At 37.3% G+C, this 144,179-nt stretch overlaps 1 protein-coding gene across 1 annotated transcript; it reads right to left on the minus strand.

Annotated features, from left to right (window-relative positions):
* Positions 1 to 18,814: 18,814 nt before the first annotated feature.
* On the minus strand, positions 18,815 to 88,190 carry LOC129737902 (protein similar-like). Its single transcript, XM_055729069.1, has 6 exons — positions 88,139 to 88,190; positions 84,852 to 84,933; positions 70,050 to 70,681; positions 48,022 to 48,689; positions 30,622 to 31,342; positions 18,815 to 20,569 (listed from the first exon to the last, which is right to left on the minus strand). The coding sequence occupies exons 1-6, from the start codon at positions 88,188 to 88,190 to the stop codon at positions 20,019 to 20,021; spliced, it is 2,706 nt and encodes a 901-aa protein (XP_055585044.1). The 3' UTR covers positions 18,815 to 20,018.
* Positions 88,191 to 144,179: the final 55,989 nt, after the last annotated feature.

The following is a 144,179-nucleotide window of genomic DNA, read 5'->3' on the forward strand; positions in this document are numbered from 1 at the left end:
TTTAAAGTTTTTTTTTATTAATTCCAAAAGTATTTAGCTAAAAAATAGAAACATATTTCAAATTATAATTTTGAAACCAAATCAAAATACATTATTATAAAATAAGAGGAGTTCGTTTCATCAAATGAATTTTTAAATAAATCAATTTTATTTAAAAATTCAAATTAAATTAATTTATTTAAATGAATTAATGTTTTTGTTATAATTTTTTTCTTTGCACATTTGAAAAGTATGAAAAATGATCTTTCCGTCCCCTTTTTGTTAACTTTGGAATCAATGTTTAAAAACATACAAGATAAAGGCAACAGCATTGTTTTTATGCATATTATTTATTATCAAGACATTCGACAATCGAACATTAGACGTGATTAGACCTTTCTAAAAGATTCTAGTTACGAGATATGGTTGAAAAATCAAATCACCCCAGGAATCAGTTCTCCAAAATCTTCTCTAATTCTCTCTATTCAAATCAGTTGTGATTTTTTATAAAACTTTGTTCGTTCATCAGTTATTATTAATTTTAAATTTTTCCTCCCCCCCGCGTCTGCCAAAAAATACAAAAAATCTGAAAGGGGGGAGTATATAAAATTTCGGGTATTTTATAATAAAATTGATGAAAAATTTTAAAAGCAACAAACTAATCGTTATAGATGGAATTTTTTCCACCTTTCGCATTCGTGATTTTATCATATCTTTGATCTGAAATAATAAAAACTTATAAATTTTTAGAAAATGTGGTGGCATGTAAGGTTTAAATGAAAGTTAAACAAAATCTTACAAACTCATCATAAGCATATGCATATTCTCAGGATTTGTTGTTTCGAATTCGCATACATGCATATATCGGTTTTTTATAAATTCTGGTTTTTTTTTGATACTACAACCTAAAATAATTTTTTTTTTCGAAACTAATCATGATTTTCACAAAGATGCTAAGTCTGATCCACTGATGGCATGGGTTCGATTTCCATCTTGGTACTGAAGCAGTAGATGGAAACAATTGCGTTAACAGTCTTTCTTTATAGATCAACTTGGTGGCTCCAGAGAGTATTATGCAAGAATCAAGAGAGTGAGAAATATTATTAGGGTTTACAAATTCATGGCAGTTTTGAAGCTATAAAGAGCAATGTAAATGATGCAGTTGAAAGCAGCTTACATTAAACATTGTTTGAAATGTTTGAACTTCAATTGTGAGCTTATTTATATGAGAGGTCGTTTATAAATTATTTTTTCAGATTTTAAAGTCCAAATCAGTAGATCCAGACGGTTATTTTTGTAATTTAATTCGTGGTAAATTTTAATATGCACCAAGAACAACATTAGTAATAATAATATTTATTATTCCCGTTTAAGTTGCTTTAACTTTCATTCATTTTTGGTGATCATAACCTAATTTTTTTAGATTGTCTAAAGTAAAAAGTAGCCTCAGTGCTCAATATATGCAGTATAAAAATGGGCTGCTTCATTTAATGGTGTCACAAATGAAACAAAAATATCACCTAGTTTTTTGCTTATTTAAAAATGAATGTTCGGCTGTCGTCAAAATTTGTTTTTAATTTTGAAAGAAGAACTCAAGCGTTTACTTATTTCGATGAACCGATTGGCGTTGAGGCCCGAAAGTTTGATAAAGGGTACGAAATAAAAATGACAACTGTTTCGATGTTTAGTTCTAAGCTATAATCAGAGTTCTTTTATGGGTAGTTTATTTTTCGATCTGAAACAGTGGCTCCAGAGACTACCTTTTTTGTAGTTTACTCCGTGCTAGATGTATAACATTTTAATCGCATCAGGATTCAAACTACTATTTTTAGGCATTAGATTGGTTCACTTTTTGCTCATTCTGGTGTTATTACCAGTTAATAGCCGGATCAATCGGTTAATTCTAGATATAGGATCATCAATAATAACAAGTGTTTCGCCTTTGTCAAGATTTATCAATATAGAAGATACCAAGATCTACCACCATAATTCTCGCTTAGATCATAAACTGGATATTTTATTTATGGATTACTTGTGAATTGACAGAATAATTAAAAAATGCTTAAAAAATAAAAAAACACCCGGATTTTCTTCATCTGTACTATGCGTTATGTGCATTTTAACATCGAGTCCTTCTCGACATCTTCCATCATCAGAGTGCATTCGGAATATTGAAGCATCATCTGCATTTAACAGATTCGGATTACAAACTTTAAAATCTGACCATTAGTTTCGTCAACGATTGAAGGTTTTGCCTTTTCGAACACTTTTTTTTTGACAATTCTTTCCACTAAATTGAAGTCTACTATTTACAAGTCATGTAAAGCCAATTGGCAACGCTAAATATCTGCCAATCAGCTCACGAAAAAAAGAACACGTTTAGATGTAGAATTTTAATTTATTGTCAGTTTAGTTTTGTTGTGTTGAAATGTATTACACACTCCGTGTGACGGCGGAAAATGTTTCAATAATGTCCAGGGGAGAAGGGTAATTTTTTGATATCCAGGCTGATTGTTTGTGTTGTCAAATTTGACCTAAAATATGAAGCGGATGAGTAAAAAGTTCCTCAAACAATCAATCTTCTTCATCCTACTCCATCTCAAGCACCGGAACATATCAAACGTATCCTGCGTTCGAAATTTTCTTCAGCATCCTATAACACAAAGGGAAAAATAAAAATCGTTCCAAAACTGACTAGGATATGAACAATCGATTTTTCATGTTCGCCAACCCGTGTAGTAGCTAGTGACGTCATCCTAAGGCAAGTCTCCCGCTTACTCCCGCTCGTCATATATCTGATGTTAAAAGAATACGTAGTTGCTGAAGTAAAACATTATGACGATGTTTACCCTCCTAATAGACCGAGCGAGCAATGCTTACGTGGAGCAGAGGGAGGAGCAGAAAAGATGATTGGGGGCACCCAAACATTACCCACTCACCCATACTAATGATGGGAGAGCATTCACATCAAACAAAATCGTCTTTCCAGTATGCTGCATACATTGGCTGTTTGCCGGCCATTGAGAGAGATGCAGCTGGCAAACTACTACCAGGAGCTACGATCTTTTCTGGACCATTCATTCGAAAGTTGAGAGGAGATAAGCAGACGAAGTTGCTTCTTGCCCCAAGGAATGACTGTGTGTTGTACTTACTCGACTTTTTCCCGTGTCCTAGAAACCAAGAAGCTACGAGTTCCTCATCTGGACCATCGGAACGCAAACCCATGCAAGTGAGAGTAATTGCCTTATGTTATTTTTTTCCGCTGCAGCTGCTATTGCTGCAACATTACGTAACTTGTGCAACATCGTTTGGAAGGTATCACGTGTTACAGAGTGAAGAAATTGTGGCTTTGGCTTTCCCGATTTTTTAAACCAAAGCTATTATGCTCTCTGGAGCCACGCTAACTAAACTTCAAAATAAATCTATGACTTTCTTCAATGTTGCTAATTTTCTCTACCGATACTTTGTACTTAACCAACAGAACGAAATTGTTTTTCTACTCACAAGAAATATTTTTAAATTTTAGTACTAAACCCCGAGCTCCCATCTTTTACTACAAATGTTGACACATAACTAGCAGAAAAATGCTCTCTGGAGTCACTGTCTCAGGTTGAATATTAAACTTCAATAAAGCCAGATAGTTTGACGTCCAAAATCTTTGTTAGAGTTTTGATTGCGGGCTTAAAATTAGAAAAACAAAAATAGAATCCTGTTGAATTTATTTGAAATTTAATCATGATTTTTACTACGTATTAAAATGTTTGCATTTATCAATAACCTAACGAAATAGTAAACGAGAAATTTATTATGATCATGTTTTAAAATTTGATAATGGATTTGAACTGGGATTGGTTGATCTTGGATCGATCCACGCGAGATCGATCTATTGAACACTAGTTTTCTTCGATTTTTTGGATCGATTCTTCAGCCTTGAGAAAATTGATTAAATCGATTTATTTTCGATTCGATCTTTTGAATTTTTCTCTTTGATTTTGAGATTCTTTGTACCATTGTACCATTCGAAAGACTGCTTTTCATAATTGTTGCCACCGAGCCACTAAAAGTTTAGAAACTGGCTATTCAGCCTTCGAATAAAAAGTTTTCCAGAAAAATGAATCGTTCATTTTTAATCTTTAATTGAATTAGGTATTACATTCCCCATATTTTATTTCGGTTTTTAAGCACTAAGTTCTCATATTAATATTTAATTGGATAATTGTAAGTATTTTGAAAATATTCATATCTACTTGAACTCGTGCCTCCAAAGTTCGAATTTCTCTGAACAAAGGTTCCAAAGGGAATCGGTACCGAATTTTCTCGAATGTGAGCAATTTTAAAACTTTTTTCAACGTTTAAAAACCTATAAATTAAAAATGTAGTTTCAAAATCTTGAAATATCTATTTGTTCGATGGCTCGCATACAAATACCCTTCCTTATGAAATCAAAGCGTTTAGAAGCAAATAGGTTGATTTATGTGAGAGTTTAACTTTTTTCGTTAGTAAATGTATAGCTTTTGTTTCAGTTTGAGGTTAATTTTTCATATTAAAAATAGTGACGTTTTCCAAGAGTAAGCCAGCCTTGGACAAAAGACTAGAAAGAAACCCTATCATATGGTAAACTTTGAAGAAAAAAATAAAAGGGGAATTGAATGAGGGCAAAATTTCATTTGTTTTTGTAGTTCAAATTTTATTAGTAATGTTAAAAAATTAAGCCCCTTAATTTATGCAGCATCAATGTTCATCTTTCGAATTATTGTTGTTCTACCTTAACCTATTGAGGATCGCGATGTTGTTTTTTTCTAAACCAAGAAACACAGAAACTCAGGAGGTGGTTTGTATCCTTTATGATGAAAAAAACTCGTTAAAACCATCAAAATAGAGACTGATCAATGGTTCCCCAAAGCATAAATTTCTAAACAGAAACATAATCGATTTTTAAATAAAATTTAAGTAGTCCTATAATTTTTGCAACCATGTTTTACGTTCATAGGAGTTCAGTTCTGGTTTAAAAAATATGAAACATGCCAAAAAATAATTGAAAAATATTGAAAAAAGTGATCAATCTTACCCCGGATTACGATACTGCAGAAAAGTATCTAAATGATAAAAATATTGATTTATAAATTTTGGGAATTTTCCGAAAAATATTTTTACACTAAGAACAAAAAAAACTAATATTAAGTTTGTAGGTGATACTATTAAGCCGCCAATTTGGGTAAAGTTTTTAACGGCATCGAAAAATGATAAATTTTGTACATCTATTGTTCGATTTTTTTATATTTCATATGAGAACCAAAAACTTTAAAACCAGCTTATGATGTGAGAAACTATTTCCTTGTCATTTTCTAATCTCTAATCTAATTTGAAAAAAAACACGAGTATAAAAGGAGTGCAAAAACATGGTTTCTTACAACAAGTTAAAAAAAGATATCTAAATTATATTCCAACCTATAGATTACAGATTTTTGGCAGGTTTAGGTACAGCTTTTATCAATACAACTGAACAAACCATGAGGTTTTGAACGTGGCCGTCAGTTTTTGTAAAGAGGACATCACTCTCTGGAGCCACGATATCAGGCATAATTTCTTATATTTTTTTATCGCCTAGAAAAACATTGTTCATTTAATTAAAAAATACAATAAATGTTAATGTCTCAAGTTTAGATTTTTATGGCATTTTTATATGAATTCGGATTTATATTGATCATAAGAAATAAGGTGAAAGGTTAAATTTATTATGCAAAATCCTTCTTCGGATTTGTAAAACAAACTAGTTTTGTTCTTAAAATACAAGAGATCAAAGGAATCAATACCGAGTATTTCAGCAAAAATCATATACAAATGTTGGGTTGATTTGCTTAATATATCGTTCTTCAATTTATTTTTTCTTGCAAACAATTGATATGGGCAAAGAGCTCAATGCTCTTTAGATTATTTATCAATCTTCTCAAACCCAACTCCGCCTTTCGACGGTGTTTACTAGTATCATACAAATGTCAATCATGATTTTAACTGACTTTTAGCTCAGGAAGTTTCAAAACATGTTTATCTAACAATCTATGCTATTGCACAGAAAAAAATTTGACTATTACGTGTCACTGAAACTGCAACCTTTAAAATAAATTAACCTGTAATTAACAAAACCTGTTATTTTCAATTGTTTTCCTTGAAAGTTAACGAAGATTCATTTATTATTACAGCAAATGTCCTGTAAAAAAGTTGTACACTGAAAATTAAATATCACGTAATTTCTTTTTCGACCTGTAAAATTACGGTAAATGTACTGCTCCTTTTTGTTACAGGAAATTTGCGTAATTTTACAGGAAATATTTTTTGCTGTGTGGCAACTGTTTGTTGAAAAACTTGAAGAAACTGGAAAGGTACCTATTTTTCGAAAAACTATTATTTTGGTAGTTTAGAAATTTAGGTAGTTTTAGAAATACTGGATCTATGTTTTTTGATAAACAAAACTTATAGCCGTTGGGTCTAAGATCTACAACCATTCTGGATTGATTGATTGAGAAAAAAATCTTAAGCTAGGGAGAAGAGATGACAAACAATCCTCGGGATAGAAATCGACAAAAATGTATATTTCTAACTGTTCACAGATGTTGAAATATCCCAGTTATTTGCGAATCAATTTTACATTCATAAATTTAAAGTTATGAGAAAATCTTAATATGTTTCTCAATTTAGGTTGAAGTTTGTGAAACCGAAAAAGTACTGAAAGGTGAGTTCTATAGCACCTATTGTTATGCAACTATGGAAAAAAAAACAATGATACAGTGAGCGAAATAAGAATAGCACCACTATGTGTTTTGCTTGTTAAAATATGAATGTTTGAAAATCACCAAAATTTTCTTCTATAAATTGTTTTGAATTGTTTAACGGATAAATCAAGCATAAGTTTACTTTTTTTTGGACGTAGCAATTGGCGTTGAGGACTAAAAATGTGAAAAAAGGGTGCGAAATAAGAATAGCACCACTTGAGTTTTTCAACAAAAACTAGATTATTTCTAAAAATTTACCGTGTAAAAGTGAATAATAATGCTTCTACGAATTATTTGAATAGATAACTGTATTTTAAGGAGTTTTCTAGGATTTCAAAGATTTTCAAAGGTATTAAAATGGGGTTTTAAGAAATGCTCTTCTAGCGTTTAGGAATTTGATACTTGAGCCATAATACTACAATTACAATTAAAGAAATTTTGAAATTATTATAATTTTAACCGATTCGAATCATCTTTCATCAAATAGGCTAATTAGATAAATGCTTCGAAACATTTTTCGGATAGTTCACTGATAAAAAATGTTCCAAAAGTACAGCTCAACTGCAATCCTGGAAAAAACGAAATATGAAATTTGTTAAAATCAAATCAGTATAAATGTGCTCGGTTCATCCTGGAAAAAAATCGAAAACATTAGTAAGGTAAAATAAAACACAGTGTTGAGGTTTTTTTTGGTTTTGAAACATTTTGGAGATTTATTTCGTCATCGTTTTTACTCATGTTGTTATGTTATTATCGCATGTGGGTTGCGGGTCTATTATTTATTCAATTTTGTTTGTTTGATTTTCTTCATTCCAATATCATCATCATTATCATCATTATCGTTAGTGAATGTTATTTTTCAGAGATTGCATTGAACATAGCTGTTCTCTCTAAAAATCTCTTCCGTTTTCTTTGGTTTTCTCTTTTGCTCATTGCCACACAGTCCATATGTTGTTCTCACATTTCTTTTTCCTCCAATTATCGAACGCTTTCGATACGATTGAATACTATTTTGTATTCGATTTATTGCCCAAGATCCGACCTCCGACATTGAACTCGTGTTTTTTAATTTATTTTTTCCTTCAATGATACCTTAACAGCTATGTTTAGTTCCTAGCGCTGCTATTTGAGTATTTTATTATTATTAATATTTGTAACCTTACTGTAGTTCATCCACATTGAAATCTGCGTTATGCTTTTTTTTTATTTCTTGCATCTTTTATTTTGACTTGTTTTTTTTCGATCAAGATCATCGTTTGTTTGTTTGTTTGTTTGTGTGTTTAATTTGAAGGATCTTTTACTGTAATTATTCGTTCTCTAGTTACCTCTTAACTTGCCTAAAGTATATGTATATAAATAAAACAATCGCATCCGGGACTAGTCTTAACGTTCTCTTCTAGTTTCTCTGTCTCTATTATTAATTCCACAAAATTTTACCATCTCCATTTAAACTTGATATTTTATTTTTTCTTTGCTTTATTATTTCAATGTTGTCCGTACTTTAATCTGATAAGTATTTATTTCATACACATATTTTTTCCTTCGATTTCACTTTAAATTTAATATTTGTGTATGTTAAGTCCAACTTTTGTACATGGACCACCTAATTGATTCGTTTGTCATATGATTAAACTCTTTTCTGCTGAGGGATTTTAACTTTGTTTTTACTCTACTAAATTATGTCATAAATTCATCTTTTTTTTTGTTTTTTTTTCCTAAACTCGCTACAAACTTATGAGGGAAACAAGCAAATTGAAGATCTTTAGTCTTAATTTTGATTCCGTTGTTTTAGTCGAACTCACCTTTTAGCTTTCTGGAGAGTGAGAATCAAATCTACAAGTTCTCATTTGCTTACTGGGACGGCAGAATTGTACAATAATTTGGGAAAGATCTACGGAGATTTGGGATTTCCTCAAAGGTTTAGACAAATTTCTATGAATATTCCTAGAATTGGTTGATGTTACTTTTAGTCGGTGGATTGTTCAGCTATGAAATAACAGCAAATATTTAAGAAATTGCTTAAAAATGAAAAAATATTAAAACATATAACATGGATTAATAGAAAAAAACTTGATTCTGAATACATACTGTGAATTTTCATTTTTGATAATGACCCAACATGTTGAAAAGTACCGTAAACTGGGGGAACTTTGATCAGCGGGGTAACTTTGATCAACATGAAATTTTTGCAGATAATCATCATTAACTAAGTTAAAAGTTAAAATATCTGAAAACTGTTAACTACGTTTGAAAGCCTATAAATTAAGTCACAAATAAGCTAAATTTGGTTTTTATTAGAAGAATTTTAATACTACTTCAAATGTTATTTTAAAATCATAAAATATCTCGGTTTTTGAAGGCTCACAAACAAACATCTCTCCTGATCAAATTTAAGCATTTAGGAGCAAATGGGTTGTTCAATGTGAAAGTTTTCCTTTTTTACTTGGTTTGGGTGTAGGTTAAGTGTTATTTTTATGGTCATTTGATGATAATTTTTGGATATTGAAAAAAATCGGTCATTTTCCATAAAAAAGCTCGTAGAGGAAAAATGGCTAAAACCCCTATCAAATGGTTAAGTTTGAAGAAAAAAAGATCATAGGAATATTGCGCGGACTCAAGGCATTGCATGAAGATAACTTTTTATTTGTTTTTGAAGCCAAAAAATGTTAAGAAATGTTTATAATTTTTGCCCCTAAATGTATGGAGCAACATTATCCATCTTTTGAGTATATTTGTTTTGAAAGAAAACGTTGAAAAATTTAATCGAGTCCAAACAAAAAAAATACTTTTATCGATATTTTGAACCTTCTGAGCTAAATTGCATCAAAACAATAAATATGAAGATGTTGAGATACGTTTAAACCAAAGTGATCAAAGTTACCCCGAAACTCGAATCCTGGTTTTGTAACAAACATTCAATTATGACCACAAATATCGTTTGAATTTACTACAATCAATGATCATGTTTGATACTCCTCACCTCAGTAAGGGTTTTAAAGATTTTAGGTATTACGAAAAAGCAACCCCTTCCAAAATATTCAAAAATGAATGAAAAAAGTGATCAAAGTTCCCCCAGTTTACGGTAGTAGAATCTGAATCAAAACAATCGCAGCAAATCAATTTGCTGAATAAAAAAAAATCTTTCGATCGCCTTGATTCAGAAGAATGTTCAACCAAGTAGGCTCACAATACAGGTTGTACTCCATTTACCCGAAAACCATTGCCCAGAATGAAAAATCCCCAGAATTCCAATCGCCAGAAAGAACCATTCCCCAGAATTTTTTTCCCCAGACGAACCATTCCCCAGAAAAATTTCCGCCAGAATGTACCATTTCCCAGAAATTTTTTCACCAGAATGAACCATTTACCAGAATTTTTTTCGCCAGAAGAACCATTTCCGAGAAAATTGAAAACATTTATCCTTACTAGAAATTATTTAAAAAAAAAGGAATTGTTACAAAAAAATGGGGTTTCATAACTTTATTCTTTTGCGGCAAAGCCGCAACCAACGAAGATGAAGGGGCTGAGGCGGCACAAAGCCGCCGAAGCTCCCAGATCCGAGGAGGCCGCCGACCCGCCGTCGGAAGCGGCGGCCCTAAGACATTGGTCTAGGTCTGCCGGGGCTTCCTAGGTCTGCGTGAAAGCTAGGGGTGATCCTTTAGCCCCGTCCGCCACGCGACAGCGTGAAGGACAAAACGTCTTTCAAGTTCGAACGCGTAGCGTGAGGAGTCGGATACCAAAACGGTTTTCTAAAGGACCATGGTAAGCATTGAATCAATTAAAGTACCCAAACCATAAACAAAGCACAATATTGGTTTTAAAATAAATTTAGTTGGAAAATTTCAAAGTCGTAGTTTCATTTAAAAAATCATTTTGAAAAAATTAATTTCGAATCATATGAAATATACAAGAATTCATTAGAAAAAAAAACAAATAAAAATACTAGGGGAAAAAATCTGGAATTTGTGCCATTCTGGAAAATGTTCCATTCTGGGGAAAAAAATCTGGAAAGTGGTCCATTCTGGGAAAAAAATTTCTGGTAAATGGTGCATTCTGGGGAATTTTTTTCTGGGAAATGGTTCATTCTGGGGTTTGATTTCGGGTATTTGTCATTCTGGGAAAAATTCATTCTGGGCAATGGTTTTCGGGTAAATGGGATACAATCCACAATACATATAAGAGCAAGTTCATTCGTGTTGGGAAATAGTGGTAGAAATTTTGACAATTTGAGTGCATTTTGAAAACTTTACCATGCAAAAACATTTTAAAGATCTTTTTACAACACGTGTTCTATTTTCGCATGCTGTGAAGCAAAACTAGCAAGACTCTTATCACATACGACTGAAATAAAAGAGTGCTGTTAAAAAATATAACACCCAAAGATCTTGAGAACATTTTTTTCATGGTAAAATTTAAAAAATGTGCAAAATTCAAAATGTCAAAATTTCTACCACTTTTTTTTCAACACCAGTGAACTTGCTCTAAGAATAGTGAAACCCGATCGTAGTATTCTAAGATTTGTTCATAGCTTTGTTTTTTGTGGCAGAATCTTACTTACATCATATAAAAAAGTAAAATGTTTTCCGCTTTTTTTTTTTTTTCATTTTTTGGAAAAAGATTGCTCAGAATTCACACAACAGAAGAGAAATTACTTCAGCCTATCAACATATTGGATTTCTCCTCATCGTGTCGCTCACTAACATTTTATTTCGAACAGTTCCGAGCTCGATTGTTTTAGCACAACAACAATTAACGCGTTTCGAGCCCTCTCGTCGATCGTTTCAAACACATGGTAATACGCACATATAAAACAACCTTATATTTTTTTTACTAATCAGTTCTTTTTCGTTATCGCTTCGAATTTTCGCATTCAATTTTTCCGAGTTCCGAGTTTTCTCGTACCAAGTTTGCCGTTTGTTTATGTTTTCGGGAAATTTAAAACGATCAGTTAATGCGTGGTTTGGATTTTTCTTTTTAAATTTATAATCGTTGTTATCCTAACATAGTGCAGATGAAGTCGAAAGGATGTGATTTTGGAGGATTATAATTTTTTTTCGGGCTTATTTTTCGTTTACAATATAAAAGAGAGTGAATCTACTGCACAGAACACGACAATGGTTTCAAATTTATTTTCTTTTTATGTTAAAAAAAATCCGTCGCTTACTGCGCCATGTACTTTCTCGAAAGGTTTCTGTCACTCTTTTATTATTTTTATTTGTCTGAACTCTTCTATGATTTTGTTTTATTGATGAAGTGTTGTTTGTACCTGACTGTTTCGATAACCGTTGGTTTTGTTGATTTTTTTTTGGTTTAACTATTTCGTTCAGTACATTAGCTAAACCTATAACCTGGATGTCCTTTTTGTGTACTTCGTTATTCGATAAGTTTTATTGTATAATTTGAGGTTAGTAGTGGTGGTATTTTGTGAGTGTTTTTTTGTCGAAGTGTTTGTATTTGAATCGAAAGTACTTAACAGCGATAAGTAGCATTCTGATTTTCATTTGTCATATATTTTAATTTTTGTGTAAATAACATCAACATTGGTGTAATTTTTAATATTTCATGTCTTTTTTCATCTTAATTTTCTAGGGGAGCCATTCTAATCGGTATAATAGTTCATGGCTATTTTTTCATTATGATATCATCATTTAATGCTTTTGTTTGTTTTTTTTTTTATTAAGTAAGATGTTCTCCTATCCACTATCGAGTATATCATTGATTATCTTTAAAGAAGAAAGAATACTAGTCTACCGAACTGAGACTTATGTAGCTATTTTTTTTCTTCATTTTGTGTGTGCCTATTCAATTTGAATAATTATTTTCGCCTCTGAAATGCTTTTCTATGTACAGATATATCAATAGTATGCTTATTAGCAGCAGCAACAAACTCTTGGCGGCGGTCTTATCATTTCTTGAAATTCAGCTCAAAATCAGTCTGTCCTAAAATACGAATAATTGGTTTCAGTTTTTTGTGTGTGTGTTTCATTTCACAAAACATTTGATTATTTTTCGTTCTTCCCTTAAGGTAAAAGCAAGCGTGTTCTTTTCCAATACCGTAAATAACTTTTCCTACGTTCCAATCAATAAATAAAAGTTAATAACGGTTATTTGATAGGTTTACGTCATTAAAAGTGCCTGCAACAAACTTCGGTGCACGGTTAGATCATTAAAGCTTTTCTGGGTCTATGAATTTTGGAAATTTCATACCTAGTTCAAAAATAAATTCCTTTACGGAAAGTTCATGCAATGGAAGTGGATCAGCAAATCGACTAGGTCCACTTTTGTATCCAGCATCAAGGTTGATGAATGTTAGGTATCCTTCAGCATTTGATCAAAAGCTCTATTTCTACACAGATTTACTCGAATAAAGCTGCCTGGGACTTTTTTACTTTATTCAATTTGAATAGGTGTAGGCGTTGAGATTTGATCCTGAACGCTTTTGTACTGTATCTCAAAAAAAAAACTACCTGAAATCGCCACAAAAATTTTCATTCGTGAACATTAAATTATAAGGTAGTTTCACTGAAAATTTCATCAATTTTAATCCATCCGTTCAAAAGTTACGTTTACCTCCTAGTGGTTCGCAGTGTACATGGTCCGGCAGTTGAACTGCTACATTACTTCAACAGTAATTATTTCGTTGCACACGAAACAGTATTGAACGACCCCTCGTCGCTTTGTTTACATTAAGTCTTACATTAAGTGTTACTTTTGTAATCAGATGTTATCCGGCAAAATGGATCTCGAAACGTAGCGCTGTGGTTGCCTTGTTCCTAGCTGGTAAATTTAAGTGTGTGCAGAAGTTTTGTATACCGTACAGTTAAAATATACCTGGAGACCGAAAGTGCCAAAAACGGTATGGTGGGGACGCCTACCTACTGTGGTGACACCTGCCAAGAAGCGCCTTAAGAGAAATCCTCGTCGTACTGCCACTAAATTGGCATAGGATCTCAACATACTGGATCGAAGTCTCCGTCGGATCCTGAAAGATAAACTGCAGACCAAGCCCTACAAGATCCAAAAGGTTCAAGACCTTACGGTGAAGTAGAAACAAGAACGGGTAAAAAGAGCGAAGGCGCTGCTGAGGAGGGCCGCGGAAGGAAGGTTTAAGAATATTGTGTCGACGAGAAACTCTTCACCGTACAGCAGTTCGTGAATAAGCAGAACGACAGAGTTTGTATGCCAGACAGATCACGACTTGCTGACGGCCACCCGGCGACAGAAACCAGCATCGGTGATGGTTGGGCCGGAATCACCCGTGATGGCCGGACTTCGTTGGTTTTTGTCCCTGAAGGAGTGAATATCAACCGAAATACATGTCGGGAACTAGTTCTACAGAATGTCGTCGAACCGTGGGCACGTCGACATTTTGGTTCCAGGGATTGGGTTTTCCAACAGGACTCGGCGCCGGCTCACAAAGCGAAGAAAACCCAACTTTGGATTGCGCAACATTTTCCAGGGTTCATTTCGAGATCCGAGTGGCCGGCGAGTTCGCCAGACCTGAACCCTATGGACTTCGCTATTTGGAGTATGTTGGAGGCCGAAGTCTGCTCTAAGAAACATGAAGATGTGGAGGTCCTGAAGCGACATCTCGTGGCAGCCTGGGATAAAATACCACCAGAACACCTGCGGGCCTCATACGAGGCGTTCCTTGACCGTCTGCGGCGAATGGTTATACTCAAGGGCGAACAAGTCGGACTTTACCAGTGAATTTTGAAAAAGTAATTTGTTTTCAAGAGAAATTGAATGAATTTGAAATAGAAAGATGTTGTTTTGATCAATTTATATGTTTATTTCAATGTAGCACTTCAATTGCCGGACCCTGTAAGTTTGGTAATAAGCTCGAAGCGTTGTCACATTTTTTTTTGTGTTTTACAAAGATTGGTTAGCTGTTTTTGAAGGGTGAGCATTCATTCGCCTAGAATGGGAAAACTACCACTTTCAACGCCTACTACTTTTTTTTGCTTTCGTCGAGCTCAAAGAGCTATTATAGCAAACTGAAACAATTTTGATGTGTATGGAAAAGATTTCATAGGCTAGTCTACAGTACGGAAATGGATTGCAAAGTGTAAAATAATTGTAACTTTTACAGCGATAATATGCCCAACAGGGGAAGCGTTTTTTTTTTAATTCAATGACGATTGGTCCAATATGTTCGTCATCGTCAACGAGAGCCAACTGACAGCTGTGGGACGCAAGGTTTATTGAGCGGGGAGACGGTTCGGAGCAGTCTTTCTACACGGCACAGTCGAAGAGGAGATATTCACGCGTCAGCCTGCTGGATACGTCAACCCCGGGAAAAAGAAGCTGGTCTGCAAACTCCGTCCATCTACGGGTTAAAACAGTCAGCGCGCTGCTCGAACCAAGCGTTTCCACAAGGTTCTGGTTGTTGTGGTTTCAACCAGTGCCAATCGGATATGTACCTACACATTCGAAGAAACGATCGTGGTATCATCATCATGGTTTGAAGTGATAAACATCGGACGATGTAGCATTTTGTGAAGCACGAAGTGCATCGAGAGAACGGTTACTACACTGCACTCGGGCTATCAAGATGATGATCAAGAAGTACGGTCTTGAGGAGTGCAAGCCATCTAATTTCTCAATGGATCCTGGGTAGGTGGCCTTAGATCATCCAAGCCCGCCTTTTGCGGATACCTATCCATTCAGAAGTCTTAGCGATGCTCTTTTGTATGTGGTAGTGAACGCCAGACCAGACGTTGCAGCCAGTGGTTCTGTTTTGGGCCGGAAAGTTAGTGCACCGACGAAAATGGACTGGACAGCTGCAAAACGCTTAGTTCGTTTTTTGGAAGGCACCATGGAACTGGCAACCATGTTGAGATTCAAACATGGTAAAAAATAGGAGCCCGTCGGTTTTTCGGACTCAGATTGAGCGGGAGATCATGCAAGTCGAAGATTCACTTCCGGTTTTCTGTTCTTTTACGGAAGTAGTCCGATCTACTGGACAAGCCGCCGCCAATCTTGTGTGAGCCGCCAATCATGTGTATCTTCTTTGGAAGCCGAGTATATTGCGCTACAAAAAGGGGAACTCCTGTGACTTCAACGTTTGATGGTAGACTTCGGCAAGATATCTCGAGGAAAACAACGATCTTCGAGGATATCCAAAGATGCTTACGGTCGAAACATCTAGACTCGAGGCAACACTTTGTTAAGGACAACGAATACCAGCCGACACCCTTACCAAGCCTTATTGGGTGGTACGATGTTCCGAATGCTGGTGGAGATGGTTGGACTTACACGCTAGGGGGGACGGTCTACGACGGACCAGATCTACACATTACGGCAAATCCCCAAAAAATGCCGTGAATACTAAGTCCCTACGCACCATCTATTCATCGACTTCAAAACCGCAAACGACACTATCGACCATAGAGAGATATGGAAATTATGGGCGAGAACGGCTTTTTCGGGAAGCTGGCCAGACAGATCAAGGTGGCGATGGATGGAACGCAGTGCTGTGTGCGAATTTGGGTGAATTGTCGAGTTCATTCGAATCACGCAGAAGTCTTTGACAAGGTCATGGTCTATCCTGCATGAAGTTCAACGTGGCTCCTCTGGCAACGTGGTGTTATTTGTCGAAATGCGAGGCACAATTTTCAACAGATCCAGTCAACGAACATATCTGCGGCATTGATGTAGTCGGCAGATCAACTGCGGCGGTGGAGGAGATCTACCGCAAACTGAAACGCGAAGCAGAAGGATTGGGTTGATGACTAATACGCCCAAGACGAAGTACATGCTGGCCTGCGGATCCGAGACCGACCGAATCCGCTTTTCCAGCAATAATAAGGTCACAGTCGACGGCGACGAGCTGGAGATAGTCGAAGACTTTGTCTATCTCGGCTCACTGGTGACCGTATACAATGACACCAGCCGTGAGATCTGGCGGCGAAAGATCAGTGGAAGTCGTGCCTACTATAGACTCCACAAGCAACTGCGATCGAGAAGACCTAGCCCTCGCACAAAGTGTAACCTGTACACAACGCTCATTAGACCGGTAGTCTCCCTACGGGCACGAGACATGGATATTGCTCGAGGAGGACCTGCGGACACTTGGAGTATTCGAGCGACGAGTCTTAAGAACCATCTTCAGCGGCGTGCAAGAGAACGGAGTGTGGAAGCGAAGGATGAACCACGAGCTCGTGCGACTCTACGGCAAACTCAGTATCCAGAAGGTGGTAAAGACTGGCCGCATAAGCTGGACAGGACATGTTGCAAGAATACCGGACGGTTGTCTTGCAAATTAGGTGTCCGCTGCCAATCCGGTAGGAACGAGATGAGCAAGGGCGCAACGAACGGGGTAGTTAGACCAAGTGGAGCGTGATCTGGCGTATGTGGGATGCCAGAGAAGTTGAAGAACGGTTGCCATGGACCGAGTGAATTGGAGGAATCATCAGGTTATGTCCTGAGACGGAACACCATTAAAAAAACTTCTGACTAGCACATTTGGGGCCAGTGAAAAACGAGATATCTCGTATTTGGTCCACAATGTGTTAAGAATCTTCTCTTATCGACTACGAAGTCGTGACAAAGATCATGTTTGGTTTGGCTACACCAGTTCGGCGGTGCCGAAAGTTCGAATCCAGGAAAAAAAACTGTCACAGGTGTTTTCCATGCCAATTTTACTTAATTGATGCAGTGACATGGTACAATCGAAAGTTATATTTTCAATTTTCTTTAATATAATCCTTTATTCTTGTCGTAAAAGCAATATGGGTCTCAGAAACAGGCCTGTTAATTCAATTAGTACTCGAAACGTTTGAATTATTGAAATTCATTTTTGAACTAGTATCAAATCTGATTGTAAAAATAAAAAAATATTGAATTCCAGAAACAGATTATAAAAATATTCCAAATTATTTTTCCCGTCAAAAATCTACTATCTTCCAAAGATATTTCTGTTTTTCACTTGTGAAAGGTTGGTATGTCCTTCCCTTCAAATAGTCCTCGGTTGAGCTAGAGCTGAATGCTGCTAGAAGCTGAAATACCCGATATCGTAGAAGAAATTTGGCGGACTTCCAAATGCCAGAAACTTATCTACCACCTAATTATATCTCACCGGCTATTTGAAGATCAAAACAAAACAATTTATGTTGAATACTTCCTACCCCATTTAATGATCTAGAGTTTTCTTTTTTATATGTATGCCCAAAAAAATTCCAATAAAAAGATGCTTCACTGTAGAAGGAATAATCATTTTATAATCACATAATAAATATTTATTTAATTAAATATTCCAATTTTGATTTAAAAGAATTCATCAAAAAGGTTTTTTTAGTAATCACTCTTCTTTAAAAAGTGTTTGACAGGGAAAAAACATTTGAAATTTGTTTTCTAAAATGTTATTTCATACCGGATTGTTGTTCATTTTTGCTTAATAGTAAAATCAGTGAGTCAAATACATTGCTAACGGTTTTGTACACGAAAATCTGAATTTCAAAATCTGTTAATGTTTTAATTCACGTTTTCGAACTTAACCAATCATTGATAACTTAACGATATAGAAACGTACGTTTCAAAGGAACTGGTTCGAATTGACTTTTTTTTGTTTAAAACAAAAACATTTATTTATCCAGCTTAAGCGAATAATAACAGTAGATAGACTTTTAATATATTTCAACTCTTAACCAACATCTTCTAACAGTAACCCTTTAAGCCCCAAACCTACGCATTTTTAAGAAAGTTAGAGTTAAGGCTTATAAAGTTAAACATCATTTATATTTGCTTTAACATTTGTAACGGAACTCTTCCAGAGTAACTTCAAAACAATTCAAAGATATCAGTTTTTAAACTTAAAGATTTTAAATGTTATGTGTTTGGGGTTTTTATAAACTCTATAGAGGCCAACATCGATTCAAAATCAATGATTTTTTGACTCACAACAAACTTGGAAAATTAGTCTTCAACTGATTTGAAAACGTATAGTAATGATTGTATTATTAAGCAACAAACAACAACCATATGAAAATCAACAATAAAATAAACGATCTAGACTTTTTTTTTTAAATAAAAAAAAGTAATTTGAACAGTAATGATGATAGTAACAGCAAAAACCATCTGAAATAATAACACTTTTCCAGTACCTAATCAACTTTGGCCTCCAGATGTACGTACAAAATCCATCCTGACTATGCTCGATTCTAGTCTCGTTGCGACCGCATTCATCCGCGTGCGAATCAACCTTCTTAATCGTTTGATTTGAATGTAGTTAATGTTGTTTTGTATTTATTTTTTTGTTGTATTTCATTTTATGAAACTTTCAAATTTGTACCATCGGGGGGCTCAACGCTTGGAAACGATTCGCCACAAATGTGCCCGTCCTTGTCCTGTTTTCCATTGATGTTTTTGCGGACTTTTTTGGGCCACTTCGTGGTTACGCGTTTCCACGTTTTATTTTGTTTTGAATTAAGATTTTATATCTCATTTGTACACAATTTTTTCTTACGTTTACCAATATCGTTGGAAACTAAATGCTGGGGAGCAGGAGTAAACGACCAAAGCAAGACAAAATAAAAGAAAAGAAATGCTGTAATTGGTTTTATTGGTTCAAAGACAACAGTTTTTTAGTTATTCGAAATAAAATAATAATAATAATTATGATACTAATAAACTTGTGATTTTGCCGTTTTTTCGGTGTGATTTTTGTAATTTCAGCCCAATTTTGTTTTGTTTTTATCATAAGAACTGTACGATTACGAATTGTTTGTAACAGTGGGATTCTTGTGAACTAAAAAAAACCATAAAAATAAAAGACTTCGAACTGGTTTTCATCGATTTCAACAACTCAACTAATAAAACAATATAAAATTTAACACGTACAAAACTATTTCACTATGCACTAGTAGTGGCTTGGCTTAAATAATTTGCTTTGTTTTTTTCATCCACTGGCGTAACTAACAATCGATAATATAATGATGATGATGACTTTTGCATTAACGAGTTTAAACTATAATTATAACAACTATCACAGTAATGGTTTTGTCTCTTTAACGCTAATTAAAGACAAGATGGTTTTTTTCTTCTTACGAGCAAACTTGAGCCCAACGATGGCCTGGATGGCCGGCATTGGATCATTTCGTACGAACCAAATCCGAAACCGGGGCCATCATTGGACCTTACTTTTTCTTACGGGCTAGCAGTAGTTCCGATTCTGCAGCCTCATTTTCGAACAAGATGAAGCTTCGCGGGAACTAGACAGTTGGTGGAGGTGCGGAGTAAAATGGTACCCATGGGGGGTAAAACGGGGGGCTAGGCTTTGGCCGCTTTGCTGGGCCGTGGAAAGCACGTGTACCCGGCACTTACATCGCAACCGCTAACGAGTAGATTCATGAGGACCGAGTTAGAGGACTGCTGCTGCAAACCGTGAACCTTGCCTCCGGTTGTCCACCGTTCAGATTGGTTCAGGAGGGCCTTGGATTTGATTTTGGCTTTGGCAGGAATCGGTGACGGGGCCATCAGTTGTTGAAGCAGCTGCGGCGAAGAGGAAGTAGTCGATTGCTGTTGCTGCGAGTGAGTTGAGGAGGCCATCGTAGTGGTTGACTTGACCCTTTTACTGCTGCCATCGGTGGATGAACCCTCGGAAGTGGCCAACGATCTTTTGTTATTTGTCAGGGTCGCTCCAGTGGCACTGTTGCTCTTCTTTGAAGCCGTTTGTACGATCGATGCGATCACATTCGTTGGTTTGGCAACTCCGGATCCGTTGGTTGTTGCTGCAGTCGATACCGTTGTGGTCTGGCCACCAGTCGTTCCGCTTTGTAGCTGCAGCAGATCGTTCATGGTCCAGGCCTCGATAGTGTTACCTAAAACAAACGAGTCAAGGCAATTCGTGAGAAAGGCTTTAAAATATTTATCATTTGATAGACCCTTCAGCCGAGCAATGGAGCAAAACTTTGGCAGTTGGAACATTTTTTTTAAATACGAATTTTAAATAACGGTAGATCAACGCTGATCGGCGCTCATCGATTAGCCTGTCTAAAAGATGGTATGATCAAAAGTTGATCAACGTTGAATTAATCTTTTTATTCTTTTAACGTGCATTCAAGGCACAAATGTTTCACTCCAGAAAACTCATTTTACTAGATGAGCCTGCGTCATGCAATCAGTGTATCCTTACCCTCTTTTTTAATTTAGTGAGAATATTTTTAAAAATATTCATAAAAACAATGTTGAAAAAGCGTTGTTTGTGGAAAGAAGAATCAGCACCTTAAAATTCCGAGTGGACTATATTTGGCAATAGATGGTACTATAAGTCATGGTAAGCAGCACAAATGAATCCAAAAATACATCAGGGCGTAATGGGAGGAATAAATGGATGGAGAGCAAAGTCATTGACCAACGTATTGGGTCAAAAACCCTAAGCCTTTTCTATGACGGCCCACAGACCTTACGACTCATCAGCCTATGAACTTTTGCAACTGATGGACTATTGTCCTGGAGATCCATCGTCCTGAAGCCCCTTGAACCTGGCTGCCCATGGGCATGACTACCTTTGGATCTGATGACCCGTGGTTCCGACGCTTTATGGACCTGACGACCCATAAACCTTATGATTCATGAAACTTTACGACCCATGAACTTGACGACCCAGTTTTTGGTTTCAGCCAAAAATACTTTCGGTTCTACTGATATTAGCCCAACAAACCTTCGGCCTGATGAACTAAATACGAACGATATAAGGGATTTTGGCATAATGGATTTTGAAGATAATAGATCTTCAGTATGATTTGGTAGATCTTTGGCTGACCGAACCTCTAAAATATTCATAGTTTAGGACAAGGGGTGATCTTGGTATAACTATTCACTCTTTGGAATTATTTCCAATGAAATTAGGGTCTGATACAAATTAAGCACCCGTACGCTCTAAGGAATCAGTTGGGGAACACCTGCTAGTATGCTAAATCCAAAGTCCAAACGGAATCCGACTACCCCGACTTATCCAACGGCACCGCTAACCACATGGTGATTAACTAAATTGTACCTACCACCAGGGATGCCAGGTGTTGAGGGATAAAAATCTGGGCAATTTTGAAAAAAAGTCTGTGTGTGTCTGTGCATAGGGAAGACCACAAATTTGGTACTAAACAAGAAATTTGACGATGTGTGTGAGCGGGGGGGTGTAGGTTATCCTATGGTATTCAGGTTATTTTCGAATTGAGAACACTGTTTCCTACCACGTACCATGCCGATCTTATTTAAAAAAAAATATGTTTAATGAATGATTGGTCAAATACCAACGAATACAAGCGAGATTTCAGTCTAATCTGGCTCTTACGGATCAAATCCGATGCATAAATAGTGATTTCATCACTCAATTTTGAAAGTCTGAAAAATCTGGGCACTCTCAGCAAAAATCTGGGCAAAATCTGTGTCTGACCAATATCTGGACGAAGGGTCAAAAGTCTTGGTTTTACAGACAAATCTGGGCACCTGGCAACCCAGCCTACCACTGAAAATAAAGGTGAAAATATTTAGCACATGAGGTGATTCCTTGAACTGAAATTCCCAACGATTTGATCGACGGTGAGGTTAGAGGATTTTTTCGTTCAGTGAAGTGTTGAATAACGACGACCAACTCTTGAAATAAAAGCCCTCTAACTGAAAGGAGGATTTATTGAAGGCTATGGAGGCCCAGTAGAGGTACATGTAAATGGCAAGAAACAGAAGATAATGGATTCCATGTTATGGGGTGTATTAAAAAAAAATGGGTAGAAAAAGCTTAGCGTGTATTGTTTACACTGTCAACAGTTGTCTATCAAATACATGAGATCTCAGGTATCAGAATTCGGATGGAAGGAGTGGGGAAGGGCACGTTATTAAGTATTTTCTGCATGGTACAAAACCAAGCACATTTAGCCACTTGGAACTCTGGGCGCTTCTAAAAACACTGGATAATTTGAAGCAGCTCTATCGCAATCATTCCAATGACGTGCACGTCTAATCTCAGGAGGACAAGATGCAAAATTGGGTTCCTTTTAGAAGAAATTATGGCTTCATATCGTACAGAATTGGAAGTTCACAAGGATGTGGTCGGATGTTCGATAAATATTTATTAGAGAATGAGCTCTACAATTTGGTGAACATCGTATGATTGGCAGCATCAGAGACAATCTTAGAAGCCTTTTTATCAGTTTGTTAGAAATAAAATAAGGCAATACAGGGCAAACACGAAATTATTGCGACACATTCAACAGGGCATAACTTTTTTACCATTGGGCGAAAATCAACCAAATTTTGCATACTTTATCATTGATGTGTATTGTTTACATGCTGTCAAACGTGTCGAAGTCGTGTTTTTCGATTCAACGAAAATGGAGGTGTACCAACTCGAGTCGAGAGAACAAATTCTTTCCAAACACCTGGAATTTCATGACCTGTCGCACTGGCAGTCGGGAAAAATGTTGAACATCAACCGTCTCTAAATAGAGTGGTGATGAGGTTCCAAGAGCGGTTGACGTTGGACCACGGCAAAGGAGCTGGAAGAAAACCGGGACCGAAAACATAAAGAGGGATGCCAACGTCTCAAGCCGTGATTTGGCTAAAAAGATCGGCATTTCGCAGAGCTACTTCCAGGATGCAGCTTGACTACATATGTACAAGGTACAGTACTTCCCAAACCTCGATGAGCGGCAACAAACGACGGCTAAAACTCGAGTTGGAAGCTCTACAAGAAGATGCTGACGAAATATGGCTGCTGTGTGATGGACGGCGAAACGTATATAAAAGCCGATTTTAAGCAAATTCCGGGGTTGGAGTTTTTTACCGACAAGAGCAAGTTCGATGTGGACGACAAATTTAAGAAGAAGAAAAAGTCGAAGTTCGCCTCCAAATATCTCGTTTGGCAGGCCATCTGCTCTTGCGGACTGAGTCTTTCGTGACAAAAGGCACAGTAAATGGCGAGATCTACCAATCTGAGTGCCTCTGAGTGCCTCTTCTTGCAGTAGCACGACAGATCTCCGCTGTTTTGGCCAGATTTTGCATCATGCCACTATTCTAAAAGTGTCCTGGAGTGGTATGAGACCAATTCTGTCCATTTTGTTCCAAAGGACATGAACCCGCCAAACTGTCCGGAACTGCGCCCGGTGGAGCAGTACTGGGTAATAATGAAGTGGGAACTTCGGAAGAGTAAGAAGACAGTCAAAGACGAGATGTACATGTTAAGAAAATGAAAAAAAAAAAAACTGAGAAACTGGTTCCGGCTGACACTGTTAAGACTTTGATGGAAAGCATCAAGCGAAAATTCGTTCAATTTTACACTCAAGGCTCCATAATATGTATGTTTAAAACTACCCTTAAACTTTGGTTTGAATCTAAACATTATAATAAAATTGGCATGACATTTTTGGTTTTGCAATAAATTCGTGTTCGCCCTTTAGTAAGCAGTCGTGTTACGTCGATGGTCATTGATGTGATACCAGAAATAGCGCCTCCATAGATTCTACGACTGCCAATGCCGGTGGAAGATCGCCATATGCAGCCGATCACTCTCGAAACATCTGAGGCAAACGTCAGCCATGCAAACCGGTGCGCATATAAATCATCCGCAAGAGGTGGAGATGGATGTACGGGGTCGATCGGACCAAACCAGGGCCAGAATCAAATTAGGGAAGCTAAAAATAGCGATCTTCTCGAGGCCCCAAGAGATGAAAACAATAATATTGGAATATCTTTCGATAAAGCCGGTTCAAATGCCTCTTAAGCTAGCCATCTTGGTCCCACTCCCTGGCCTGGTAAAGATAGAGAACTATTTTTACTCGGAAAAGCGAAAGAGAGTCGTTAAAAATCGGAAAACCTGATCAGCTGAAGACGCCGTGTTTTTTTCATTCTCGCTCTTGTCATCGAGTTCAACTTGAGGCGTTTGTTTCCCCGCCAGTCATCAACCAATAAAGCGGGCCATAGACTACACAACATTTGTACAAATGCGATGAAATTCGATGAAATTTTGTCGCTGTGAGCACGATTTGCATAGTGTATGGCACTGCTTGAATGAGCGCCCAAACGGTTGGAGTAAAATCGGTCGGGATCGAAATATTTTGTACAAAACATTCTCCCAGCCGGGGTGGAGATGGTTTTTTTTGTTGCTGTTGCTGTTTTCGCCAGCAATCATTTGTGTTCGCGTGAAATATGTTTGTATAGTGTATGGGCGAGCATAGATCAAACAATCGTCGTGGAAACATCGAATTTGTACAGGCCAATTTGTGTAGTCTATGGCCCGCTTAACGTACGGATCCCACGCAAACAAACACACGCCCTTCGTCCCTCTGTCGTTCTATGTTTTCTGAACGGCTCGGCGGCAGAACCCCACAGAATTGATTAATTCGGGCAAGATGAGCTGGGCATGAAATTTAAGAAATCTTCCCGTTCTTCACTTTACTAATGGGATGTGGTAGGTATTTTTATTCGCGTTCGTCTTCTGTTTGTTGTGTTGCTGTTGGTTGAACGCGGAACGAACAGACGATCACGCGCAAGATTTCCTTTGCTTTTTTAACTTTTTCTCAGAACAAAACGCACGACGGGTCTGATTCAAGTGATGGTGGAGAGTAGGATTAATTAGTTCGGTAGCTTCAGATATCGGAGATTTGCGATTGCAAAATTCATGATGCAAGTAAGAGGATTTCGGGACGGTTACATGATCTTGAATGATGAGGATTCAAATGATTTGGTTACACTCGAACGAAAGACAATGGGTTACATAAATAGAAAATAAATGGGAGTGAGGGAGGAGAACGCTGAACTGGGAGAAAATCAACATTGGGAAATTAAGAAAGCCGTTACTCGAAAATAAATCAGGCATGGCAAAAACACCGAACCGTGCGGCACTGGTGCCTTGTCCCACTAAGAACACGCCACCGAGTGCATACCATCAACCACTCGGTGGCAATGCTCGATCGAGACGCTGCATTGTAGCGATCAAAACACCGGTGTCAGTGGCGGTGCTTTGCTTATCGTTCGGCAAACACCGGAGCCGAGTGCTTTAACTTCGGAAAGGCACCGGAGCCGAGTGCCTTCTGGTTCGTGAAAGCACCGGAGCTACATGCTGCTTGCTAGCACTGAGTAGCAAATTCGAACGATCATACCCAACAGCGCGGCGGTAGTAGGCACCGTGTGGAGTTTGTTATTGGGATGGATTTGAATCATTTGGGGTGAAGTTTATTACTTCACTGTACAGTTGTCCATCAAGATAGAAAGTTCATGTCTTCAGCAAAGTTGTTTGTATTGACATAATCTGTAACTTTGTCGAAAATATTAGTTTTCTATCTTGTTGGAGAACTGAATGGTAGAGTAATCATCTTCACTCCATTGATCAACTACACTCTGCTCTACGGTACCAATTTTTTTGGTTCAGATCCTTCTGCTTTCCTAAACGGAAATGGTAATGCGTTTGGGATAAAATTGTTCGGGTGGAGAAAAAGTTGGTATAGAATAGAGATGTACCGAATAGTGGTATTCGGCGAACGGCCGAATACCGAATATTGACCTTTTCAACTATTCGGCCAAACGAATATTCGGCCGAATATTCGGCCGAATATTCGGTCGAATATCCTATTGAGTTTTTAATGAAAAAAAAACTTAAGCGATCATTTCAATGCTTTAAATTTCTTGCATATTAATGCCCCTCATGTTTTTAGTCGATTATTCCAGATGACATTATCGGATGATGTATTACTAAATGTTTTTAAGTAGAGTCTTTCTGATTTTAAAATGTCACCAATAACTGAAAAGACATCAGATTACTAGTCGGCTTCTAGGGCGTTCATCCCCAAAGAGATTGCGTTCCTGTGAAATCTGAGACAAAACATGGCGAAACAGGTGCCAAGGTCGAACTTGCGCGACATATCTTCAAAATAGTTTGAAAAGGAAGATGATTTTTAACCTTCAGCATACCATATTATCAACCACACGTATCCACACTGAATGTGTGACTGTGTGGATACGTGTGGTTGATAATATGGTTCTTGACGATTCTTGAAGAAGAAATTATTAAAAAGGGCAAATTTTTGAAAAATCGTTATTGAACACAAAATCTAAAACTTTTTAAAGAGAAATTTGAGTTTTTAATTTGATTTTACAAATAATCTGACAAAATACGGAAAGTTTTAAACAATATCTGGACATCCTAAATAGAGTCTGTAGTAGATATTCGGCCTATTCGGCCTATTCGGTGAACCGAATATTCGGCTTAACGGTTTTCTGGCGGTATTCGGCGCCGAATATTCGGCCGACCGAATATTCGGTACATCTCTAGTATAGAATGATTTTGTTTTTCGACAGCGGATTTAATTTTCGCAATAAGGCCGGAACAAAATTTGTTTTTCTTCTTTTGTCAATGGACCCTTTGGATGATCAAGAAGGGAATGGGAGGAAAATGAAAAAAAAATTAGAAATAAACTTATAAGATTTGATATGGAATTTTTGTTGGAAACCCTCGACTGGCAGTTCATACAACAATTTGTTGAACCATTCCAACCAGTGTATTTTGCAACAGTTTGTTTGCAAAACGAATCTCTCGTTATGGGTGATTTTTTTTCGTATCCCAAGTAACACAGATCAAGCCAATTGGCTTTTTTGACTTTTAATATTATTTCATGAAAACTTTTCGATGGCATTCAAATTTCAAAACAACCGCAAATCAGTCCTCATCATTATTCGCTCATATAACTTATAGATAACAAAATTCTTTCTGGATCAACCGATGAACGTTTGCGCCTAAGCAATAAAAATTTGGCAAACATGATGTTTTTCAAGTTGAACAGTGACCTATTTGCTATGGTACTTGTTAACTACACATGAGAAATAACCTTTTAATACTAATCAATCGTTCCTTTTTTTTATTCATTATACTTGAGAGTTTGTATAAGATCAAGGCCGGATTAAAGAGGGCCCCCCGAGGGAATAAAAGTTTTAACATTCCTCTAATCATACTCCTACTTCAATTTCTACAAATCTCTGAAAATAAATCAAAACTAGAAAATCGGAATGAAAACTTGAAATATTACAACTAAAGAAGCCTCCGGGAAATAATATCTAGAATAGTTTTTCTCTTGCATAAGTTAAGGGGGCCCCCTAGAGTATGCAGTGAAGAAGCTCTCCAGCATTCTGCGAGCTAAGAATTTCAAAATCTTGGCATTGAATTTCCAAAAACATCACCCCAAAATCTGGACAAAAGTATGTGAACCGAATTCGAAACCAAAATTTAGAAGAATATGAACATGTCAGAATTCTGTACAGAACAGGGGAAATTAAGAAAAACATCTCCTTATTTTCATTGCATACAAACGTCTTACACAATAATGATGTTTATTTTTATTTTAACTTTCCAAGTCATGCTTACTGCACTAAAATAGCAGTTAATTTCACCAAAACAGACTCACATTGCAAAGAGAGAACAGAGCAACTTTATAATAAACATTTCAGAATCTAATCCGGACAGTATCCGGGTTAATACCGGGTATTTTTATTATTTTCACTTATCGATCATTTATATTGAAATTTCCGTTGGTTTATAAATTTCTCAACCCTTGCCCTCCAAAATTTCGAAAATAAAATCTTTTGTAGTTGTCTAAATTGGACCAATCAACAGTACAGAGTTTCTTTTTTTAATTTCCCTCACAATATCTGTCTTGAAATCAGACAATATCAGACTTGAAATTCTCATGTTATGAACATTCATATGAACATTTTCAACTTATTTTTAAAAATGATCTCATAGTTAAGTTGCAAATATCATTGAGTGATTCTCTTAACATGAATATTTCTATGTTTTCAATCTTATCTTTTTCCAGATCCAATTCATTGACATTTTGAAGTCTTGTGTTGGTTCTTCAGTTACTGAAGTTCAGTTTCATGGTCATTAGGATTCCTCATCTGACTTTTTCCATGATAACTGAATCTGTTTTTTAAACATTAAAGCTCTAATCTATTTTTTTTTTTTCGAATGATCATTTTGGCACTTATACCAGTCTTGTCACATTTAGAATAACAATATGATAACAATTTTTTTTATCTGATGAGAATCACATTCATAAACATTTCATGAAAACGTTTTTTTTTGTGTTTCACAGATAATTGTGAATTTAATCTGATTTTTAGTGTTGAATTCTTAAACTCTTATATCTGTATCTCTATAAAATTTGAATTTCATTATTTTGTTTATTTTTTTGTTTTCAATGTTTCAAATCTACATGAAACTTCTCAATTGTCAAGAGGTAAATATCTCTCGATGAATCACAAACCAGACGATCAATGATAAAATGAAAATCATTTAAAATATATATCCGGTCATTTTTCTAAAGTAGAGAATTGTAGTTGGTGATAAGGGTATTAACAAAAATTGAGAACTAAATGTAAAATTTTGAAGCTAGAATCAGAGCTTTCATTGCTTAAAAATGTCCGAGCTCTTCCACAATGTTTGCACCTGATTAATTGATAATTTTTATTTGAAGGTACTAAAACTATTCTTCTACCCAAAATTTCATTCATATCCAGTTCTTTTACGTTTAAAATGTTTTGTGTTCTCTGGGATAGCATTTGAACAAAAAATCGAATCATAGGGGCCCCCGAGAAAAAAATGCCCCGGGCCCCCCTATGGCTTAATTCGGCCCTGTATAAGATTGATCAAATGAAACATATAAAAAAAATGTTCCAGCCTTATTGCAAAAATTAAATCCGCTGTCGAAAAACAAAATCATTCTATACCAACTTTTTCTCCACCCGAACAATTTTATCCCAAACGCATTACCATTTCCGTTTAGGAAAGCACAAGGATCTGAAGCGGAATAAAAAAAATTGGTACCGTAGAGCAGAGTGTAGTTGATCAATGGAGTGAAGATGATTACTCTACCATTCAGTTCTCCAACAAGATAGAAAACTAATATTTTCGACAAAGTTACAGATTATGTCAATACAAACAACTTTGCTGAAGACATGAACTTTCTATCTTGATGGACAACTGTACAGTGAAGTAATAAACTTCACCCCAAATGATTCAAATCCATCCCAATAACAAACTCCACACGGTGCCTACTACCGCCGCGCTGTTGGGTATGATCATGAATTTGCTACTCAGTGCTAGCAAGCAGCATGTAGCTCCGGTGCTTTCACGAACCAGAAGGCACTCGGCTCCGGTGCCTTTCCGAAGTTAAAGCACTCGGCTCCGGTGTTTGCCGAACGATAAGCAAAGCACCGCCACTGACACCGGTGTTTTGATCGCTACAATGCAGCGTCTCGATCGAGCACTGCCACCGAGTGGTTGATGGTATGCACTCGGTGGCGTGTTTGAAACAGAGAACACAGTGCAGTGCGTGTTTTAGACATGCCTGAAATAAATTCTGTACTCAATCATTGTTTACAGTTTCATCGTCTCGATGTTTGGTGACGTTACGATTTGTATATTGTCGCTAAATCTCTGTACCGGAGTTTAGGAATTGAGATCCGGAGTCTAGGTCCGAAAACCCCTACCCCAGTTCTATCATCCATTTTGGCATGAGGCTTAGTTATCATACATAATTTGTTCAGTCAAAAAAACATTCTTCCTAAATAAATATATCGAATGGATTCAAAAAAAAAACCTCTTTTAGGAAAAAGGATTGTTCCTCTAAAAATGAAAACCTACAAATATTCGAAAATAGCAAATGACAATGTCGAAATGTCGATTAAAAATACTTTTGACTCTTTGCATTACTTTGCCAATAGTAAAAAAGCATACTGGCAACACCGTTCATGCCACTTCCAAAAACATGTGTTCCAACTGCCGGAAGAGAAATGTTCCATTTAACCAGCCGCATTCAAAGTGCCAATTGTTTCCACCAAGTTTGGAGCAATTCGACACCCCGAAAAAGTGCTACCAACAACTTACTGTTCTTAAATCCGGGCGCTATCACAACCATCGGATGCACTAAACCATTCTCGATCAGCTTAATCTTCTTCTCTCCAACAATTGCCCCACTACCACCGCTTCCATTTGCCGGAGCAGGAGATTCCCGATGCACTTCCGGCAGCAGTACCGAATGCTGCTGTTGCTGCTGCTGATTCTGTTGGATGACTATCTGTTGTCTACCACCATTGCTGTTTTGTTGCTGAATTTGTTGGATTGTCGAGGTTTGAATGTTGATTACGTTGCCCCCACAGAGCAGTGCTGCTAGACTGGAGTCGATGATTTTGTTTCCGATATTGCAATTGTTTTCGTTATTGTTGGCCAGATCTTCGTTTGTCACCGCCTTATTGGCGCTGACCAGTTCCGTTTGGCTACCTTGCTGCTGAACCGAGCGGCTCTGTTGCTGCTGTAGGAATTCTTCCTTTATCAAAAACTTGTGATGATGGGAGGATGATGCTGAGGTAGACGCGGAGCTGGACGTGGACGATTGGCTGCCATCGACAGCTGCCGGCGGGGCTCCCCACATCAAATCGTCCGACGTGAGCAGGGGCAGGTCGTCGACCTCGCTCATCGATATGTAGGGGGCGCGCATCGACAGGTCCAAATCGTCATCCATGTTGAGGGTCATAAATGCAAGCTCATCCTCCGGACAGGCCGATCCGTTGGGGCTGCACAGTGACGGTATACTGCTGCTTTCGGGGCTCTGCGAAAAACAATGAAGGGAGAAAAGACAAATCATGATTAATGTGTGTTTAATCGGGCATTATCGTTGACGTGAAACGAAGTCAGTCAGCAAAAAATGGATTATTCGAGGGAAAAAATGTACCCATGACTTGAAGGGGAAAAATCAATTTCTTAAAGTGATTTCCTAACATTTCCTAACATGGAGTTTGTAATATTTTTTTCTTATTACAAGCTCCAAATATTTAGGTTTACATTTTAACTTCTATCAAGCCTGAAGGATATGGAGTCATTTTCTTGTTATGCACATGCATATATGGAAGTCACCACTCGGAGTCGAGCGCCGGTCTTGTGTTTTGGCCTAGAGGTGATAATTATCGCTAATTTTTGAGGCCGTAATAATTAAAACTGATGAACGGACACGACATAACACAGCAAGGCGGTTTTTGAATTTGTCCGGAACAAGCTTTAAGCTTTCGGTTGAAATTTTTTCGTTAAAAACTCAATTCCATGATGTTTAATTTTAAAAAAAAGGGAGAAACTACACACATTTTGCATTGGCTAAAACACGAGGTATGAAGAAAATCTAAAAGCCTACACATCGTGACATGATTGTTTTATTAATAACTGAATTCAACTCTTTCGACTAGAAAAGCTATTCATCATATCTGCGTTGCAGCATCTTAGAATGAAAAACAGGATCAGGATCATCAACCGGATTCATCAATGCTTCCCTTTTGCTGCAGTCATGTTGTAACGCCATTAGCTTCTTATAGTTAAAAGCTCCAGATAAGAGAATTTAGTTTGATTTCTTGTAGGGAGCCCAAAATCGATCCGAGCTTTCTTATAGTGTTTTCGTTTATGAGCAGTGGCAACCTAGTTATCCACGAGTTTTGCTGTCATTGTGTTGAGTTAAATGCTGTCATTGTGTTAGTTTATTAATTCAGATGTCCACCAGTTTTGCCGGAGGTTTGAACCAAGGTTTTTTGATACACTAGGTTCTCCGACTTTCACAGTAAGTAGGCAAGGAGTGAGCGGGGCTCTCAATGAGTTTGTTTATTTTTCTCTCAGCTTTTCTGTGGTTTGTTGGTAAACAAACTTCATGAATTCCGCATAGTTGCATAGCATACATCGCCAAAATGGCTGAATCGGGAATTCGATATTCGGTAACACCTCATGTATATATACACACCTTGGTTTGAACCTCAAGCAGGTGGTTGCAACCCGTAGAAGTTGTCAATGTTGGGGGTAAGCATAAAGGTGAGTATAGAAACCATATATTTGCAACGTCCCAGGTGACGATTTTGTTTGTTTATTCAGAAAAAGTTTTGCCCTGCGCTAGTGGAGAAAACGAAAACGGCATTAATATTTGTGCCTGAGGAGTTTTCTTCACGAAATCCCATCAAACTCTCGGGCTACTTGGATCTTTCGACGACAATCTTTTAATTGGGTCCAAGTGGAGACGCTGGTTCCATACTGTCAACAGTGTAGGCCTTTAATCATGGCTCTATGCACCGGGAAATGGGAGCAGGACCCTTAAGTAAGTAAAGAAGAAGTGCATTCATAGGACCAGAGTTTCGAGATCAAGGCGACGATGATGGTCTGGTGAATGTGGAACATTGAACGTTGACAAGGACTAACCCCAACTTCAAAGAGGAGCAACTGGATGCAGTTAAGGCGTGGTCTTGTGGTAGAGTATTCCATTCTCACCACAAAGGTCGGGTTTCGATCCCCAAGCCGTTGAGCAATTTGACGAGTTTGAAGTCCGGCGCATGGCATCATGGCGGCACCATGTACTGAACATAGTAGATCAAGAGAAGGTGATATGAACCGATGCCAATGGTGCAATTGAGATTGAGAGAGAATTTTTTTTGCTTATTCTACGATTTTTTGGAAGCTGAAATAAAAAGCCGTTGGAAGCTGAATAGAAGATCAATAAAACTTGTTTTGGAACTTGAAAGTATCAATAAGAACTCAAATGTTGAGCTGCATAGAACGTACTTCAATGATGGGACTGAATAAGCTTCTTTGTACCTGATTTATGGGACTTTTGGTTGCATGGGCTTTAGCTTGTTATCAACTACGGTCTATCTGCGTTCCCTCCTGGTTAATGACATAATGGTTGCACTTCGTGAATGATTCAAACATGTATTGTGCAATGCAGCCACAGAATATGAGATTTCTTACTTCGTGAAACCATTAAGTAAAGAAAATAAATCAGAACGGACCCACCAAAGCAGGATCCCAGCAAACATTTTTGTAGGTATATATCTGAACAATTTTGTTATACGATTCCATATATGGCCGGGCTTCGACCAGACCGAACTGAGCGTAATGAGAAAATTTAGAAACCACAGAAATTGGATCTCGTGTAATTCAAATGGTAGGTTCAAAAAGTGAATATGATCGACCAAAATGAACTCCTTAAATTTTAATCTATAGATTCTGGCTCATAAACACCAAATATTTTGTCTCTTGATGACAATATTTGCCCATAAAGTTCAAGTGTCTCGAAAAATTGCTGATGGCGTTCAGTTGGGTCTGGTCGAATCCCGACCATTTATTATAGAACGATCGTATAAAACTCGAAAAAACAGCATTTATCTCCCACAGTGGAGGAAATGTACATACATATGTTTAATTTCTGTCTAGAGCGATATAAACTATACAAATTGGACAATATTCAACACCTTATTCGTACATTCTGAAAGTAAGCGAGAGAGCGCAAATTTTGCTCTCAATTCATGTAAACCGTCGCCAGCGATAATATTTGCTGTTTCTCTTATTGGACAATTCTTTCAAATGAACCATCTGATTTTGAGTAATCTGGTTACACGGCTACTCGCAGAGAAAACAACAAGGTTGTTTTCTCACTTGGATCCCGCGCGGGAGAACAAATTTGCAAACATGGCGGACTTTTAGTCATAGCCGATTTATATCGACTTAAGCACGCATTACATCGCGTCCTGGCATGTCCAATTTGTCATGCAATTATGTATAAGATGCAACCACACGTTCTAGCCGATCGATTACAACCGGAGCCGGAAGCCGGAAGCGGGAAAAATTAGGAAAATCTCTTGAAGCTTCCATTCAAAACTTCTTATCTTGTTCCCTTCGTTCGATTTTTAAGCTGTTCACGTTTTTAACAGTGAAATTTCTAATGTTACAAAATCAGGCTATAGTAATCAAAGAGGCGCCATATGATCCCTTTCAAAATAATACAATTAGCAACCATGCTGCAGTGTTACCCAAGGATTGCCATAAAACAGTCACACGACAAAGTTGATCTAAATTCTATTACTTCATAACTGCTCCTCATTTACTTTGTTTGAAATTGATAAGAAATTATTTAGCAACATCTGTTTTGTTGATATTAGCCGTAAAACAATAATTAACTAGCGTAATTTTTTTCCTTTTTAAAGATAACCATATTTTCACTTTCGAAAACCACATTCCACATTCCAAAATTTTCAATTTGACAACTATTTTGCTCGATTGGAATGACACTGACAGGAAATAGAAATTCCATTCGTGACATTGCGTCTCTTTGTTTACTATAGGCTCGTTATCATGACCAACTTCGCACAGTGTACTACGTTCAGCAAGGACAAAGCTCTAAAGTTCATGACTGAATTGTTTTCCAAATACATCCTACCGGTTAAAGTATACAATGTATATCTACAATTCCTACCCAGTTATTACCCTGCTATCGGAGGTCCCAGGTGATACCGAATCCATGTTTGCCAATGGAATCAATCTAATTGATGGCAAATTGTACGCGCTAATTGGTCTGAAAATTACCGACCGAGTGGTCATTTACTCGATGGACACCAATTACGTGATTTGCATAATTTCAAGCTACAAAATCGCCTTCTCGTCTAATATGTTCTTACGCTTACTCCCAGCAAAGTTATTTTAAGGGTCGAAGGTTCAATAACTGTTACATTTTGTCTTGATGATTGATTTTCATTAAATTTGTCAGCATGTCAGCTGTCAAAAAATATAATCTGGCCTAATTTATTGGTATAAAAAACGCTGTTGACCATTGTTATCAGACCGTTATCAGAGATTGAATCATAATTCAAAGGAGCCCCGAAAGCGGCCACGCGTCCGAAAGGTGTTGTTGTGAATCATAAAAATAAACAAATATAAGCCTCAATTGCAGCTCGCCTCAACGAGGGTTCATTGCAGCAGACCAATTGTCGGCACCCAAAAAAAACAGAATTACCACCTTCCTCCATTGACGCCGCCCGGTGATAAGTGGCGGCCGTAAAATCGAACTATAACGATCCGGATTGGAATAAAATTCCTAAGGAACGTGGGACCCACGCATCGGATAGGAATGATGATTAAAAGAAAATTCTCACACAACAATCATCACACGCTAGCTTACTGACTCGACGTTGTGTGACAGTGAAGCGCCACTGGCGTCATCGTCGTCTTTGCGAAATGTCACAATAAATGACACTTGGCGGATTCGTGTGCGGTCTTATCGCGCGTGAATCGAAAGATAAGGCAAGGCGCGGCGGTACCATTGGATTGCTCGATTGGGTGAGGAAATATATGATGTATCCTCGGCCGACATTCAGGTCTTAGAAATGTGATCTGCTTGATGGGTTTTGGCTTTTTTTCTATCTACTTTCTCATGTCTGATAACCGAAACTCTTCGATGTGTATGCTTTTATTGGTTGTTTGGATACTTGTAGATTGTCTTCAATAAGTTGTCGTTTTGATAATTTTTTCCACAATAATTTTAGAACCGGATTTTTTAAATCTCTTTAAATATTATTTCTTGATTTCATACCATATCATTAGCTACCAGGACTTTTTCTCCAATAACTAAAAATCTTGTAGGTACCGTATTCTAGCGTGTCAAAGTAACGAGTTACTTTACTTTGACACAATCATAAATTTTCCATTCATAGAGCTTGAGTACCTTGCTCATGATTTACTCATTAAACAACAAATAAAGTCATAATTCTGCTCGTTTCCTCAAAGTATATTTATAAGATTTGTTTTCATAAGAAATTGCTTGCCTATTCAATTTTTGAAGCATTTGAAACTATCAATAAAATGGTATTGTTGGTTGTTTTTTCATAGTTAATGAAGTCAAGTAAGGTGCCGTTAGTTTTACATAAGGTATTATAATCGATCGATTATGAACTGCGATTGACGCGAATAAAATTGTTGACTTTATTGATAAAAACTTTAAAAAAAAAATCCACGTTAATTCCCCCATTACGATAGTTGATTTAAAAAATGATGTTTTCGATAGGTAGGTACACAACTCTATCTTAGTTCATAAGATGGTCCAAGTCACGTGCCGTCCTCTCGTGTGCCTCCGCAAGCCATTAACACCCGAGCAAATGTGCTGCCAACACCAACGATTGTTCGAACTCTACCATTCTTGCCAACCATGTGTGTATGAATGAATGTAACTAGGTAGAAGTCTCTAACTATCGAGAGATACGTAGATAGGGGAAAGGTTTCCAAAATGGGCCTATCGGGTTAAATGACCCTACGGCTGTTTGATGAAATGGCTGACTAAACAGTTTATCTGACCAATGCATTTTGAGGGTGATACGCTTAGAACATAAGGCAAAAAAGAATTTTATGAATTTACAAACTCAAAAAAATTTAAAAAATCATACAAGGTTTTGATACATTTTGATGTAATATTTCGACTTTTAAAAATTATACGTAAAGAAGCTTAAAACAAAAACTAGGATGGTTTTTGTTTCTTACTCAAATGAATTTAAGAAATTAAACATATTTCAGCTTTTGTGGAGGTTTAATAATGATTATATAGTGGAATAATAGAGTGTTTTTGTATGCCCCCATCATGTTTGTAAAATGCCTCCATCCTAAAATAACAGGTTAAATAGAATAAATTAATGATTTTAATCATTAAACCTTCAAATCTAAGCTCTGAATAACATCTTTAGAGAGATTTGAAGATCCAAAAACAGATTTTATAAAGTTTTTCTCATGGATGAACTGCCTCCATAGTATGGCAACCCTAACTTTTGTTTTATTCCATAAAATTATCATATACATAGATTTTTATAAAACTTCAGCTTTATCGTACGGAAATTATTACTTTCTAGCAGTTTCAATGAAATTATACGGAAATATTGCCCAAAAAACAGAAATTTTGTTCAAAACATAAATAGGCGCATTTAGCCCGCACGGTTTGAGGTTCGGCATTTTAGACAACACTTATAATTAAATCGTTTACTTGGAAACAGAAGAAAATTTTTACATAAAAATTACTCCAATGTATGGAAAACAGATGCCTGTACACGTGTATATAGTTTTTGTACACCTATTCGATATGATATTTGATTAAATCAGTGTTCTGCTTAATAGGCGCATATAGCCCGCTCCTCCCCTACATGTAACTGAGAAACGGCACTGATGATGATGACGAGTTTCGCTTCCCTTCGGCTACCACCGACCGTTAGCTGAGACATCACTACGTCTACTGGCTTGAACCGAACCTAGCTTGAATGCTAATCAAATATGTATCCACCTTGAACAACAGCTCAGTGAGGAATGAAACAACAACAGAAAGATTCATTAGCACCTAACAGGGCGCAGGATATGTGCCAAGACGATAATAAATGCGAGAACAGTATTTTGACGCTGAGCATTGGATAACATGTTAATCAACTGTTGGGAGTTAAATTTGGAAGAGTTTTTTTTAATCCTAGAAACGTGTAGTTATAGCCAAAAAATGTTAAAAAATGGTCTGTCATTTTAAACTTGACGTCTTTAAAAAATATTGGTTACTCTTCATATAACTTTTTACAGAGTGGTAACATGAAAGTGATAAACTTTGTTTATTGGCGAAAGCGAAGATAATCCTGCTCCTGGATCGATGATTTTCATGGTCTTGAAGTTAGAGTAACATACGAAGCCTGATCATCTTCGATGAAAGCGTTTGAAGACTCCGGCATAGACCATCAGCTCATCGATACGAACTTAGAGAACCATGGAATCATGGGTGAACTGGAACGAGTCAATGTCCTATCAGCTCTGCACAATCGGGGTACACACAATTGAACTTTGAGGAATCAGTGGAGCAGTGTTCAGAACGTAACGTATTAATTACCCATGTGACGATGGTTCAAAATCTTTCACCAAACGTACCCGAATTCGAGGGACCGATCGATAAATAGATGATGAGACAAGCAACAACTGGCCCCAAACGACCAACTGGTCGTCCTTAAGCACACGGAGAGGTCCTCTACAGTGATGAACGTCGGAATCTGGAAATTGATCGATTTACCTAAAGCCCGAAGAAGGTGTAGATTGATCCGAAAATTCAAGTGATCACAGAATCTGTAGTGAATTTTTAAGAACATTTTAAGAGGTTGCAAAAAAGGAAATATCTCATGTATCATGACCATGCCCATTAAACTGAGTCGATTTGCGGTCATTTTTGAATTTCTCAAACCCTGGGGTTTCCGTTCAAAACTCATCCATGTTTTTTTGCAGAATTTTCAAGTAACGTTTACGTGAGTAAATTTGAACTTTTAGGTTTGTATGGGAAAATTGAATATTTTGTACCGAAAAATCAACATCATTTTTGTTTATTCTGTAGAACCGAGCTTTTGGATTTTGTGCCAGTTAGAAATTCTCCAAAGAAAATTTTCCGCGGAACAACTTTGTTGAAGACCGTCACTTTGTATCTTATTAGGAAAAAAAGTTATTAGCTGTTTAACAGGGGTATATATGTCTTTTAGCATTGATAAACAATACATTCAATTGACATCACTGCTGGGTGCTCAACGAGGTATTGCATGACTAACTTTTTCATGCAATGCTTTGCGACAATGCCAACAAAATATAGAGATCTGAAAACCGCACCGTTTCGCTTCTGGACTCGGACTTGGAGTTGGTTCCATTTTGGGTTTAGCACGTTCTCAAATTCTTAACTCACAAAAATATGTACTTTAGCAGCATTTTTTCCGGCAAAATGTGCCTTTTCTACGCGGTGTACGTTTTTATTGCTTTAAAAACAGTCTTGGTGAATCAAAATAACTTATTCCAATGCACAGTGGTCCAGGACGGAACTTTATCTTGACAAAATTAATTACGAAGATACTTTAAGAGATAGACAAATGGTGTCTTCAGAAAAAATGCTCATAAAACCATGTGCTTTAAGGGCATCCGCAGCAATCGTGAGTATAGTGAAAATGCTCACGCGTTTGATCACTCTCATACCGCACCGGGGGTTAGTATGAGGGTGAGCAAAATAGGGCCGTTGCCGTCGGGACCGACGAAATCACCGAATTTGCTCACTAGAAAGGGGCGAGAGCAAACATGCACTGAAAAAAATCTACCATTTAAGGCTAAGTTAAAAAAACGATGTTCATTAAAATTTTGAAATTTTGGTAAACAATTTGTTAATTAATTAAGCAATTGTGGCTCTTCTTTTGATTTGGTTGAATGTGCGGACGGAATTTTGTTCGCGGGGGGATCGGAAATGTGTCGAAGATTACATAGAGCCATTTTGGAAGTATTCTGTGCTGGGTCGAAAGAGGTGAAAATTTAGGCCCTCGGAATCGGTGGCCCTCTTCTTTGCAGCCGAGTGGGTCGTCGGAATTAGCATAATTTTGAACAGTGCAGAACTTGCAATTGACCAGCATCGAGTAACAACAACGTAAGCGATGAAGGTAAGTGAAAAAACTGTTTATTTAGCGAAAATTTATATTTTTTTAAATTTTTTTCTACCCTCCGCTTGGAAAAGTACGCAGCAGATAGAAAAAAAAACTTCACCGTCTGACCGGGTCCATGAGCAGCATCTTTAGCAGATAGGTTTGAACCTGGGGGAGGAAGACTGGAATTTGCTGTATCGTTTTTTTTTTACTGTTCGGCAAAAAGCCAGCAATTATTGAAAAGATTTGTGATCGTTCAAATTGTAACTTTAGATGATCAGTTCCGTGTAGCGAGTCATGTAACTCAGTTGTTTAGGTGCTAAATTTAGATTTAGCTATATTTTTGGAACAACCATCAACAACCATTTTTATTTATCAGCTTCAAAACTTTGACGAAATTTGAGCGACTCAATACGCCTGATCATGAAAGAATTTGCCAGATCAAAACAAAACCTAATTAAATTATTGTTTTATGCAAAACAAGTGCCTTACAGCATCAAACAAGTTTTAATAAAAATCACTAAATAAGAAAGTACAATTTTGAACCTTCGCACTGGTCGGTAGATTGATGAGAGAAATTTGACGTTTGAAAGATTTTTTTATTTTTTTATTCAGTCTTCCTCCCCCAGGTTTGAACCGGGCCAATGACGCATACAATCCTCCTTCTCGCTGTGCTGCGCCATTGCAAAAGGTTCCGACTAACTGAAGCCGAAGTCTTAGACCAGCGGCGGAAAACCTCCTGTTTGATCGTGGAACTCCACAGCAGCTGGCATATTTCGCGCAAGATCCGCTGAATTTCGGATGATTCCGGCTGCAACTGCACAGAAGTTCTTGCTGCACCCACAACCTGACCCGGTTGCTGGTCGCTCGAAACTGCGTGGCCCTGTTGCTGCTGTATGGCATCTTCAATCAGCATGTCGACTTTGGCGTCACATAACGGATAGCAGTTAAGTTAACCCGTTGAATAACCTCCAACAATCGCTATGCATTATAATAATTAATTATTGATAAAAATGGTAATAGCCGAAATTGAAGCGAAAAAACTATCGACTCCGAAAATTTATTCGATCAGTAAATTTAATTTAATATTTTCTGTTAAAGTTTTCTCAGTGCAATGCACAATTTAAAAATAATATGCTTCCACCCGGTGCGCGAAAGAGTGTGTATACCAAAATCGGTTCGCTGAAATGAGCAAAATCGGGCCGCGTATACTCCCGTATTGGTGCGTTTGCTCTAATAATCTTAAATCAAACGTTACGATGTGCCATTTTTGCATGATTTACACATAAAAACTTTTTCCAGTGAACAGATATAGCCAAACTGTCTTCTACAAAGTTGTGGCCAAGAGTTTTTCAGGCAACTTTACCGAAGTCACTACAAACATATGACGTTTCGTAAGCGAGTTATGATTTTCTCAATACTAAAATGTTAGGGTGTGTCGAAAAAACAGTATTCTGGCTTTTACTTTTGTGAATGAACTCATACAATAAAAATGGCTTTTAGGCATTTGTATGAAATAAATATATACATCGTTTTCCAAATATCAATGCACTTGGCTGAACACCAAAAAAAAAAACCAAAACACGAACATATAAGTACCGGAAAATCGCGTTCATCGTGCGCCCTTCTTAAAAATCGATTATGTTCTCCCATGGTTTTAGGTTAGGGCTAAGGCCTCCTGCCAAGGTGGTGTTCGTGTAGGACTTTCAATATATCCTAATAGAAGTGTCCGTTATGACGTTACTATGTACATTATAGGATGCTGTATTGGTAGCATAACATTTAGATGGTTTCCGAGGACATGCGCCTGCCCAAAAACAGGAGTTTAATCGAAAATAAAGGCTGTTTACGATGAAGTTGCCACACTATGAAATTGGTCCAACTTTTTAACCGTTTGGTAGAATTTAATGAAAATTTGGATGGATTTAATTCGTGCATTGTTTACATCCTAGAACATGTTTTAAAGTCCTGTGATCAAAACTCGCGGAGAAGGAGTCGAAGAACAGCTCGTGGGTGATAAAATCTAGCGCATTCATGACGAGAACAAGGATCTCTCACATCGTTCCATCGCTAAAACGTTGGGAATCGCAAACTCCACGATGTCGCGAGTGATTAAGCGGTTCGAGGTACGATTGACCACCGATCGGAAGCCCAGAAGTGAAGGAAAAAGTATTCCGTTCAACACCAAAAATCACAACCGCGTAGTTGGGGCCTTCAACCGAAACCTGTACACCTCTGTTCGGGACATGGCTAAGAAACTGCACCTAAGCCGATGTTTTGTCCGAAAGGCCAAAACTGAGGCTGGGCTTCGAACGTTCAAGGTACAAAAGGCCCCTAATTGCGACGAGAAGCAGAACAAGTCCGCCAAATCCCGTGCCAGGAAGTTGTAACTCAACATGCCGACGAAAGCATCATGGACGACGAAACAGTGCCTCCAGAAGCGGCTGCTTTCTCTCCTGAAGGCCCACAACGTCCCAACAATCTTCTGGCTGGATTTGGCCTCATACCACTACTCCAAGGACGTGCTGAAGTGGTATGCGGACAATCATAGGTCAATTTCGTTCCAAAAATGTTCAACCCTCCCAACACTCCGTAGCTCCGCCCCATCGAAAAGTACTGGGCGATTTTGAAGCAGCACCTTCTTAAACGTTCTAAGGTAGTGAAGATAGTCGAGGAACTGAAGCTGAAGAAAGTATTGGTTTCATGCAAAAAACGGTTGATTCACAGGTTGTGCAGAATCTTGTGGCCGGGGTTAAGGCCAAGGTGCGGGCATTTTTGTATGGACTGTTTGAGGAAAGAGTCATTCTATAATTGTTTTCTTTGATTGTTTATAAAGTATTCTGAACAATTCGAGCAGATCCAGAGATATTAATAATTGACCACCTGAATCTTTGGTAGCGACTGATAATCATCCCTCAAGTTCCCTCTGTTAAGTACCATGAAAAACCATTTGGAGAAAGGTCAAACCCTTACAAACTGCCCGAACCAGGACCTGTAGAACCGTGTATAAAAATACCTAATCAACAGAACACAAAGTTCAACCAACGATTCCTTTTCCACTTCAGTTGATCCGTATGCTAATGGGCTTCAAAATCTTACACATCGGCTTCCGGTGGTTTTCGGCGCTGGTTTCTAACGGTGGTGATTGCTGATTAGAGGCATGTGGCAAGGGAGCCAGTTTTCGGTTTTGGCTTCCAACTGTGGACTTTAATTTGCTAATTCATCAACGAAGGTAATCTGAGCTTCTATCGGATGAACATGAACAGCAAAACCGCCTTTTAACGGGCAAATCGAACATCGATTCCGGCAACCTCGTCCGAATTATCTTACAACGTGCTAGAAACAAGTGTTGCTCTATGTTGTTTGGTGGCACTACTGATGGTGGTGCTACTCGAAATAGCGATTTTTACGAGTTTCACCTTCGAACACGCAACTTTTCACCTTAGGTCTGTGACTGTTGGTGGAATTCTTTTTTTTCACCTAGTGTTCCCCGTTTCGAAGAGGTTGTAAATTCCTGGGGATTTTTCCCTGGTAGGTTGCTTTCACTTTCACCTTTTTCGCTCGGCAGCGCGTTCCTTTTCCGAAACGATCACCGAAAGTGGAGGAAAATCGCCCGGACGAAAGTAAAAACTCATCAGAAATGATGCCAATAAAACGAAAACACGCTTTCCTAGAGAGTACCGTTTCGGTATTCGGGAAAATGGAGCATAAGAAAGTGGAGTTTGGAAAAAAAACCGAACCCGAAAGGCATCAATATTGCACATTCGGCTCACGTAAACTGGGCTAGTGGCCATCGCAACTCGGAGCTGCCAGCCATTCATTGTGGATAACTGTACATGTGTTGTGGGGTGGGGGTCTCTGCGCGTAGATACATGAACGGACACATCTTCAGATGTCAGGCTCACATAAAAGAACAAAAGCATTCCACTTGGACTTCGGGACTTGGCAGCATCGAAAAGACATTACGCCCTAGGAGGGTGTGTGGAAATTCACTCTCCTATGTATGACACGTGGTCAGAATTATTTTCACTGTGAATGGAAAAAGGATTTTCCAAACAGATGGTTTGAAAAAACATTGATTTGTTAACAAATAGACAAAATTCGCTTGGCATTTATTGTGGTTGTGGAGCTTGAAAGTATGGGATCGATTCCATCTGCACAAAATTTAACCCTAAACCCGGATCTGGGCTCGAACACTTCCACAACTTCATGAACATCGCGTAAGCGGACAAAAACATTGATTGATGTATTAAGTTCCAAATAACAGATTTGTACAGCTTTCAGGGAGTAGACTGCAGCTCACTAAAAAGAAACATTTTCCAACCAATTTTAGGTTGAGGCTAACGAAAAGCGGGAGAACTTCTATTGGGAAGGGATATGGTTTGAATAATTAATCATTCGTTGGAACCATATCAACAGGTGTCTACTGTCGACATCATTTTTCACCAGAACAACTGCTCGCTTATCGTTTTTGTGTGATCGAATATTATGGCACATAACAGACTATACTTGAACAAGTCGATTTAGTCAGGTGGCCTCCGGACTGGGTATGGAACAGCAGGAGTAATTTCAATCGAGTGAATGGAAATGGTTAAAAATAGATTACAGAATGCCTAACCCACATATGTCAATTAAAAGTGGATTGCGCTCTCATGCAGAAAAACCCGTCATTCGGGTTCAACCCATCTCAAAGTGCAGCTTCTATCCACAAACCAGGTAAGTCGGAAGAAATTGTTAATCGAACCACTCCTCACAAAATGTTCCATCAAATTAAGCAAAACGAAGGTTGACAGTGGTGTAGCAATTTACTTTACGACCAACCCTACCTGAAAAGTTTCGCTGCGACTGGGGTCAACAAAGTTTCCCCCCAATCATCCTAAGTAATAATTTCCACGAGGGGTTTACCCTGGTTTTTTACGCAAGGCTCGAATTGAACCGAGTTTATTGGGCTGCACCGGACAGAATCAAAACTTCGTTCACACCGAGTCAAGGGTTCTAATCGATTGAACCAAAAATTTCTCGAAAAGTACCTATTTAGAGTTTCTCCACTTACAGTTCTACCCAATTTGTTGTTGCCAAGGAAGACGGAAGCAAGGAAAAGCTGTCCGATCGAAAATCACCTCCCCACCTCCCACCTACTCGGACTGATTTGTTCAATTTTGTTGGTCCTTGTCTCGGCCATCAGAAGCTAGAGGAAAGCACGCGAGAAAATGGAGGCCTAATCACACTTAATACCACAAGGACTTGGTACTCTCTCTTCTTTCCACTTATACGGTATCAGGACCAAATTAACCGACTCGCTTCTCGGTTGGACTTTTCCACATCCTAACATACCTTCCTACCGATATTCATACGTTTTTCGAAAGTACTCAACGAGTGGATTTTATTAGGAATTAATACCGGTGTAAGCTTGTTGATATGGTCTATTTCTGTACCCATCTACTGTTTTTTGCATGCTTCAAAACAAGCGGTGGACGACTCGACTGTTAATTAAATTCGATCCGAATCCGAGGACGTTGGTTTGAAGTTTCAAGTTATAACGTTTATAAGCCTTTGAAAATTTATAATAGCAATTGATTCTGAAAATGTAGGCTCGTGAATTTCGGAGAAAATTCCGGATAATTTAATAACTGATTTTGAAAAAATAGGCTTTTAATTTGGTGTTCCATTTTGTCCACGAGTCTTAAATTTAGAGGTATGGAATTGAAAAAAAAAACACTTCATTTGTTCGATTAAAGTCGTTTGAACATCTTTGTATCATTTGAGACTTATATGAACGATTCAGTTGGCGGTCAGTTATCGAAAAATTTATCCGCTACAACTGTGTTCGATGTTTATTCTTGAGCTCGAACTCACGAACATTGGCTCGGGAAGCATTGGCTTGCCAACTGAGCTATATCACAAGCCATATGGCATTATGCGGTTTATTATGGAAAATTAAAAAGTTCGTACCAAGAAAGCAGCTGTCTTGGATGTACCAAGCATTTGTGCAGTCTAAACTGCAATATCAAGTCTTCATTTGGGGTGCGGCAGCAGATATACACCTGAAAAAACTACAAGCTGCTCAAAATCGTTGCTTAAAAGCTATATTTAATAGGCCCAGAACGTACTCTTCACGACTCCTGTACTCAGAAGCTCCGCACTCGACGCTACCAATAAAAGCTCTACGGGAATTGCAGGCGATCCTGATCATCCATTCACACCTACACGATCAGCAAGCTCATCACAATGTTGTATATGAACAACCAAGCCATTCATACACCCTCCGTAACCAAGCTAGCCTCTCAATTAGTAGACCAAGCTCTGAAATGTCACGGAAGGCTTTTCCTTATTACGGCAAACTACTTTATAACAATCTTCCTAGTGTTCTTAGAAATGAAACGAACACAAACAGGTTCAAATCAATGCAAAAGCAGCACATCAGAACTAAACTAGAAAGTTACTTCTATCCATAATAGTTCATATGTTGAAAGAAACCCGATGATCCGTAATCCTTGAGACACCGCCAATACGCTTCCTTCAAAGAGATTTATCTCGCTGGAAGCAATGTGGAAATTATACTTCCCATCATTTTCTTTTGAAGAATCTTGAACGACACTGGGAAAGTTGCATTCAAACGATTTACACTCTCGTTTTAATTCTTTTCTTTTCCGCCAACTGCCACCACCCTCCGCCGCCCACCGCCAACTCACCGCCAATCACCACCACCCACGACCACCCACCGCCACCCACCACAACTCAACGCCACACACCGCCATCAATCGCCGCCACCACTAACTGCCTCGCACACCACCGAAATACCAATACCGAGTGTTCTAAATACGCAAAAGAAAATCAACTAAATGTCAAGTGTTCCTTTCCCAAGTGTTTGTTGAGAAAAAAAAATTACGGGATCGATATATTATTGTAAAACATGAATAAAAAAAAAAAACAGAAATAAAAAATGATGAGGAGGTTTTGCGCCCACTGGAGAAGGACTTCGGAAAGAAAGTACACTCCCGCGGGCTTTTCCCTGCTCATAAAAAAAAAAAAAAAATTAAACAAATGTGTTTTTAACAGTATGAAAAAAGGATTCGAATGCAACTCAAATTTTGAAATATGGTTCCTTCCACCCTGAGATGATCGGGTTTTGATTTTAAGTTCAGTTTTTGAAAACTGTACCAACTTTAAGCTAAATTTAAGTCATATAAACTCAATATTAACATTTTGTCAAATACGTACAAAGAAGGTTTTGCTCACGATCTCTTGAATGAGATCAAAAGAATTCTAATATGTAAAAAGATGGCTGAGATATGGCTGATCAAAATTTTTATGTTTTTGAGGGGGTGATCACATTTCTAAGTGTGTGAAAAACCATTAACTTTGCATATTCGTTCAATTTTGTATTTCATCCCATCTCTTTTAAACTTGATAGGGTAGATAAGGGCATAAAGAGCACCCGGGGCATAATAAGCACTTCACTTTTCTACAAAAGTACGTATTTTCCTAAATATATTTTCATGAGGATTAATTCCGTACTTCCTACAGTATTAATTTTTCAGCAAAAAAAGAAATCTCCTTATCATTTTTACAGAAATATTTTAGAAAAACCAACTCTGTTCTCAAATCAATTTAAAACACGTTTTCCCTTTAACTTGTCGACTCGGGGCAAACAGAGCACAATTATACGGGGCACGATGAGCGTTTTCTGCCGTAGCATCTAGCAGCGAATTCAACGCGATGTAATCAAATGAATGATAGAGCTACAGCTTGCCTAGTTTACATCTGATGATTTGGCCCATTGGTTAGATGTCGGAGAGGTAATCAGTAGGCTCGAGATCGATTCCTGTTCGAGGTGATTTTTTTTCATTTACCAATCATGATGGTTTTTCGTATAATCCTTTTTCAACTTTTATCAGAGCATTGTTGTTTACATAAAGAATGCTATAGTGTTAGTGAGTCCGAGATTTTTCAGTTTCTCGCAAAATTGCTGAAATTCGAGCAATTGACAATAACTGCTGACTGACGTTTGGGAAAAAAATAGAGCGTTAAAACTTACCTTGGACAGTCCGGGCGACAGTAAATGCGGCGAATGGCTGATCTCACTGATTTCATCGCGATAATTGATGAACGGGTCATTGTTATTGCTGGTTGTCGAGGAGCCATTACCATTGCTTCCGATCGAGATTTGTGAACTGGCAGCGCTGCCACCGATCGTCGAACCGATTCCACTGGTCGTTAAGGATGAGGATGCAATCGAGGCGGAGGGAGAGGAGGAACAGGACGTATGTTGGTGTGAGGATTGGTGGTTGTGGCTGTGATGGTGATGCTGGTGGGAGTGACTTTGCGCTGCTGACGAAGATGTGGACGAGAGTAGGGAGTTCGGTGATGAGGAACAGGACGGGGACGAGGCAGTTGAGGAGCAGCTGATCGACCCCGACGAATTACTGCTGCTGTGATGATGACTGTTGCAGTGTGACGTTATGATACTTGTGTTGGTTGTGCCGCATCCACTGCTTATCGATAGAGGTGACGATACGCCCGTAAGTCGGCTTTCCGCACTGTCCAGGGAGTTCAGTTCGTCCTGCAGCAGCGAGGTGTAACTCTCGGTAATCATAAAATCGTCGAAGACATCGTTGAAGAACGGACCGGTTTCTTCCAACGGAATGCAAGCGTCACCTGCCGTCGGAGCCAGATGCGTTAGATCATCGGGCTCATCTTTTAGCACTGGAGATGAAATGGAGATAAAGATTGCGTTAGTTAAAATATCAAGTATTTAGGGGTACGACAACTAGGGTAACAAATGACAGAAATTTTGACAGAAACTTCAACCGATCATTAATTGATCAAATATTTAACCATTTCAACAAATATGTCAAAGCGTCGAATAACCAAAAGAGAGTGAAAAATTCATCCATCATCAAACCATCTCTACTTGACCCATTCGGAAAAAAATAATGATTCGGGTTGAATATGTTTCTTGCACATACTACTTTCTTAACCATCTTATAGAAAAAAACATTCTGCGAAAAAAAATCGCACATGTGGGTGGATTCTCAGCTCCAATTACTACGACCTATTCTGTTCTTAAAAAGGAGCAACCATAAAAGAGGGTATTCCATTATTCTCGCGCTCGCCATTCATCCATTTTATTGCTTTTCCCCCAAACAAAAAGGACGCGTGACTTGTTGTTTGTTAGAGTGAAATGTTTTTCATCTTATATGTACGTTGCTTAGGCAATGTCTCAAATGCAGAATGTGAATCAATAAAAATAATTGAGGATGAATCAGAGTATACGGAAGATAACTGTATTACCGTAGAAAATCTAAATCTAAGATCTGCCTGAATTCAAAATCTGAATTCGAAATCTGAATCTGAAATCTGAATCTGAAATCTGAATCTGAAATCTGAATCTGAAATCTGAATCTGAAATCTGAATCTGAAATCTGAATCTGAAATCTGAATCTGAAATCTGAATCTGAAATCTGAATCTGAAATCTGAATCTGAAATCTGAATCTGAAATCTGAATCTGAAATCTGAATCTGAAATCTGAATCTGAAATCTGAATCTGAAATCTGAATCTGAAATCTGAATCTGAAATCTGAATCTGAAATTTGAATCTGAATCTGAAATATGAATCTGAAATCTGAATCTGAAATCTGAAGCTGAAATCTGAATCTGAAATCGGAATCTGAAATCTGAATCTGAAATCTGAATCTGAAATCTGAATCTGAAATCTGAATCTGAAATCTGAATCTGAAATCTGAATCTGAAATCTGAATCTGAAATCTGAATCTGAAATCTGAATCTGAAATCTGAATCTGAAATCTGAATCTGAAATCTGAATCTGAAATCTGAATCTGAAATCTGAATCTGAAATCTGAATCTGAAATCTGAATCTGAAATCTGAATCTGAAATCTGAATCTGAAATCTGAATCTGAAATCTGAATCTGAAATCTGAATCTGAAATCTGAAATCTGAATCTGAAATCTGAATCTGAAATCTGAATCTGAAATCTGAATCTGAAATCTGAATCTGAAATCTGAATCTGAAATCTGAATCTGAAATCTGAATCTGAAATCTGAATCTGAAATCTGAATCTGAAATCTGAATCTGAAATCTGAATCTGAAATCTGAATCTGAAATCTGAATCTGAAATCTGAATCTGAAATCTGAATCTGAAATCTGAATCTGAAATCTGAATCTGAAATCTGAATCTGAAATCTGAATCTGAAATCTGAATCTGAAATCTGAATCTGAAATCTGAATCTGAAATTTGAATCTGAAATCTGAATCTGAAATCTGAATCTGAAATCTGAAATCTGAATCTGGAATCTGAATCTGAAATCTGAATCTGAAATCTAAATCTGAAATCTGAATCTGAAATCTGATCTGAAATCTGAATCTGAATCTGAATCTGAAATCTGAATCTGAAATCTGAACCTGAAATTTGAATCTGAAATCTGAATCTGAAATCTGAATCTGAAATCCGAAATCTGAATCTGAAATCCGTATCTGCAATCTAAATCTGAAATCTTATTTTCGAAATTTCCTTTCTGGAAGTAATCAGTTAATAATATTAAAAAAAACTTTATTTCTCAAGAAATGTGACAGCAAAGTTTTGGAAGTAAGGGGAATTCGAACGAGACAAACAAACAGAAGCAGTAGCAGCAGAACAACTGAGCTCAAATTGCTCGTATTGTTTTTATGCAGGAAGACTATCATCAGCATCATCATCATGATCATCGTCATCGTCGTCGGGATCCGTCTTCATAAGCAGCTATCAGCTCCAGCTCCCCGGAAACGGGGCTGGCTGGACAAGGGACGCTTCGTCGATATTATTAACTGGTTTGAGCTGTGCTGCTCCTCTGTCCATCATTGAATTTGTTCACAAACAAACAGGAGGAAAAAATCTTAACTGGCAGCAGCAGCAGTCGCAACGTAGGAGAGTGAGTGTTGGAAAAAGTAATACCCAAAGGGGAAATTCCAAAAAGAAAATGGCCTCTTGGCTTTCCTCCTTCTCCAGCTGCTGCTGATGGCAGAAGAAACGAGACGCGAGGCATCACCACGTGATGATGAAAGCTTAACGACTTTGTCACACGACTCACTCTCCAGAGGCGATGGGCAATTCTTTTTTCTACTTCCGGCGATGCGTTCCTGTCGTGTTTTGGCGATTTCTCCTCGTCTTATGAAGATTGTTTGAATCATCGTAAAACTGCCGGAATTTGAGTTGATAAAATTTAAGCCGGTTTTTATTGGTACGTTATTTGACGTGCTTGAACGGAGCTTTGGAAGAAATATTTTTTGGGTGTGCTTGCTATTAACATGCAAATTTAGTTCATTTGATTCGATTAAAAATTCATTTTAAAAGTTTATTCAAAGATAAACCTAATACAAACCCTAGCATTAAAAATTATGTTGATAATGAAGGAAAAAGTATGCCATAAAACTAGTTCAAGTCGAAAAGCATGAAAAACTCAATCGATCCGTGCCGGTAGTCAAAACATAATTTGATCCCCCTGGGGCGAGAGACCAAATGGCAATATTTACATTGTATGCATTGCCATTTACTATTTGTGTTGTAAACCAAGCTAGTGCGCCAGCAAGCCACAGTCAGCTACAAATTTCATCGCACTCAAAAAAATATCCGACCCAGAGGGTGTCATTTTTCTGACACCTCAACGAGACCTCACTTCTGGTATGTCCCCGATTCCCACAAATCCAGAATTCCACCACAGCGACCGGTGTCACCGGTGAATTGCAGAGAAGTTCCTCTCACCAAAAACTCGTGTGCCCCGTAGTTATGGTCTGTGAATTCAAGAGCACTTCTCATTGAAGTTTTGACGTTGGTTGTGTGGAATCATCATCATCGGTGATACCTACGACGAGTGTTCACGAATCGTTCATAATGGGACGGTATCAAGTTCTGTTTGAAAGCATCGGATAGATATACAAGTGCTACCTATATTTCCTATCTACTACTCCCTACCCTACTATAGTTAGTTACTGCAATTGGAGGCGCTTTTCCCCCAACAACTGGCCGCCACGTCTCTTCATTCCATCCCGGAACACTCGCTCCCCGAACTATTGTGTCAACAAACAACAACAAACTCGTGCTATAACTATGTAGTGTACATATCTATATGATAGGGACCGGCTTCGGTTCCGATAATGATGGTATTCTATTTTGCTCAATGGCTGAACGCTTCAGCCAGTAATATCTCTTTCCGTTTGTGATGAAAAAGATTGCCGTTTATGAGAGCTTTGGCCTAGCGAACTTTTTAAATGTGTTGGATGGAACTTCTGCAATGTGTTACGATACAATTTCTACACGAAACAGTCATAGGCGCTTCGATGTACGAAATTCAAACTGAGTACTGAAATTTGGATATAAGGAGTGTTCATTTTATAAAACTGACACCTAAATGTTACGATAAAAAGTTGAATTTTAACACAAATTTGATGAAACTGGTTTCATCGTGTATAAAAGTTTGTTGACAAAGCACTGACATATTTTTTTTTTGTGAGAAAGCGTAAAATGGAACGAATTGATAAAGAAACCCGTGTTTTCATAATTCAAAACTTCTGCTAAGATGGACTATCGTGTAAAAATATTGCAAATCTTGTGAAACGATCGAAGTCTGCGGTTTATCAAATCATTAGGAAGTTTGGAGAGCACAATACTCTTGAAGATTTGCCAGGATCCGAAACCAGAAGAGGCACAGTGAATCCACAAATGGCGAAGAAATGTGTTAAGCTTTTGTTGTCACATGAACACAACTCTGTTCGAAGAATTGCCAAGAAACTGAAAATTTCTGTTGGGACCGTCCAAAACATATAACGAAGGAGCGACATTAAGACCTACAGGAAGCAGAGACATCCTTAAAGGAGCGCGGAACTCAGAGACTGGATACGATTTTGTAGAAGCAAAGTAACCGTTGCATTTTGATGGACGATGAAATTTATTGCAAACTGGACACAGCTGCTCTTCCTGGGCCGCAGTTTTTCTACGCAATTATTGGTAAGGAGGTACCTCATGATAAGCGATCCATTGAAATCTGTGATATCACCACAAAATCGAAAAGTTTTCAAAAAAGTGCTTGTTTGGCAAGCTATCTGCTCTTGCGGAGAAAGAAGTTCGCCATATTTCACAACAGGTACCATAAATGGTGAAAATTATCGTAAGGAATGCATCGAAAAACGCCTAGTTCCTCTTTATCGTCATCATACAAGCCCACCATACAAGCGCAATCTTCAGGGGATGGTAGAGAAGCACAGTCCATCGACGAGTTCAAGTAAATGTGGACAAAAGCCAGCCGAAAACTGTAAAGGGGCTTATGAGGGGAGTTCGAGAAAAAGTGTACCAATTTTATCGTTGAAAACTTTTGGTTAAATTTCTCACTTTCTTCTTGTTCTGGGTTAGTTTTGCAATGTTTTTCAGAAAACTCTATGTAATTTGGTCAATAAATGAATAAGATATCGTCAAAACAAAGTGTCCGTTTTATAAAATGAACACTCCTTACTTTCATATTAACTAAGATCGATTTAATTCAGCTGTTCCATCATTTTCACATGGCTTTGTATTCACATTTCTGGTAGTAGAAACTAATGGTATACCTCGAAAAACGTCTAGGTGGTTTGAAAAAAAATTTTTTTTTTCATGAGATAAGTTTAGGTACCATCCTGTTCTTGTTTATTCTCAACAACATCAATGTTGGATTGAATAAATCCAAAGGAGCCATATTTGATGGACTAGGTCTCATTCATTTTAGTAAAAAAAAAATCGGTTCAATTTTCCTGTACCAGTACTTACTATGTAAAATAGACTATCATAAATCGGCATTTCATGTAAACAGGCCATTCAGCACTTAGTTCTTTCAGAAATGGGACAGCTACGAATGCGTGTATCTTACAAACCATTCGTTGGATCGAAATACTTTCTGTGAAGGAAATGAAGGTAATCTTTTGATAATTCATGAACAAATTCGAAAAAAAAATATCGTTTTTTGTAAGTTTTTTTTTACTTTATTCTTGGTACCACCTATCGGCAGGCGCACACTTTTTCAGTCATGATTTTGATCAGTTTTTCAAACTTATACTTTGTATAATCTGTATTTTAGGTGGCTGCCTCCTCCTCCTTCAATTTCAGCTACTTTTCTGTCCAATACTTCTCTTTTAAAAGAAACTGAGGGCGATTTAGTAGATACAGCTGTTTCGAAACTAACAAAACTTGATTATGTATGAGCCCCTTTAAGGCGTTTTTAATGGAATTTCTGCTGGCAAAATCTGACAATAACGAAGTAAAATCATCATGAGAGTGAACTTAAAGTATAATCGTTTAGTATAGATCGTAAGTTGCGAAGGGTACATGCAAGATTACGTATACTCTTTTTAGGCTTAAAAAGCAGCGAAAACCAAAATCACGGAGCGGAACCTTGGCAAATAATTTTCTATCTTCTATCTATATAAAAAGCAATTTCCGTATGTTTGTTTGTTTGTTCGTTTGTGTGTTTGTCTTCAATAGGCTCAGCCGCCTTAAGACCTAGAGAGCTGAAATTTGGGTGCTCATTCTGATCAGGAAAGATGAGATTTTCGGATGACCCCTTTTCGAAAGCCGTCCATACAACACAAGTACTGTTTAAGCGATATTTTCGTTATTTTGAAATGAATGGGAATGAAATTCAGCAAACAGGGGTTTTCAAGGACACGCAATCGATTTCGGTCTCAAATTTAGTGTGAGAAGTCGGCAAAAGGGGTCGTCCATACAAAACAAATACTGTTTTAGTGATATAAACGATGTTGTTCATTGGAATGAGATGGAAATTTGCACAAAGGAGTTTTGAGGGACGAACAATCGATTTTATATAGCAGATTTTGTGTAAAGGACCGGCAAAAGGGGTCGTCCATACAACACAAATACTGTTTTAGTGATATTGACGATATTGCTCATTGGATTCAGATGAAAATTAGCAAAAAGGAGTTTTGAGGGACGAGCAATCGATTTTACGGTCGTCCATACAACACAACAACTATTCTAGTGATATTGACGATATTTTACATTGGATTGAAACGAAAATTTGCACAAAGGCGTTTTGAGAGGCGAGCTATCGATTGTTCATTGGAATGAGATGGAAGTTTGCACAAAGGAGTTTTGAGGGACGAACAATCGATTTCCGGTATCAATTTTTTTGTAAGCTACCGGAAAAGGGGTCGTCTATACAACACAAATACTGTTTTAGTGATATTGAAGATATTGTACATTAAGTTGAAATGCAAATTTGTACACGGGAGTTATGAGGAACGAGCAATCGATTTTACGTATCAGATTTTGTGTAAGGGACGATTTCGTTGATATTGACGATATTGTGTATTGGATTGAGATGAAAATTTGCACACTGGAGTTTTGAGAGACAGGCAATTAATTTAAGGTACAAAATTTCATTAAAGGGGTCGTCAATTTAACCTGTTCACTAATTAGTGGTATTGACGATTTTGTACATTGGATTGGAATGAAAGTTTGTGTATGTGGGCTTGAAGACATGAGCAAATATATCGATGCCACGAAACAAAACGTCATTTTGATGAATCAGCCACCGTTTTCACGACATTTTAGTGGATATGAAATGCGTGCAAATTTAAGAACGGGCTTGGGAAACAAAGAGTAACGTCGTTTATGGTGATGGGTTTTCAATTTTTAATTAGGATAATCTTACAGCAAAGGATTTTTTCTAAGTTTAAGGAATATCACATTTTTATAGTTCCTGGCGAAACAAAGTTCGTACGGGATCAGCTAGAATTTTATACAAAACAACCAGCAAATACATACTATAATATGCTATGAACCTTGCCACGAGCAGACATGGTATAGATAGATTGCAAATGCCGGAATTTGTTTGATATAGGGTTTTTCATACGCTCTGTCGTTCATCAGAAATCATCTATCACATAGCCTCGGTACCGGCTGTACAGCTTACGAGCTCTGGAAGAAGCAAAAATTTGTTGTTTGAAGTTAGGTTTGAATCACTCAAAACTAGGCAACACTTTCAGCTTATCGAAAATTTGTTGTTTGAAGTTAGGTTTGAATCACTCAAAACTAGGCAACACTTTCAGCTTATCGGAGAACTTTTTCAGCGATCTACATTTAGTCTTTCACCTATTCAATAATAAAAATGTTGGTATGTGACAGTGATTTTTTTTTTGAATTTCTCACAGTGTTTCCAGATATGTTTAAGATTATTTCTAGTAAATTGTTGATGTTTTGACGTAGAATTACGTCTTACGGCAACACTATAGGGGTGCAAATTGAAAATCGTGAACGATTCAAGCGTCACGAAAAAATCCTCTTTAACAGACATCTCTTCCGAAGAACATTTCGGATTGGCTGTGTGTTTGTACACCAATACCCACAAACCACAAGCACACATTTGTACTTGGGAAGTTATAAATATAACTGCCAAAAACTTCACATTGGCAGGTATGTTGAAATTTTCCAGAGTTGCACAGCTCCCCAGTCGAGGAAACGAAAAAGGCATCTACGCATTTCCCGGTCTACAGCACGTATCGTCTTTGATTGGAGCTGTCACGGCGAGAAACCGCTGCTGATTCTAAGCAACAAAAAACAGTCATTCTCAGTACTACTACCAGTCCTGTGAAAGAGTAAACAATGAAAACTGCCCTGAAATATTCCCCAACGCAAATTTTCGTCTAGATACGACAATTAATGTCGATAGATATACCTAAATAGAACAGTGTTTGATTTGTATGACTTCGGAGGAGTTGTCTTCAAGTAAAAGTTTTAGAAAGGAATTTGCTATCTCAAGAAATAGCAATTGAGATCCAATTCGATTTGGTTTCATGCCGGAGTATCGAGAAGAGAACCGTTTGTGCATTCCCCCTTGTTTCTTTTCAAGTCCAAAGAATTTATATGTAGAAGACTCTTTTAAAGAATAACAATGTTCCCGAGAGAGCCCACTTGATTTCAGGAAGCTTAAATGTTGAAATGCTGATTTCCACATAAGAAGCTGTCAAAAACCATAAACTCTATTTCGCTCCACGAACGAACATAAATCATCGCTTACTTTGACCGCACGAGACAACGCCTAACGAACAAATGGAACTCTCGCGTCGCAGCTACTGGCTTTTTATAACTTTCCGACTTGTCGAACACGATGGGTTTTTTACCAATCGAGTTGGGCAAGTTGAAAAGTTATAAAAAGCCAGCAGCTGCGGCGCGTGAGTTTCATTTGTTCGTTAGGCGTTGTCTCATGCGGTCGCAGTAGCTACAATCGAGTTTTTATGTTGTAAACACAGATTTCTTAGATATGTAGGTAGATTAGTTTCTTTCATTTTACCCTATCCTACCGTCTCATGTTTAACTTTCGGATTTGACCAAGTCAAACTAAAATGCGAAAACATGCCAAAACAATTTGAACTATGAGAAGATGACACGGCATGACAGAATGACAACATGTCAAATGTGAGAACAAAAGGTTTTTTTTAGGAATAAAAAATGACGACGGGGAAGATAACGAAAAAAAAATCATAGAAAGGTTATTACGGAATCAAAATGTTTGGGTGGTCAGTTTAATGATAAATGACACAAATAGGAAATAAATTTGTAATTCTACGATCACGGTAGTGTACTATACAACCTCTTAATTTTTTTTTCCTAAATCGGCACATGTCGCCGAGAATCAAGCTTTAAACCATTTTCGTCAAAATTTTAAAGCTGAACTCAGTTGCGACATCTTTTGTAAAACATATTGAAGGATACCGAGACGAAAAACGTGTCGGCAACATTCGCTCCATTTCTCATTTCCGGTTTTCAAGTAAAGGAGGAAAAAAAAAACGGACAGTTTACTGCTGCTGTCAGATTCGGTACCAGAAATTGCTTATAAATCCACGCACAATTGAGCTCAAAGTAGTGTGGATCGAATTATTTCGTCTGCCATTTTTGGGGTATACTTTCCAGTCCTAGCTTTAGTGCCAAACGACATCCAAGTGGATTGTTGTTATCCGTCATCTCGAGGCGGGGATGGAACCAAATCATGATGACCAAGTCCGACTTTGTAGTGGAGATCGTCCTCATTTTACGCCAAAAGATTGGACCTTTACTACAAACAGGTATATAACACCAGAGAAGCAAACGAATTGAAAGCACTAGTTTACATTCTTGCTTGGTGCTATCGAAATCAGCACTTGCTTCCAACAGAGGATAGAAGTGAGCACAAGTTGTGGAAAAATGAAATTTATACAAAAATAAAATTTAGCAAAATTAAATTCTCTTCGCAGATTACAAAAAGTTTTGAAAATCAAGAGTACTTGAAGCATGGTTTTCTCATAGTGATGGTAGGTACTGGTTGTTTCGAACAACTGGCCCAGCTTAGCTAAAGTCAAACCGGATATCCTGAACCCCCGAAAGAAAGCGGAAACTAAATCACAAATGAAATAAAATCCCATGCCCGACGACGACAACGGCGGCGGCTACGACGACGACGACAGTGAGTGAGATAAGATTTTTCCACTGCTGTCCACAACGCACTCAACATAAGTATTTTGGGAAAGCACCGGCACGGAGGGAAAATTGAGGGGCTGGTGTTAGGTTTATTTGAGGCTGAAACCGAAACCTCGGTTGATTGCCACGTTTGTGTTTTGTTGAAGAACATTCTCTTGGGTTTGGGTTGGTTGAAGGAATAAATTTAGCTCCGAAAAATGGGTAGCGCCCTTTCTTTTTTCCGCTGGCCACATAGATGGAGTATCGAAAGATTTTCTGGGTAGAAAACCAGTAAATCTGGGGCAACTTCTGAGACAGTTTTCCCCTTCTCTCGTCGAGGAGTTGCGATTACGCCGGAAAGCAATATGGTTTTATCAGTTGGATGGGTAGTTGGGGAAAAAGCTCAGTTTGTTCCTAAGGGGAGCACGGGCGTATTCCCTTTCTTCTAATCTCTATCGCTATCTCTAGCTCTATGGTCCCTATCGTAAGCCAGCTACATGCAACGTTTTCTTAGGATTTTCTTTCGCCAGCCAAGCAACGTCTACGGAAAGTTGTCGGAATCGAATTGAAAGCGTGATTGCAAAATTTTGTATTCCGAATGGTGTTTCTAGCATTTGGCATTGAATTTCGTTCAGTTGGATTGTGCGAGGAACTAGAACGATTTAAGAAAAAAACCGGAGAGGTGTTTCCAATTTGTTGATTTTCCTCTGATAAAAACTCAAACAATCGTTTCTGGGTTTAGTTTTATTTTTTCGGTTTGAAATCGGACCAGGAGGTTAGGATGAGCTGATGAGATGTGATTTGAATTCAATTTCGAGCGAAAATTTATTTATGGTAATCTGGTAAGACAAAAACTTTTGACCTCCTCACGTGCTTATGAAAGAATGATAAAAGGATCGGTGGAAATTTTTCCATCATTAGATTCGAAAAATTATTATGATAGAACATTTCTTAGCTATGTCTGATTTTTCTTCCCTTGAAGTTCAATCATACGAATCTAAGCAATGCCACACGTTCCCTGATTGCGTCGACGGCAGTTAGAATAACCAGTCAGTGACGGCGATATGGTGCCGAACTGTCTACGATAACACATCAAGACGCCGATAATTTTGGGTAGACGGCAGCAGTTTGTATTATGTTGTGCTGTCGAGTATATATTTGCTTTGCTTAAGGCAACAATCCCTTCGTCGCTGCTGAAAGCGATATAGACCAACATATGTCAATCAACACTAAAAAACTACAACAATAAGTTTAGACAACAAGAAACATTGAAGGAAGATATTTAAAAAGAAAAAAAAAATCAGAAATCAAACATTACAAATTTGTGTTCAATAGCAAAATTTATATTAATTTGGATTATGAACTAAGAGTTCAGAAATTGGAACGAAAAATTCAAGCTCAGTACCCAGAACTCGAAATCAAGGTCGCAGAGTTCGCAAATAACTTATAGTAAAAATCTTAGAGCTCAAAACCAGCACTCCAGCATTCAAGAATTAAAAGAACTCCGAATTCGGTATTCGGAGCTTTTCAATTCTGACCCCAGTGGTAAAAAGTTTGGTAAAAATGTTCAAACTTTTTCTAGATTTTCCCATAAATTTTAGAAGCAATTTACGAGAAAGATAATCAAAACAACAATATGAAACAATTTTGCTGACCGGGTTCATCTAACCAATTTGGCAGTGTAATCGAAATCAAACCAAAGACAACCCAGGAAACAATAAAAACAAAAGATCGGAGAGCACTACCGCTAAAAACAAACAAACGAACCCAGCAAAAATTCGTTGATATGAAGAGATAACGCTATCCATCGGTGGCTAAGCATTTGTCGATTATGCCAAGCGACGAACAACTTGCCGATTGAGAGAGTCATAGAAGGAGAAGGGAGGACGATTCGTCAAAATCGCTTAATCTGCCTATCTGATTACTGCGGCCAGAGCGGCATCAGCAACGGGTGCGTTCAATGGGAGTACTTTGGGGGTTGCACACTAGAAAATATGCCTCTAGATTTCCGATTTATATATTTTTTTTATTAACTTGAGAATTTGTTTTTCTATTGACAAATTCAATTTAATATTTTTCCTAACAATATGGATTTTTTTAAATCTAACAAAAAAAAATTTCTGCGTGTACGGAGCCACATTGTTTGGCCGAGCTTGGGGTACTAAATGCTAATGTTTAGTAGTTTGTTTTATGGTTTTTCGCAAGCACTGTTAATTCTGATTTTATTGAAGGAAGAGTGAAGCAAAAGAGGGACATAGAAAAAACTGACAGCTTTTATTTGACCATGAAAAAGGTAATTCAATTATGCGATTTCAGAGCAAAAAGATACGAAAAACCCAATTGAATATGGTTGACGACATAAAAAAAACTTTTTTCCAAGAGTCATTAATTTCAACATTTGAAATCAAAGATTCTAGAAATTCAACTCATATAAATTGTTAATTTAATGTACTCGAAGATGTGTGAATATAATCATTTTTGGATTGAATTTTCTTACCTTGAACATCTTAAGGTGCATTTACAGTTATTGTGAATGTGAAAATGGAAATATTTCTATCCGTCAAAAACTCGACTGTACTACATTTTATGATTGTGAAACTTGTTGCAATAGATGAGGAATAGTTGAAAGACTATTAACTGATTTCCTTTTGAAATTAGTTATATGTCAACTCTCCCAATTTTCACTGCTGAATGTTTTCCGCGTTCACTACCAATCCGCTCGAAGTGTAAAAGCACTGAGCGAATGCGAAAACGGAAAACGAACAAGTGTGGTGAATATAATTCTCTGTTGTTCTTGAAGGTTTTCGAAAGAATAATGTATGAAAGACTGTACAACGCCGCAAAACCGATAATTTCAGAAGCGAAAAGAATGAAAATGAATGCTCAGCTGTTTCAAACTTGCTAATCTACTCAGTAAATTTTTACCTCGATTTCCAGCAAAAAAAAAATGCTAGAAACGTTCAGCAATTCAAATTTTCGTTGAACACCAATCGGTTTCCTAATTGCTGGATTTTTCAGCATTCGGTTGTTTTTGTCATTTTTGCTGAAAAAATCAGCAATCGGTTTTCAAATTGCTGGACTTTCCAGCAATAGATCTAGTTTGCTGGAAAATCGTCATTCGAGTTGTCAAATTGGAGTATGTTTGTTTTCGTACACGCCAGCAACCAGCAAAATTTTGCTGGTTTCTAGCAAAAAAATTACAATTCTTATGAAGAACAATTAACATCAATAAATGATTGTTAACTCAGTTTACTATAATGCCAATAAAAAAAATCATAGACTGCCCACAACTGCTAAAAACATTAACACTTCTCTGGTTTATATCGTTGGTACAAGACTTTAAAACATGCCCGAAGAAAATTACGCATGTTGAATAGATTCAAAAGTTTTCAACCCACTTGAAATGACATTCAAAAAATCTATCTTTGCATAACAGAAAAGATTCTTCCTAATTATGTGTCACACGGAGAAATGCTTTATCCGCACAAAAATTGGATCTGATAAGCTCTAACACGGCTGCTGGCTTGGCCCAAATCTAGAGCTTGACTCTCAATTTGAATATTCAAATCAAATACAAAACTTGTGGTAGTGGCTTTGCAAAACCACTTCGGCCTAAGAAATGGAAATCCAATTCTATGATTTTAACAACTCTATTCAATGTGTCCGGGACCCAAATTCCCGGGTCTCCCCACGACAAAATCAGGCAAAGCTCATCCATACAATTACGCTTGATTGCCTGGAAAAGTGACAACAGTCAGGCTATTTCGGTTCGGAACGCCACCAATTCCGCACCCCTTCTTAGACTCAAAGTTGCAAAGCTGAGCTGGTGGAAAAGGGCAGAAGGTCCCGACCCCTGCCGCCCGGGGTTAACTTTGATCCTCTTCACATTCGCTGCTCGAAGGATGCCTCACTCGTAAGATTTGCCACCAACCAGGAACAAGATGGCCCCGTAGTAAAGTCCGTAATTTATCGCGTGTCGTCCTCGATGTTGGCCGCAGCCGGATCATTTTTCCGGTTATCCAAAATAATGAGCTCGACGACTCACTTCCTGAGGGTGTATGCTGTCTGCTGTTGCCCATTGAAGAAACGGAAGGAAACCCTCACGATGGGTGATTTTGCGTGACACCTAAGATAATGCCTCGTATGAGTGACAAGTGTGTGATTTGCACGTACGATGAAGGCAGCGAAGGTCATCTCCCGGTTTGATGGTTTCCTGCTATATTTTTTTTTATTTTGGCTACTCGTCTTGGTTGATTTTTTTTTATCCAAATCCTAAGTACACTGAATTCTTTTTTAAAACGACCTTTTACTAAACAATTTTATTTTGAACGACTTTTTTTTTCTCGGAATAAATAATTTTCGAACATGTCAAAAACAGGTGCTCGACATTCCGACTCTTTTCCAAATCATTTCTGGGTGGACAATTAGACCGAATGTAGCTACTTAACAGCATTTTATACCGAAATGGCTTTTATAAGACTTTCCGAAAGATCCGGCATAACCTTAGGAAAAAAAACCGTATCTAAAACGAATCTTTGAGCTTTCGGTGCAGTATGGTCAACTAGGTTGAAAATGATCAATATATAGTATAATAGTTAACTTTTCGGTTCTTTTAGCATATCATAGCCGGACTCATATGGGTTATGTGTGTGGCATTCCGAATTTGGTAACATCTAACCTGCACCGGTTACTTCCAGTTCAGTGTGTTAAAGAAGAGCAGAATCGTGAGGTGTATTTTACGGAGTGAAGTAAACCCGGTTTATAGTTCTGTTGCGTAGTTCCGGATATTACAGGTTGTTCCACATGTATATTCAAATATTTCTGCCAATTTTGAGATCTTTTGAACTAATCTCCAATCTTTTGAACTAACCGCAATGAGTTTTTGTGAAAAAGTTCTTGAACCTTGTCTTATGATGGTTCTAGTGAGCCACTGGTGATATAAAACGATAATTTCATAATGCATGGTGGTTGATATTACCAGCATCTTCGTGGATCTGGTTTCGATAATTGTTCAAAACAACTTGCAAACGGACGTGCAGTAGTGTGCGTAGACTCGCACCACCTCCAATGTATACAGGTTGGGCAAGATGTACTCAAGAGACGTACGAGGTGTACGTCTCGGTGGTCGAGGGGTTAGCGTGGTAAGACGGTGATCACTGGTCCACTGATGGCATGGGTTCGATTCCCATCTCGGTACTGGGTGTTAAATGTTAAACTTAAGTTGTCCGCGTCATTTATTCAGTCTGTAAAGCCTCAATCGGCTAAGACGGTGTATGTCTTTAAAAAAAAGAGAGGTAGTGACCACCTTGCTTCTCACCTAAAAATCTCCCAAGCAAATTGCGGTGGATGTAGCGTGCCATGTAGCGACTGTTTACCACGTGAAACGGTAGCGGGTAGTGGAAGAAAAAGGCCTGCACGCACTATAAAACTGGTTAAATTGTTTAAGACGAAAGACTGAATCGGAATCCTGTAAGATCAATACAGAGGCTGGCTAAGGAAGCAAATATCTCGAATTCTTTTTAGCAACATTTGGTAGGAGATGACTTAAATGCATAATCAAAAGAAGAGCAAAGCGTCATTTGATAACAGAACGAATTAAAACCCCGCGACTTGAGTGCTCGAAGCGATTTCTATCTAAGTTGAAGAAGAAGCAGCTGATCGTTGTGGTCTCAGACGAGAAATTTTTATCGAATGATCGGATCATTATATTTCACCCCAGAAGGCTAGGGATGTTGCAAAGAATATGAAATTCAAGTTTAGTACCAAGCATCCCGCCGGAGTCATGGTGAATATTTTGAAAATGGATTGAAGATGCCCCCGGTTACCATAAAAGCTGGAGTTACAGTTATTACTGAAGTCTACACGGATATTTTGAAGAATAAGGTGCTTCCGTGGATTCAGCCAAATTCGGTGAACGAGAGAATGTTGTTTTCCTACAAGATGGAGCTCATGCCATACCTCCCGGACCCAAATCTGGCTGGACAAGAATATTTATGAAATTTTGGCCGAAGGTTTATCGGCCTCCGAGCAGTTGAGCTTTGTGCCTCCTCGACTATTTGATATGGGCGAATGTTCAAGCGAAAGCCTGTCGATCTGTCGAAGGACTTGAATGCCAGAGGCCAGACTTGTAAACCATCGACATTTTCTCTGACAGTCGCACAGCCTGCTTTTATCAGTTTTATTGTTCGTCCCATCAAACGAATGCGACCGAAAACTTGCCGAACAGTCGACTACCATCAAACGAAACGACATTCATTCTTCTTTGTGTGATTGTCGAACGAAATTTCGTGTCTTGGTACACGAGAGGGATAATATGATGGTCAAACGACCATTATTCCCGACAGTTTACGACATCGCCTATCTTTTCACGCAGCAGAACTTACAGACTCAATAAGCAAATGCAATCTTTTCTATTCACTCCCTCCTGTTGAAAAAAAATTCGCCACTCTGCAGCGCCGGGTGATGTTTGGATGTGTTGGTCGAACAATGTGGAACGATTATCTCGATTATCTACGCAAGAGGGATGAAAGTCAAACGACTAACCACAAAAAAGATCAAAATTTCATTTTACATTTTTTTGCTCTCCGATCAAACGATTGCGCTCTCCACGATTGTCACGAACGATGTGTGATGGTAGTCTCCGAAAAAATTCAAACGATGGTGACCACTTACAAGCCTGCCAGAGGCTCATACTGTGAAGGTTTGCTCCCGATTCAAATCTTGCCTGGTGAAAGTAGTTAAGATCGAAAGTAAACACATCGAGTGATTGTTGCTTAATATGATTTTTGAAATTTTCTTATGTTAGTTGGCGTGATTAAGAGAAGAGGGTGGTGTGATTAAAACACAATTGCATGGTAAAAGTAGAATCAAAACTGAAATTTACCACAGCAAAAATCGCTTTTTTGGCATACTTATATACACAAACCAAAAACTTTTCATAACCGCACCTCAAGTTATCGCCTTTACAAGGTATCTTTTTCGATGTTAAGTAACAATGTGCGTTTGATTTGTGTGTTTGATTTTGTGTGTTTTTTTTTTTGATAATAAAATAGAGTTTTTCTTCGATGAGTTTTTAATTTTGTGAATTACTCAATCAGACAACTCCAAAATACAGAATTTTGAAAATCAAAGACCTTTTATTGAGTTTTGTGCGTCCTTCAGTCTATCATTCTAAGCTGGAATGAGCGAAAAAATACTCGCGATTGCTTTTACCAGAGGACACTATTTACGGCTTACGCTCGAGGACACAAAACCAACCCGCCAAAAAGTCGGTGAGCTGTCACTAATAGGATTAACGAACAAATTCCTAGGACCGTGTACCGGAACCACTACTCTAACTAAAGCTTCATACTTTAAACGGAGCGCGGCAAGAAAATAGCAAACTTGCTGAGACTGTCACTTCTGTGAAGTGACTATGTAGTTTACTTTACTACGTGCTGAATGTGACCATATTTTCGCCTGAAGCTAGACAACAACAAACCGACAGATTGGTGGATCCAGTGGCCATCGCCATTTTTTTCTTTAACCTCCATTTCGCTCCAGGAATGAGCAGTCGCGTAAAAGTAATATAACGTTAGAAAGTACTCGCTGATGGTGGGAACAGGCAGGCAGCACTTGGCAGAAAAATTATGCTAGACTTATTCTACTCATGTTCATATCACACCAGCCAAAAACGGAAACTGTTCGCTCGGTCGTCCAGGAAGGGAGGCTTGAATCGCTCCAGGAGCCGCCCTTGCTGCCAGGGCATAATGGAAAAAGCAATAAAAAATAATGGGATAATATGAAAATGAGATAGAATACCGGTCTGGTCTAATGCTTCGTGATTCAAAAAGGGTGCTTTTCTGTCTGTGTGAGGGGAGCGAACGATTTTATTTTCAACTTTCGATTTCTTGGGCCGGCTCTGGCACCAAGCTTTTCCCCCGGAAAATGGTTCCGACCGTGAGAAAAGAAACCAAAAGTGAGCACGTGTAGTATATTTGTTATATATATCTCGAATGAAAATCTGTGGGCTGCAAGGTAAGATGAAATACATTCCTTATAACCAGGAATAGGCCCTTGGACGAAATGAAAAAAAAAAAAACGGATCGAATCAGACCTTTTCCGGTGTTATCTATGTTCGAAATTATCATGTTGGAAATAGCAAGTCTATTAACGAAATTTATGATCATATACCTTCCATAACTTAGAAACTAGATTTTAAGATACAAAATAAAAATTAACGATATTTTTTCTCAATTTCAATGTTTATGTTTAATTTTAACTCCGAGAGATGTGCATTAGGGTGTGTTTTTTCCGTTGGCCCCGTACAAAAGTTTGTTATCCACATCCTAATCTACCATTTGGAGGGTGAGCCCCCAGATTCCCAGACATAATGCAATTTTGGGACACCCTTATGTGCATATGGCCAAATATCCTTTTTCATTTTTCACAAACAAACGCAAATTGCGCAACCAAATCAAAATTCAACGCTCAACAGAGTTTCACAATCGAGAAAGTGCATCTCACCGTTACAAACCTAAATCTGCAACTGCAAAGAGGTGTGATAAGTTTTGCACTGTCATTGAGTTCTTCAGGCCATAACCACTCGATGATAGTGGCAAAAAACAAAAAAAAGGCAATGATCAAAAGCAACAATCTCACAGCAAATGAGAAACAAAAAAACGCCTTCCTTTTTTGGCTCTGCGTGACTGGTCTAAAAACGGAAGCCGCTCCTGGTCTGCCTGACTACAAGTCCAAGCGAATGGCAACAACGACGACGCATGTTTCATCGGTTCACAGACAATGCGACGTTACACAGAGATATGCTACTTTTACTTCAATTTTTGGGAATTTTGAGCGATACATCAGTCCGACTGAGTCTCCTCATCCATCAAATCAGCAACGTGAAGATTTTTTTCTCCTTTGTTTTATTTTCCAAACTAGGTTGTTGAAAACATGTAAAAATTAGCAGCCACTATGTAAGAAATTTTCAATGTAAATTTTTCTTTTGTGACTTTTCATGGCTTTATGAACTAAAACCGGTAAGAATGCGATTCCTTTTTTCCTCTCAACCTGATAATATAATAAGGAAAAAACTTCCACTCACTTGCACTACCCAAAAAAAAATTCCCAACGGAGATAGAGTAGTTCATCGATTTTTCATCATTCATGATTTTCGCTCCCAGATACCCACTGATGGAGGCGGCGCCGATGATGATTTTCTGGCGTGGTCTCCCCATCATCAGAGGACGAACGCCGGGAATGTAGTCGAACATTTTTTCCGAATGAAGATTGAGCGAAACACGGGAATGCTTTGAGCTCGAGTGCTCGTGCAGTATACCAAGAGCGATCGGCGAGGGTTTGGCAAAAATTGATAATTTTATGGATTTGCCATGAAAATTTATATAAATAGCCGGTCGCCAAATACAGCCTTTATCAGTGGTGCATTAGGCAGAGACGATGGAAGAAAAGTAATCAAAGTACTTTCGGAGAGTGTTTTTTGAACATGAAGTCATAAATAATCTTCGAAATACATTGTTTTGTTTTTCTGTTAGGTACTTCGTTGGAAGTACTGAACATTATGCTCGAAAGTCTTAAAACAAGAATCATTATTGTATATTGCACTCATATTTTATAATTTTTAAATGATTTTATTCATCGATGAAATTATTTTTTCTACGTGATTTCAACACTTGCCGGACCAAATACGAGAAATCTCGTTTTTTTTTCGCTTGCGCAAATGTGCATAACTCAAATTTTATAAATTTAATCAAGAAACTTTATTCTACAAATTTGAACACAATCGTTTCGGCGACTCTAAAGATACTTAATTTGTCAGTGTTTCGCGACTTAGATTTCTTTGCGGTCCTTAATGTGTTAATGAATGTTTGTAATTTTTTTTTCGAATTTTTTTTGTATTTTTTATATTTTATTTTTTTTTGAAATTTTAGGTATTTTTTTTAATTGTAAATTGTTTTTCATTTTCATTATTGCTGCGAAAACGTTTTCATGAGTAAATTTGAACTTTAAGGATTGTGTGGAAAAATTGAATATTTTGTACTGAAAAATCAACATCATTTTTGTTTCTTCTGTGGAACCAAGCCTGCTTATGTTTTTTGTGCCAATTTATAAATTTCTTAAAGGAAATTTTCCGCTGAACAACTTTATCGAAGACTGTAACTTCGTACTTTATTAGACAAAAGGTTATTAGGTGTTGAGTGGGGTGTGCCTTTTGGCATTGATAAATAATAAATTCAATTTACACCACTGCTGGGTGCCTAGCGAGGTATTACAAGACTACTTTTCATGCAATACTTCGCGAGGCTCCAGCAGTGATGTCAATTGAATTTATTTTTTTTCAATGCGAAAAGACATACTCCTGTTTAACAGCTAATATCTTTTTTGCCTAGTAAGAAACGAACTTACGATCTTCAACAATGTTGTTCAACGGAAAATTTTCTTCAGGAATTTTATACATTGGCACAAAAACCTTCAACTGGATCGGTTCCAAAGAAGAAACAAAAATGACGTTGATTTTTCAGTACAAAATATTCAATTTTTCCAAACAAACCTTAAAGTTCAAATTTACTCATGTAAACGTAACTTAAAAATTCTGCAAAAAACCATGGATGAGTTTTGAACCAAAACAAAGCTTTTAGTGTCTTTTCTTAACTCGTTATTCGAATTACACGTTGACGTTTTGGAGCTTTAAACACTATCCAGAAAGAATTTGAATTGTTTAGCAATAAGCTGTAACGAGAATTCAATTAAAATTGATGGTTTTTCTTTAATTTTTGAAAGTGACAAAAAAAAATCAGTTTTTATGTCGTAAACAGAAATTTTCTTTTTCTCTTGTTTTAAGAATATGTTACATTAAAACATAAAAATGGCAACAGTGTAGACTAAAATATTGAAATTATTATCTCATTAGCTTCAAACCTGAAAATTGTTTTCATTTCAAAGGTGACACCTCAATAATTTGAAATTTTATGCAAAAACAGACTTGAACTTTAAGCAATTGTTTTTTTTTTCATCAAAATTAAGAGTAAATGTACACTAAAAAGACGTTTTTTTTTGTGACTAAAGATGTGGTTTTGCCACTGACCATACTGACTGGACACTTGATTTCGTTTTCTGGATAATTTTTCCAGCAGTACGCAATATCGATTCCAGAGCGCGCATCGATCGATTTGAAGAAATACTATCCCAGTTAGGAAATGCCACCCCACTTGCCACAAGATTTGTTGATGTTCTCATCATTTAACAATCAATTTAGTTATAAATAAGATATTTTTTTAAAAATCAGGACAAATCAGGACATTTTAAGGGCCATTTATAAAACAATCAGGACGGTCTCTCGAAAATCAGGACAAATCCTGAAAAATCAGGACACCTGACACCCTGTGTCAGTGTGATCAGTGGTATTGCCTTTATAAACTTTTGCTATAATTAATTTTTATTTTAGAATACTCATCTACCACATTCCAAACTTTGTTTTGTCCCTGTAACTTTTTTCGGATAATCATAGGGAAGTATTGTAATTGAAAAAAAAATGTTCTGTCATTTGTGTACCTTGGTAAAAGAACAATAGAAAAAAAAGAGGGCGGTACTCACTTGTTAATCCTGGCTCCTCTTCAGAGAACATCAAGAACCCTTTGTTCATATCTTCCGTTCGAGGGGCGAATATCTTCTCGGTGGCGTGTTTCGGTTTGTTGTTGTTGCTGTTGTTCGGAAGTGTCACAAACAACTTGGCCGTCACCGATTGAGGTACCTTACGTGAAGCAGCAGCTGAGTTACTGATGTTACTGGAGGTTGATTGAGGGTTGATTTGCTTTCTGCTGGCAGCAGTGACAGTTGTTGTTGAGTTGAAAATCGAGGCTGTCACTGAAACTGGACGTGACACTACTGCTGCTGTTACAGTGTTCGTCGCAGCAAGCGGGGTTGGGGCAAGTTTTCTGGAATCGTTATGCAGTTCTGTGAGTTGTTGCACTTCACTGGGCGTTTTCTTCGGTTTCAGCTGCGGTTTATCGCCAAGATCACTGACAACCGTATTGCTATGGTTAATATTTTCCTTGAGCACTTTATCACTACTGCTATTCTTCACAACGATCGATGCCGGCTTGCAGATTGCGGCCGCTGGCTGTGCTGTTAGATCCGGAACAACAGCCTCGCCGGTTGTTGATTTCTGTTGTTGGCGTGCTTCCAGCTGAGCACACGAGTATATTTCATCTTTGTTCTCTACACCACTGTGAAAAATTGGGAAATTTCTACAATTAAAACACCGTATTTCACGACTACAAATTCTTCCGTTGGCCGTTTAAACACTACCGAACATTCCCGGGATGCGTGCTTCACTAACGATGCACCTTTTCTTCGTCTATTATATCGAGACTAACGAATTCGAAACGTGAGCGGAAATAAACATAAAACATAGTTACATAGTTCATCTGTGAGGAGGTTATTGGACTACACACTGCATAAAACAACCATGATTTTAAGGCAACATCGTCGAAGATGGAGTTATGTTATGAGCGAAACATTTTCCGCTGGATACCCTTCGTTTGACGTTGGAGGGAACGTGCTTCCTCCCAAAAAAAACTTGGTCGAAAGTAAAGTTTCCGGCGCTCGTGTGTTTGCCTGTGTGCAGAGCACGAGTTTATCCGTGAGTTTAATTCTTCTCGTTCTGGTTTCGTGACAACCACCCACAAAGCTAGCATTCATTTAACCTGGTCCCGGGTTTTCGCGAAAAAGGGGATTATTATTCGGCTTTTGTCTGACGTTCCGAATTTTTTATTTATGATAGGCAAATGGTGGCGAATTATTTATTCGAGTATTTGAGCTCATAAAGCAGTTGCTGTTTGGTGGTTCAGTGACCTACATAAAAATGTGCATCGTTTAAGTTTTATATTTGTCTTTTTTTCTGCTGAAATTCCACTGCTCCCCGGGATTGATCAATTTGAAACGTTCTTCGGCTGAGCAGTTTCCAATCTACCGACACTCTAGTGACCCTGTTTCCCAGGAATTTTACCACCAACTACCGAATCGCACAAAAGACAAGGAGCTAGAATCATTGGTCCATAGATCACCCACATCGGCCACATTAAGGTTTCAAGAAGGTGAAGCGGGAAAGGTGGGCGGGATCTGGGGTAGGACACAAACTTTCCCTTTCGTACAGTTGGTGGCTCCGAATAACGAAAAGTATAGAAGAGTAAAAGAAAAATTTCAGAAACGATAGGAAAAAAGAAGAACAGATCCATTTCGGTACCTACATACATCCGTACAGATTCGGATCCACCGTCCGTCGTTGGTTACGGAATGCTGACTTTTCTTCTTCGTCCGTCTCCGCCTGGGATCAGTCTTTTCTCGGGAGAAAGACTATTTTTAGTGAATGAACGAAAATGGCGATGGTGGCAGCCCGCGGTCTTTCGGTTCCTCCGCTTTGGACGAGTACCTACTATGTAGTAGGTACATTCATTCGCAGGAGGTGGATAAGAACCAGCTTCTTCTGCCATTGCATACTGTCTCTTTCTGAATTTTTGGGAAATCGATTTTCCCTGGGATGGGACTTCATAGGAATTTCTTTGGACGAAAATGGTGTTGATAAATAATAATAATAATAATCAATATTCATTAGATGCCTTTCGATCAATTGAGATGTAAGCGTAAAATATAAAGTTTGTTCAGTAGGCTTATTGTAGATTCATCGAGACTCACAATGATGAGCTGAAAGGTCAAGGCAAAGATTTGAAATAATCTTCAACAAATTTAGTTGTTTGATTTTATATCCGATAGCACTAAATTAATCAAATATCATCTAAATGTCACTTTCTCCACCTTTCTCTAGTAAAACAGTAGAATCCTGCACTCATGCTTTAAGTCTGATCTGTTTAACGAGAGAAAGTTAGTTTTAGTGTGGGGCGAAAGGATGCTTTTGGACCTCCAGGACAGGCATCATATTTTTTTAAAGGCACTACGGCGAATGTAGCATGGAGGGTGGTCAAGACATTGGGTGGGTGTAAGAATAAAGGGTGTCCCACATCAAATATCATCACGTTGAAAACGCTTGTTAAATCTACCCATTGGGTATTTTAGCTAGAAATTCGCACAATACTCCGAAAGATGAAAAAACCACTCAAAGAGAAACGATGCAAATTTATTTTCAGCAAACTTCAGAAAAATACTAAACTCCTTCAAGAGGACGTCGAAAAACAACTTGTTGCCGTCCTGTAACTGAAAGTTTTCGAATAAGTCGTTACTTCGCAGTTCTAAGAATCAACTGAAGAAGATTTGAGGACCTAATAGTAGTTTTGTTAGTGGTTAAGACCCACAAGCATGTTCAAGCACAGTTTCAAGAAAAAATCTCTGTACTTCGATTACGAATTCATGACCAAAACTATTTTCCAGTGTTTGTTTTCATTAATGCTATTTTATTAGATCAATGATAAAATCTATAAACATAAAAATGAATTTCTGTCTGTCTGTTCTCTACATATATACTGAAAAACTACTGAACCGATTTGCGTGAAACTTGGCAGATGGGGATATTGGAGGCCGGGGAAGGTTCCTATAATATTTTGGAACCCCTCCCTCTTCTTGGAAACGGGGAGGGGGTCTCTCATATAAAAGTAATTAGTCTTCATAACTCGAAAACTGATCATGCAAATGGAACCAAATTTGGCATGCGAGAGCAAGTGGGTGGGAAGCATGTTTAAAGATGGTTTGAGACTCCTCTCTCTTTCCAGTGTGGAGATAGAACTTTTTTTTTTCAAGGGAGTTTAACAAACATGGTCATTCTTCCCTAAAAGGAGATAGAACAGGAGGAGAGGCCTCCAATATAATCAAGCAAATGGAACCAAATTTGACATGGTAGGGTAATTGGTTAGAAAGGTTTCTATGATTATTTGGGACTCCATCATCTTTGATTGGAGAGATAAAAAAGGGGGAAAGGGTCTTCCTTACAATTTAATGCATTATTCGATAACTATAATTATGCAAATGAATCCCATATCCCTATTTAACTCCCTAATAACTAATATGTGTAATAAGATTCGATGTTACGATAAAGTTTTTCAGTGGAAAATTTTCTTAAGAGAGTTTATAAATTGGCACAAAACCATTAGCAGGCTCGGTTCCTCAGAAGAAACAAAAGCGATGTTATTTTTTCAGTACAAAATACTGTATTTCCCATAAAAAATAAAACTTCTAATTTATTCATGTAAACGTTACTTACAAATTCAGAAAAAACCATGGATGTGTTTCGAACCAAAACGAAGCTTTTTAGACTCCAGAGTTTGAGAAATTAAAAAATGACCCCAAATCGACTCAGTATTCTGTACCTACAACAAATTCTTTATGAGAAAACCAATGCGAAGAAAATTATAACCACATTTTCAAATTTAAAAAATCCAAATGCAACCAAATGAGAAACTTTTTTACCCCGATCCTGGAATATTTTTCGTAATTTTCGTTTACTTGAAATACTTTTGACAATACAAATGCAGCAAATCTTATTAATGGATTGCTTCCATATGAATAAACTTTGGGAAATCAATACCGTACCAAGTGAGAAGTGTCATAAACAAATATTTTCCATTCATGACACCTAGACCTCTTTTCGGAACATATGGCACCCATTAATTTAGAATGAGTATGTGATAGCGCCCGGTCATGACAAATGGCGTTCACACCACAACAGAGACTGGGAGCTTTGTTGTTTTTTCTCCTATCTTCCTTTCTATTTTTTCACTCAACCATCTCGGGTTGGTGAAATGACCGGTGATAACCCCCGAGTCTTTTTTTGTTGTTGTTGGCCAAAATACATCAGTGAGTTAATGTTTGTGAAGCAAATGTGAAATATGCTCACTGATCAACAGCTGCCACACTACTTATGTACATGTAGACTGGGGGTGCATGCAGTCCTCTAGCGCTCGAAATCTACAGAATAATATGAAGAAAGCACCTGGTGACTGATGACGAGTTGGTCACTCGGTCACACGCGTTTGTCACGACTCGCACGACGGATAACGCCAAAGCTGTTTTCCGTGAATTTTTTCACTTGAATAGTGTTTAAAATACATTCGATTAGAGCAGACAGAAAAAATATTAAATATAGTATTTGGCGATTTATCTGTGTGTTTTATGCTCTGGATTCCACAAATGCACCTGTTGTACCCCGCTTTTTTCTCATAAATAGGAAAATCAATCCATCGACTATCGGTATGGCGCAACTCATTGGGAAAATAAAGTGAAAAATAAACGGACAGTCGGTTACAGATTAAAGAGCGGTTTATTTATATCAACGTGCCACGTCTCCCACCCAAAAAAAACCTACAGTATGGAATGTGAAAAAAGGAAAAATAAAGAAACGGGTAACCACTACGTGGAACTGGGGAGTGACAATTCAGTGAAACATACAGATGAAATGCATGAAGCAAAGAAAAACATTTAAAGTAAAAATAAACGATCGCCGTTTTCGTTCAATTGAACTCCGGATCGCGTTGATGGCCGATGGTTGATGATGCGCTTTATTACTGCTGCCATTTTTGTTGTTTTTTGTCAGTTCTTCATCTCGTTTCGTTCTTTATTGAAATCGAGCCGCTGTATTCTAATTGAACCATGTTGAACCGCTCGCTCGGTTAGTGGGGCTGATTCGAATCCGTTCCGCTCGCTCTTGACAACGCTTTAATTTGACACCTCTTCTATGGTGTTTGAGAAGCAATGAGGATCACTTTTACTAAGGTGGTGCAAGAGAACGCATACCATTGCACGTCTGAGATAAAAAAAAGAAAAAACAAAAAAGCCTGAGTCGCGACGCGCCGTTGTCAAGGAGCTTCATTTATCCTAGACAAAATGCGTCTTGAAAATTGTCTATAGTGACGTCACGTCACTTTTGTCATGGTAACTATGTTTACGATGGGAAAACCTTCTTAGGTATTACATTTGCAACGTTTCTTTCTTATTACCTCTCTTTCCATTACATTGTTAGAGAAGAGCATATTTTTTAAAGCTTTTATCCCAAGTAACAATTTAAGTCAGCTGGTGGTCAGCTAAGTTTCGTTACGACGAGTCGAGATTTAAGGTAAAATGCGTATGAAATAGTATCTTAGAATAAATGCGCCTCGCAAATCTGATGGTCAATCATGATACAATTGATGGAAAATGGGCTTGAAAAAATATTTTCAAATACTTGCATTGTGAATCCATCAACATGGCATCATTTTGTGCCCTTCGATTTTGCAACGAAAATGGCGTTAGTAAATTCAATACTAAATAGCTTTTTAACGGTCAGATAAATGGCTAGTTAGTTTTATAATAGTTTAATGAAAGCCATATAAAAAGCTTAAATTTGAAGTTTCTCTCGCAAGCCAACCAATTACACGCTTAGGATGAGTTCCTCATTTCCGAGTTGTTAATCATTACTACAATAAATGAGGACAGACTTTTTGAATGAAAAGGAGTTGGTTGTGAAAGACCCGTGGAATAAACAATGAGTTGAAGTCGAATTTCGTTGTCTGACGCTGTCTAATAATCCAAGATGGCGGCTTCAGCTGAACTTTTAAATGTTGTAAATGACCTCAACAATATTGGTGTTGGGTGGAAGAGCTAAACGAGTAGAAGTCGAATTTCGCTGTCTGACGCCATCTTGAAATCCAAGATGGCGGCATCCACTCAATTTTAAATGCTGTAAATGACAAAAAGTCGCATTAAACCACCACTACATGGGTGTTGGGTGAAAGGTAAACGAGTAGAAGTCGAATTTTTTTCCGACGCCATCTTGAAATCCAATATGGCGGCTTCCGCTGAACTTTAAAATGCTGTTAATCACTGGGAATCAAATGAAACCCCCACAATATGAGTATTAAGAGAAATAGCTTAACCAGTAGAAGTCAAATTTCGCTATCAAACGACATCATGAAATCCATGATGGCGGCTTCCACTGAACTTTAAAATGCTGTTAATCACTGAAAATCGCAGGAAAGCCCAATAATATGGGTATTTGGTGTAAGGGATAAACTAGAAGAAGTTGAATTTCGCTAACGGACGCCATCTTGAAATTCAAGATGGCGGCTTCCACTGAACCTTAAAACGCTATCATCAATAAAAATCGCATAAAATTCCCACAATATGGCGGCTTCCACTGAACATAAAAATGATTTTACCACTGGAAACCGCATGAAACCCTCAGATTATGGGTATTGAGTGAAAGGATTAAACTAGAAGAAGTCGGTTTTCGCTATCTGACGCCAGCATCAATCCAATATGGCGGCTTTTTTCTTGGGAAATTTTGGCCTGCAGTCTATTTAAGAGCGAAAACGACACTTTTGGTCCCTGAAGAAGATCCAAAACGGATTGAAACGTTGGATACATGAAACAAAAATCGTTTTCGCTCTAAGACTGCAAGCCGAAACTTTCCAAAATGATGGCGGCTTCTCGTGATACATTCACGATACGGTGTATTAGGTGAAAGGGCTACACGATTAGAAGTCGAATTTCGTTGTTCGATGCTATCTTGAAAGCCAAGATGGCTCAGCTTAGCCTTTTCACCCAGTACCCATGAAGTTACGGTTTAATGCAATTTTTTGTCATTTACAGCATTGAAAGTTCAGCGAAAGCCGCCATCTTGTATTGCAAGATGGCGTCAGATAGTGAAATTCGACTTCTACTCGTTTAGCCCTTTCACCCAATTCCAATATTGTTGAGGTTTCGTGCGATTTGAAGTCATTTTCAACATGTTAAAGTTCAGCGGAAGCCGCCATCTTGGATTTCAAGATGGCGTCAGATAACGAAATTCGACTTCTACTGGTTGATCTCTTTGAACTAATACCCATATTGTAAGGGTTTTATGCGATTTTCAGTAATTTAAAGTCATTTTCAAGTTTAGTTATAGCCGCCATATTGGATTTTAATATGGCGACGGACAACGAAATTCGACTTCTACTCGTTTATCACTTTCACCTAATAACCATATGTTTCATGATATTTTCAGTAAATTAGCTTTGGAAATAAAAGCGGAAGCCGCCATCTTGAATTAATGATTGCGTCAAGCAAAACAAAAATTCCGACTTTTCTGGCCCTTACACTCAACACTCATATTGTAGAGATATTCATACCACTTCCGGTAATTTGAAGTTTTCGATGATTTCTATATATATTTTTTTATTTTAACTCAAAACCAACACACCAACCAACATCAAAAATGTGTAAATACGGGAATTCCAATTCAAAAATATGCTATCTAATTTCAGCATGTTCTGTTTTGACATCTTGATCGAGAACTGTCACTTAGTTTTATGGCGGTTTGATGATCAAGCATAGAGTGCTATTATAGAACATGCAAAAGAAAGCTTGGAGCAAACTTCTAAGTTTGTGTTTTATTATAGTTTAAACAGAGCATTCATATCTCTTTCAAAATAACCTAAACAGTACCTATGTTTAATAAAAGCTTTATTAGCTTTTTCAAAACTATCTGTAAACATATAGTCGATGAACCGTCTTGAAACGAGCTGCACAAAAAATGCCATAATTAAACCATAATAAAACATCCTAATGCTAGTTAGCATAATCTGTTTTTCTTGGGATAGTAGTTATGATCATGAGACTTATCAATTTTACTACGCACAAAGTATATCAACACATCCTTTCATTTTACTAAAACGCAGTCGAATTTATTATGCGCAGCCAAATTTAGCACAATGCGTGAGGTATTTAAAACTTTTTATTTATTTGTTGTTCATTCGAAACAAGGATATATCTAGTAGTTTTACTATGCTTTTCTTTTGAGTGTAGGTTCCTTGAGAGGTGGTCACGTGATTTTTGATTACATCCCGGCACATTACTCTCGAAAGTTTCTTTCATCTGGAAGCCTGGTATCAATGAGTTTCCAGTCCAATTCTGCTTAAAAACTCCTCTGAGTCCCCTCGTAATGCCTACACTCATCATACTTTGAAGTAAGATACAAGCAAAATTGAATGCATGTGAAATTCTCACCCTGAGCAGTTTTAATTTTTTATGGATTTAAATAAGAAATATTATGGAACAAAATACATTATACTACAATTCCAAAAGGCTCATTGATAAATCAAACAGCTCAATCGTTTTCATACTGGTATGGTATAAAAAGTTTCCCAAAACACGATCCACTGACGGCAGGCACAAGCACGCCAGAAAACGGTTCGCGTTCTGGTGACGAAAAAAGAAACGAACCAAATTAAAAACAATTAAATCCATTATATAATTCGCGGGCTGACGTGAGCTGCTGATGATGATTCGGGATGGATGCCTGTGCTGTGGTGAGTCCCAATCAAACCACCACCACACGTTCATATGCAAATGATGATGGTGATGCCGAGGTGCTATGGATGTGGGGTTGATTAAATTTAAAGTCCGTAAGATTCGGCTAGTGAATTTGAATGACGCTTTTTTATAATTTTTTTTTCTTGAACTATGGCTTGTTGTTTGTTGAATGAAAGCTGCCCTAATCGGTGGCTGTCAAGAAAATTAGACGACTCATGAGAGAGACACAACATTAATCGAAAATGGTAACTGATAGTGCTTGACTTTCTTATGAACCTTTTTCTTGCTTTGGTAATCTATTGCACTTTTTTTTTCTAAATTTTGAAAAATAATTCTTGAAAATTTTTTATAACAAATCAGACAAAGAGTACCTTCAAATTTCGTTACGGCTGGTTTGTTTAAGCAAGCATTTTTTTCTCGTGGTTCCGGACCACCAATTTTCAAAAGATTTTATTGTTCGTTTCGTGCAACGAATGAAAGATTTTTTGTGATTTTTGCAGCTGAGCCACAAACGAGCGTCGAGTAAGCGAAAAGTTAAACCACCAAATTCGAATCAACACATCGCATTGTGTTGCAGCAGACAAATTCCGTAGCGCAAATAATGATACCCCAAATATCACCTCCGCCAGTCAGTTGCATCCATTTATTGGGGACTCAAATAATAATGCAATAATATGCAGGGATTCATGTTCAGTTGTTATGCAAGAATGAATCAAATAATTGGAAAAGTTGCCAGCGTACTTTTTGTATTATCAGTTGGCGTCTTTTTCTTTTTCCAAACCCCCCAATCCGGGAACTTGAAGGGTATATTTTTGGTACTCCCTAAATTGGAAGAATGCGACATGCATAAATGTTTAATGATCTGCGGATAACTTCAAAAGTATACATTAAACTGTGTATATTTTTTTCTAGCCTTGCGTTAACATTGTTGCTGCTATCTCGATGCGTGGTCCATTAGTTCAATCAACACAAATTGGGTATCGTCCCAAAACGGGTTGCGCTTCACACACTACTCTTAGCTAAATGATTAGAGTTACCAGTCCGAAGTCTCTTTATTGAGTTTCTTCAAGTTTGGGATACGAGCATAACATTTCGAAATCAATCTCACATATGTTGTACCTAAATTTTTGTGTGTTTTACTGGTAACATTGTCAATTTGTAAAAGACGTTGGCTGGTTCCCTCGAGAGATCATCAACAGCATCATCATCGCCGTCGTTCGTCCACGTCGTCGTTGCTTCTGGTTCTTCCACGTTGGCGTGTACCTACACGTCGCGGAGCATCACATTTGATTGTACAGAATAATTTTCAACGACAGCTCTTGCCAGCGCAGAACTGAACGGAACAGTACTGGCCCCAGCATCATCAAAACACATCCCGAGAACATCGCAAGAGGAAGAAGCCAAGCTGATGATGGCGAGGGACCAATTTAAAGTAATCTACGAGATACGAAATCGTCCGTTGCTAAATAACTGACCCCAGGAGTACCTCTCTTGATTTGGTCGTCAGCGAGCATTTTTGTCCGTATAAATTACAAAAACAAGCTTAAAGCCTACAACGATGGACGATTTGTTGTTTAGAGTTAGACCCTCAACTGAGAGCCAAAGTACTAGAGGCAGTCAAAAGTTTCAAACACGGAAATCTGCTTGGAAAATCAGAGCTGCAAGCCCAAACAAAGGAAAAGTCGTTTGAAACTCGTTACTCACCAAATCTATTTCATAAGATAGAGTTAAATGACTGCAGCAAAATGTTAAAAATTCTTAAAATTTCTTAGAAATGTCGTCTAAATTGCCGTATTTTTCAAAATTGGAAAAAAATACCAATAACTTTTTTCTCAGAAGTCAAAATCACATGCGAACTTGGTTAAAGTTGTTTGTTGAATGAAAACCTTTAATTTCTAGACCTTTGTAATTTATAACTCAAAAAAGTGCCCGAATTGATTAAATGAATTCTTACCCATTTTCCAAAGTAAATTCGAAAACAAGAGGTGCTAGAAAAAAAAAACTAATTGCATATCCGGAATCAGCGCCTCCAAATCAGTCTTAATCAGTTCCTTAATTGTTAGTATCTACTTCGGAAAAATGTAAATCATGTTTGCTTTGTGTTATTAGTCTCGTTTTTGTTTATAAATATAAATTAAATAGACACACAGATTAGTGTATGATAAAACAGAAGAAAACTGTACAAGACGCACCAGCGTCCAGTTTAAGAAAATCCAGGAAAGTCAAAGTGGCAGACCCTAAAACCACTTGGAATCAAATATTCGACTAAAATTCATGTGGCATATAGTTTAAGGAGTCCTAAAGTATCTTACAGTGAGTTAAAATTTGAATAAAAGTGAAGATGATTGATTCCATGAAGTTAAGGAATTTGAGAGGTTTTATCAAACGCAATTTGAAATTTTCTATAGAGGAAGTGATAGAAAGATCAGTGGTTCGTCTAGTTGACTGATAAAAAGACTTGACTTAACCTATACAAGGTAAAAAATCTGCCCACCTGTAAAATAAACAAAATACGGTGGTCAAATCGAGGGCAAAACAAAATATTAAGACCGCTAGCGAGAAGAAACTTTGAAAAAATATCGTGATGTTCAGCAAAACAAACTCTCTGGCGAGTACCTGGCGGGTTTCCAGCCAAAAACTTTTCATAGAAAAGTTTTTCTTGGTTTTTTTTGGAGATAAACATGAAGAAAAAATAGAAAAAAATGATGTCTAGCACTATAATAGGTCCCATGAAATTTATACTCTGCTTCGGCTGGATTTGTAATCGTGCCATTACGCAAAAACTTTGGTGGAGTAATGAAAGCTCAGATATGTAGAATTTGTACCGAAGGAGGACAAACACGGCTAAATTTGTCATAATTTCCACCACATTCAATATTTTCATTATTTTTTAACATCAAGCTTCAGACAACCGAAAAAATTATCCAAATAAGCCTTGATTTGGAAAAAGGGTGGTTCATAGTATACAATATAGATGGCGCACATAGTGCCCAAAAATTAAAGTCGAAAAACTCGTTCATTGGACGCGATTTAGAAAACCACTTGATAGAATGTCACAAATATAGGCAAATGTGAACATTACTTTACTAAGCAGCTTAGCTTAAAATATCATCCATTTCCATCCATTCATTTGAAAGTAATTCACGAAATAAAGTATTGCATTTTATTCGAATATACTTCTTACAAGCCCATTTAGGGATATATACTTTATCAATTTGGGCTAGTTTTCCCAAGTTGCATAAAAACGGAATAAGACTTTTAATATTCTAAATGAGCAAGAACAAAACAAATTTGTTCCTACAATGAGTAATAGTTGATAAAATAGGGTTTCTTTTTCTTAATTTCTCAATTTATATGTTCTGAAAAGTTTTACAAAATGTAACTAAGTGTTATTTTTAATTTTTATGAAATGAATTTGCGGCTTTATCGGTGAGGGTTAAAGAGTTGAAATGAAAGACGGATAGAAGATCAGAAGAAAATTCTAAGGTGGTGAAAAGAGCGAAGAGCATTTGAAATAGAAGCTTGACCACATACTAAATTCTTTGTCCCGCATCAATTAACTGTATTGAAGAAGTAGTACCCAATAGAGAAGGCACTACATTTTTCGATACAGTTGATTATGGATGGTTCGACCGCCATGTGAGTGTGCACATGTGCCGAACGGACAACAAATTTATCATGTGGTTGCTCTGTTAAGTCTTCTATTGTGCGATATCTTTCCATCGATGGCTAGGTAGATTTCTTATTTTCGTTTTGTGCGGATTTTCCAACTGGATTGAGTTGTCGCATACGGTCAACGATCAGAAATCTTGGCCTAGCTATTTTCGATTATCGGAACGATGTTTTGTAATTGATTTTTATAGCCGAATTATTTTTATTATTTTAAGAGGAGAAATCACCGTGAATTTGTTTTTATGAAATGAATTTGCGGCTTTATCGGTGAGGGTTAAAGAGTTGAAATGAAAGACGAATAGAAGATCAGAAGAAAATTCTAAGATGGTGAAAAGAGCGTTAAGCCAAGATTTCTGACCGTTGACCGTAAGCTTCTATTTCAAATGCTCTTCGCTCTTTTCACCACCTTAGAATTTTCTTCTGATCTTCTATCCGTCTTTCATTTCAACTCTTTAACCCTCACCGATAAAGCCGCAAATTCATTTTATAAAAACAAATTCACGGTGATTTCTCCTCTTAAAGTTATTTTTTTTGAAACACAAATTGGCCCCTCAAAAAAGGTTTGAATTTTTATTTTGTTTCTTGAACTTAAAAAAAAATTGTTTTTTTTTTCTTTTATGAATTTGTAAATAAAAGATCAATAAAGTTATTTCCATCGAATAAAGCAACGGATTCGGCCATTCATTTGGGGGGAGGAGGGGGGGGGGGGGGGGTGTTAAAAATAAAATCGAAAAGAGAAGCTAATGACTCTGAAAATACTTAAAATCAGTACTTATGAGTGTTGACTCAAAGACGTAGTCAGCGAAAATTAGAATTGTTGGAAAATATTTTTTTTTAATTTTTTTTATTTAGTACGTCTCGGTGGTCGAGTGGTTAGCGTGGTAAGACGATAATCGCTGGCCCACTGATGGCATGGGTTCGATTCCCATCTCGGTACTGGGTGTGAAATGTTAATCTTAAGTTGTCCACGTAATTTACTCAGTCTGTAAAGCCTAAATCGGCTAAGACGTATTCAAAGCGAACACAAACACATACAGGATCTCAATGAAACTTAATGTTTCCTCGAAGAGATACCTTTTTACTTAACTCTAATCGTACATCGAAGATATGATGGCTAGCACCTAACAAATGCTAAAACCACCAACTCATAGAATGGGTACTATGTATGCCGTGATCGGGATTCGATCGTTGGCTTAGAAGGTTTGAAAGCTATCCTTAACTCTAACGCCTGAGGTATCATAGTCGTAAAAATTGGTGGTAAGACATTTTAGGGAATAGAATTGATGAAAATGAATATCGAAACACATTCAAAACAATTTCGTCTTCCGGTGGGGCTCGAACCAATGTCCTGCGCGTCTTTAGTGCTCGTAAATTGCATTCTACGACGGGAGACCACCGAGCTTTACACGATTCATGAAAGCTGGTCTAGTGTGTCTATTATCAATCCATGCTTTTAATTTATAATGATGATTTCCGAAGTTTGCTTTTAGCGTTTTTTTCTTAAAAATTACCCAATTCTTCACTGAAAACTGATTCAAATGCCCCATTCAAAATAACTTGCAGAACTACTATTTAAACACAAACTGGTAACAATAATGAGTTTTATTTATAAATTTTTAGGTTTTAAATGAATAGTAATCTATCAGGCAGTTCTAATTATCAAGGTCCATATTAATATATGTTTGTATTTATACGATTTGGATTAGCAGTTATTGTTTATTAACAAAATATAAGACGCTCAATCCGTTTTGTTGAAGTTTGTAAATTCGCGTAAGCGACAATTGGCAGTAAGAGATATATTTTTAACCGTGTTTTTATTAATTAACTTCAATTATTCCACGTGCAAGTTTTATTCTCAGAATGCCATGCATGGCATGCTTTAATGAAGATTTACTGCAACACAATTACTAGGTATATTGGCCAGTACGGGAACAGGAATAAAACCGGCAAAAATGATAAGATAATGATTTACGATTCGAAAAAATAGCAAGAAAATAAACAACATCAGAAAAAAACACAAACCAACGACAAGCGCGACTCTGCGATGATACAAATATATCGTACAGTACAGCGTGTTTAGACGCGAAAAAAACAGTCGCTGCATCCTCCACAATTACCTCCCAACGAACAGTTTAAACTCTTCCCTCTGAAACGTGTTGCAAAACACGGGAAGAACACGCAAAAACTAACCGGTAATATAAAAACCTGTTTTTTTGGATACCGCAAAATAAAAACTTGAAATTACCTAAAACGAGACGAAAAAAGGAAGCAAAAAAAAAGTAAAATCACGCGATCCATTCGCGAAATCTCCGGTTTGTTTTTTTTTTCGCTTCGCCTATGGGGAGTTTTGCAGCTTATGTCGCGGAGCGCAACGATTGTCTCACCAGCACCACTAAACGACTACACGACTCGACTCGAATCGAACCGACCTATTGACTGAGTCCCACTCACTTACTTGTCCGGCGTTTCGGGTTATGGAGGTAGGACAGCGACGTGGACGACAGACCGGCAGCGCGTTGCTCTACTACAGCATCTCAGCACCGGGTCCAAAATTTAATCATGAATGCATGAGAACGGTTTCAGTCGGTAGCATTTTGTCTGACGAACGGAAGAAGATGTAGTCGAACGAAAATCATCACTAATAATGCACTGAGTTTTTTGGCGCTCCCTCTGCCTCTCAAAACCAAAGGTTCTTGCGTCAGCGTCACTGCATTTGGTTAAAGGGAACGTCTCTCACAATATGCACTGTTCTTCATCACCGAGAAAAATAATCTTATCCTGCACAAATGACTGATGAAGTGCGTCTGGATGTAACCGGGATATGTGTGTATTTTTTTCTCTTTCAGGGGTTATGACGAGCATTGAGGAATGGTTGTTGGGGACCCTCCCTCCTTTTCGTCACAACATTTTTTTTCTCGGATAGCTTCTGCACTTTGCACACGATGCACCAATACCAGGGCGAGAGCACTTTTGGCTTTTTGCACACCTTTGGTGGCAGAAGAGAGGCTGTTGTACATCCAACCGAATCTTCTCAGCGTAGGGACAACAGACTAACAGGGACGTTATGTAAAACAATACTGTCGGGAATCGATTCTGGGAAGTTCCGTGGGGTGTGGGGGTTCGTTTTGAAGATTTTGTTTGAAGGGTAGGTTTTTTTTCTTCCCGTCGCCCATCCATCCACAAAGCCGTTTGACAAACAGCTAATAGGAAATGAAGGTGCAGAAAATGTGCTCCAGGAGGAAGCTATGTGCCAAATTTCTGAGGATTTATGTAAGGCCTTCGTTGGCCAGGTACGGGGGTTCCGAACGCCTTTGCCTCGCCAAAGAAACGCAACGACGACGTTAAATTCTTACATAATCACGACTTAAGTTGTGTTTATCGGTTTGTTGACACACACAAAACTCCAGCAGCCCTGGAGGCATTTGAATCTTCACACCTGCCGATCAAAAAGTCAACAATTCAAAGGGTCTCCTTAAAAACAAAATATTTTTTCCGCACCACGAATTTCGCGCACCGAAGAACCAGTGTTTGATTTTTTCTTTCTCCCAGCCAGCCAAACCGTTGCGGCCGAAGATTAGCAGAAAACTGCGACAGCAACAACTTCCTGAATCAACATCGCAACGAAATTCGGCCGCAATTGGATGACGAGGAAGAAGGCTAAACAACTATATCGCAGTCGTGGCACAGTCAGCTTGTTGGTAGCAAGTATTAAGCCAAAAGAGCACGCTCACCCTAAGTAGTCGATCTCCTGCATCATCATTAGCCAAATTCGCTCGATGCGATCGACACGGGAGTACAAGATCGTCCATAAATGATGATGACAAACTTCCACTTACATATTTGGAAATAGGTAGATCAGTTATGGTGTGTTTTTTTCTGGCTAGTGCTGGGAATATCTTTAACGGTTGTATTTGCCTGTTTCATTAAAGTTCAAGAAGTGCAATTTTCGACTACTTCATTGAACAATAGAAAATATAGTGAATCCACAGCATTCAATGTGTGAATGCGCGGCGTCTGCTATTCTATCTGCTGAACTATAAATTGGAATTGGTATTTCAAAAATCCCTACTGAAGAAAGTACAAAGCACAAAATAAAATTAAAAATAAATCAATACTGATGAGAATACATAAACGTTTTCATAATTTCTCGCTCAATTTCTGGGAGCTTGAGCTTCCAGATATTTTTTTTCCACCTGAACATTTTCTGGAGGTTTTGGAATCTCAGGAACTCAACCAAATTTGCATAAATTTTCAATCGAACGCATTGGACTGAAATTTCAACAACGTACAACAGAAAGCTCTTTATTTGTAAGTTTGAGTTTTTTTTTAATAAAGTGGGCAGTAAGAATTTTTAAGAATTATTCAGCTAACTGTTTTCAATATCTATTGAAATATCTTTGAAGCTGACGACTCCATTTTCTGTCATCTTTTTTCAACCAAGAAAATGAAAAAGATTAGAAATTTGTTGCATTTTCAGCAATTTTAGGATGTTCCTGTTATAATAAAACTTAGATTTTAAGCTATAAATCAAAACAAAGTTATGAAATTAGTTAAATTTTTTTAGTGATTTTACCCATGTAAAATGGTATAAAAATCAGGTTTGGCTTGTGTATAAATTTGATTGAAAAAACCAACACGGAAAACCGATACATTTTTTGGGTAAATCATAGAGTAGTTTTTTTGTCAAAAACCACAAAAAGAATTGGTTACTTTGGCTTCAGCCATTATAAGTGTTTAACAAGAAGGTACATACTGTTAGTTAGCATTATTTTAGTATGTGCTATTTCGGTTGGCAAATTATTTGCGTCGATTCCAGTTTGAAACGCATTTATTTACGTCGAAAACATGCGGAAAAAAACAAGAATCATTCTTATGCTGTGTAAGAGTATGTAACGCTCACGAAAATTTTAGATCGATCGGCTAATGAATTCAAAATATTCTATTTTTTTCTGGAAATATACCTTAAAAAAAAATTATCAAAACAGCGTTTTTTTTTATTAATAGGAGTGCATTTATAAGGCTTGGAACTCCTGTTATACTTTATCAATCTTCACAAAACTTTCACGTCACTTTAGAAAGCTTCCCAATAACATTTTGGTTGAAATTTCTGTTCGCCCAAATTTTTTTTTACAGATTTGATGACTCTATTTTCTGACTTATAAAGGGCGAATAACACTTAACACGGATCATTCCGACCAAATCTTATTTCAGATTTGAACTCCTGAGAAAATTTCACATAAGATAAGAGTGCAATATGCTCAACTGTAACTTTTTCATATTTTTAATTTAAATAAAAGCATGTACTAAATTGAAAATAATGTTTTTTTTTTGATTTTCAACATTGCGAACTTATAACACTAACAACTAGAAAGTAAAATTTGTAAGCAGCCTATTTAAGCTTTTTTACATTGATAAATCTCCAAAAGGAAAAAAAAAAAATGAAACTAGTGTCAGAATTTTGAACCATTTTTTTTTTTCAACAAGAGGAAATTGCTCTAAAAAGATGTAAATAAAATCATCTTTTTTTGTAAATTTCACTAAGCTTATTCCTCCAGTTGTTGCTGCTAGTTGTGTGATAGTGATGGCGCTCTGAGATTCTGAGCAGAAAATCAGAAAGCCGGCATCATTTTTCAAACTATCAAACACCTTTCCTTCCAAGACTTTTTCCCAGCTCACGTGACTTCAGCTGTGGATGGGCTCCAGCTGTCAATAGAATCGAATCTTATCGAACAAATCACCGTCAATGGTGATGTCGATGCTGCCACTGCTGCCGTTGACGTAAATAAGCATTAGTCGTGCGGATGCTGGCTGCATCGAGATGTCATTTCAAGACGCATAGAGAGAGGGAGAGAACGTGAGGGATAAAACACACATTCCTCAAAACCAATTAACCACCAGATAGACGAAGTTGCACATTTCTGAGCCCAGTGCGGTGTTGTTATTCACAAACAGTCCAGTTGTACTCAGTCTGATAGCAGTTTATCTTTGCATTTGTGCATCTCTCCGTTTTTGCACCAAACGAAACACTAATGACATGATGCTCAACACTTACGATCACAACAAACACTCGCGTTTTCCCTCCGTGTATGGAAAACTTTGGCAGCAATTCGCGTTCCACTAGCTTAATTTGTCATTAAAGTCGATCCGAGCGAACGAGAGATGTAGAATTCAGCCGCGAGGGGTGTAAGGTGGGAACCAAAGAAAGATAACGTTTGAAGACAACTCAAAACATGAAAAGTTAACAACTTAGTGAGGAATAGAAAATTGAAAAGAAGGAGGGAAAGGAAAATAGCCTTTGAGGCTCACTCGCGCCCGTTCCTTGCTTCCGATTTTTCTCTAGATTGTCTTCCACTTGAAAATATCCAAACCCACACACTGACTGTTGCCTAGACGCGAAAGTCTTTTTTCCGGGGCCAGGGAAATTCCCCGTGCCGATGAATGGGACTTCAAGTTGTGCCGGCCACCGCTTTTCTTGTGGAAAACACAAAATATTGTACAGAGTCCCAAAATCCGAGGCCGAGGTCCGAGTGCGGGAGGAGACAGTTCTTTGGATGGGTGGCTATAGCTTATTTTGTACACACTGTGATGATGTTCTACACGCGAGAGTTGAAACAGAAAAAAAAGTAATCAGAACATCCGCCCAACAAACGAGACAGCAGACTACGACGGATGAAGGCAGGAATTGAACCGCAGGGACTTGCTTTGGCTACGACGTCGCGTTTCGAACTGCGAACGTGCGAGTTCGAGCGAGTGGCTCTAGAGTGGCTGAGTTGGGACTTTTCGAGTCTGATGTTGTTTTGCATCTTCCACACAACACCATTACACCAGTCAGTGGGTTGCTTGGATTGACACCACTATCGGTGGTGTGTGCGAGCAACGTGAGAGAGGGAGATCCAAAACGAGAGTAAGGAAAATCGTACTCCATTCCATACATTTCTTTTGGGGGCTGATGGGGAGAATCGCTGAGAAAATTCCTTCACTCCGTCATGCGACAGCCAGACAGACGAAACGTGGACGTGCGTTTGTTGGTGTTGGCGCGATGTTTTGCATCCGAGCAATGAAGGAGTTTTCTTTCCGGTGCGACATAACACTGAACTGAAAGCGTGCGACACGCGACGTCTGCGGTTTCTGATGTTGCGCATGGAGCAAGTAGGAAGTAGGTATTTTATGTTAATCGTTTGCTTGTTTCATCATTCTTGCGTAAGTAAGGATGTGGTGAGGGCAGCTTTATGGATTCATTTTCGAACGATCATGGGACGCAATTTTATAAATTAGGTAAAATTCGACAAACACAGAATATCTCATAAACGTCGAACGTATAGTTTCGTTTAATGTTTGACAGTTTTTAACTCCATCATTGATTGTAATGGAGAACTTTTCTTAAAAAATGATAATTCATCAAAGGATACATTTAAGGTTCAGATACATATAACCACTTTAACCTGTAAACCAAATGAATTGAGGTTCAGATAAATTAATGACGGAAAAGTAGGCGGATGTTTGTAACACACGTGTTAAACAATCAAAATGCAAAAAAAAAAGTTTTTGGTGTTTGTGAAAAATATTAGAAACTTTGCAAATAAAAATCTGATGAGTTGTTGTCCATTGCATAGATGGCGTTGTGGTTTATTTCGATTTGTTAACATTCATCAATCCCATCTATCGAGTATTCCATATATTTTATCACTTCACCTGGGGTCTTGAAAGTTTCTTTTTTGGTTCAGATGAACGTTGAATTTTATCAGATTTTAAAAATGAGAAAAATGTACGAGCCCAAGTTTTGTATGGAAATGTGCCGTGTTTGAAAAAAAAACTGTAATTCCATCGGAATAGAAAGAAAAAAGTTACAACGCTCCAAACAGAGTAGTCTTCTTTCATGAAAAGACTGCAGACTTTGCTTTCACAGTAAAAAAAATCTGGTAACCCTAAGCACATTTTCACTTACTTTCAAATTACTTTCAAAAAAATATATGTAATTCCATCGGAATAGAAAGAAAAAAGTTACAACGTTTCAAAAAGAATAGTCTTCTTTCATGAAAAGACTGCAGACTTGGCTTTCGCAGTAAAAATTTCTGGTAACCCTAAGCACATTTTTTACTTACTTTCAAATCTCAAAAACATTACGCTTTTTTGGACCAATTGAGAAACTTATGACATTTGAAAAGAGTTGCAATCTGACACATCTTAATCACAATTATCCCATAATGAGTTTTTATCTCACATGGTTTTCAGAAGAGTAATTTTATTTGACTTCTTAGAGCAAATTCACTGCTGTTGGAAAAAGTGGTAGAAATTTTTAAATTTTGAAAATTTTACCATGCAAAAATGTTTTCAAGATCTTTGGGCGTTGTATTTTTTGACAGCACTGTTCTATTTCAGCCGTATGTGATAGAAATATTGCTATTTTTGCATCACAGCATGCGAAACTACATCTTAAAAATGTTTTTGTATGGCAAAATTTTCAAAATGTGCTAAAAGTGACAAAATTTCTACCACGTTGTCCCAACACCAGTGAACTTGCTCTTAGAATATAATATATTACACTAATAAATTTTCTTTTTGTACTCTTCGTTTAGCAAGTCGAAAGGAACCCCAATTCAACAGCCAAATTATACGATAAATTTATATCTTCCCAGAAAACTGAAACGAAAAAAACCTCAAATAGTTTTCAAACCAAACTCATCCATGATTTTTCGCAGAGTTTTTAATTAACATTCGCATGAGTGAATTTTCACTTTCAGGTTTGTATGGGAAAATCGAATGTTTCGTTCGGAAAAATCAATATCATTTTTGTGTCTTCTGTAAATCAGAGCTAAGGGTTTTAGTTTCAATTGATAAATACTTTAAAAAAAATTCTCGCTTAACAACTTTGTCGAAGACTGTAATTTCGAATCTAATTAAACAAAAACGTTATTAGCTGTTGCATAAGGGTATGTCTAATAGCATTTAAAAATGATCAATCAATCTGACATCACTGCTGGTGCCTCACGACGTATTGCATGACTACTTTTGAAGTGATAATTCGCTAGGTGCCAGCAGTGATGTCAAAGGAATAGATGGTTTTTCAATGTCAAAAGACATGCCTCTATTCAACAGCTATGAACTTTTTTGCCAAATAAGAAACGAAGTTACGGTTTTCGACAAAACTGTTCAGCGAAAAATTTTCCTTTGAAGTATTGATAAATTGGCGTAAACATCATTCACATTCATTCAAATCATAAGCAACGCCCCAGTATTTGAGATATTCCTAAATGACCCCAAATCAAATCTATCATATATTGGAGCTCATTACATTTTGTATGGTGGCCACTTCCTTCTAAAAGTAGGAAAGGTCTTTAAATGCATTGATTCTTGTTTGGATTCGAAATATCATGAAATTCAATATAAAACTGCTGTGTATTGTCCAATTTTATATACTTTGTATGCAACTCCTCGTTTTAAGGTTGAGTAAATCTTCTAGTGCAATAAATCATTTCGGTATGTACTTCTTTCTTTGCGGAAAAGGGTGTTGTAAAAAAGTAAAACTTTTTCGTTTAAAATTCCATATTTTGCAGAACTGAAAAAATAACTAAAAAGAAATCTTCTGTAACTTAATTCTCCCTAATCAAAATTACTCACGATGACCAAGAAAGTCGATCATCAAATAAAATCTTATGCGGTTATGCCAAAAAAGGACACAAATTGATTAAAAACCTTTTTACTTTTTCCAAATCAGTCTAAATCAGTTTTTAAGTTCTTTGCGCCTCGAAAAAATGTAAATTTCGTTGCCTTGTGTAAGAAAAAATAATACAAACTATTTTAACTAAATCTAAAGCGATCCAAGAACGTTTTGAGGTTTTTGAAATTAAATATTTTAATTTATTTTACAACTTTGCTGAAGACTGGAAACAGTTTTGAACTATGCTTATCTTAAGAATTTTTTTTCTTGAATATCCTTCAAAAAATTCACAAAATTTTTACTGAACAGAGCAAAATAAACATAAAATCTACTACATATTTTTCTTTAAAGTCAAAACTAATTGTGGTATTCGGGAAAATTGATCAATAAATTAATATCTTTGATTTCAAAACATTTGTAATGATCTATAATTTGCTGGAAAAAGAACAGTTTTAACAGTTATCTTAAGAAACGAAAGTTTATAGAGAAAAAACATCATATTTGGATTCAGCGGCTCAAAATTAGCCAGAATCAGCTCTTAAAGTTTTTGCACCTTGGAGTAATGTTAGTTTTGTTGCCTTGTTTCGATGAAAAAAAATTGCAATTAACGGAAAGTTAAATAAACAGTATTACTCCCAAACGGAAGTAATGTTTGCCTGGGTTTCCAAGGCACGCTACAAACAAAGTAATTATTCTCAATTGATGATTCTGGAATCCATTGGGGATCTCAGAAGGAATTACCAATAGTTTTCAAAGTGACACTCTACTACGGATGAGGGTTAAAAAAAATAAAATCAATAGGTACATACATCATATCTACAGCAACAGTGCAAAAGCTGTAAAAGTTATATCGAAAACCAAAACGGTGAAAAAAATCAATTGATTCACGAATATGTATGCCACCACATGGTGAGAAACGTGCCATGATGACTAACTACACATGTGTTTGTTCCGAATTCGTACAACTATGCATAGAAAAGGAATGAAACCAGTGAAAAAAATCTTTTAACTGCGCGCGGGTCCAGTATCGAATTTCGTCAACCTGATGCAATTATCCGCTTCGTGGCGTGGCGTGATACCCACTACTAAATAGGTACTTGTTCGTGGCCGAAAACGCGAAATCGGAAACTAGCCAAACAACGTAGGAAAAAAAATAAAAAATAAAAATAAAATCCAACCATCGTAACAAGTAAGTTCGCATCCATCCATTCAATCGTCATTCGGTAACCGGCAAAAAATCGCAGGTCCATGTTTCGTTTCTCCAAAATGTACTGCACAGAAACCAGAAAGGGAATTCCGAAATTCTAGAGAGCATTAGGGTGGAAAGACGAGGAAAGAGACTGTCAAACAGATAGGATGGGGAATCATTAAAACGTTTCAAAATTTTACAAATTCCTTTCAACTTCATCCAACACATCTATGGAGATTTTTCTATGATAAATTGTTTTATCAGTCGCACTCTAGCCAACGAAGAAAATAACACAAAACGAATTGGTCAATGAAAAAAACCCCAACATCTATGGCATCCAAAGTCTAATGATCGTAATTACAACGCACTACCCAAGGGGTACTCACAGAGACTCTCATTCACTAGATTGCTTCCATCGAACCTGAGTTGATCGGCAAGAAATTCCACGGTAGGACCGGCCTACAGGTAGCGTTGCAATAGTATGACGACAGTTGCGCTCGAACCTGGGCAATACCGAATTCGCTGGAAGGCTCGTCCCTGCTAATTCATGTAAGTCCATACATCTATAGATAGGTCATATCTTGTGCGAATGTCAATAATAAATGAATCACTGCGCGGGTTGATCTCTTTAGTGTTCGTATGGGTGGAGCACAGCGCCACAGATAAAAAAAACTTCTATGGAACCGGGTGAAATTACGCTAGGTTCCGATTTCATCAAGTTGAATCATTTTCAGTGTGGAGTTCTGTTTTGGAATGGATGTTGGAAATGCCGACTGAGTATAGATGAGGTTGCCCTAAAACATGCAACACTTCATTTTGTGGCTTCCCTGGTGAACCGATGAATGTTTGAGTGCTGTTAATACTGGAGACTAAATTCTGACGCAGAATAAATGCTTCGGTTCGAAGTCTGGTGAATTATCTTTCAGGTGTTAGAATTTTATTAGACAAACTTTCCATCACCGTCCTCTAAACAAATTAACCTACACCCACAAATCAGACTCAACTTCATTAATGAACTTCCTTGAAGGTGGAATTATCGGCATAAGCTTCTATGCCGGACCGGAACTAACAAGCTTTCTTATCCCTGGCATTGTTCTCCCAGCGCAACCTAATTGCATATGTCTGAAGTAAACCAAATTAAACATCTCATATCCCATCACAAGATCGGGCAGTATGGAAACATTTAGCCAGCAAGGATATTGTCGAATGTTGTGCCGACCGTTAAGTGAGTATATAAACTGACTTAAGAAAAAAAATCTTTGTTTCCAACCCCCGGCAAACAACCACGGTTGAGATGTCCGGCAGTAAGAAACCGGCAATTGGAAACTGTTTCTCGTTTCCCATTCACCATCTTCATTCCCATCAAATACAAAGGTGGATGAAAAAATCAATGACCTAACGGCAGACAGCCAACGCAGTGCGTTTTTTGGTGGCGCGGCAAAAGACTATAACAATAAAGATTCATTTGCTAACTGACTCAACTGGATAAACTATCGGACTGGAAAGTCGAAATAATTACGTTGCGTTGGGTTCGATTCTCACTTTATCTTTTTTTATTTTGGGATAAATTATCTTATAGTAAGATGGTCATGCATCATTTTGCTTGGGAGCTCGAGTCTTTATGCCAGTAGTGCTTTTCCAATCATATCATTTTTGGCGAAGTAAACTTTTCAGAGCATATTTGGCATAAAGTTAGCGCCGAGCGGCAATGAAATTTTGCAACCTCTTCCTTGGGTATATAATTTGCAACCAATACAGTTTTCCAATGCAGTGGATTTCAAGATAGTGCCTTTTTTCTCGTTTCGACTTTTCAGTGTTTCAAAAATTCTTTACTGTACCAAAGATTTCTGTTGTGTTTGATAACAAAATTCAACGAAATTTTGTGAAAATTTGAATAACAAATAAAAAAAAAGGAATTCTTGGTTTTTCATATTAATGCGTTTGCTTAATTTAATAAGTTATCTTCTTTCGGTGCGTCACATCACATGGTTTTATTTCAACAGAATTTTGATCCTGATGCGACGCATCGAAAAAGGTTGTACTGGTTTTCAACATCCACTTTTTTCAATAGAGATCGATTTGTTTCAAATGTGGGTTATAAATATTATGGAAAAAAATCATCCAAAGTTTCATTTAGAATAGAGTTTCAATAAAAAAAAGTTTTTAAGGCTTGAAAAGCAAATATAATATCTTAAGTCATTAAAAGTATACAATGTGTACACAAAAACGATCGCCTGAAAAATTAAATACGAAGACCAATAAATAAAACAAATAAATAATTTGTTGAACAACTCCATTATTGTTGCGTCACATCATTTCATTTACCCCGATGTAACTGCTTTACCTGTTAGTTGATTTTAATGCTGTAAAGCATTGCACCTGGTTGTAACTTAAGTGGTCACTAGAAGAGCAAGTTTACTGATGTTGGGAGAAAGAACATTTCAAGATCTGAGTGGCTTTCAAGAGTTTTTACAACACGTGTTGTATTCTCGCATGCTTTGATGCAAAAATGCCAATATTTCTATTGGCGATTTGCAGCTAAAAACGACACTCAGAGGGCACTGCGATCAAAATGATGATGTTAGAAGCTCTAATGTCAGAACGCATATTATTTTTTCAAAACAAAGTTCAAATTTTCAAAATTCCGGTCTCAAATATATTTAATATTGGATTTGACAACACAATAAGGTAAGAAAAAGTGAATTACGTTGATTTGTTAAAAATTAAGCCTTAATCTTCTTTTAGTTTCTGAAAAGTTCGGGTGCGAAGAAGTCTTCCTGTGGTAATCGTGTTTCAATGAAGGATTTTGGAAGCAAGGTTATTTAAAGGGACCAACTTTTTGAAGAAACAACTCAAACAAAATGTTTTAGTTCGAAGCATTTCAGAGGCGCTGATTACATCACTGGTATTCTCGAACAATGATAAAATTCCTTAAAAAATATTTTGTTATTTCTGAAACGTTCACTTGTAGATATCCACCGAGTTTACAAGAAGACATTTGTTTGGACATAAAAAAGCAGTCAAAAGCATTCGGGTTGCAAGTATTTGCGTGTGTGAACGAACAACTTATTTCGCTTTCCCAAACTCTGACGGCAACTGGCTATATGAAAATTAATAAAAAAAAGAATTGGATAGTAACTACCTTAGGATTAATTCGAATCATTATTATGCGCGTAACTCCAACAAAGGTACACTGATTCCTTTAATTATATGCAGTTGAATTAACACGTAATTTTTATCCGTAGCGTTGAATTAACACGTAATTTTTATCCGTAGCGTCGACTTCTTCAAACCCCTTCGTCAAAACGCTCATTAAACTTCGAAGAAAATAACATTATAGCGAAGGTGGAACATGAAATCCAAAAATTCAATAATGAAGATGAAAATTGTTTATTTATCCAAATCATATAATTTTATGTTGAACATTTTATAACAAAGGAGATTCTCTGAGGAAGTTATTTAAATTTTGAAACCAAATTCTAGAAATTAACTAAGAATCCAAAGGGGTCATGCGTATTAGAAATTAGTTATGCAAGTTCAAATAAATTCCAAATAAGGTGACAAATACAAGCAAATCGAAAATGAAAATAGTAAAAGTAACCTAAATATGACAATTTTTATCAGGTTTTTGGAGGAAGAGCAATCAGAGTTCTTTTTTTTTATTTTGAATCATATTCGCATGATATTTTTGGATCTTGAACCTTAAAAATCTCTGAAAGAAACAACGATCCGTTCAATCTTTATGTCACTTAGTCTTTATTTGGCGATTTAAATGGCCAGTTTCTAGTCTTCCCTTCTTAATGGAGATTCTTCAGCGTTTTATGCTATCCACTCTAGTGCTGAATGTAACGTTCTTTTAAACGTTGTCCGATATGAAATCACGCTGTTTTTTTTTATAGAAAAGGGACCAAATTGTCAAAAAAAAACAATTTCTTCTGAAATAGATTCTTCATGATGCGAATTCAAAATCTCGATGGGTTATTATTAGAAAAATCACGAAAACCTTTATTTACAAATGCAAAAAGCATTGAAACTACTAAATTGAAGATTTTCTAAAAAGATTCGGTCATTTTCATTATCTGAAATTGTGCCGTTTTTTCAGGAATCTCCATTTTAGAAGCCATTTGTATTCACAGTCGTGTTAAAAAACAGCTATCGTCACCCTTTTGTTAGTTCTATATGTGAAATCCAGTTGGCGTTGCAAGTCAAACAGCTTTGCTGCAAATCGCTAATCACATACGGCCCAAAGATCCTGGAAATATTCTTGCATGGTAAATTTTTCAAAATGTGCTACAAGTGTCAAAATTTCAACCACTTTCCCCCAACACCAGTGAACTTGCTCTAATAACTATAAAAAATTATTTCCAAACACCTTGGCATCCTGACAGCAATTGTTATATTTTAAGTTGAAAAAATACTTATTAAATTTTTTTTAACAAGCGTCGCTTATTTTTTCATATTGATATTTGGAATTCAATCATTTTTAAATCTCTATAAAAGAGAATATTTAACAGAAATAATTGTTAAATCGTCTTTGAAAAAGTTTACTTGTAAAAATAGAAAATATTTAACGTTCAAATGTGTTTTTCTTAAATTTTTGTTGTTGAGGTAAAATTTGCAAACAAGTGCTACAGCAAAGATTTGATACTGATACTGATACTTGAATTAAAAAAAAAATCACAATTATAACCTCATAGTGTTATTCAATATTGGAGATCCAAAATTTTTCATTAGATTTAAAATATTCTAACAAATTTAAGCAAAATCACATTTGATAGTGATTTTCCAAAGGATGAAAAATGTCTCAAAACAATCCTACCTCAACCAGGAAACATTGTTGCTCCACGAAATGTGTCACCAGTTTGGGAGTTCCAAACTTATCAGACCCAAATTCGCTACTCTTACTCTGGAATGTCCTCTCACACACAAAGAAGTCACATCCCGACAAAGAGTTTTCCAAGCAAAAGGGAAAAAAAACTCACATTCATCGTTCCCACAGATTCTCGGAGGGGTGGCAGTTCCGATTCTCAGAAAGGGAAAAGAATCTTGAAAAAAAAGGAAAACTCTCTCAAAACCGAGAATCTTTTCGTAGTTGCACTTTCGTTGTTTCTTGGCTAGGAAGGCACAAAAAAAGTGAAACTTTAGAAAATTTCACTCAACTAACTTTTCACTCTCGTCCAAGGCTGAGAAAGCCATAGACGACGACGGCGTGACATCACATGATGGAAAGAGGAATCTTCCTTCCTGATCGTATGACGGTCTGATACCGTCATGCTGCTGCGGGTAAAATTGTTCTTTATTTTTCGCTACCGTCAAACGGGGCATCATGCAACAGCGGGGTTCGATGCAACATTTATATAACACTACATTGAATCAATTTTTAATTTAATGTATTGTAATAAAGTTGTCTTTTAATGATAACAAAATGATTATGACATAATTTCTCGCATCTTAAGCTAGCTGTCTTAAGTTTTTTATTTTTATGTAAAATTTGAAAAATCGAGCAATAAATGTACAAATTTTAACATTTTTTGATGCTGAAAAAAACTTTACCCAGTATGACGGATCGGTTTGATAAAATTACCTACAAACTTTTTACAGGTTTCCTCATATTATACCAACATTGTTGGTGTAAAAAATTTTTTCGAACAATCACCCAATTTTTTTAAATGAATATTTTTGATATTCAGTTAGGTGTCTGGGGTTAAATGCAACAAAATGCAAATCAAAGAAATACCTTGTAAATCTCGTTTCCAAGTGTTGGAATATGAATGTTTTGAATCACGCGTTTGTAAACATTTAAATTTCATTCATCCAAACATTTATTTTTATGATTTCAGCTTTTAGAATTTTTCGTAGTATTATTTAACCCCTAAATGTATGCAGCATCCTTAATTTCAGAAAAAATGTGAAAATTTGTTTTTACAGACCCAAAAACTACTGCAATTGGTGTTGTCATGCGTAATGGTCTTTAAGACATCGCAAATATATTAAAAATTATGAATTTTCGTACGTGTTCATAAGATTTTTCATTAAAAACAAAGTTTGTTGCAAGTTACCCCATTTTCTAAGAAGGGTGAAAATCGCATGTTTTTAGAACATTAAAAATAACTGAAGAAACCAATAATTTTTTTAACTACGCCAATTTGATGTCCCAGTATCCTTAAAACTTTTGATGCATAAAGGATACGATTAACTGTGAACATAAGTTTTTTAGAAGCTATTGAAGTTGAAAATTGTTGCATGTTGCCCCAGTTGACGGTATTTTATGCTCTCTAAGTCGACATTCTTCTTCAGCTTATGCTACTGAAATGGTTTATGATAAGAAAAAAAAAAACCTTTCAAACAGTAACCGTTTGAATGGACCAAATGAAAAACGGAAGTTAAATTTTACAAGAGAAAAAAATTAATTTGAGAAACAACGAAGAATAAAAAAATAAGAATCGAGAAATGAGATGCTCAAAATGAGAAGGGTTTTGAAATAATATTTAAAAGAAGAAATTGGGACCGAGTCATTTTTCAAACAAGAAAAGAGAATCTAGTATGTAATGAGAAATAAAAAATGGGAAACCTGAAATGAGAAATGAGAAATGAGAGATGAGAAATGAAAATTGAGAAATGAGAAATGACAAATGAGAAATGAGAAATGAGAAATGAGAAATGAGAAATGAGAAATGAGAAATGAGAAATGAGAAATGAGAAATGAGAAATGAGAAATGAGAAATGAGAAATGAGAAATGAGAAATGAGAAATGAGCAATGAGAAATGAGAAATGAGAAATGAGAAATGAGAAATGAGAAATGAGAAATGAGAAATGAGAAATGAGAAATGAGAAATGAGAAATGAGAAATGAGAAATGAGCAATGAGAAATGAGAAATGAGAAATGAGAAATGAGAAATGAGAAATGAGAAATGAGAAATGAGAAATGAGAAATGAGAAATGAGAAATGAGAAATGAGAAATGAGAAATGAGAAATGAGAAATGAGAAATGAGCAATGAGAAATGAGAAATGAGAAATGAGAAATGAGAAATGAGAAATGAGAAATGAGAAATGAGAAATGAGAAATGAGAAATGAGAAATGAGAAATGAGAAATGAGAAATGAGAAATGAGAAATGAGAAATGAGAAATGAGAAATGAGAAATGAGAAATGAGAAATGAGAAATGAGAAATGAGAAATGAGAAATGAGAAATGAGAAATGAGAAATGAGAAATGAGAAATGAGAAATGAGAAATGAGAAATGAGAAATGAGAAATGAGAAATGAGAAATGAGAAATGAGAAATGAGAAATGAGAAATGAGAAATGAGAAATGAGAAATGAGAAATGAGAAATGAGAAATGAGAAATGAGAAATGAGAAATGAGAAATGAGAAATGAGAAATGAGAAATGAGAAATGAGAAATGAGAAATGAGAAATGAGAAATGAGAAATGAGAAATGAGAAATGAGAATGAGAAATGAGAAATGAGAAATGAGAAATGAGAAATGAGAAATGAGAAATGAGAAATGAGAAATGAGAAATGAGAAATGAGAAATGAGAAATGAGAAATGAGAAATGAGAAATGAGAAATGAGAAATGAGAAATGAGAAATGAGAAATGAGAAATGAGAAATGAGAAATGAGAAATGAGAAATGGAAAATGAGAAATAAGAAATGAGAAATGAGAAATGAGAAATAGAAATGAGAAATGAGAAATGAGAAATGAGAAATGAGAAATGAGAAATGAGAAATGAGAAATGAGAAATGAGAAATGAGAAATGAGAAATGAGAAATGAGAAATGAGAAATGAGAAATGAGAAATGAGAAATGAGAAATGAGAATCGAGAAATGAGAAATGGAAAATGAGAAATAAGAAATGAGAAATGAGAAATGAGAAATGAGAGATGAGAAATGAGAAATGAGAAATGAGAATTGAGAAATGAGATATGAGAAATGAGAAATGAGAAATGAGAAATGAGAAATGAGAAATGAGAAATGAGAAATGAGAAATGAGAAATGAGAAATGAGAAATGAGAAATGAGAAATGAGAAATGAGAAATGAGAAATGAGAAATGAGAAATGAGAAATGAGAAATGAGAAATGAGAAATGAAAAATGAGAAATGAGAAATGAGAAATGAGAAATGAGAAATGAGAAATGAGAAATGAGTAATGAGAAATGAGAAATGAGAAATGAGAAATGAGAAATGAGAAATGTGAAATGAGAAATGAGAAATGAGAAATGAGAAATGAAAAATGAAAAATGAGAAATGACAAATGAGATATGAGAAATGAGAAGTTAGAAATTATAAATGAGAAATGAGTAATGAAAAATGGGAAATGAGAAATGAGAAATGAGAAATGAGAAATGAGAAATGAGAAATGAGAAATGAGAAATGAGAAATGAGAAATGAGAAATGAGAAATGAGAAATGAGAAATGAGAAATGAGAAATGAGAAATGAGAAATGAGAAATGAGAAATGAGAAATGAGAAAAGAGAAATGAGAAATGAGAAAAGAAAAATGAAAAATGAGAAATGAGGAATGAGAAATGAGAAATAAGAAACTCAAAATCATTCATAAAAAGATTTCGAAAGAGAAAATCGAAATCAGAAGAAAACAGTCAATTAAAAAAAATAAAAATAGAAATGTGACCGAAAATTTACGGTAGAAGAATGTTGCGATGGTAGTCACTTATTTTTATCCGCAAGGCGGAGAAACTGCGGTATTCTGAATTATCAATGAAGATTTGATTGAGAGGTGTTGTTGTCAGTCATCTTCGCTTGAATTTTTTTCACTCCCCTCTGGCAATTCGCGAATCGCAAGTGAAATTCAAAATTTTTATATGATACTTACATCTGATTTATTTATAATTGGGCGAAATCTCTGCTGTAGCTTCTGCTGCAGAAACAGCAGAGGTAAGCGTTTGCAGTTTCTGTTTTATGACGGTTGGAAATATTTTTAAAGTGGCGCGAAAATGCAGCACACAATCTTCTGCGGTGTAGATTTTTCACTTTTTCCTGCCGATCGCTGAACAGTGAATCTTGATTGGACAGAAAACACGGTGCTGGCAGCAAATATTTCATAGCTCGCTAGGAACATCACCTACAACAGCATCTGAGCGATGTTTATTCTGTGATGGGAGAATTTTAAGTATCTCACAAAGATGAGGTCGTAAATATGGCACTAAATGAGCAATGATGGTTTCAGTTGATCTTTGAACGCAAGAAATTGGTGAATGCAAGACAACGATTTTTTTTAAAACGAAAAATTTTGGGAGAAAGATATATTATGGGAGTTTACAATCACGAGGTAGGATTATACTCAACAGTTTTTCCCTAGGTTTAATAACGTTTTACAAAATTTATTTGAGAATAAAAAACATCAGCTTATCAATTTTGGCAAATATTTTAGTTGAGCTTCATGAATTAGGATGACTAAGATAACACAAACTTGATTTTCCAATTTCCATAAAAGGATCATGAGATGCTCCAGAATGTCAATGACAAAGTTTGTTTATGAAACAACTTTTTCGATGTAAAAAAAAACAAACGCAAAACCAAAATTCAATAGTCGTCATCAATAAATTATCTCGCTAAGTGAAATTGAATCGGAGAAGATTTTACCTAAAGCGGAATAAATACATCCAGCAGCGGGTTCGAGCAGGACCTTCTCATTGTTTCATCTGAAAGTTAATAAATGTAAATTTTATTACTCGAATCAAGCAGCAGCAGAAAGAATCTCTTGTGGATTGGAAATCACATTTGAGTGGAAGTTTTTGTCCTACTTCCCCTCCAGCCTTCTTCATCGATTCTTCGGATGCGGCCGCTTCTGATGCTGTTGATGATAATGATGATGATTTTCCACGAGATCACCACCGGCTGCGTGGTTCGGAAATATTTACATCCAAATCGGTGGAAAAACCTTTCCCGTTTTTTTGGTTCTCTGACTCGTGAGCGTTCGGGAAAAGATGGATTTTTTGCCGCAGGCTATTTTGGCTACAGTTTTGCTCGGTTGTTTAGTTTGGCTTCTTGATGCATTGCACTCACCACTGTGTTGGGTTAAGGCGATTTTTTGCCTCTTGCTTGGAAGTTCTTCCCAACATTTCCTAATCAAATAACAAAACATCATCCACTCGCCCCCAACCCCACCTTCTTTTGGAGTAACATGTTCATTGATCCTGCGATTCCGGGAAAAAAAAACCTGCAGTCCAAACCATTGCAAAAGGCTGTGGGTGGAAGTGTATCGAGTAGAGAAAAGCTCATTTAGTCAAATTAAAAATATGCTAATTCGCAGCATCATTGACGGAGAGCTTCTGTTGCTATTATTTTTTTACCGCTGCTGCTGGCGCTGAAGTCAGTGTGTGTGTTTTTGGCTGATGGCCGGTATCTGTTTCAAGCTTTTGAGGAAATTTTATTCGAAACGGTTCGGAAAGGCGAGAATAAAGTGTATCGTTATTTGGCTTAAAAGGGTTTATCGGATGGGTAGTGCAACCTCTAAATGGATTTGGTACGTGAATCCAATTTTTTTCGCGAAACTTTTTTCGTCTGCATCAAAACTGCAGCTAAGTAAATAAATCGAGTTTACTCACTCGCTGCTGGAGGGAGGATGATCCGATGGCAATTAACTTAATTTGGAATGGTTTATGCAAATGTCGTTTTTGAAGTTTTTTGCATGTGGGTGAGTTAAGATTAATAAGTGGCTTCAAAATTTTTGTTAATATTTTTTTACAATGTGAGAAATATATCTTATTTCCAAAAGTGTATTGTAGCATTCCTCTAACTTTACTAACAAACAACTCATTATTCGTATGAATTCGCATCAAACGAAATCCATCAATGTCATTTGATTTCACAAGCGGAAGATCGATTCGCTCAACTGAGTGGACGACAGATAAGTGTTGTATAGATATCTTTCATCTAACAACAACTATTCTGCTAGCAATTGTTTATATATTTATTCGTACGTAGCATCAAATGAATTAGCTCTATAGCTACATGTATATCAACTCACAACCGAAAAGCTCGACGAATTGCGACTCAGAAGTCGGCTACTAACTAATGTGGATAAATATCTACCCGTCTGCATAACTACATGTATCTATAACATTTGGACTAGGGTGACAGCGAAAATGGTTATGTCTCATTTCGAAAACCGATCGTATGCATTTTGTAGATTGGTCCAAAAAACGGACTTAAGGGGGGGGTAGGGTCTAACGGCTATAAAAAAACACCATTTTCACGATTTTTTTCTAGAGCTATCGTTCAAACAAATGTATTCAAATTTTTTGCATTATACAAAGCATTATTAAAAGAACATTTAGTAATTTTTTCGTAGAAAAATATTGAAAAATGAGCCGGTAACGGAGCACTTTCGAGGGTGCCTTTTAAAAAACAGGATTTGCGGTGGACACTGTATCTCAGCACAGAATCATCTGAAGTCAAAAAATCAGAGCAAAATATTTTTAATAGATGTTTTTCTGGACCCCAACGTTTTTATTTAACTTAAAAAAAATTTTATGAAATTTTTGTGGCTGTTTGAAGTAAAAACTACGATTTTTCACGAAAAAATCCGCCATTTTTCACCTGTAAAATCTCCCCAAAGTAAAAAAAAACAAAAAACAAAAACGTTGGGGTCTGGTATTTTATATGTAGAAAACGTGTTCCAAATTTGAAAAGAATCGGATAAGTAGTTTTCAAATGACGATGTCCACGGACTTTAAAAATGTGCTTTCGAGAAAAACGCGTTTGAAGTTTCTGCTCTTGCTTTCTTGCAGTATTAGATAGGAGGAGATAAAGGCCTATAACTTCTACAGTTTTACTCCAATTGACTTGAAAATTTGACACAACATTCTTGAAATGTTTTACAATAAGAAAATAAAAAAATAAAAAAATCGATTTTTTGAAAGTGTTAGACCCTACCCCCCCCTTAAGCAAAGTTTCGGCTCAATCGGACTTCAATTAGGGGTGCCCAAATCTCGACGTGCATTTTTAAGTTATTAAAAAAATCATTTAAAACTTCGCTTTTCCTGATTTTCGTTGGGCCCCCTTAAGGTGTTTTTTTAAGTTTTAGAAGTTTAGAAGATAACATCACACTTCAGCGTTTTAGGCACTTTTTTTTAGGTCATTTGGCATCAAAATTGAAATTAAGGTTTTTTTCGATTTCCTTTGGTCTCCTCATAGGTTATTTTTGAGGGTGAAAAATTGAAACTTTAGGCGCTTTGAGGCTCCCCTTAATCAAGTTAGATTATAATTTTGCACAGATTATTCTTGGGCCAATCTCCAAAACGAATATGGTCGGTTTCCTAAATTCGATCATGACAATTTTCCTATATAACCATTGCCACCCTAATGTGGATGCATCTTTCCGTTCTAATAAGCCAGTCCGACATCCATCTTGCTGAACCATCCAACTTTACGGAGGGTAGAAATAAGTCACGTTTTTGGCGAACTGCGCACGATTATTCTGGTCGTGCGCTACCTTTTGCCTACTGCCTGTACCAGTTTTTGAGTGTGGGTAGGCTCTCGACAGGTTTTAACGGCAGAGTGATTTTTTGTTTGTTTGAATGGCTCAGCACTGAAAAAGGAATCACATTTTATTCCCATTAACGTGTATGTTTCAATGTACAGCGTGTTCAATAAGTTAGAACACACTTTTTTATTTGTTGTCGTAAAGCATACATCAAATATATTTTAGAGTAATTTCGTAATGCCTAATATAGCTACTCACATCCACCTCAAATCATTGAACCCGGAATGTTTCATAACAGTAAAGAATGATGACGTAAAAAACCTTATGTTTTGCAATGTATTTAAGAGTAATTTTGTACTATCATCAGATAAACTAATCGTGGTTTCGAAGAGTCCATTTTCATAAGGTGTTAATTTTTATCGGCCTTTTAAAACCAGGGCACAGTGGTCCAGAAATGAAATTTAGCGGGAAACAATTATTTGCGCTCTTGCCTTAGGTTTAAGACATTTGGTGTGCAAGACAAAGTTGTACAACGTGACAAGGCGCTACTTTTGAATGAAACTTTTTTCGGGTGGTTCATAAAACTCCTTAGATACGAACATTATTTTTTTACTATAATGAGATAGTGCTATATTATGTTCAGCAATTATGTAGAACAACATAATTGATGAAACTTTGTAGAAGACTTTGAATGTCTATCTATTAACGTTTAGGTTTTGTGATGATTTTTCGTGTACAAGTTAGGGTGGTCCTACAAAAACAAGTTTTTTTGTTATAACTTTGTTGGGTATCAACTTATTGAAACTATGTGTTCGGCAAGTATTTAGCAAATTATTATACGCATCTTTTGTAGAAAACAGATTTCTAATATCTGCTTTTGATTCGAAGTTATCATGATTTTTGTGTTCAAAAATGGCCGTTTTGTATGAGCCATAACTTCAAATGGAGCAAATTGAAAAATTCAAACTTTAATTCGTTTGAAAGAACATGTTAAAATCTACATTATATCGAAAAACTGGAGAGGTGTTATTTGTTTAAAGCTTTTTATTTACATTTGAACTTGACCAAAATTGCCATTTTTCATATAACAAAATATATCACTTTTGCTCTGCGACATGGAATTCTTCTTTGCGTTCGCACCCTTAGTCAACAATTCTAAATTTTTTACCACTACAAAAGCAGAGTTTCCTATTCATAACCTGTTCAAGCCAATTGACATCAGCTTGAAGAATTTTGTAGTTCCGGAAATTTCTAGAATTTGTAGCAAATGATTATTCCCACGTGCATCGAATGTTCTGGAATTTCTGTTTTGTTCCACACAATTTGCACTTACCGAACCATCTTTGTATACAAGTTAACGCATGACGGGAACATTCCAGAAGGTTCGATGCGCGTATAAATAAAGCCTCGTGTTGCAAGACAGAGTCAGTTGAATTTAAGAATCCGCGGTTTAATTATCGTAACATCTTCCAAGTTGTAAAGTGTGAAGAGAAAAAGTGAAATATAGAGAAAAACCTTAAGTTGAAGTGTTGTGTTGTTCTTCAATGCACCGATCCGAAATACAGTCCACTTGCCCAAACATAACCTTTTGTAAAAAATTTCAAAGACTACCATAGACAGAGGGGCACAAATGAAAAAAAAAATCAGGATTCTAGATTATTAATGTATAAAACCATAAACTGAAAAAAAAAAAAATAATTACTAACTACCCAACAAGAAAGTCTTGAATTGTATTTTCCTTAGGAGGAGTAATTATTCACTTATGTACTTTTGACTATGAAAGCCAGTTTTGGTTTCTCCGGTGATCATTTTGATCAAAACCAAGGAAACCACACAGTTTTCAAGAGTTTCGATTATTCGTGATGAACGTTCAAAGGAAAGTTATTGTTGTTCACTGGCTGAAGGGGTCTAGTGAAAAAGATGTGGTTGAAGTTCTGTTAAAAATGGATCCGAAGCTTTCGAAATTTACATTTAAAAAGAAATTAAGTATTGAGAAGTTGAAATTTTCGAAACTCTGGGAGAAAAGTAATCGTAACCGAAGTCGATTTGAAAAGCTGAATGCGGATTGGCTGCTCAGATACACTTTCCGTTAGCTACAAAACAAGGAAGAACATCGCAAAACTTCTCTGAAAGCTGCCGGAAAACTAAACTGAAAAAAGTTAGAGAGTTGCAATCAAACCTTACGACGGAAGAGCTGGGGTTTCTTACGGCATCATGTATGAGGGCTGAAGGACATCGCCTAGCAGGAAAAGCTGTAGAAACTATTTCCGGCAATCCAGTTAATGGTTTTTTTAACCTACCGAGCGCAGGAGATCAAATGTTACACTAATGTCTGAAGAAAAAGGTATTGGTTACATCTGTAGAAAAAATTTGAGTAAAGCTCAATACGTGGATACTCGTATGACAAGCCTTAATTAAGGTGTTGATTTGATTTTCCATGTCGCAGAGCAAAAGTGATATATTTTGTTATATGAAAAATGGCAATTTTGGTCAAATTCAAATGTAAATAAAAAGCTTTAAACAAATAACACCTCTCCAGTTTTTCAATATAATGTAGATTTTAACATGTTCTTTCAAACGAATTAAAGTTTGAATTTTGCGATTTGCTCCATTTGAAGTTATGGCTCATACAAAACGGCCATTTTTGAACACAAAAATCATGATAACTTCGAATCAAAAGCAGATATTAGAAATCTGTTTTCTACAAAAGATGCGTATAATAATTTGCTAAATACTTGCCGAACACATAGTTTCAATAAGTTGATACCCAACAAAGTTATAACAAAAAAACTTGTTTTTGTAGGACCACCCTAACTTGTACACGAAAAATCATCACAAAACCTAAACGTTAATAGATAGACATTCAAAGTCTTCTACAAAGTTTCATCAATTATGTTGTTCTACATAATTGCTGAACATAATATAGCACTATCTCATTATAGTAAAAAAATAATGTTCGTATCTAAGGAGTTTTATGAACCACCCGAAAAAAGTTTCATTCAAAAGTAGCGCCTTGTCACGTTGTACAACTTTGTCTTGCACACCAAATGTCTTAAACCTAAGGCAAGAGCGCAAATAATTGTTTCCCGCTAAATTTCATTTCTGGACCACTGTGCAGGGGCTTTAATTTTTGAATTTTAAGTAATCATTGCTTTTATTCCAGCAGATTGATTTCCAAATGTCACAAAGGAAATAAAAATAACTTTAAAACATTTCGAACATTCTACTGTCCAACATCAATCGCAAACAGAAGAAGATCAATCAACTTTAGGCAGTATTTCAGGTGATTTTCGCTTGAGGAAGTAGAAGTAGGCGTTGGCTGGATGATAACATAAGTGTTTATTTTCGGGTCCCGAATAATTTTCAATAACTTTTCATGTTTCGAAACATAAATTGTTCTAAAAATGTCGGGCGTTTGCCGTGAAAGTGAGTACCGGAAGCAGAATAAGAATACAATGTTAAAAAGTTTTCAAAGTGTGTTTAAATAACGGAGCCTCACTCTGGTCATACGAGTTAAGCCAGACAGCCTTGTTGAGTTTTATACTTGAGGGGTAGTAAAATGACTACGGTTAGTTTTGGAATGCTGTTAAGTAAAAGCTCAACAAAATGTTACAATTATTTTTGTTGATACTCACGGTTTCGGCCAATTTCGGATCCTTAGTCGCTCCCACATTGCTGTCGATTGCAGCAGACCCAAAACAATATTTGTTTTGTTTTTCCACTTATTTTGCGCAATTCGCAATTGAAGATTCCTGAGAACAGTATGTTGATGATGATGTACACGGAACAAATGTCATAATCGTACACGCAACCTGGGCTGCCAGGTGCCCAGATTTGTCTGTAAAACACAGACATTTGACCGTTCGTCCAGATATTGGTCAGACACAGACTTTGCCAAGATTTTGGCTAAGTGTGCCCAGAATTTTCAGACTTTCAAAATTGAGTGAAGAAGTGCCAGATTATACTATAAATATCGCTGGTATGCACTGGTATTTCACTAATTATTAAATAAAACTGATATTTTGGTGGTAGGAAATCAAATTGTTAAATAGTTTAATAGAAATTAACCAAAATACAAAACAACACCAACCAAACCACCACCTCTTCCCCCTCACACGAATCGCAAAAAAAATTTTTGGTATCAAATTTATTATCTTCCTTGTCCACAGACATACACAGACTTTATTTTCCAAATTGCCCAGTTTTTTCTATCATTAACACCTGGCATCCCTGCACGCAACCCAGTTTCGAGATATTCCAGGTAAGAGTATCAAAGTACTCATTCAGAAATGAGTACTTTCCCGGTTAGGGAAGATGATAAGAGGAGAGTGAAACAATAGCAATCGCTAATGAATTGTGTAGTTATGTAATAAGGCGGAGCTTCCACCGGAGGTCGAGTCCGGATGGTTCGTGGACCGAGAGGGTTACTCTCGATGCCGTCACGACCCACGCTGCGGTTAGCAAGCGTGAGCTCACGTCCGACAACCGGGAGGAGTCTCAGGATCCGCAACCGGGCTGCGCAGAGATGGACCAGCTGCAGCAACACCCCACTTTAATTGGGTGGTGCTGATAGCCGAGAGAGTTACTCTCGTGCTTTGGTTATGCGCTGTGGTCAGCAATTACGAACTGATCCAACCGCAGAGGACCATCAGCGTAGAGGATCGCCAGTGCAGAGACCACGAGATGCTTCAGGTCAACCAGAAGATGTCACTGGAGTTTGAGGCCAGAATGTCGGGTTTCGAGAGAGTTACTCTCGATGTAGTCACGAGTCGCGGTTAGCAGCGTGAGTTCATTTTCGTCTGCCGGGAGGAGGGCTCTCGGGATCTGTAACCAGGATTGGTCAGATCCGAATACTCCAGATGGAGGGTTAGCCCGGATCAAAGATTGGAAGAAGCTGTTCGAGAGGGTTACTCTCGGGACGTGGAGCTACGCTGCAGTTAGCAAGCGTGAGCTGATCCAAGCCAGAAGTTTACTTCCTGTGGTTTTGGAGATATTTTGAGCGATGCGACGGTTAGTTGATTGGAAGCATACTGTTGAACGTTGCGTAACAAGTTTTCGGAACGATCGCAACAAAGCAAAAGCCATGAAGCTGAAAATCGAGAAGATCTTTCTCGTGCTTAGGAGCTGCGCTGCGGTTAGCATGCGTGAATTTATCATCGTCTGTAAGAAGGCATTTCTAGCGCCTTGTAGAAGATGGTTTGGGCGACGGTTGGTTGCCAGCAACTTCAGCAATGCATTAGATCCAGATGGGTCGCATGCTGCTGAACGTTGCCTCCCAGTTTTCCGGAGTTGTCAAAGCGTTGACGTAACGGGACGAATTTCCATAAAGCTGCAAGTCGAGAGAATTATTCTCGTACTTAGGAGCTGCGCTGTGGTTAGCATGTGCAAGCTTGTATTCGATAATTAGAAGCTGTTCCGCGTGTTGCGGAGTAGATGGTTAAGGCGGCGGTTAGTTGCCAGCAATTTCAGCCTCTTCTTGATTTCTAAGGCATTACGGGCGAGTGCTCCCGCACGACGTAATGCTTATTTTCGAAGCCATCGAGTGATGCTATGAGCTACAAGAAGTTGTTTTTTCTGGGGTTACCAGAAAGCAACATTCAAGAAATTCTGTTCTGTCGTGTGCTGAGGTTATCAGCCATCGGGATCAATATTGTACGATTCCGGTACCAGTCAGCGTATGACGTGAGACGAGAACGACTACGAGAGTAGCGATGACGATGATAATGAAGATTCCACAAACACGCAGTCAGCGAACAGAAGAAGCTACTCAACGCTACTTGGCTAACGTAGCCGCTGATGATGAGGAAGAGCAACTTCGAATCGTCAGCAAGCTGAAGAGTCAAGGAGACTGCTTTTTCCGGAAGGGCTGGACAAAGTGAGCCGTTCACTCAGCAAACACCAGGCCAGCCCGAAAAATAGGCTTTGGCGAGAACTGAAGCGTATTCTACGATACCTTCGAGGTAAGACCGATACGGCGTTGATATTCCGTAGAAACACGAAATTGGAACCACCCATTGGATATGCTGTTGCAGATTTTGCCAACGACTCCGATGATATAAGATCTGTATCAGGTTACGCTTATATGATCTTCAGGAATCTAATTTCGTGATCAACGAAACGATCAGTCTGTCGTCGACCGAAACTGAGATAGAATTCTTTTGCCATGCAGTCGAAGAAGGTAAGTATGCTTCCATCAGGTACGTCATAAGAAGCGGTCAGATATCTTTGCGACACATCTCCACTGAGGATCAGCCAGCTGATGCGTCCACGAAGGCGTTACCAAGAGCGAGACACGTGAAGCTGTTCAGCATTCTCAATCTACGAATTAAGGGGAGTTGTTGATACTCACGGTTTCGGCCTATTTAGAATCCTTAGCAGCTCCCACATTGCTGTCGATTGCAGCAGAACCAAAACATTATTTCTTTTGCTTCTACACTTACTTCGTGCAATTTGCAATTGATGATTGCTGAGAACAATAGATTGACGATGATGTACACGGAACAAATGTCATCATCGTACACGCAACCCGATGCTAACTTACATTATGGTTAGCAGTTACACTGTAATGTTTCCAGATATTCTCAATAAGAGTATCTAAGTACTCATTCAGAAATGAGTACTTTCCGGTTAGGGAAGATGATGAGTGGAAAGTGAGACAATAGCAATCGCTAATGAATTGTGTTGTTATGTAATGACTAGGCTGACGAAACATGATTAAAGATAACTCTATACTCCACCACTGAAACCTGCATTTTCAACCATTTTTATTTTACTGTTTGTTTTAAATCAGCTTATTTGGGTTTATGTTGAAAAATTTCCCTAAAATGGAAAGGGAGCTAAACTAAGCTAAGCAAACAATTTCCCTAAAGGAGGAAAGGGTTATTAACCTTAAAAATCAATCCAATCTGTTAAACTGTGGTAACATAAAAATTCTGTTAGCTTCATATTCCAAACGCAATCCATCAAAATACATTACCCGGAGCCCCGATTTACTCGCCGATCGTAACTTCCGCCAAGGTTTGGGGCCGTTTCAAACTCGCTTTCATACACGCGGCAGCGCACACAATTTATGGTCCATTAGCATTGCTTGCAGGATTCGGTAATTCGGTGCCGGCCAAAAACCACACACATTGCAATGGGAAAAAAAAACGAAAATTTTCCAAGCTTTTTTTATCTTTTACCTTTTTATTTGGTGCTATGTTTACTCGCCGTTTACTGCATAATGGCGAGGGGGAGATGCTGCTGAGAAATGCTTTCACTAAAACAGTGGGGGTGGTTCGAACTTAATTGCTTGGTCGGATGATTTTGGGGAGCAGCCCTTTTTCGTGGGCGTTGAATAAGGTGGGATAAGGTAATGAGAAACGGAAACAAATGATTGTTTCTTTTAATTTTTTTTCTCCAGAAATTTAAGTTCCAATACTTTGGCGGATCACATTCTTTTTAAATTGTATTTTTTGAAAATTGTTAAAAATCAAAACTTGTATTAACATTCAATCTTAAAAGCTGAGCTAAGATAGTAAAACGTGATAGAGCCACAATGAACACTAATTAAGAGGTTAATCACACATCACACAGATAGAGAGAATGAGAGGCAAAGCAAATCAGTAAAGAAATGCTTTGAATTCTTACTTAATCTAATCAAAGCTGGATTGGTCGCACCAGACCAGCTATGATGACTAAAATATTCCCAACCACCGTCAGGGGAAAAAAAAAGTTGAGAAGCTGTTTTAAGAAAGTCACATGATTTCAACTGTGGTTCCACCCCCTTCTTACTTAGTCCGACCGAGCATAAATACATATATAAACACGAGCAATCATCATTGAGAATTTGATTTTATTCATCGCTTGGTTCTTCTTCTGGGAAGATTTATCGCCTCGATTTTGCTACGAGACAATCAAAGAGCTCAAGCGAAAGATGTTTCCGTTTGCCAAGATTACAAGTCTTTTGATGTAGATTTAAAAAAGTTCAACAGTTCACCAAAACTGGTAAAAATTAATATTTATAAAAAAGAAATTTTGAACATTTTTACCAATTTCCGTTTTAAAAATCGAGTGTCTGACCGCAATCAATTTTTTTTCCTTAAATCAAAGATTGAAATTTCATTCAAGAGACCTTACGACCAAGTCATCAATCTTTACATTTATATTCTTTGAACGCACAGCACTTCAGTGGTTCATCAAACGAAAGAAAAAAACGGGAATTTGATGGTCGCTCAGGTCCCACCCTCCGATATTCTACTGCCCATCGGCAGCACGTGGACCACTCCGACTTCCTCCCTCGGCCGGCCGGGATTCCCATTCTCGAAAAAATAAAGATAAACACATCCATGTGTATAAGTATACACATAGATATTATAAGCATATCGAAGCCAAGGTCTATTTTTAAGAAGTGCGTTGTTCCTTAGCGACAGAACAGATAGATTCGAAGACGATGGCGGAACCAAAATGGATGCTGTGTCCCGCGCGCCGCTCGCGATCATAAACGGTTGTTTGCCATTTTTTTTACTGTTGTCGGCATTTTTATAATAGCGTCGATCTCCCTGCCGTCCGAAATCAGGCGATATGTGACAGTATTATTTTGTCACATGAGAATCCGCAGTTTGTCAAATGTCGAAGACTTCGTTTAACCCGAGTAGCGGTGAAGACATGATGCAATTCAAACAGAATGATGTTTCTTTGTTGCATCTGTTGACATTTTTACTAATAAAATATTAAAGAAGATGAAAGGTGCTTAAATCATTTATTTGAATCTAGTTTATATATCTTTAAAAATTTATAAATATCTATACCGAAGTGATATATTATAATCTACAGTTTGGAGATTAAAAACATCCTTAATATCATTTTCTTCATAGTATTCCGTCTCACGACATTACTCGACGAACATAATTCCTAAAATTCACATGAAAAAAGTGATTCATTTTAGTCAACAATAAATATTAAGCTTTTACTTTAAATTTTAGGTGAATTTTCATGCTCGGGATTTAATTATTCCACCGCATGAGCCGCTTATTCTTGTTCATCCACCTCGGACAAATTTAAGCATAAGGGGCCGTTCACATACCACGTGGACAACTTAAGGTGGGAGGAGGGGGGTATGGAAATGTCCACGCTTGTCCACGGAGAGGGGGGTAGGGGTTTGGGTCATGTCCACGTGGACATACTTACTTTCAAAATATTTTCTAAATGTGAATAAATATTAAGATGATTAAATCAAAATCTTAAAATTAGAGCTTTCCAGTTTAAGTTGTAACAATTAGTTGCTGCTAGAAAGCAAGTGATAAATATGATTATTTAGAGATCATATATTTATATCAGGAATACTTATTCGTTTTCTTTTCAAAATCAGCCATTTCAATAACAAAGAGGCAAATAGTGGTGTTTTCTAACATTCAAATTATTGGTATTTAAAAAAAACTATTTCAAATCTGTCCACGTGGACATCCGGGGAGGGGGGTAGGAGTTTGCCAAATGTCCACTCTTGTCTACGGAGGGGGAGGAGGGGGTCAAAAATCTCATTTTCCTGTCCACGTGGTATCTGAACGGCCCCTAAGCTGAATAATCATTCAACCCAGGGAGGCTTTCTTCTACTGAGTGCTAAAAAGCAATTTTTACCCACTAACATGTAAGTGATTTAATAGATAGTTTATGATTTTTATATTTTTAGAATTTCTTTATTTAAAAAAATTCTATTTCGTTTTTTCAAAATAAATCATTACAACAACAAAAACAGGTGTTTTTAACTGTAATATTGTATTAGATAAAGAGAAAAAAACAAGATTTCGAAACTGTTCACATGAACATCCGGGTAAGGGGGGTAGGGGTTTGGCAAATATACGCGAATGTCCACGGAAGAGAGGGAGGGGGTAAAAATCTAATTTTTCTATCCAATGGTATCTGAACGGCCCCTACAACGGCAAACAATTTAAAGTTGATATCATTAGATCAAATCAAAATTCCTTATTCTTTATCACAAAAAAAAAAATTTTTTTAAGCAAGTATCTAATGGCTTTTGACGGGAACTTACGGTACACCATGCCCCTGTAGCTAAGAAAAGCATAAGCAAAACCAGATTTGATGTAGTTAATTACAATTATTATGTGATTTCGCAAAGCTTAAGCCGAGAGAGTTTCCGTTTTCTTAGAGCAGCCTGCAAAACAACCATTTTTGACCGAATAAGCAGTGTGAGACTTTCACCACATGGAAGAGTGCTGCTGCTTCACATTTGCTCAAAACAATGAACAAAAAAGCCTCCGTTTGCAAAAAATAATCCTCTCGTTCGATCCAATTATTGAGATCGCCGGCCGTAATAGAAATCTGCAGCAAAACTGCTATGCTGGGCACATTTTTTCAACATATCAAACTGATAACGCAGCACTATCAATAACTAATGGCTTGCGGATTGTTTGCGATTGATTATAATCTTTTACTTTTAATCCGGTTGCGCTGCTTCTAAAGGTAATACAGTAGGTACGGGAAATAATATTATAACATCTCCCGCTGCAACAACTGATATGATGTGCGAGCAGGGATGATGATAGCTGATAACCAGAAGCGAGTTTCGAAATCGTATGACGCGCGCATGAGGTGCCTATTTAAGTTGCCGAGATTGGCTTCTGGCTGATAAGAAGGTCAAGAAGCATGGCTCCGGTGACGGCTGGCCAATGCAAGTGCAGTTCTGCAAAACAACAACATCAATGCGATCATCCGGATTTGACTGGTTTTTGGATAAGATGACTCGTTTGCAATAATGGAAGTTTGAAAAAACTTTTTTATCTCGTTGTTCAACTCACGCGGCTAAAATTTGTAGATATTTTAAAAATCTCATAACGACATTTTCAGAATCACGATTTATCGTGATAGGATGTGATTAGTAGTTGTTCATAAGAGAAACATGCAAGGTGGTCCAAAATAATTCTCCTGGTCTAAAATAAGTTCGTTTTCCTATAACTTGATTCTGGAATTGTCTTTATTAGATTTTAAACATACCTACAAATTTTAGCCGCGTGAGTTGTACAATAAGATAAAAAAGTGCAGCAAATTCTTTACTGAAATGGCTCTGTTTCCTTTAAATAATTTATGAAAAATCTCATAAGAGGTCGTCTGCTGCATTTCATCTTAATGTTCATTGCCTAAAGCATATTAGGTCATCTTCGGATCCTGGCATTTTTACTATCTTCTTTCCTCGTCAATAGTCTTCTGAGGAGTTAAGTAAAAAATCTTCTTTGGTTTTGCCAATTATGATGACTTTTTGTTGTTCGGTTAACGGCCTTTCCGCCAACTTCCAGCAAAACCAAGAGTAACCGAAAGGATAATACTATTTTAATATTTATTTTGCTTTTATCAGCTCCGAACCATATAAACAATTTTCTGCTCATCCCCCAACTTTTTATGGGGAAAGTGGAAGGAGAAAAAGGCTTCCAGGCTACAACCATCATCATCTCAACCATCCAGCAGCAGCAGCAGCAGCATCAGTCAGCCGAAGCAAACGACCTGGCCCAATACAAAACAACTAAAAATGTGCAACAACATCCCGCACCAACAAAACAAGTTCAGTTTAGTTGCTATTTTTTCGGTTATAGCTTGGCTTAGAGGGTAGCGAGTGGTCCACCACCTCTTCCCGAAATTGTGGGGAGCTTACTTCGAGCTGGAGACGAAATCTTTACTGGAATACTCAAAACATACGACAACATTGACGCCCCACGGGAAAGAAACCTTCAACTGACGACAACCTTCGGATATCTTTCCAACTCCATCAGGGGGTTTAGCCAAGGCGGCTAGTTGTTGCATTTCCAATTTTCCACCCTTTTGCTCACCTCAGGTCCCTCGGTTGTTCGGTCGTTGTCGTCATCTATCGGTAGCAAGCAGAGATACAGTACGCGACAAAATAAAGTACGCTCTTGCCATTAAAATTTTCAAATTTGTATCTTTTTAACGTGAGAAAAATCAATTCAAAATATTCTGATGAATAGTAGTATTTTCAATACACTAATGACTGGAGATAAAATTTTGTAAAGGTCAGTTTTCGCATGGACAAAATAAAGTAGAGAGAGAACTATTCCGTCGTCTTATAAGACAAAATTGATTCGCAAAAAAAACTGAAAATGTATTTTTTGATCATTTTGTGAGCAAAAGGAAACTAAAATTGAAGAATTATAATGAATTTGTGTGAATTAAGACCATTGGTTCGATATGTTCATAGATTTGATAACTTTGCATTAAGCTTACAATTTCGGGTTATGTTCATTCCAGACTTGGCCCAAAATGCATTGAAAAGCTTGTAGAACTCTAGAAACAGGTTTCCTAAAGCCATCATAGAGAATTTAAGCTCTTAAGTCTCAGAAACATGAGTTTGGGCGATTTCTGATGAGGAACATTCGGATGAAGAACATTCAAAACACGGCAAAGTACAGTTAAAAGTTTTGGGGCGCTTTGCTTGTTTCAGACATCGATACATAGGGAGTCCACGATGAAATTGCCACAATAGTAAATTGCTCAAATTTCTTAACCGCTGGGTAGAATTTAATGATAATTTGGGTGGATTTAGCTCATAGTGCATTGTTTACATCCTGCATGTAACTCGCGGAAATGGAGTCGAAAGAACACTCTAGCGTGATAAAATCTCACGCATTCATCACGAGAACAAGGATCTCTTTTATAGTTCCATGGCTAAAACGTTGGAAATCGCGAATTCCACGGTGTCGCGAGTGATTAAGCGGTTCGAGGAACGATTGACCATCGATCGGAAGCCCATAAGTGAAGGAAAAAGTATTCCGTACAACACCAAAAATCACAACCGCGTAGTTGGGGTCTTCAACCGAAACCCGAATGCCTCCGTTCGGGATGTAGCTAAAAAGCTGCACCTAAGCCGAAGTTTTGTCCAGAAGGCCTGGGCTTTGAACGTTCAATGTACAAAAGGCCCATAATCGCGACGAGAAGCAGAACAAGTCCGCCAAAGCTCGTGCCAGGAAGTTGTACTTCAACATGCTGACGAAAGTTGAATGCTGCATCATAGACGACGAAACATATGTGAAGGCCGACTTCAAACAGATCCCTGGCAACCTGTTTTTCACGGCCAAGGATAAGTTCTGCGTTCCGGAGCATTTCCGCACTCAGAAGATGTCCAAATTTGCGAATAAATTCCTGGTTTGGCATGTAATCTGCACGTGCGGGAAGCGGAGTGCACCTTTCGTGTAGCTTAGCTTAGCTTAGCTTAGCTTGATTGACTACTCACATCCACCTTTAACCCTTCGTTTCATAAAGTTACAAATATGCAACAATTAATGTATGGAAAAAGTGAAAAATCGTATTTTATTTTAATTTTTTTTCTAAATGTACACACCATTTCTGACTGTTTAAAATGATTTTTAAGAAAAAATAAAAAAATCATGAAATGAAGGGTTAATCATTGAACTCGAAATGCAATATTTAAAAAATTTTTAAAATCAATTATTCTTTGCAAGCTCCGTAGACTTTTTAATATTATTTCTTATAATCTTACTTGAAACAAACGCATTTCGAATTCCATGATCGCAGGCGTGGCTCAGTAGAACGAGTTCCACATCGCCAATGGTTGCTACTCCGTGATTGACCGAGGCCATCAATTTTGTCCAGAAGTCAAAAGAATGATGTCTGGGATTGACAGAACATTCACAATGAACAAAACTGATGCTCTCTCTTTAAACATCAATAACGGCGCCGGCCACGTCCTAGTAGTCAATGGATAGAAGGAAAATAGAGAAAAGGGATTGAAAGATTCATAACTCATGCTTTAGGACCGAGGTCACCTCTGCATCCTAGCAAAACAATTTTGGGTTGGAAATGGGTGGAAGGATATGATTAGGAGGCACTTTTGACTAGTGCGATCTTATATTTTGCATCCTATTCTTCTGGTCTTCCTGTATTATTTACATTATTATTTCTATTCTTCATATTTCTGAATGCTTTTTAAAAAAACTGTATTCCATTTATTCAAGAGCTTTTCAAAAATTTCTATCAATATTTTTACAGTATTATCATGACTTTATTTTTAACCTAATTTCTTGAAGATATTTTTCCTCTCTTTTAAGTGGATCTAGAGTATTACTTACTTGAAATTCTCATGTCGCTTGAACTAAATTTGTAGGGTTTCGAAAACTTTTAAGAAACTGTTATTTCGAACAATGAGGCTTTAATGCTGGTTCTACGATGAAGTTAAAGACAGAATGTACATTATTACATAAAGATGATACACTATCCCGTTTTCGTAGAATTTTGCAATGTTTTTTTTAAGTTTAAAAGGCTGGCATGTTTTCTCTAAGTTGATTCCTATTTCAATCTAGAATTCCTAAAATGACTTGAAATAATGATGATATGCATTTGTTGAAAAGATTTCAGAATTGATTCTAATCGATTTTTCACTCGTTATAACAAAGACAAAACAATATTGAATTTTAAAACAAAATAAAAAAAAATCCTACATTTGATGAAGATACTAAAATATTTGCATGAATTTGTTAAAGATCTTTTCCTGACATTGTTATAGTATTTTTGCTAGACTGAATGATAATATGATAGTATTGTTTAATATATATGCTCTTAAATTCAGAAAGCAAGTTTTTTCCAATATTCATTCACTCTAAAATTCCAAAAAATTCAACCCCTTTTTAGAAAAACCTAATTTAAAAAAAAAAATCTGAATCATCATTTCCAAAAGTTCATATTTTATTAATGTGACAATGATTCCATATTTTTAATCTAAATAATTCATTCTCTTTTCCTTTCCTTCCTTTCCTTCATTCTCGTTTCAATAGTCCACATTTTTACGATTGTGAAAGCTCAAAAGAGTTTTCGAAGTTTCATATTGATTTTTTGATTGATTCAATTGTTTTTAATGATTTTCATTTCAATACGGGTTTTAAGTGTTAGTTGAACCAATCAGCACCGTTTTTTGTCTTTAAAATAGCATGTTTAGAAGATCTGTTATTTTTGTTGCTGTGAAATGCCATGAAATTTGTAATGGTTTAAAAAAAAACTTGATTAATATTGCAGCAGACATATTAAACTAAATAGTGCTGGAGGCACAATAAATACGAAATTGTTTTTAACTACGTAAGTTTGAAAAATTACTTAAAATCATGATTAAACATAGTAAAGCATAATAACTCGATATTATTGCGCAAGCTGGAATAAAAACTGTGATAGTAACATATCTAATATTGCTTCAAAACTTGTTAACATACATATATTTTGTAATATTGGCAAGCATGCAAAAAAAAAATTGTAATTCAACCGAACTTATCGAAAGTGTGCTAGAGAAGAACTTGGTAAAACTTCAAAAGTTTCGGTAAGATAAGACACAAACCTATATATAAAAACAATATGTTGGGGACAATATGGTATCCAAGATTGTATATAAATCCGAATCCAAAGGAAGTATGAATACTTATCTTGAATCCAAAGTTCGATGCAAATCTATGTTCTTCGGCCCACTTGAACGGAAGGTTTTACAGTTCGAAACTTCGATGAGTACACTAGCGCTACTTTGTGGTAGGTATCCGAAACAATTCGAAAACAGGCTTCTTCAACATGGCATGTCATCCGATAACCAAACACTGAAATCACTTGATATTATCTCTAATTTCCACTTCATTTCACCAAACATATTCAAAACTCGATGATTCACTAATGCACTTTACGCAACTTTTGATCAAAAGGCAATCAAGTAAAAATATGCACAACACACATAATTCCTGATATTTGTGGACTAAGTAAAAGAATCCGTGGCAATTTAGGAACAGTGCTGCCGGGCCTCTTCGGAAGCGGAGTGCACCTTTCGTGTACATGAAAAAGTGCCTCCAGAAGCGGCTGCTTCTTCTCCTGAAGGCCCACAACGTCCGAACAATCTTCTGACCGGATTTGACCTCATGCCACTACTAAAAGGACGTGACTTCGATTACAAGTACGCTTAAGCGTGAAAAACGTATGGAATTTTTGGACAAAATTTTATCTTCAGTCGTTAGTGTATTGTGAATACTACAGTTCATCAGAGTATTTTAAATTTATATTCCTTATGCGAAAAAGATACAGTGATTCGAAAATTATGATGGCAAGTGCGTATTTCATTTTGTCGCGTACTGTATCTAGGTATCACCTAGTCCAACAGTCCTAGAATCTCTTATAGCGGGGGGATAGGGTTTATTTTTATGACGTGCCACCCTCTAGCCAATGGAAGAGCACAGAGCATCGTTCGTTGTCTACCTTTAGTTGATCTCACGTAATAACGATGATCCTTTATGCGCGCACGTAACAATATCGTAACGAGGTGATGTTTGTTATCGTCGGAATTAATATATTTTCCCCGTAGGGTTTTTTTTTCGGACGCACCGACTAAAGTCGACGACAGATTCTTTGTTCGAAGAAAATTTGGTGGTGACATCGTCCTGATGGCACGAGTGATGATCCAAACGGTCTGAATGGCTAGCATCGAACCATTCGATGGAACCATTTTAAAAGGAATGATCATAACATCTGCCGGCACAGAATTGACATTAAATTTGCCGCACGATTATGAAACACGCCTAAAAAAAATTAAATCATTTGAAAAAGTGTCCAAACCATGAAGATTTAAAATACCCGAAGCCAAATTCTATTGCAAACAAAACAGGGAACAACGAGTTTTGTAACCCATTTACCGACAAGTTTTTTTTTACCGAACATTCACAAATTCGCCAAGGCTTCAGATTATATTTATGGATCTAGAATTTTTTACAGATTCCATCGATTTACTTCTGTTCCCTGTAGATTCGGAAACTACTGAACCGATTTAAATTCTTGAAATTTGGCAGGTGAGTGCTTTTGAGGCGTGGGAAGGTACCTTTTATAGTTTGAGACCCCTCCCTCTCACTGAAAGTGGGGAGGGGGTCTCGGAAAGAAATGACAAATGTTTGCATAGCTCGAGAACCGATCAAACAAATTAAACCAAATTTGGCATGGGAAGGTATTTGGGTACGAGGAATGTTTTTATGAATATTTAGTACCCCTCCCTCTTTCCAGTGAGGAGATTGAAAGGGGAAGGGGGGCTACCCAACAATTTTTTGCATAGCTCAAGAACTAATCAAGCCGATGCAACTAATGATGCTTATTTTATACACCTCCCTTTTTTCAGCGGGGATATAGGAAGAGAAGAGGGGGGCTTCCATACCTTTTTTATCGCTTATCTTGAGATCTACTCGATCAAATGGAACCAAATTGGGCTTAAAAGGGAATTCTGGTACGAGAAATGATTCTATAAATATTCGGTACCCCTCCCTTCTTCCAGTAGAGATGGGAAGGGGAACGGGTTCCTTTACAATTTTAAGCAAAACTGGAAAACTAATGAAGCAAATGGCACCAAATTCTCCATGGGAAGGTATTGGAATACGGGAAATGTTTCTATTATATTTTCCATGATATTTTGAGAACCCTCTGCCTTCCAGTGGGAAAACTTCAAGGGAGGAGGGTAATAAGAAGGAGAGAGAGGGTGAGGCTGTTTTACAATTTTTCGCATGACACGAGAACTAATCGAGCAAATTGAACCAAATTTGGCATGGAAGGGCTTTTGGATACGAAAAGTGGTTATATGCTTATTTGAGACACCTTTCTCCTTCAATTGGGGATAAAGTTAGGAAAGAGAGGAGCTCCCATACAATATTTGTGTACGAAATATGTTTTAATGAATGTTACAGACTCTTCTGTCTTTGGTGTGGAAAGAAGGGGGGACTGAGGGGATTCCATATAATTGTTGTTGTATTGCTTAAGAACTTATCATCCAATGGAAACTAATCTCACATGATTTAGCATAAATCAAGTTTTTAAAAAGCAGTATTGATCAAATTATGTGAGAGAAGCTGTTATTTGAGACCCTCACTTTAATTTCGAAAACTTATCAGACAAACGTAGCGAAATGTGACGTTATTTAGAATTTAGATATTAAAACATATCTATACTTAGGAGTTTTTGAGCTTTTTCCGCATAGAAAGGTGGAAGGGTGAAGGGATGAATGCATACAAGTAAAACATATATTTTGGCATAAATAAAGAATTAATGAACCTTGTAAAAAGAGACCGAAATTCCAGATCTTGGTAAACTAATTTAGAGATAAAGTTTCAAGAAATTAGATTCAATCATCTGTGCATTTGGAAACTCCGATTGCAGCTCTCATTTTAAAGCTGTTGCTTTTGAATTATGTTGAAAATTGATTTTAAATTATGCCTATAAAAACGCAGAAATAATTCCAAAACTATCACTTATTTTTGGAAGGTGTAGCAAAGCACACCGGGTCAGCTTGTTTAATATAAAAATCATTGGAATAGGAATTCTATACCTTTCACTTTTATTTTTACCGTTTATCTTGGAAATCATGTTTGAAAGTTGGAAATGATGTATAGAAATGATGTCAAGGAAATTATTTCTTTTTTCTTTTTTCTCAGGGATTTTAAACCAAGGATGTTTATTCATTCCCAGGTAAGGAAATTGAAAAAAAACACATTTCTCATACAAACTGTTGCAAATTTGTTACTTTCTGGAACAAAGCGTTAAGCTGATTTTTGTAAATCTTATGACATTGGAAATGTAGATTGGTAATTTTCAAATAAAAATTCAATTTATCGAGTTTTTGCCTGATTTTTTGGTGACACTGAAGGAAATAGTATCATAGATAACCGTCACAGATATTATGTCTGAAGAATTTAATACCGTTGTTTTTTTTTTTCAAGAACCCAGAATTAAATTATACTTGGATTAAGCATTTCCAAGCGGTTGTTCGAAAATAAAGGAAAGAGTAATCTGAATGAAAAAAGCGCAAATATTACGTTTTAACAAAGTTAACATGTTTCAAGAAGGTTTTTCTGCACTTTAGGGATTGATGCGACAAAAATTCTAAACTCACTTTTACTACCTTTATATTCAACTAATATCCTCAATTTTTCAGATCATTACCATAAGTACCGTCAACTGGAGCATCATGCAACACTTTTCAACTTCAATGGCTTCTAAAAACTTAATGTCCACTTATAATCATATCGATAGTACATCAAAAGTATTAAGGTTTATGGGACTTCAAATTGGCGTGGTCAGAAAAAATATTGGATTCACCAGTTATTTATCAATTTACAAAAACATGCGATTTTCGCCCTACTTAAGAAAAAGGGGTTAGTTGCAACAAATTTTTAAGGTGCCGGAGGAAGTAAGAAAAACTTCTATGATTTTTCTTCGAATTCCTAACAAAATAATGTTCAAAATCCAACTGTTACTCCAGCGCCGTAAATTTTGCCGCCAGTCCAGCCAATGTCCGGAAAATTATCCTAACCAAAGTCAAAACCTGCACCCTGGGAAATGATACACTTGCTGCAATCCCTCAGTCAACGTCTCAGTTAAAACCGTTCGTTGGGTTCAAACTGCTTTCGGAGACTGCTGTTTGGTTTTAAAATAATAACCACTGAAAATAATCAAATTCATACACCCTCATTAATATTGCAGCTGAAGCTCATCCGAAATGCGAAAGAGCAACAGTATGACTTTATTTACCTTTGGCGCGTACGGAATCATCATATCAGAAACGGGACGGATTCTGACCGACCGGGGGCAGGGATGGTTATTAATAAGTCGAAATAATCGTGTGAGGGTACACCGCACATAACATATCATTGATCCCCGGGAGTTGTCCTGAAAAGCTTTCGGCACTTTCACAGCTGATGATTCTGGCGATGGGTGATGAACTTCTCCTTCTTGGGATGTATTCCGACTCGACGATGGTTTGAGCCAAAGTTTTCCCAAGAACCCAAGAAAAACAGCACAGCTTCTAATTCTTAGAGGATTGACTTGGTTCTTAACCGCAATGGGAGTGTGGTGTGTGAGTGGTTAAGGCAAATGACTTTGGCCGAGGGCGAGGAATGGACAGGAAAAAAACGAACCTTGAATATTTAGGATGAAGAATGTAGGGGAGCATGCCCTATTATGCGCCACCTAAGCGAATCGCTGATTTTCTATGTATTCCACGTACAAATTGTGTTAAAAATGGATGTAATCGTTGAAGAAAAGTGTTTTTTACAAATGCCCATGATTTTTTATTACTCAAATTGCTATAGTTTCTTCAAAAACTTGAATTTTAAAAACCATATTCAAAGCCACAGAACAAAACTGTGGTGCAAATACGCGCCGCTGTGTATTCAATACGCGCCTAGCAGCCGAACACACCCGAGAGCAGCGTAAGACCGAAAACACACCAATACTTGCAGACACTTTGACCGAAAAGAAAATCAAAATGGACTAATGGAAATTAAAAAAAAATGATATATAGATTTTTTGGGCTGAATTAACGCTCAAAATATGGTTTTAGACTTGTTGTTCATTTTCAATTAAAATTGGCCGTTTTGAAAAATTAATGCTATTTTCAACCTACTACGATTGGCGCGTTATAACGAGCGTATGGGCCGTGATAGAACATGCCCATAAAAAGCATACCTTAGCAAGTTTAGTATGATTTTTTAGCATTAAATCATAGCTAAGATTCTCCTCTATCGATGAGTCAGAAAATATTGTCTTATTCGTTTTTCTCTGCTTGGTGACAACTTATTAAAAGTGTTTTGAAATTTAGATCGAAATGAAGAAAAACCTAAATTGTGAAATTATCACGACGCAGGGGCATTTTAAGGAAAAATTCATACTTACCATGACAAATCATAGCATTTAAAACAAATTGGTAATATTTTGCAGGCTTAAAATGTTTCAGATTCTTCAAAACAAGGGTGGCGCGTATTAGCCACATGGGGCGTTATATGAACTTTTCCCCTATCCAGGATGTATCAAAACACACTTGTCAAAGTCACTAGCGGTTGTAAGTAGATGATATATTACAAAATTAGCGCCCAATTTCAAGGGTGGCGGTAGAATTTTTTTTAATAAGTCTTTAGCGTATCACAATTTTACTGAATATGATCGGTAAACTCACAAACCGGAAGAAAGATGAGATTCTGAAATTTCATCAAATGTTTATATTCGTAAAATTTCCGGAAGATAAAAACGAGCCGTTACACACAATTGACTTTTGATTTTTTTTCCTTATTTTTGTAATTGTAAATATGTATAAGGTACACCGAGGTAAGAGTGGACGATTTTTCGTATAGTTCAACTTTAAAAAATCATTAAAAAAAGTCCGCAGTGGATCTATTTTAATTAAATAACGTTCAATGTGATGCAGTATATGGTGTTTACAAACACTAAAGAGATGCTTGTTAGAAGCAAATAAAGTTATCACGTAAATTGTATTGGTGGTCTTCAGTTACCCCCCTCAGTGCTTAATCGGAATAGTGCACGGCACCCTTCCAAATAAACGAATTTCTAATCAAATCAGTTACCCTAATTCCCCCCCCCCCCTTTATGAGCTAAGTGTGGACGGTAGACTTTCCTTTTGATTTCTCAGTAAATTTTCAACAAATTTATTTTTTCTAGGTTGAATACGTTACTTTGTTGCTGAAACCGTCCAGTAGTTAGAAGGCAGAGAGGCATCGCCGGGAGAAAAACTTAAACGGCACGAATACTTGCCTTGCCATGGCAATTGGAAGCCTGCCCCTGAGCCACCGAAGAAAGGGACGACGGAAAGCTGGAACAGTCGGTTGATGGTGGTCAGAGAAGAGAACTTTGAATTGGCAAGAATGGCGTCCAGTAAAAATTCGACGAAATAGCGCAGTTGTTCGAAATATTGTTGATAATAAAGGGTGATACGGTCAAAATTTGGTTAATATCAATTTGACGTATTTCTATCAATTTTGCATTTAAAAAACATGAACACCCCTCATTTTGAAGGTGTGTGTGTGTGTGTGTGTGTGTGTGTGTGTGTGTGTGTGTGTGTGTGTGTGTGTGTGTGTGTGTGTGTGTGTGTGTGTGTGTGTGTGTGTGTGTGTGTGTGTGTGTGTGTGTGTGTAGAATGTTGCTCCTTTTTTGATTTTGGAATTCACTCTTCAGTTGTCAAAATGCCGTCCAAGGAAGAAGAGCAGCGTATCAAAATTTTGCTCGCGCATCGCGCAAATCCAAGCTACTCGCACGCAAAGCTGGCAAAATCGTTGCCAAATCAACCGTTACAAATGTAATTAAAGTGTTTGGAGAACGTTTGTCGACAGCCAGGAAGTCTGAATCGGAGGGAAATCGAAAACCGGAAGCCGCTGAGACGACAAAGAGAGTTGCCGGTAGTTTCAAGCGAAACCCTAACCTCTCTCTCCGAGATGCCGCAAATAAGCTGGGTGTATCGTCTACAACCGTGCATCCAGCCAAAAAACGAGCCAAACTATCGACTTACAAGAAGGTAGTGATTCCAAATCGCGATGATAAACAAAATACGACGGCCAAAGCGCGATCCCGGAGGCTGTACACGACGATGCTGACAAAGTTTGACTGCGTGGTAATGGACGACGAAACTTACGTCAAAGCCGACTTCCGGGACAGGAGTTTTTTATGCAAAAGGAAGGGGAAAGGTAGCAGATATTTTCAAGCACATGAAACTGTCAAAGTTCGCGAAGAAATGTCTGGTTTGGCAAGCCATCTGCACCTGTGGCTTGAAAGCAGCATTTTCATAGCTTCCGGGACTGTTAACCAAGAAATTTACGTGAAAGACGTCTGCTGCCTTTCCTGAAGAAACACGGTTGTTCCGTACTGTTTTGGCCGGATTTGGCATCTTGCCATTACGGTAAAAAGGCCATGGAGTGGTACGCCGCCAACAACGTGCAGGTGGTTCCCTTGGTTGACACTGGTGAAACATATTGGGATCCTCGAAACGGCCTTAAGTTGTAATCCACGAACTCTCGGAAAAATAATCCTTTCGGCCATGATTCGGGATCCAATGCTTTTGCTTTTAATTCCGATGATCTGCCGACTTTGAATGATACAAACCGGAAAGAGCTTATGTCAAAACTGGGAACCAGTTTTGCCACCTTGATGTTATCCATATCTAGATTAGCAAGGACCATAGCTTTAACTACCAGCTAGTTTAGCCGCCAACCGTGGCTTAGAGGATAGCGTTCATGTCTTCCAAGCCAGAGGTCATAGGATCGAGTCTCGGTCACGGCACACATAGTACTCTTTCTGTGGGCTGGTGGTGTTAGAATCAGTACGATGCCGCTTAAGTAAAATTTAGATCTCTTCAAAGAAACATGAAGTTTCACTGAGATGCTATATGTGTGTGTTCGTTTTTTTTAAACTGCGTCTTCAGTTAGGGGAAAACTGTACAAGACGCACCAGTTAAGCATAATCGCTATTAACAGCGATACCCATCATCTATGAACCAAATTGAAATATCACGACGGTTCAGGGATCACATTTACATCTTATCAAAAAGAAATAATATGTTAAAAACACGACTTTGGTTATTTTTTTTGTGAAAATCTTAAACAACCAGAAAACAAGCCGCAGGGTAGAACGCCAAAACTAGTGGACAGAACGCACCATACCGAATGGGTGGTGAGAAATGGAACAATGATTTTACGGATTATAGTTATTGAAATATCAAATTTTGTATTACATGTTTATCGTTTTTTTGCAAACGAACCACACTTTGGCAAAAAATCATTTATTATTGATTAATTTAACAAAAAATTTGCTTTTCAAAATTCACTTTTTTATATCCTTATAGGTAAAACGCCTTCAGGTAGGCAACGAAATTAATTTCTTAACTGATATCGCGGCAAACATGGCGGCAGATAATTTTTTCGAGTCAAATAATGGTACGCCTTTTTAACTTAAACAAGGACGAAATTTGTTATAATTATGCATTCTGTTGAATCTCAACAATATTGGTCACCTGAAACTGAAAGCCACGTTAGCTCCTTGTACCAATTGTCATGTTTTATGATGTGCTGAGTGTTGCCAGAATGCTCAATTGGTTGAAACATGTTACAGTTTTTCGCGGGAAAAACTGTAATTATTGATGGAAACGAAATAAATGCTCTCTTAGTTTTTGTTCACACCGAGAAAGGTTGGTTTTTTATTTCCCTACCCGAGAAAAATGGTCTGACACAACATTTGGTGCCGTGACCAGGATTCAGGAAGCTTTCGCCAGAATATCACTACTTCTGCTAGCGTTAAGCTATCCTGTCCTTGGAAATCCTAAGCCGAAAAGATTTTGAGTACCGAACCCGACGACGATCATCGCTTATTACAGTGCCTGTGAATTTCCCCTGTGACGGAGTTTGTTTATCCCGTTCTTTCCCGATCAGCAGTTCGACCCAGATGGGAAGTACTGGTTGGTCCAATGCCAGCCATCTGGATACCTGCCGTACTGGTCGCCCGGCCAGTACTAGCTTCCCAAAGTAATCAGCAAATATGTACTTTGGGAGTAACCGCGCCGACTGCTGATCATGTTGGTGTTTGTTTCCCGTCCCGAGCCGTCACAGCATAAGTATCCCAGTTCTCAAGAAGCCGTGTATGCCCTATCCCAAGTACAAGCTGATCAAGTCCCGAGAACAACGTCATTGCTAAACAGGCTACCCTTTCAAGTGACCCTATCTTAAGCGTTGACCCAGTCCCAGTTGGCAACTATCCGTTGATGTTTAAAGTGTTCCCATTTCCGATCACCAATGCGACCCGGATGGATGGTACTGGTGTTGATGCCTCAACTTCAGCCATCCGGGCTTCTGCCGTACTGGTTGTCCGGCCAGTACTCGCTTCAAAAGTGCTGTCCAAAACTTTTAAAGTCAGTGTGCCCATTGGTGACCAAAAGGCTAAATCGAATCCAACCCACCTCAATAAAAACCTTCCAGTAATTCGTCCAAAAAAAGTAACCAGACTCCAACAGTAAACATCAAATTCGGAGTACCAGATCCAGTGTAACCACGATCCGAATCGAACCGACCTGTCTGTGGTGATGACCAGCTCCTGTGAACTTCTCTGACCGCTGCGAAGCAATTCACAATCCGATCCTTCCGATGATGTAGTTGAGTGACGATCTTGCTATATTTCTATTGTACCAAACGTGCATATCTGAAAATCAAAACAAACAATAGGGCCGCCAAATTTAAAACATTCGTTTTAGGTGGCCAGGATGTTGAATCTCAACAATATTGGTCACCTGAAACTGAAAGCCACGTTAGCTCCTTGTACCAATTGTCATGTTTTATGATGTGCTGAGTGTTGCCAGAATGCTCAATTGGTTGAAACATGTTACAGTTTTTCGCGGGAAAAACTGTAATTATTGATGGAAACGAAATAAATGCTCTCTTAGTTTTTGTTCACACCGAGAAAGGTTGGTTTTTTATTTCCCTACCCGAGAAAAATGGTCTGACACAACACATTCTCATCGTAATTTGGGAGTCAGCAAGTAAAAAGAAAGACATTTTGTTTTGACATTTGGTTTTTCTCAAAAGTTAACAGCACACAAAATTTGAGCCTTAAACACGAGGTTTTACGGGCATTCTGCCCCAATTTTGATAAGATAATTTTAGTTAAAATTTGTGGGAAGTTAGTGAAATATAATAAAATATTAAAAGTCATTCGAAAGTGCATACGAGTGTTATAACGAAAAGCTGCAGTTGGATCAGATAGCGCAGACTGGTTTACTATAAAACCTTATATGTTAATCATAAAAAATAACAAGTTTTAGGCAGAATTTAATAATCCTTCTGTTTCTAAGAATTAAAGTCGTTTTTGTGAACTTTTCATCTAAAAAATTATGAAAAAGCTCGTTTGCTACAATGAAAAGGAAGAAAACCACCATTCGGAGCCAAAGGATAGTGTATTTTTGAGAAAGAATGGGATGGGCCATTTTACCGCGCTGGTGCGTCTTGTACAGTTCTCCCCTACATTCGGTTTAATGCGCGATAGATAAATCCAAAATAGCGCAGAATTTTCGTCATCCCACTGTGGAATAGAAGCGATATGCTCTGAAGCTCTTTTTGAGCCTAAACAGCCGAAACAGCATCAGAGATTGGCAAAATCTGACCGCAATTCAGTGATCGCGTTCGTAAGTTGAACCAGGGCATTATTTTCGGGTGGAAGTTTACAGGCCAACAATCGAAAACTTTCGTTAGCAAATAATGCGGCACAGTCATCGCAAAGCTAAAACACATTTTTGGAAGGGAATCTATTTGACGTGCCATACTTTTGAATACTCCTGTACACCCGAAATTATTTTTTTTTTACCGCAAACACCTCTGCAAATAATTCGCTCAATACCGTTGATAACCTCGTCACAATTCGAGCAGATATTTTCCGGTGCGCCAATAAGTATGCAATTCGACTTTCTCACTGGAATTAAGAAAGAGCTTTTATCGTTTGCAATCAGATGTCGGTTCGGTTGAATACAAAAATCGAGTAGTTTTTTTTTGTCCGGGATTTTAAGCCCAATGGGAAAAATCGTGTAGGATTGTTTACAAGACAAATATAGTAAAGAATCGTGAAAAACAACTTTACAATTTAATTTGCCACTTTTTAACGAAACTAGACCGAAAAATGGTTTAGTTTCGCGTTTAGCACCGACTTCTCACAATACAGGCACATAGGTAAGTAATTAAATTAATCAAAAACACATTGAATTAGGCACTTTAAAAGCGGTAAAGCACTAATAAACGTCCGTTAGCTAACTATAACTTTGAGACTTATTAGTATCGGGTTGCTCACTATTTTTACTATGACTTTACTACGACAAACATTGATCAGGGAGTGCGTTCAGTAGTAAGGAAAGATGAAATTGATGAGGTTGTTTAATTTTACTTGACATTTTAAGATTTTTATTTTGATAAATTCTATCGGCCAAGTAGCTGTTTAGACCTCTCAACAAGCAGTTCCAACTGCTTCAGATCTTCAAATCTCTTCTAAAAAAATTCTGGCTGCGCTTACCCTACTATATCATATATGGGAAAAATTGTTCGTAGCCATACGAACTATAAATGCTAGGTCAAGTAAAACAATCCTCTCGAATGATGAACGTGTGCTTTTATTTTTGTGCTATTTTCCCTGGATAAAAAAACGCTTGCCTGAGAACTGTGACAGATTTCACGCATCGAGGAGTTTGTGAGTTGAAGTTGGTCCAGATCAAATAACGCGAAAGAAGGTAGACTTATGATACCAATTCTCAGTAGGAAGATGACACCTTGAAATATTAAGATACAATACATTATCTTTTGTTAAAGGGTCAAAAATAAACTATTATTATTAAATTATATCTAATAAAACAAACATAAGTTAACTACCTCATATGTTAGGTAATCTCAAATCTTAGCTAGGATTTCTTTAATAAATGGTGTCATTTTCTCCATCAAAATTCGTACAAATTAAAATAAAAACTTATCCGTGGATTCAGCTATAAAAAGATTTTTTTTTTGGTTTGTACTATGGGAAGGTACCGTTCCAGAAGGTAAACCCAGAAAAGAAGTGAACGGATGATGAACCACTACTAGCTTCCGGCAAGGATGGTATGTTTTTGAAATTCAGTTGCATGTTTATCGGTGAAAGAAAGAAACAACCGAAACGAGCTCCATTGTTTCCAAGTAAAGAAGGTTGTGAATTATTCGAAAATGTCGATGACCGATGGATTTTTTTTTTCTAAGAAATAAAATATGTAGTAAATTTTCTTAGGTTTAAAAATAAATTGTCGGCTATAGTCACAAAACTTTAAAAGACAATTCACAACCTGAATTTGAGTCATAAACACATAGGTACATCGTACATGAATACCTAGTAGGAATATAAAAAGAAGGTTTTCATGAGCCAACCTGTGCGAGCATTGATTCGACAATGAGTTGATTGATGATCATGAGAACTTCAAGTTTTGAATGGCTGCTGTCCAACTCGACGGTTTATATCTTTATTGCAGCTTATATATAAAATCTGTTTGATGTGAAAAACAGAACCATACATGGATTTGGTTTTGCCTCCTTGGTCGATTGCTAATTAAATCTGTTGGCACTTTTTGACCCTACAATTTCACCTTTAACAAGCGACTGGTCGCGTGGCAATGTTTTATCTTAGAATAGAACAAAAAAAGTTAAATAGGACAAATCAATCTAAAGAAAATACCAATCCATATTCCACCTGTCGTGATGGTGACAAGATATTCTGAGAACGATAAAATCTAGGGTGTAGAATTACTCAACTGTTGAACTTCCTTTTAGTATTAGCTGCAGTTCTTTGCTTTCTTTCACAGTTTCACCGCCCAATCCCATCCACTTGAGACTGACTCGTCATTCAAATGTTGCGACACATTCATCCGCCGCGTTCGATTCGTTCGATTGTTGTTAGCGTTTTTTGTGTCTATCAATCTGCTCTTAGTGGATGTGGTCGAGGGATAAAGGCACAGATTTTAGATGTGGTTTTTTGTCGACTCTCGGATGACGACTGCCAATTTGATGATTTGGTTTGACGTCGTCGTTGTCGTTTTGGGATTGGGAGGTCGGTATCTTGGCAGTATCATCGAGGCCAAAGGCAGCAAGTTTCAAACGGAAACCATCCGGTGAACGATCAAAGTTCGACACGTGTTTGTTGTTTCTTATTGTTTTGTTTTATTAGAGAAAAAAAGGAAAAAGGTTACTGATTTTTTGCTCTCAAAATGCATACATTTTAATCGATATCAACCAAAACAAAGGTTTCATCTTGAAAATGATGTTGTTAAAAGTTATGTGAAAATATCTCAAACCCTTGGAAAATTGTTGCAAATTTGTTTTTTGTTTACGTTCTTTTTTCATATCTTGTAGCCCATAAATTAATTGTTTTTCTTGTTTTCAGACCAGCGAGACAAATAACAAATCAGTTTGTTTTTTCGGCCAAATATGAAAACTTAACTCATGATTTATCTGATATCGCCGGCATAGTCACTGAAGATCCGTCTTTTATTTTTTTAATACGTAAGCAAATTTGAGCGACTACTGACCGGCTCAAGATGGTATCTTTCGATTTTCGGTTTTACGACTTGCCAACGCGTTATCCTGCTTTGAACTCAGCGACATTTCGCTGCGAGGTCACCATCTAGGATGGTGAACTAAACTATAATGGTTTGTAGTCTGGCTAAAATGTGTAAAACCAGCATTGGGATGATTTAGAAGATCAAGGTCAGGAACTTCATTGAAGATGTACAAGAAACGTGAGCTACCTACACGCAAAATAATATAGAAATTAAATATACGGGATTTTTCACGTAAACTAAGCTTTTGTGGCATCACATCGATTCTACGTGAGCCTTGTAGTAATTACTGAACTTACATATTATAGACACATGAATTTCTTGTAAAGTCGAAGTGGATGGATTCAAATCCGTTTTTTGCAATTTTCTCAAGCGTGCGGTAGAAAATTCTTATTGGAAAAAAGACTTGTGGTCAATCAGCTTACGTGATTTTAAACTGTAAAAACTGCGACAACTCAAGAGCATTCAGCGTCGGAAGACGAACAGAAGACCACACTGGATATCTTTCGGAACCCAAGGAGGTAAATGTATTTGATTTACCACAGGTTTATACAGTTCTTAAAAAGTTAAAATTTTTCTCCGGAACACGTTCCTCGAAACATCGAAGTCGAAATGCTAAGAAAAGCGATTTAACGTTTTCAATATGCCGATGAATGCACTGTTCGCTCCATAGTTGTTGAGACGAATAGGAACATAGAGCTGCAAAAGCTGGTTTCTCAATCCTCGGGGACGCACGCTGAGAAGAATGGCCTCCAGCAAAACGAGACAGTCAACTCCGGACGTTAAGAGAACAGCAACAACTAGAGAGCGCGTAGCTAGGTCTATGAGGCGGCAGCGATTCTCATAGCTTGGTAAACGGAACGGGTCTTGCCAGTTCAGATGACGTAGATGCAGCGTCGCTGGATAGCCTCGATTCGTTCAGCCCCATTCTGATAGAAAGGGCACCAAACAGCTGAAGTATACTCGAGGATGGAACAAACTATACAGCAGTAAAGATTTTTCAGACAATACACGTCTTTGAAGTCTTTGGCCATGCGAAATAAGAATCCAAGGTTTCTGGATGCTTTGTCGACGATGTAATTTGTGTGAGTCTTAAACTCCAGGCGTTGATCGAGAATAACGCCCAGATCGTTGATGTGGTGCACCTGAGAAATGATTCCGTCTCCGAGAACGTACTCCGCATAAAGAGGGTGTCGCTTACGTGAAAATGATACGACCGAGCATTTACTGCGAGTCAAAGGCAGGCAATTCAAGTCACACCACTGAGCAAACACATTGAACTGCTGCTGCAGGAAATTGGTGTTCTCTTGGCTGTTTCTGGTGTGAAAGAGTTTCAGGTCATCGGCATATGCAAGTTTTTTGCAGTCAAGGAGCGAGAAAAGGTCATTAAAATATATCACGAAAATTAGCACTAATGATAGCACTAAATGCACATATAGAGTAGCTCTAAAGTTAACAAGCATTAAGAGTGGTGTGACCCGAACAGTACTTGAAGTACGGGTTTTTTTCACCCACCTTATCAGCATCAAAAGTGGTGGAAATGGCAAAGGCGCAAAGAGAGATAAAGGCTGCTGTGGAATCCTCGGTTCGAGACTCATCAAATGAAATCCATATGTCAATTATAATCACTTCTTGTTTCATAGAAGAATTCATTAAGCAGGCATAATCCTCCATTCAGCAGGTTGATTGATGTTGTAAATAATATTCATTTATTTGATTTTTGTTCATCTTGATTATTCAAAAAATAATAATTAAATAAACAAAAGGTGTTCTAAGTATGCATTGTTAATGCTTTTATACGGCTTGCGAAAAATGACGTTTTGATAGTGCTCTAATTCAGCATTTGTAATGCTTATTAAAGGCTATGTTGTGATAGCATTTAATCAGCCCGCTATTTCGCCTTTTTAGCATTAAATCTGCATTATATACGCATATAGTGCAAAACAAGCATTAATACAGAGTTATATATGGGAATATAGTGTTGATTAAGGGCTATGTTTTAGTGCTTATGGTTACTTGGGATCAGTATCCACCTTTCTTCTGGCCGGATTTGGCATCTGCACATGACGCAAAGCTTGTACTGCAGTGGCTTTCAGACAATAATATCCATTTCGTCGAGAAAAATAACAATCCACCAAATTGTCCACATCTCTGACCGATTGAACGATACTGGGCAATTGTGAAGAGAATTGTTAGGAAGATTAGGAAAGAAAATACCCAAGTAACCATAAGCATTAAGCCAAAACCCTTAATTAGCATTAAATCAATATTACTAATGCAATTTAGCATGAAATCAACATTTCTAATGCAAGTTGGCATTATATCAACATTCATAATGCTTTTTAGTTTTATATAAGCATTAATAATGCATAGAAGCAAAAAAGAAAACTAGCACTAGTGATAGCACTATATGCACATATAGAGCTCCTATATAAAGTTAACAAGCATTAAGAGTGATGTGACATGAACAGTACTTTAAGTAAGAGTTTTTTTTTTCACACATCTTATCAGCATCAAGAGTGGTCGAAATGGTAAAGGCGCAAGGAAAGATAAAGGCTGCTACGGGATCCTCGGTTCGAGACTCATCAAATGTAATCCATAATTCAATTTTAATCACTTCTTATTTCACAGAAGAATTCATTAAGTAGGCATTATCCTTCATTCAGCTGGTTGGTTGCTGTTGTAGATAATAATTATTTTTAGAATTTTTGTTCATTTTAATTATTCAAAAAATAATAATTAAATAAACAAAAGGTGTTCTAAGTATGCATTGGTAATGCTTTTATACGACTTGCGGAAAATGACGTTTTGATGGTGCTCTAATTCAGCATTTGTAATGCTTATTAAAGGCTATGTTGTGATAGCACTTAATCAGCCCGCTATTTCGCCTTTTTAGCATTAAATCTGCATTATATACGCATATAGTGCAAAACAAGCATTAATACAGAGTTATATATGGGAATATAGTGTTGATTAAGGGCTATGTTTTAGTGCTTATGGTTACTTGGGAAATTAGGAAGGCAGCATCCAGGAAATGTACAAAAGCTACTGTGCAGAACCTGATCTAAGGCATTACATCAAAAGTGCGATCATTCTTTATTGACTTGTGTCAACCATGAAATTGTTTTTAATCATACTGATCTGCAATACACCGAATAGGAAATATTAAAATAATAAACTTATTTCATTTTTATTCACAGAAACAAGACAAATATTACACCCAAGACTGCATCACGGTTAGAGTTATGAAACAAGTTATAGCGGTTCTAAGTACTGAGAGATATGCTCATTGATTTTATCTACAGAAGTTTTTTCCAATGTTTTGATTTTCTAAACAGTATATCATGTTTGAGTATGATATACTAATTTTTATTTTTACTGTCTATCTTTTGTTAGAGATTAAAAAAATATTTGAAGAAATTTTTGGAGGAAAAAGTTAAATTAAAAAAAAAACTTTTAAGCCCAAAATTGAGAGAATAAGTACCTACTAGTGAAATCATAAAACAACAAAACAGAGCTTGTGATATAGCTCAGTTGGCAAGTCTGTTGTCTCCTGAGCCGATGTCCGCGAGTTCGAGCCCAAGAGTAAACATCGAACTCAGTTGTTCCGGATAGTTTCTCAATAACGATCCGCCAACTGTAACGTTGATAGAGTCGCGAATGCCATAAAGATGGTAAAACGACTATAATAGAAACAAAAAAAAACAACAACAATAAAACTACTATTTCTTAAAGATGTAAAAAAGTAAATTTTCAATGCATGAATCTCTGTGGGAGGGGGTAGCGGGAGGTGCACAGATCAAATATTTTAATTTCGGTGAAAATGAACAGGGAAAAGCTCTTCTTAAATATAAGCGTTGCTGCATTTATTTTCTTTGAGTGCTTCTACAAAACACACCGTGTGACATTTCTGTTTGTTTACTTCCAAACTTGGCACCGTGCACTAGAATTATAATTTCAAATGCGAAAATACCTCAAACACCCATCGTCATAAACCTATCAGTTCCAGATTGTCTCACCACACAGTAAGGTACAATTGGAGCGCCAGGGTAGGTCAAGTGAGGATTGATCGAAGTGTGAAGGTGTGGCAGTTTATGTCCCTCGAAGGTGTCACGTGTTTCGCCTATATATGCCTATTCTCTCGCTCTCAAACGCAGAACTTTGAGTGTGGCATTCCGTTTGCTGCACTTGAGCCTACGACGGCACTGCACATTTGTTGCAATTGCAGTTGGGTACAGTAAACAGACTCTCATTTGCATATGTGGGGGTATGTCGTTTAAGTTTGCGAGAGATGTTTTTCGCTCTTCAAAAAATTTGCATTCTGAGAGGCTTATTTGCGTCAGTTGACTACGGAATAAAGTGCTATCAATTATATAATAAGATGTGCAACAAATGTATTTGTTGCACTACATTCGAACACTTGTAAGCCGGATTTTAACCACTTGTAAAGACTATTTAGACGTGACATGAACCCATGTACGGATACATCGCTTTATCATTTACGAGGACGGAGACCAACATGCAAACCCTACCAGATCCCGTCTAGACGGATTAAAAACCGGCCCACCAACCGACCGACTGATTGGAAAGACAACGATTGACGGTTGGATCCGGGGACCCTGTCTAGGTTTGAAGCACGGAGGGCAAACGGAAAAACTAGTTTTCAGTTTCATTTTACAATTTCATTCTTAAAATTTTACTCGCCGTTGTTGGGGCCATTGTCTTCCTTCTGCCAAGGGGTGGCCAAGGGCAATAGTGGTGGATTCAAGCGTCACCGTTGTTGTCGTCGTGAGGATCCAAAGCAATGCAAGATACAAACCATGATGTCTACTAGTAGGTAATGCTTCTCGGCAACTAATGTTCTTAGATTCGCGTGGTGAAATTTATTGCAGCAAGTTATATGTTTCTTTTTCTTTTGCGGCCGCCTTCTTTTTGCATCTCTTGATTGCATTATGCATTTCGCTTGTGGGGAAGGTTGGTTGCATTCATTCATTTATTTATTCATGTCCCCGGCTCGGTGAGAGTTGATTTGAATTTATGAATGCGTTCTAGTAAGATAGTACGCATGAAAAAGGAAAATAAATTTATTGAAGGGAAACTAGTATGGCACAGTGAAAATAACTGTTCTGTTTCAACAGTTGTTTTATCATCAAATCAAGAAACATCAATGCTCTAACTAAATTGGTTTAATGCATTATCAAACTAGAATGAGGAGCAACGTTCTGAACACAGAGATATGATGTTGTTTGAATGAGATCTTGTATTTTTTTCGGTACCTTTTAATTAGCTTAAACTTAGGAACGCCATGCATATGCTTAACTGGGTATGAAAAAGCACAAAGAAACATTTACACCTGTTCCACAAAAAAAATGAATGCCAATGGGTACAAGTGTCAAAAAGTGGTTAAAACCATACTTTTCAATCGATCGAAGCTGTTTCAGTCACAGTACATAAATTTTGAAAATGTATGTTGTATGTTGGTTATCCACCATGGGTGCACGGTGCACCATAGTTTCTGCCTAAGTATGTGCTCACATGCATTTTTTAGATTATAAAGTTCGACAAATCTCCAATCTGTATTGTGTAGATGTAGAGTTATTTTTGGAAGAGTTAATCAGGTGGGCTAGTTTACTACGGCATCCGTGTAGTGTGTATATCTGCCAGCTGGCAACTGATTGAGCATTCTTATTATATAGTCAGTTATAACACATCTTACCTGTCGTCCACTAAGTTTTCTAACCGATACCGGGAATCGAACCCGATACGCCTGGCATACCAAAACCAGGCTCGCGCCAGCCTATCCGCTAGACCATATCGGCGATTCAGTACATAAATTTTGAAAATGGAATGAAAAGTTTATGAAATTTGTTACATTTTGTCTCGAAAATAGTTTTCCAGATATGAGAAACTCTAAAATCTTTAATTCCTGGATTTTCGAATAGGACTACCTTAGTCACTCAACAAAAAACGACAATTAACCGGTTAGGGCAGTGGTCGGCAACCTTTTGAAAAGGAAAAGCCAAAAACTTCAAATTTTCAAAAGTTCAGAGTTTGAAGAGCCACAATAAAGATTTATTGTTTTTTATATTTAATAAAAAAAATCAATGAGCAATGAACATTAGTTTTACGAAAAAAAAAAATTTAAAACCATTAGAGTTTTTCCTAACTCTTGAATATTTCTTTTAAATCTGTTTCTGTTTACCATTAAGTACATTGATTCTCTCCGGGATCGTTAACTCCTCTAATATGGTTCGATTTTTTAGAAATTTTAATGCGTTGGCAAATTTCATTGACTTTAGGATAACTGTGCATCAGTTCGTTTGCTAAGCCTCTTATACCATATGCTTCTAATTTTTTCAGCAACAAGTTATGTTCTAATGTATCAAAAGCTTTTGATAAATCAAGAAACAAGGGTCCAGGTATTTCATTCTTCTGATCCAAACTGTATGACACACTATGAACTAGTTCCAGTAGAGCGATCTCCGTGGAACTTCCTTTACGAAATCCTAGTTGATTTTGATAGAAAAAATTTCCACCATCTAGAAACTCCAACAGTCTTGTTGCGATCAGCTTCTCAAATACCTTGCTGAAGGCAGAGAGAACTGAAATCGGTCGGTAACTATTTAGTGCCTTAGGATCACCGGACTTAAACACTGGGTGGACAACAGCAAGCTTAAGACATACGGGATACTTGCCCATACGAACACTATCGTTGAAGGCTAAAGTGAGAATAGGGGCTAAAACCGCGTGGTAGTTTCGAAGCGCTGACACAGGAATGTCCACTCCAGAAGCTTTCGAAGGATCCAGACTGAATATTATTATTATGACTTCTCGGACGGTGGATGGTCGAAGAAAAATTGAGTTTCTGATCTGCTTGATGGTTCCAAATTCATCAAGTGGTGTTGGCTTGCAAGATGCTGTCCGATTGCAGTAAAGAACTCGTTGAATGCATTTGAAACAGGTAATGGACTATCAACAGATTCTCCATGCAGATTCAATGTCAGCTCATCAGGTTTGGAATTCTTTCCTATCATTTCGTTAATTCTTTTCCAAAGAATTTTCACGTTGGATGTATTCATAAGTTGCTCATAATATTCGATTTTTGCCTTCCGTTTAGCGTTCTGTAGTTGCTCATTCATTCTCTTCATTTGTTCGGAAAGACTGAGGTTCGTGGGATGCCATATTTCTAAAGTCATCCATGGACATATTTTTCTCATTCGAACTACAGCGTCAGTGACGTGGGTATGTTGAACAAGAAGTTGTTGGTAGCGTTCAGTTATAGTATTCAATCTAGCATTCGGGTCTTGGTTCCGAAAATGAGCATTTCTTAGGAAATCCACAAAGTCTTTTTCGAGATGTTCTCGATCCGTATGTCGCCGTGATAAAATTTTAATTTTAGGTAGATAAAGCTTTTTTGTTGATGTAAGTAGTGAGAACAGGCCTGTGATCACTGATGTCACACTCAAATGTGCAATTAATTTATTGAACGGAGGTCGTTGAAGCGAACGATGCTGTGGTACAGCAGATTGTTACTAGCAGGTCTGATGACAATGTTATTTGAGACATCGAGGCTGAAGCAACTCAAGAGACTTTGGTACTGTAATACTACACGATCGTTTACCCTATTGATAGGTATATTGAGGTCACCCAATATGAAGATGGGCTTACTGAGGTTTGCTTCGGTGAGAAGTATCTCTAGGTGGTTAATGAACTTGAAAAAGTTGTAGCCTGGTGGTCTGTAAATTCCATGAACAGTCATCGGTTCTTCGTAGTGTAAAATTTCGATTCCAATATGGTGGTATCCATCATCTTCAGTATTGGGCTTTATAGTGAACTTTATATCATCCCTTACATAGATTGCAAAGTCGCCGCCGTTACTTAAACGAGATGAGAAGGTGGCTTTGTATCCTAGTAAATTGAAAAAGGCAATGTTCTTTTCCTTTACCCACGTTTCACTTATTATGATAACATCGATATTTATCTTCAGATTTTCAGCGAATTGAATTTATCTGGATTATTCATTCCACGAATATTCATTTGCAGCAGATTTGGGTTCTTTCTATGACTTTTTTGAAAATCTTCTGTAGATTCGCAGAAGATATTAGTACTTTTTTGTAGGATCATTCCTTTAGTCATGTTTGGGTAAATCTAGGTATAAGAACTACTATGTTTTTATTGCATAGGGATGTTCTTAAAATCCGACCGTGAACGAATAACAATCGGTTTACATTTCAAAGTCTTTTTCAAAAGTATGTTTCCATCTAAAGCGGGCCAAACATACGCAACATTGAGCTGTTTTTGCTTACTTCGCAGTTCTTAAAGAAGTCCATTTATCATCGGTGTTAATTCACTACGAACAGATACATGGACTTGCTCTGATTGGACATTCGGGGCATCTATTTTCAGTTCGTTGACGTGAAGACGGCCGTACTTACGTTTATCTTCAAGAATCTTAGTCTTTGTAGCAACATTTTTCAGAACAACACGAATTGGAGGCTTGTTTTTCGTGGAAACAGAAGATTTGAATCTTTCGCATGACAAAATAGAATCTGCTTGGACATTGCATCTGAATGAGGATAGTCAAGTAACCATAAGCAATAAAATCTAGCATCAACTCTGCTCTAGCGTCAGCTATAGTGCTTGATTCTGTGCATCATTTTAGCTCTGTGAGCCAGGTTTGGCGAAATTAACTGCTGCTTTAGTGCAGAAACTGGTATAACCCTATAAAAGCACTGTTATAGCATTGGTTGATGCTACAGCGTTGGCGGGCAAAATGCTGGGAAAATGCAAATGGCGTTCGAATGAGGTTCGACCATGCGAAAAAAAAATTATTTTGGATTTTTGTTCGGTTTACTTTTCGGCCATGATACAAAATTTGTAATTATTTTTATATTCGCTTATGTATATTGAGGAGATCTCTCGGATTGAATTCTCTACATGATATTTTTTTTATTTTTCAGCTGAAAATGACCTGGAATCGAACTCATGACATATGTGGCTCTGACATTTGACATTGACTCTGCCTGTGAACCTATCAGGTCCGCGTTAAATCTTTGAAAAAAAAGACCTATTTGAATCAAATTTCTAGCAACTGGTGCCCTGAATTTGCATTGATTCAGCATCAATCAATGCTAATATGCTTTGGCCTAATGCCACTGTAGTGCTTACATAGTGCTTAAAAGCATTAAAGCAAGCTTGTGTGATGCCAATTTAATTCTAAGAAAATATAGCATTTTTGTTATTCTGATTTAGAGCAATGTTGCATTTCAAAAGCATTGTGCAAAGCTGATAGAATGCAAGTTGCATTTTAAAAGAGTGGTATAATTCTAACATGATGCAGCATAGCACTCGAAGGGCTGTTGTAATGCAAAATTGCACTTGATGTGCTGATATAGTGTAATTTAGCCTTTGAATGCTGGTGTAAAGCTACAAAAATGCACAGCTTTAGTGCTTATGGTTACTTGGGGCCTTCTCAATCACTTTGGGTAATACTTCGTCAGGACTGGTACACCAGTAATAATGACATTGTTCGCCAGTGATGCTTTCTCTTGGTTAATAATTGAAGATTCAAGAGTTTGAAGTCGT

The sequence above is a fragment of the Uranotaenia lowii genome, chromosome 1 (genome assembly GCF_029784155.1).
Source record: "Uranotaenia lowii strain MFRU-FL chromosome 1, ASM2978415v1, whole genome shotgun sequence".
Taxonomy (NCBI): domain Eukaryota; kingdom Metazoa; phylum Arthropoda; class Insecta; order Diptera; family Culicidae; genus Uranotaenia; species Uranotaenia lowii.

What these genes read in the sequence shown, in the direction of transcription:
- LOC129737902 (XM_055729069.1), bottom strand. Translation starts at nt 88,190, where the DNA reads ATGCTTATTTACGTCAACGGCAGCAGTGGCAGCATCGACATCACCATT. An exon ending in CATCGACATCACCATTGACG is followed by an intron (nt 84,934 to 88,138) that starts GTGATTTGTTCG and finishes CCCGGTGCTGAG; the next exon opens with ATGCTGTAGTAGAGCAACGC. An exon ending in AGCGCCCGGATTTAAGAACA is followed by an intron (nt 20,570 to 30,621) that starts GTAAGTTGTTGG and finishes CGTTTGTTTTAG; the next exon opens with GTAACACTATCGAGGCCTGG.